The following is a 107270-nucleotide window of genomic DNA, read 5'->3' on the forward strand; positions in this document are numbered from 1 at the left end:
AGTGGACAGTTGCGAGGAATTCCCAATTTCTTGAAGCATGGGAACCCAAATAAAAAATTCTTTAGATGATTTGGCATAACATTCGGTCTGATTGATATATATATGTGTATAATTTGAAATATTGAATGTGATATAATTGGTTTTAATTGGAAAATTAATAAAAATATTTAAAAAAAAAAAAAAAAAGAATTCCTCTCTGGTGATTTCCCCCTTTTCCCAGGTTTTGTACATATACCTTTTAAATCTCAACTCAGTTAAAAGTTCTTTAGATAGCCACCTTGGCTTCTTTAGGCACCTTCCATGTTTCCGTCTCATTGGTATTGCCTGAAGTTGTGCTTTTAATATCTCCCTTTTAACAAACTCCCAACCATCATGAACTCCCTTCCCCTTTAGTATTTCCGTCCATGGGATCTCACCCAGCATTTCCCTAAGTTTTCTGAAGTCGGCTTTCTTAAAGTCTAGGATTTGAGTAATAGTATGCTTGGTTGCCCCCTTCATGGATCAATGCCTTGTCGTGGCGAAGGGGCTTGAATAACTCAGAGAAGCTATGAGCTATGCCATGCAGGGCCACCCAAGATGGACAGGTCATAGTGGAGAGTTTTGACTAAACGTGATCCACCTGGAGAAGGAACTGGCAAGCCACTCCAGTATCCCTGCCAAGAAAACTCCATGGACAAAGACAACAGGCATATAAAAGTTATGACGCTGGAAGATGAGCCCCTCAGGTCGGAAGGCGTCCAACATGCTACTGAGGAAGAGCGGAGGACAAGTACAAGTAGATTCAGAGCTGATGAAGCGGCTGGGCCAAAGCCGAAAGGACGCTCAGTTGCGGATATGCCTGGAAGCGAAAGGAAAGTCCGATGCTGTAAAGAAAAATATTGCATAGGAACCTGGAATGTAAGAACCATGAGTGGAGGTAAGCTGGATGTGGTCAAAAATGAGATGACAAGAATAAATATCGACATCCTGGGCATCAGTGAACTAAAATGGAAGGGAATGGGCGAATTCAGTTCGGATGACTATCATATCTACTACTGTGGGCAAGAATCCTGTAGCAGAAATGGAGTGGCCCTCATAGTCAACAAAAGAGTGGCAAAAGCTGTAATGGGATGCAATCTCAAAAATGACAGAATGATCTCGATACGAATCCAAGGCAGACCTTTTAACATCACAGTAATCCAAGTTTATGCACCAACTACCGGTGCTGAAGAAAATGAAATTGACCAATTCTATGAAGACCTACAACACCTTCTAGAAATGACACCAAAGAAGGATGTTCTTCTCATTACAGGGGACTGGAATGCTAAAGTAGGGAATCAAGAGATAAAAGGAACAACTGGCAAGTTTGGCCTTGGAGTTCAAAATGAAGCAGGGCAAAGGCTAATAGAGTTCTGTCAAGAGAACAAGCTGGTCATCACAAACACTCTATTCCAACAACACAAGAGACGACTCTACACATGGATATCACCAAATGGACAGCATCGAAATCAGATTGATTATATTCTCTGCAGCCAAAGATGGAGAAGCTCTATACAGTCAGCAAAAACAAGACCTGGAGCTGACTGTAACTCAGATCATCAGCTTCTTATAGCAAAATTCCAGCTTAAACTGAAGAAAGTAGGAAAAACCACTGGGCCAGTAAGATACAATCTGAATCAAATCCCTTATGAATACACAGTGGAAGTGAGGAACAGGTTTAAGGATTTAGATTTGGTGGACAGAGTGCCTGAAGAACTATGGATGGAGGCTCGTAACATTATACAGGAGGCAGCAATGAAAACCATCCCAAGGAAAAGGAAATGCAAGAAAGCAAAATGGCTGTCCAACGAGGCCTTACAAATAGCGGAGGAGAGGAGGCAAGCAAAATGCAAGGGAGATAGGGAAAGATACAGGAAACTGAATGCAGATTTCCAAAAAACAGCAAGGAGAGACAAGAGGGTCTTCTTAAATGAGCAATGCAAAGAAATAGAGGAAAACAATAGAATGGGGAAAACCAGAGATCTGTTCAAGAAAATTGGAGATATGAAAGGAACATTTCGTACAAAGATTACCATAATCAAGGACAAAAGTGGTAAGGACCTAACAGAAGCAGAAGACATCAAGAAGAGGTGGCAAGAATACACAGAGGAATTATACCAGAAAGATATGGAGGTCTCGTACACCTCAGGTAGTGTGGTTGCTGGCCTTGAGCCAGACATCTTGGAGAGTGAAGTCAAATGGGCCTTAGAAAGCATTGCTAATAACAAGGCCAGTGGAAGTGATGATATTCCAGCTGAACTGTTTAAAATTTTAAAAGATGATGCTGTTAAGGTGCTACACCCAATATGCCAGCAAGTTTGGAAAACTCAGCAATGGCCAGAGGATTGGAGAAGATCAGTCTACATCCCGATTCCAAAGAAGGGCAGTGCCAAAGAATGCTCCAACTACCGCACAATTGCGCTCATTTCACACGCTAGCAAGGTTATGCTTAAAATTCTACAAGGCAGGCTTAGGCAGTATGTGGAGCGAGAACTCCCAGAAGTGCAAGCTGGATTTCGAAGGGGCAGAGGAACCAGAGACCAAATAGCAAACATGCGCTGGATTATGGAGAAAGCTAGAGAGTTCCAGAAAAACGTCTACTTCTGCTTCATTGACTATGCAAAAGCCTTTGACTGTGTCGACCACAGCAAACTATGGCAAGTTCTTAAAGAAATGGGAGTGCCTGATCACCTCATCTGTCTCCTGAGAAATCTCTATGTGGGACAAGAAGCTACAGTTAGAACTGGATATGGAACAACTGATTGGTTCAAAATTGGGAAAGGAGTACGACAAGGTTGTATATTGTCTCCCTGCTTATTTAACTTATATGCAGAATTCATCATGCGAAAGGCTGGACTAGATGAATCCCAAGCCGGAATTAAGATTGCTGGAAGAAATATCAACAACCTCAGATATGCAGATGACACAACCTTGATGGCAGAAAGCGAGGAGGAATTAAAGAACCTTTTAATGAGGGTGAAAGAGGAGAGCGCAAAATATGGTCTGAAGCTCAACATCAAAAAAACCAAGATCATGGCCACTGGTCCCATCACCTCCTGGCAAATAGAAGGGGAAGAAATGGAGGCAGTGAGAGATTTTACTTTCTTGGGCTCCTTGATCACTACAGATGGTGACAGCAGTCACGAAATTAAAAGACGCCTGCTTCTTGGGAGAAAAGCAATGACAAACCTAGACAGCATCTTAAAAAGCAGAGACATCACCTTGCCGACAAAGGTCCGTATAGTTAAAGCTATGGTTTTCCCAGTAGTGATGTATGGAAGTGAGAGTTGGACCATAAAGAAGGCTGATCGCCGAAGAATTGATGCTTTTGAATTATGGTGCTGGAGGAGACTCTTGAGAGTCCCATGGACTGCAAGAAGATCAAACCTATCCATTCTTAAGGAAATCAGCCCTGAGTGCTCCCTGGAAGGACAGATCGTGAAGCTGAGGCTCCAATACTTTGGCCACCTCATGAGAAGAGAAGAATCCTTGGAAAAGACCCTGATGTTGGGAAAGATTGAGGGCACTAGGAGAAGGGGACGACAGAGGACAAGATGGTTGGACAGTGTTCTCGAAGCTACGAACATGAGTTTGACCAAACTGCGGGAGGCAGTGCGAGACAGGAGTGCCTGGCGTGCTATGGTCCATGGGGTCACGAAGAGTCGGACACGACTAAACGACTAAACAACAACAATGCTTGGTTGCTCCTTTCCGCTGAATAATAAACTCCCACCTAATGCTCCTGCCACTTCTACCCCACTAACCAGGTCATCACTATTCGTTAGGACCAGATATAAAATGGTTGATCCTCTTGTTGCTTCTCCCACTTTCTAGACAATGAAATTGTCTGCAAGGCCAGTGAGGAATCTGTTCGACCTCATGCTCTTGGCTGAGTTTGACATCCAACAAATATCAGGATAGTTGAAATCCCCCATTACTACTATCTCACTTCCTTTCGAATGCTTGGTCATCTGTTCCAGGAAGGCATCATCTGTGTCCTCAGTTTGGCTTGGGGATCTATAGTAAACTCCCACAATGAGATCACTGTTATTTTTCTCTCCCTTAATTTTGACCCAGATACTCTCAATTTGGCTTTGAAGTTTTAAATCCTGGATCTCTTCACAGGTATACACATCCCTGACATATAACGCTACTCCTCCTCCTTTCCTGTTTGGTCTATTTCTCTGAAATAGATTGTATCCCTCTATTACTACATTCCAGTCATGAGACTCATCCCACCAGGTTTCATGAGACTCATCCCACCAGGTTTCAGTGATGCCTATTATGTCATATTTAGTTTGCTGTACCAAGAGCTCAAGTTCATCTTGTTTATTTCCCATGCTCTGTGCATTAGTATACAGACATTGAAACCATTGATCATTCCCCCATGTCTCTTATTTAAGGATATTTTCCTCCCACTACTAGGTCTGCGTGCTGTTTGCTCCATTTGGTCCTTGACATTTGGATGATCAACTTCAGCACTTGATAGACTCCTACCTTCAGGACCACTGTCTCCCTCCCCCACATAAGTCAGTTTAAAGCCCTCCTGATGAGGTTTTTGAGTTTCATGGCAAAAACATTCCTCCCAACCTTTGTGAGGTGCAGCCCATTACTTGCCAGAAGTCCATCTTCAAGAAACTGCAGACCGTGTTCTAAGAATCCAAATCGTTCCTGTTTGCACCATTTGCGAAGCCAGTTGTTCACTTCCCCTATTTTTGCCTCTCTCCCTGGGCCATGTCGTTCAATCTCCAGGCAGCAAGAAACTCCAGGCAGTCTAGCGCTTACCAGGTTTGGTATCCTTGGAACAAAGATCAGTGGGGATGGTAGTATCTTTGGGATATGTGTTTTAATTTACACATATATACAACCGGAGCAAAGGGTGGAGGGTCTCACAGCATTAACACTCTTGTAGAATTTGCTTTCCCATTAGGTTACTAGGGGAGCCCCAAGTCCAGCTTTAGACCCAGCAAGGAGCAAGAACTGCCTATATCTCCTAACTTCCAGCTGACACACACAACTCTACCTGTTATTCACCTATGTACCAGCCAGGGGGGTGTATTCTGACACAGAGCATCTTCTTTGGATATGTTAAATCATGGTACTTAACTAGTCAACCAAAATCACCTTGACAAAAGAATTAGTTTGGGAAACTTCCTCTGGTGCATTCTACCCTCATATATACATATCCCAGTAACTGGAAGGGACCCCAAGTACCACCCTGACTGATTCCCCCCAAACTCATAGCAATATAAAGCAGTTTGCTATGTTCCTGTGACCTTTTTTGTAAGGTATTTATTCTTTTTTTTATTTTTAAGCTGTTTAATATAGTTGCATTGAGATATACTGTATCTTAGTTTATATTAGAGCATATGACATGCAGCAATTATGTAAAATTAAAAATAAAACAATAAACACCGAAACATTTCTGAATATATTAACAAAGCTGTGTTGAAGAGTATATACCAGAATTATTTCAGGTATTACAGATATGAAATGATGTGTTGTAGCATGTATTGCTTAGATTGGTTACCATAATTAACAGGTATTTTGCATCAATAATAATGAGAACTTATAGGAATTCATAGGAGGGAGAGAGGGAAAGAATTAAAACATATTCTTCATGCATGCCAGACTGTGCTATAAACTATGGGTCTTGTTCTACCATATGTGTCATTGTTTGAGTAATCAATAAAGACACACCAGACTGTATAACTCTTGCTCCTTTTATTTTTTGTGTCATTCCCCCCCCCCCCCGGTAATGCTGTTTGCCAGATTGCATTATACCGTTGGTCCACAGCTAATAATTGTAAGGATTTCCATGTCCTGGCAATAGTTGCTCTTGCAGCAGTTAATATACATATGTTTTATGAGTTCCTTCTTTGTAACAACGTATCACATCTATACAAGTTAAGTTGAGCCAGTCCTGGAGTCATGGAGACGGTTTGCCTTGTAATCAAAAGATATTTCTCTAAATACATTTTTCCAGAACTCCTGTGACCTTTTCTGCCTGGAAAAATGGGTGCAGCAATAGAAAGGAAAGGAAAGAGCACTGTGTAATGCCTAACCATTCATTCCAGCTCTTGGTTAAGCCCTGGCTTTCCTCCCCTTCCTCAGCGTAGACTTGAAGCGTACAATGGCCATGCTGTTGGGGTGAGGGCAGGAGCTCTGCTGGCTCTCGTCCAGCACATGTGTGTCCCAGAATAGGCAAGAGTGTCAAAAGGAGGCGCATCTACTCCAGTTACGCTTCTGCAGAACCTCTCCCAGCTGCTAGTCACTTGCAGAAGCTTAGTATAATTTTGGATTCTTCTCCTTAACCTGGTCATTGGGTAAACCAAATTAAATAGATGCCTGGATGCCCTAGCTATATCCCTGGCATTAAAGGTAAAGGGTAAAGGGACCCCTGACCATTAGGTCCAGTCGTGACCGACTCTGGGGTTGCAGCGCTCATCTTGCGTTATTGGCCGAGGGAGCCGGTGTACAGCTTCTGTCATGTGGCCAGCATGACAAAGCCGCTTCTGGCGAACCAGAACAGCACATGGAAACACCGTTTACCTTCCCGCTGTAGCGGTACCTATTTATCTACTTGCACTTTGACGTGCTTTCCTGCTAGGTTGGCAGGAGCTGGGACTGAGCAACGGGAGCTCACCCAGTCTTGGGGATTTGAACCGCCGACCTTCTGATCGGCAAGCTCTAGGCTCAGTGGTTTAACCCACAGCGCCACCCGATTCCCATCCCTGGCATTAGGTCTACTCTAAAAGATCCCAGTTAATAACCAGCTGCCACAAAAAATAACTTGAGTTTACAGAATAGTAGGACTCTTTTTGTATGGGTGGTGATGGTGTAGATCTGACAGGTGTCACTATTCTGCCACCTCTCAAATTCTGCCCAGCCTATAGAAGCTATTCCTCAGTTTGGTAGCACATCAGCCAGAGCTAGCACAGACAATGGTCAAGAAGAGTGGAAGTTGTGGTCCAATATATATAGAGAGGTTGGGAAAGCCTGCTTATGCACCCTACTCCAGTAGTTGGACTGAAAAGACAAAGGCATTCATGTGGTTCAGTTGGTTCAAAATCCACCCAGATCTGAACACACCAGGTAAAAAATTAGGTTTATTCATCAGAACATATGGATAATTAAACTGTGAGCAATGAAATAAACAAGGTGTTAGTTATAATAGTAGCCTTAGCTTGTGTTATAGACAGGCAGTTCTCATTTGGGGGGGCTATTGGGCAAGGTGCCCTCAGTGGACCCCCCTTTTTTGCAAGGCACACACCCATTCATTTAGCAGGGGACAAGTTTCTAGTCCTTTTGGCTGCCTGGATGTGCTCTAAAGTACATGGCCAATGCTTGTAGAAATAATTATGAGAACAAAAAAATGAGTCAATTATGCATAAATTTAGCTTACTTTGGCATAGTATTCAGATTACCTGGGACCTCATTTTGGGGTTGTGTGTGTGTGTGTGTGTGTGTGTGTGGAGGGGGTGCATTTAGTGTACACAGCCCTGAGTAGTCTACATTTGGGAGGGAAGTGATGCCTCTATGTTTCTGAGTGGAGCGGAACCCCTCTACCCCTTGCACAGCCTGGCTGCTTTTTCGATTGCCCCCGCTGTGCGTCATTATGACATCTGCTCTCCTGCACATGCTACAGGATGTGTGTGCATGCAAGTGCATGCAGTGTAAACAGTGCTTGATGGGAGCACAAACACAATCCCGCCAGACATCCTCCTCGGCCTGTTCTCGCTATGGTAACAGCCCTGCTCGGCTCTCTGGCAGCTGGAGCCTGCTGTTTGTTTTTGTCCCGGCTCAGAACACTGCAGCCGATTAAGCAGGATCGCCATGGGAACGAGAGTCTTTCGGCCTGCCAAGCTCCATTCACGGGGTCCACAATAATGGCAAGACCTTTTGTCTGCCGCGGTTCCGAGAATAGGTAGGTCAGAGACAGCAGGAAGACTCGTGTTAACCCTCCTTGTGACATTTGCCCCATTTCCTTTTGAGACCTCCCAGCCTTGGAAAACCCTGTCATGGGATGAGCCCAGATAAAGATCTAGGATGGGATGGCTAATTGACCAAATGAGAGAGGAAGAGGAAGGAGGAAACCCCACTGAAACCAGGCCTGGCCTACTGTTAGCAGCCTCTGATAACAGATTTATCTGTAGTGTACTGTACATTAAAGCCCATGTCTTCTCCCCAAGAACCCTGGGAACTGCAGTTTGGTAAGGGTGCTGCAATTGTAGCTCTGTCGGGGGTCAATTACCGTTCCCAGAATGCTTTGGGGGAAGTTATGTGCTTTAAATGTACGCTACATACACAGCCAAAGTCAACAAGTGAAGTTTTTCACAATATGGGAATAAACAATCACTAGCTAATTTCTGCATAGCAAACCAAAGTCAAAACTACAGAGACCAGCTGAGATGTTGGCCACTATATAGTTCTCATTTCTGCAACAGGAGACTCCTCACTGTTTCCCTTTCCCAAGACTTATTGTCAGCTGCAGATCCTGAGATAAATGTTTGGCCTTTAACTGCTTCAAGGAAGGCAACATTTCACCAGGTGCAGCTTTTCGTAGCTTTGCTGTGATGGGAGCAACTTATTGCATCAGGTGAGTTTTCCCCCTTCTGTCTCATTGGACTGGGATCTGGTAATACTATCTGGGCCTTGGGGATGTTACAAGGGGATTCCTGCAAGGCGGCCAAATGCAAAAGAGGTCAGAAGTCCTGGACTTCCAGGACTAAAAACTACCAAGGAATGTCATACTTTAAAACTATGAGCAATCCTGCCATTCTTTGTGTCAATAGAGGGAGTTCACATGAGTCTTCTCAGGAATGCATTTGAGAGGAGTAGGATTAAGCTTGTATATATACCATACACATGGGCGTACCCAGGATCAAAACTAGGGGGGGCAAGGGGAGGGGCCAAGGCACGGAAGGGGAGGGGCCACAAAGTGGTCGGGAACGGCGAACTCGTGCTCCGCCGGGCTGTGCCCCTCCCTAGAAGCAGGGCTGGTGGGCGGAGGCGGAGCCCAGCCCAGCGGAGCGCGAGTTCAGCGTTCCCGCCCGCCGCGCCGCACTCTCTGGTTCCCCGCCGCGCTTGGCCTTGCCAGAGGGCGCGACGGGGAGCTGGAGGGAGGGCGCGGCGGGCGGGAATGGCGAACTCGCGCTCCGCCGGGCTGTGCCCCTCCCTAGAAGCAGGGCTGGTGGGCGGAGATGGAGCCCAGCCCAGCGGAGCGCGAGTTCGGCGTTCCCGCCCGCCGCGCCGCGCTCTCTGGTTCCCCGCCGTGCTTGGCCTTGCCTGAGGGCGCGCCGGGGAGCTGGAGGGAGGGTGCGGCGCGGCGGGAATGGCGAACTCGCGCTCCGCCAGGCTGTGCTCCGCCTCTGCCCACCAGCCCTGCTTCTAGAGTAGGGCAGCTGCCCTAACTTGCCCCGTGGTGGGTACGCCCTTGACCATACAGTTAAAGCACAAACAGACACACCCCAAATCCTGGGAAATGTAGTTTGTTAAGGTTGCTGGGAAATGTAGTTCTGTGGGGCAAAACTACAGTTCCCATGATTTTTGGGTGTGTCTGTGTGTGTCATATTTTGTTTGTTTGTTTAATTTTTATACCACCCTATACCCATAAATCTCAGCACGTTTCATAACATAAAATTACAAAATAAAAAAACATTAAATACATAATAAGAACAAAGAACCTAATATTCCCCCATGGTGTGTATGCAGCCATGTGATCTGGTTGACCACGCTGCCTGGAAACAATGTGCATGCTGGCCCCATCACCTGTCAGGTGCACATTCTGTGTCAGTGTGAGGGGGTCATATGCACAAAGTGGAAATGGATGCACACAAAGCTCATCTGCATAAGAGCGAAACCTGGGACTCTCCACTTGTGTGGAGGTTATGCCAAATGCATAGAACAAAAGGGCCGTACTTTGGTCGTAGAACATCTGCTTCGCATACAGAAGCTGTCAGCCCCAATCCCCATAATCTCTGGGTAAGGCTAGGAGGGAACCCTGTCTGAAGGAGAGCCACTGCCAATCCAAGAGAGGCCTGAGTTATAGCTGGACTGAAGATCCGATTTGGTACAAGGCAGCTTCCTTCCATATGTGCCTATAAAGTTCATTTGTATGCATGCACGCCATTGCTTTCTGCCAGCTCCCAAACCTAAACACACATTGGAGCTGAACTAAAATCACATGTCATTAGTCCTGGAATTGTGCTTATCTGAGGGGAACTGTCACCTTCAAAAGCAGACTCACTGGCAAGACTGCATTACATTAGACCAGCTGGAGAACATGTGTGGCCCTGTGCCTGGGCAGTGGTCAGGGATGACAGCAGTTGTAATCCATCAACTCCTGGATGGCCATAGGTTTGTCTGCATCAGACAAAGATGGATGATTACGATGTTTGCCAAAGCTATCCTGAAGCAGAATGGGCCATAAATAAACTTATTAGATGAATAATCGTGCAGTACAATATACCCTTTAATAACTGTTTACTTGCTGTTGATTTTAAACTGAGAACAGGGTTAGTTAAATATTGGCAAACTCCACCAATAATATATTTTAGCAAAACTTCCAAAAAAATGAACAATCATTTTTGGCAACAAAAAAAAAAGCACAAAAATGCTCATTTTAAATGGATGGCACACAAAAGCACACCATAGATATTCCTGTACTTTTAACATGTTCCTGAAATGTAGAAGTTTATCAGGGGAAAGATTGCCCATCATTGCTTCACCTCTGACCTCACCTGCCAAAACAAACCCCTTACAGTGTGTTTCGTGTGAATGTTAGGTCGGGAGGGTGTGTATAGGTTGGACACAGTGATCAGAACCGAGAACTTGCTGCCACTGGGCATCAAACCAAGACAAAGATGCCTGGTATTATCCTTTTCATTTTGAATCTGTCCAGCGGTAAGGCTGACATTGCTCTCAGGTGCCAGACAAATGTGCCCTAAGGCAGTAAAAATAAACAGTGTTGTTCCAGCCATGTGCAGCTGGAGGTGAGTAATTGCCTGCAGCTTCCTGCTGTGGCTGACAGAAACAAACAACAATGGCACATGGCAATGGAGATGATCAACACAGAACACTTCCCTCAATTGTCAGTCTCCTGAGCAAACGAGAGCCCTAAGACACCTGGCTTGGATGAAACTTACATGTGATAGGAATTTTCAGTGAATGGCACAAGATATTCTGCTGTAGTGTTATGAACATTCTGACAATAGTAGGTGAGTTGCTACTTTCATATAATTAAACACACTCTAAATCAAACAAACAAACACAGGAAAGATGGCCAAACATGAATTATTTTCCTCCAGGAGGTTGGAGGTGGTTTGACTCTGGAATTGCTCATGACGTGCACTGTTACACATCACCCCCCCCCCCCAATCTCCAAGCCAGGTGTTTCTCAGGCTGTTTCCTTTGGAAAGGTCAGCATAAACTGTGGTGTCTTTAGGATATATGGTTTTATTTACACAAATATACAAGCACATAATCATCTAGTCCAACCCCCTGCAAATTCATGAATATGCAGCTGTCCCTTACGGGTGTCAAACCTGCAACCTTGGTGTTGTCAGCATCACACTCTAATCAATTAGGACGGAGGACATCACAGCATTAACACCCCAACATATATTGCTTATCCATTGGTTTCCAGGGGAGCCCCAAAGCTTAGCACAGAGCTAACGCGTGTGTCTCCAGGCTCCAGCCTGCTTCCAGCTCAGTTAACACACAACTCTTGTTATTGTCCTACATAGCAGTTGGGTGGGGGGAAAGCGCCACCCATTTGTTCTATGGCACAGAACAACTTATTTGGTTATGCTGAATAGTGGTACTTAACTAGCCAGCCAAAGCCATTACCTTGGTTTTCAAGCTTCCTCTTATACTTTCTACTCTCACTTGTATGGGATTGAAGGTTTGGCAGGGGACCCAGAGTTCCATCCAGACTGACACCCCCCCCATAGCTGCCAAGTTTTCCCTTTTCTCGTGAGGAAGCCTATTCAGCATAATGGAAAATCCCTTAAAAAAAGGGATAACTTGGCAGCTATGCACCCCCCCCCCACTTGCAGCAGTACACTTATTTTGCCACTGATAAACAAATCTGGCAGACTTCTGTATCGTTTCCAAAACCTGAAGGACCTCTTCATGCTGTGTGACAGTGTGACAAAAAATAAACAAACAGGTGTACGCCTTGGGGAGTGATGCTGCTCTCAAACACATTTTCAACTTTATTCAGTTGCTTGTATAACCTGTTTATTAAGCCTTCATCCTGATTTGTTTGTGGGGAGATTAGATAACCTTAGCTATTTATTTGAGCATGCATGCTGATTGGTTTGCAAGGAAGTTAAAAGATATTGAGTGAAGCAAGCGCTACCCCACATTTAACAGTGCATTTTCTTATCACTTTCCTCATTGCAAGAAGTCTGGTGGTGGTGGGGGACAGGATTGTTGCACAAGAGCGTTAATCAACTTTGATTGTGCAATTTGAATTTGCTGGTATGTGATGAATCCCACCTGAACCACTCTTAGAAATATACCAGTAGTCTCCCATAAGCCAAAGCCTGCAGGGACTCTTATTTCATTGCACCCTGGCCCTGATTTGGAAAATCAATTATTATTCCAGCTGTTATTTTCAATTCCTGCCCTTTTCAACTTCCTACCTGTGGTTTCATCTTTTGATCTGTTCTGGAGTTTTAAACCACTCCAATGCACCTTGAGCTGGAAACAGACAATAGTGGGTTGTTGTTTTTTAAGCTGAAGATTATTTGAGAAATGCTTACTACCCCGAGGCCCAACTTGTCCAAATAGATTTTTTTTTAAGCAATACCTGCAAACCTGTTTACCAGAGACAAAAGTGGGATGACAATACATGCCATAATGCTACATGTAACACTTCTTCTTCCAAACCACTTTCAACTGTGTGTAGGAGGAAGACTATTGTCTTCTCACCTTTGTGTTCATTTGTTGGCAGCACAGTTGAGCCAGTCCTGATGGAAAAGTAGATTTATTTATTTTTGCAGGATGGGTTTGATTTGTGGCAGAGAAGTGGTTAGGAGAGTGTTTAATCTGCTTTAATCTTCTTATCTGCTCTAAATGCCTCCCCACCCCACCCCACCCTACCCACCAGCCGCTTTCCCCTTTCTGGGGTTTCAAATGTTTACAGAGAGATTCCAAACATGTTTGTGAGTTTGCATGCACGGGGTGCAAATATACATTTTGTGTTTTTATATTGTAAGCTGCCCTGAAATCCTCAAGAGGTAGCATGGTATAAAAATTAATAAATAATACTAATAATAAATACAAATTTGAACTTCGCAATGGGAGCAGCAGCTAAGGCTAGGGGAATCTGGATCAGAGCAGGTGTGGACAGGCAAACGTTTTTAAGCACAACACATTTCATTCCTGACTAATGCAAATGAATGGATAGATAGCTAATGTAGGGACCAGCAATAAAATGTTGCTATTCACCCCCCACTTCTATTCAGGGCTGCACTCAGCCCAAAATAGAAGTCTTGTATTGCAGCAAGGTTCATGGAGAAGTTTTGAACATGTTTCAGGTAAGATGCTGCCAGTTAAAAGGTGCAGTCATGCCCTCATTTGGCTGGCAGCGCTTACCTATAAACATATGAAGGGAAACTTTCATTTGTGGTTTGAAAGGGTGGGATAACCCTGGCTTTGATGATGCAGCATCCTCTCATCTCCCAACAAACAAATCCTAGGAGGAATGCTCAATAAACAAGCCCTCTGGAAGCTCTTTTTCTTGGGAAATAAATGGAATTATGGGTGGACATGCATCTGCTTACACTGAAAGTCCAACACCAAATTTTTAAGTTGTTTTCTAATCTTTTTGCAAGCCCTCGGTGGGTAATAAAAAAGGCAGAAATGTTAAAACATTTAAAGTTAAATAAATGAATGAATGAATGAAGAAAAGCTATCAGTGTGGTCATCTGCTTCAGAGGAGTGCAAAGGTACGTAGTGGTAGGTGATGAAATATAAAATCCTGCTTCATCCTTAACGCTGGTTTGCATTTGCTTACTAGAGATTTAAACAGGGTGGATAAAAATCAATGAAAAAAATTTAAAAAATCGGATTTTTTTGATTTAAATCTATTTTTTTGATTTAAATCGGATTTTTTAAAATAAAATGCTTTTTGAGGAAAATATATTACCATCCAAAGGTTATTCCATCATGAAATAAAGTTTAGTTTTTTTAATTATGTAGAATAAGGTTGTATATGTTTAATTTTGGGGGTAAATAAATTCCATTAATCCATTCACAATGACATGCTCTTCCAGAGGTTTTTGTAAGATTATTGGGCAGTTTCTCTGCCTACAAGATATTATCACAGATGCTTGGTTTACTTTTGCAGTTCTCAAAACTGAATTTGACTCAACAGAGATAACATGCCTCTTCTTCAAAGCAAAAATGTTATAACATGAACAGAGTTGAGAAAAAGACCTTAATCCTATTGTTCTACAAACCTATGAATACAGAAACAACCCCTTCAGTGCTAAGTTTCAAGAAGTTCAGTGAATAGAATAGAAACAATATTTTTCTGATTGTTTGGAGTAGACAGTATTTAAGTTTTTCATATGTAGGCTGGGCTGACAGTCTAAGTTTCTTAAAATATATATATATTGTTTTTGTTTAGCCAAATTAGTTAACAAACATGGATGTTTGTTTAAGCAAATAACATATGCTGTAATGTTATTGTTTCAGTTGAATAAATCTATTTAAATTGTTATTATTAAGGTAATGATTATTTTTCTCCTTCCTAAGTACAACAGTAAAGTTGTCCAAATATGAATGATTAACCTATTAAACTGGGGGTGAAAAACTAATATGAAAAGTTGTTATTCTAAAAATCTTCATCTTCATCTACTTGCATATTAAAGTTATACCAGCAAGAATTAGTCTTTATGTAGAAAACTATTATTTAAATCAAGCCTTACTGACTAGTGATTTAAATCGTGATTTAAATCGTGATTTAAATCAGTTTGATTTAAATCAAATCCACCCTGGATTTAAATGCTTCCATATGTTTAGCCTATGTCCCGGCAATTAATGAATGCAACGGCATTATCAAAATCCAGACCCCCTTATGAAATATTTGGGTTGCCCGCTTCATTTTTCTTCCTTTCTTAGAACTGATAATATAAGACATTTTGATCAATAAACAGCAATGAGTTCAGCCAGCCAGAAGAAAAGACCATCTTAACTGATCAAGGCCACATGCATCAAGACCACCTACTTTAAAGATAATAAAAACAGGGATATAATACAGATCCTTTGGAATCAATTGAGGTTTTGTCCTTGCTTACAGTGGAATGTGGGCTGCATGCCAAATATAAAAATGCTTACAGCCCAATCCTATGGGTTGTTATTCAGAAGTTACACTGAGTTCAGTGGACTTATTCCCAAGTAAGTGTGCTTGTGGATTACAGCCCTAGTTATTCTAAAATGCTGAAAACACTTTGCATACATTAACTTAGTGAATGCCGCATTTTCCCAATCACATCCATACTATGCACTTAAAGCACATCCATACTATGCACTTTCCTCAATAATCCAGGGAACTGTAGTTTGTCAAAAGTGCTTTGAATTGTAGCTTTGGATTCAAACTACAAGAAAGAAGCTTCCACCTAAACATTAGGAAGAACTTCCTGACAGTTAGAGCTGTTCGACAGTGGAATTTGCTGCCAAGAAGTGTGGTGGAGTCTCCTTCTTTGGAGGTCTTTAAGCGGAGGCTTGACAGCCATATGTCAAGAATGCTTTGATGGTGTTTCCTGCTTGGCAGGGGGTTGGACTGGATGGCCCTTGTGGTCTCTTCCAACTCTATGATTATATGAGTCTATTATTATATTTTTTTAAAAAAAAATTAAACACCTAATGTAAATAATATCCCCCCCCCCTCAAAAAAGCACAATGCTTCATTTCCCCCATTGTGAAACACGGTAATTTGTGCTCCTGCATACTTCCTGGGATTTTATTTTCAATGTGTGCACGCATGTTCAATGTGTATACACATGTTCAGAATGCAAACAGGTAATGGAGGGCAAGGGAGGAGTGATGAAGAGATGGGGAAAAAGAACACAGGCCAGATATATTTCATCAAGCTCCACCCACTGATGGGAATTGCAAGCAACAGAATAATATTTATTTATTACTTACTGAAGTTATACCTCGCCCTTCCTTCCTGAAGAGCCCAGGGTGGCAAACAGCAACATGAAGTGAAAACTGTTAAAACAATCTAAAAACAATTGCCATTAAGAACATGTAAAAGCAGTTACAGTTAAAAGCATTCTGAAAGGAGTTATAGTTGAATATAACCGTGAATATCCATTGCCAAAGAAACGGGAATGTATGGAAGCTAACGTGCAAATTGGACATGCAGAAAAATCAGACCGAAAGAGCCACTTGTGATATGAGGTCCCCATCTGGGAGCACATGGAAATAACTGTGAAACTGAAAAAACACAAGGACGAATAAAGACTATTCCATAACGTCTCAGGTGGAATGACTTTGGGAACATGGATCCGTGATAGCAGCTGAGTTGCTACCCAAATTCATTACTGTCAAACAAGAGTAAAACAGAGTTATTAAAAAACATGTGTTTTTTGTTTGTTTGTTTAAAAGGACCATGGAATTTTGGCACACCTGGCCTAAGTGCTTATGCTGCAGAAAACAGCAGACTGCAAACTTGCAAATATTCTCCTTGGCACATTTTCTTGTCAAATAAATCTTTTCTGTTTTGTAGTCCCAATGGAGCAGTTCTGTCTCAGTCTTTTACCAACTCTTGGAACTACAACAAGCTTTATGCTTAACAAACAGCTATATAACATGCCTTATTATGGTGCTCTCAGCCTTTCTATATTGTTCTTACATTGGAGTACCGGGTGCACAGTTTCAGAGGATCAAATCCGCACTATATATGGTCTTGCAAGGTGTTTCGGCTCTTGCTAATCTCCAGCTTGTCCACACGACATGGGTGGCAATAATAATTACTGACATATTATAATATGTGCAGCTTGCACAGTTTTCCTACTTTTTGCAATGAGCTGTTGGAATTTGGGGGAGGGGGGTTGAAGGGACGTGCCATATGTATCTGCTTTCAAGGTGCAAATGGGTCATAGGCAACAGTTTTAAAAATAAGAATAACTATAATATTGATGAATTTTCTCCAGAAAGGGTAAATTTGGATTTAATGGGTGTAGGGGGAAAGACAGGCTGGCATTTTTATGCCAACAATGTCATGTGGGATTGCAAAATACTGACATGCATGAGAAACACCTGTCCCGCAATAAACACCCACCTGGATACACCCACTGTGTCAGGAGGATGCAAAAGGGACCTGAAACAAATACCACTGCCTTCCTGTCTCCCAAGAGTATGCATTGCTTTCTGCTGCACCTTCTATTGAGTCTCTGCTTATTTTGTTTCTCCCTCCAAATTTCCTCCTGCTTCTGAAGAATGTTAATGGAATGGGAGGTATGCAGAGGAGATTAAAGTGCTGAGTTTCACCACCAAAGGTCGGTGTGATACCCAGCAAAAAAGGAAGAGAACCGCATCCTTGCATATATCATAAATCAACAGACTTACTGATAACATTCCAAGGTCTAGTGGGCTTGCTCTCTGTGACGTGCGCAAGAACCACTCAGCAGCTGAAATTTTGTGTTTTTACTCTTGATTCATATTTCTCTCCCTCCGTGCCTTTGTGGGGGCTTGCCAGGGATGATGGCTGCTTCAGTGATCTTGGATGAGAGCAGAATGAAAACAAGCAAACAAACAAACCACCACCAGACTTAACATGGACACTGGTACCAGAGCCTGCAATAAACCCAGATGCCAACTTTGCTGCCACATACACCCGGACAACACCATTACTGGCCCCAACAACATCCAACATACCATCTCAGGACTATTTAATTGCTCATCTTCTAACATTGTGTATGCCATCAAATGCCAACAGTGCCCTTCAGCTCTCTATATTGGACAAACAGGCCAAACCCTACGCCAAAGGATAAATGGACATAAATCTGACATCAGGAATCACAAGACAGAGAAACCAGTAGGAGAACACTTCAATCTCCCAGGACACTCTATACAAGATCTCAAAGTAGCTGTTTTATTACAGAAATATTTCATTAACAGACTGGAAAGAGATGTTGCTGAATTGCAACTCATTACCAAGCTTAAAACTATGGAGAGACCTGGTATAAATAAGGACATTGGATTCTTATCTCATTATACATGATAAAGCTTTCTTTAGCACCTCACCCCTTGCTTTCTCCTGCAAGACCAATTGCAGTCGTTAACTGTCACCAACAGGTTTACCATTCCTATCAGCCTATCACCCATTCCCACCACCCTTCTGAGTAATACCCCCACCCCCACCCTCTGACTATTCATAAGGGTCTGGTGACTTCTGTTTCAGTGTATCTGAAGAAGTGTGCATGCACACGAAAGCTCATACCTATGACAAACTTAGTTGGTCTCTAAAGTGCTACTGGAAGGATTTTTTTAATTTTTGTTTTGACTACGTCAGACCAACACGGCTACCTACCTAAAACAAACAATCAATCAATCAATCAATCAAATATGACTTAGCCCCCTTATAAATCAGGACATCGTCTTCTTATCTTTCTGACTATTTCAAACCCTTTTCTAAAGTTCTCATTGAGCCATGTCCTAACCTTAACCCACCTGCCTACATTGGATCCCGAATCCTTGCCTTTGCTCTCACATCTAAAAAGGCTGTAAAGTGGGATATAGTGAGATCTTTCTCGGTCTGCATCTGAATTGGAATTGTTTTTAAGATGTTTTAATCACTTGTTGTTTGCCACCCTGGACTTCTTTGGGAGGAAAGGCAGGGTGTAAGTTTAATAAATAAATGCTGTGCATGACATACCATCTCAGATATGTAAGCTTTGCTGTGCCACATAAAAGCCAGAAGTCACACCTTTGGCCTCTGCAACAACCCATAGTTTAGTTCAGATTTGATTCAAAGGCTCCTTCATGACATATGGGATGGTCCTCTCTCACACAGTATAGCCGAAACAATGTGTATTGTTCTAACCTTAAAGACAATGTTAATGGATATAATAGACATATTTGCATACATCACTGGTACATAGGTAGGGATGGAAATTAAAACTAACCATCTAACGAAAGCATGTATCTTGCAATAAGCCTATCTGCATTTGAAATACATTTAAACAAAAATATCTTACAATTTCTTACTTAGCATATATGAAAACTTCTAATGGATACAAGATCAGTAACATACAGTTCAGCACTTACCAAATAGAAGACTCTATGTGTGTTCTGCTCATGACGTGACATTTAGTCATTTTATTTATTTATTTAGAGGCCTCTCATAATCTGAAAGATCACCTCACCCGTTATATGCCCAATCCATCAGTTGAGGGCCTCCTGAAGATTCTAGTTTATCAGGAGGTCCATTCTGTTACAATATAGGAACCAGGCCTTCAGTATTGTGGCCCCTATGTAGCAGGGGCCCAAAGGGCCCCAATTAAGGTGATAATGTAAATCCCTATAAATCCTGAAATATGCTTATAATAGTGAATTATGGGAGCTTGTTACTTTAAGAAACTGATGATTTAGCAAGGTGCTAAATCACAAAGATATAATTCATAAACTAGAACACAAATTGTTACATGGTACACGTAACACAGGTTCCCAACACTCATATTATCTCACAATGTAACGTATTATTGAGAATCAAAGGCCTAGTTAGCAATCCTTGGCCTAGTTAGCAATGCTTATTGCGCATGCGTATTAGATTAGGTAATGACATACGTATTAAATATGAAATGAGATAATGATGAATATTAAAATATTAAATGATGTAATGCTTTATGTGATTGGTTAAATCAAAATCCTTTGTCTGAAATGTTATAAATTCCTGTCCGACCTTTGGGCGGGGTTGCAGTTTTGCGAAAAGATTTGACTGTAACCTTATTACTTTGCAATAAACATAATGGACTCCTAACTCCTCTTGTCTCTGAGTTTCATTGGCTAACTCAGAAGATAAGCATTTTTTGGCTTACAACACCTACCCTGTGGAATTCCCTCCTATTAAATATTAAACATGCGCCATTTTGTTGCCCTTTTGAGGCCTACAAACCACATTCCTCTTCCAACCAGCCTTTTAAGTTAAAATCTTTCCCACTCTGCATCTGAACTAGAATTGTTTTAAAGATGTTTTTAACACTTGTTGTTGGCCAGCTGGCACTCTGTAAGGAGTAAGGGCAGGATATAAACTGAACAAATAAATAATCTGATAACCTAAGCTGTAGTTTATTTAGCTGGTTGTGCATAAACCTGGCACTGTTCTCAGCAGTCTCTAATTACTTCAGCATGTACATGAGGCTTCACTTGCTTGATGAAGCCATCATGTCAACATTTCCCTGCATTTGGATAGCTAATACATCACAGGGAAGACTAGGGCAAATGCCCTATGTGCACCTTGGTATGGTGCAGACCACCAAGGAATTTATCACATCAGAAACAGCATGTTTGAACTAGCTGAATCTCCTTTACAAGCCAAGGTTTCCTCTAGCTGCTCTTGAGGAGGGAACAAGACTGTTAGCATCCAACTTACTCACCCTCAGGCGGAAAATTAAATGTTTTAAACACACAACTCACATACACACATGAAATTTGTGGAATTTAATGCTACGACCACAGGATTGTGAAATTCCAAGCCACAACTGAATTATATACTGTGATAAGTAGCAAACAATGTTTTCGAAGGAAAAGAAAAATACTTTTGAGCCAAGACAACACCTACATCTGTGTTTGCACAGCAGACAGCAACAATGAAACCCTAATCCTGATTTGGCCCTTGTACAAATTCTGTAATAGAGATTATAACTAGCCGTGATGAATATGTTCAAAACGAATTCCGTTTCAAGGCATACTTCCAAGGGCAGCAAACTTGAGGTTCATGCTGACTTCTGAGCGTTTGATTTCTTAATCTTAATGGTGTGTAGCAAAAGAAAAAGAGAGAGGCGCCACGGAGTGAACGAGAAGTAACAGAGATTAAATGGACATTGTAGAGAGTTGTAAAAATTATAGACTGAACCACTTCAGTCTGGTTCCTTTCAATCAATCATCAGGCACTGAGACAGGTTCCTTTCTACAATCTGTTTTCCAATATGGTATATCTTAAACTCTGGAGGGTGTGAAGCTTTCTGAATGATAATGCTTCTACTGCATACAGTAGCAGACTACATCCTAAGGCAGGGGTGGCAAACCACAGTCCCAGGGTCCAAATGTGGCCATCTCTCCATAACTGGTCCTCAGGAATATCCTCAGGCCACACCCCTTCCCAGCACAGCCCCCTGAGTGTTTCTGCCTGGCTGGAATGTGTCCTTGGACTCTTGCTTGACTGAATGGAGGGTAGGGAGAGATATGTCACTGTAAAAGAAAAGCACTTCCTCATGCGGTGCATAATTAAACTCACTCCCATAGGAGGCAACGAGGGCCGCCAACTTAATGGAGGATGAGGCTATCAATAGCTACCTGCCACAATGGCTATGCTCTGCCTGCACTGGCAGAGGCCTTGTGCCTCTGAATGCCAATTGCTGGGAATCACAGGTGGGCAGAGTGCTGCTGCACTCAAGTCCAGCTTGCAGGCAGCCAGAGGCAGATTTAGGGTAGTGCAACCAGTGCGCTGGAAGAAGAAGCATTTTATCATCTGGAGAGGTCACTTCCTGGTTTACATGGAGAAGCTGTTTCCAGTGGATCCCAGCACCAGAAGCACACAGCTGTATTGAGGTGCCCCCTAACAATTTTGGGCCTGGGGCAACTGCCCCTGTGGTCCCCCCATGCTACCCCACTGATGGACGGTGAGCCTGGGAGTGCTGCAGGGTGTCGTAACTATGACATAGTGAATTGAGCAGAATGGAAGGTGGGGGGTACCAAATTTTGGCCTCTCACAGGGCACCGCTGAAATTTGAAAGACCAAAGTCTGCCCCTGTGCAGGCTTCCTAGTCAGTTGCTATGAGAACAGGATGCTGGACTAGATGAGCTGTTGGCCTGCCCCCCCCCTTACAAGTCTGTAGTTGCCAGGTACTTAAAGGACTGGAGCATAGTTTTTTACACAGATTTGCATAAAATGTGCACATGCTGATTTAGAGGTATAGATACCCAGGAAATTTTAAAGAAAGATTGAAGTTGTAAAAGTTTTGAAGTTTCAAGAAGTTAAAAACTTGAACAAAGTTTTAAAGGGAGGGAGGGCAAGAGATCCAGGGCTCACCACAAATGACCCAGGGCAAGGGATTGTGTTCACTGAACATCTCTCACTGTTCTAAGACATATTACTGAACTCATGGCCAAAGTGGAAGTAATATTATGTGTGATTGAAGTTTGAATGCATTTGTTTGAACACCCTCTTATGGGGGCTAATGGATAATCTAATCCCTGGCACCAGACAGTCTTATTGGTTTGGATGAGAGCTCTATAAAAATGTTATTGAGGTTTTAGCTGCTTGTCCACACACTGGAATCCCCAAATAGCTGCAGCTTCCTAGCATGTGCCCGCAACAGTGATATTTCCATTTATAATAAGGTCAGGGGACTTCAACTCAAACCCAAATTGGGAGGGGCTTCCCAAGGTGTAAAGTGACCCTCAACAGCATCAAGACTGACCTTGGGGGGGATTGCAATATACATTTCTGATACCTTTAATATTTTGAAGAATTTTGTCTGCTTATGAAAACTGAAATTAGCAATTGGGGGTGGCTGGGACTGGGTGCAAGTAATTATCTTTGCCTGGGGCACAAGATAGCCTGGCACTGGGGCACTACACCCATACACAAAGCTGGATGCATGTGCGCCATGGCTGGCAGCATCTTCCTGCCTCATAAACATAAAGATCCGAGATCACTTGTGAACTCCCCCACCCCACAACTCCACGGCCTCCTTCCCCGCCTGTCACTTTCGCACGACGTCGGGGCTGTAAGGCGACAAGGTCAGGCAAGAGGTGTGGTGGAGTCTCCTTCTTTGGAGGTCTTTAAGCAGAGGCTTGACAGGCATATGTCAAGAATGCTTTGATGGTGTTTCCTGCTCGGCAGGGGGTTGGACTGGATGGCCCTTGTGGTCTCTTCCACCTCTATGAGTCTATGTTTCTACGAGCAGCAGACGTTCCTAGCTGCGCCCAGAGACCCGCCCGTCGCTCGGGCGGCGGATGGGCACCGTTTGTCGCCGCCAGGGGCCCGCGCTCGCTCCTCGAGGTGCCCTCGACGACCCTGCGCGCTGGGAGGTTCGGAGGGGCCTTCCCGTCGGAGGTCACGCAGGGCCTTCCCGCTCCACGCTGGCCCATTAGGCAGCCCTGCCCGCAAAGCCAGCGCCCGGAAGCGCCCTCCCGGGGTCCGCGGGGATGCAGCGGGCGGGGCGGGCGCCCGAGGGGGCGGGGAGGAGCCGGCCAACCGCCCGCTTCACGTGGCCCCGGGGCAGCAGGAGGTGCTGCCGAGAGAGCCTAGCTCCGCAGAGCAGCCCGCGGCTGAGCGGAGTCGCCCGGGAGCCGGTCTCTCTACTGTTCGCTCCCTCTCCAGCTCCACTTGGCACCCGGGAAAAAGAGCGCCTGCTTTCCCCGCAGAAGCGCTTCCCCCTGCTGGCGCCCGCCAGGCTCCTCTGGGAAGGAACCACACGCGCTCAGCCAGCCAGCCAGCCAGCCAGGGATCCTACAGGCGCGACGCGGCGGCTCGCCGCCCCACCGCCGTCTATGCTGACCAATGTGCAGTAGGAATCGAGGCATCGCTTCCCGCTCGGAATCGGGACTTGAGACCGGCGCGCGAGAGAAGCGGAGGTAGCCGGCGCCCGCGATGCAGCTCTTCGGGGGCTTCCTGGTGGCTCTCGCCCTGCGGGTGGTGGGCGCGCAGGTGAGCTCTGCAGAAGCCCCTCTGTCCTGGCCCCTGGCAGGTGAGGCTGGGGTGGGGGGGATTCCTGGATCAGCTCCGTTCCATAACAAAGTGCCCAGCGCCGCTTGACTTGTCGCAGTCCTGCTGAGCTTGGGATGGGAAGGCTCGTGGCCGCCCCTTCCCTCCTCATCCCCAGGGGAGCTGGCAAAGAGGTGCCAGAGTGGGTTTGGGGCGGCAGCCGGTTACTGTTCGTGCTGTGCCGTGACTTAAAATGAGAGGAACCGGGCTGCAACCCTGGAATTAGCACGCCCTCTATTCCGGAAGCTTTGTCCCGATCCCAGGTACGTGGAAGACGACTGTGGTTGTTCAGTGACTGAACTCGGCGCCCTCCCCCCGTGCAGCGCTTGAGCGGCGGGGGGTGGGGGAGACGTGAACCCAGGCACAAATTTACACTCTTGAAATTTACACTTCACGGTGTTTAGGGCTTTATTTTAAAACTGGAGGAGGAACTACGGAGGAGGAAAGATATATTATCATCTGGAAGTTTTTAAAATCTCCAAATCTCAGGTGTGTTCTAATTATTTAGTAGTGCGGGGAAAGAAGGCACTCTGTACATGCTCATAGGCACTGCTACCGTCTCCTGGGGTCTCAGGAAGCACCTTGGCACTGAAGTTGGGGGGGGGGGTTACAAGGCTCAGAGGAATCCTTGATCTGGTGGAACAGGAAGCATAGCCCAGATTCAGGAATGATTTATTGACCCGGTAAATTACCTAAGTGTGTGGCTTCAGTTAGGGGAAAATGTTATGTGTTGTTTTTTAGTTTTGGTTAAAAAAATACATATTAATTACCCTGTTCTTGCAGCCAAGATACTCTTTCTCATCCTTTTCTACCCTTTCTTTTGTGTGAAACTGAAGGTGCTTTCAGTCAGCCTGTTTATTGCGCATTTGTCTTGATTTGTTAGCAGGGAGACTAGATTACGTTGGCTACTTAATGAACATTACTTCTGATTTGTTTGTTAGATTAGATTATTGCACACTTTCTAGTTCATTTCCCAAATCATTTGGGGAAGTGGGTTTCTTAATTGCACAACCTGAATTTGCTGGTATGTGTTTGAATCCCACCTGAAAACAGCAACAATCCCCCAGATTCCCCCCAAAGTGTCCCCAGAGTCCTGTCAGTGAGTGGGTGAGTCTAGAACCAGATTAGCACAGACATTAAAGTGTGCATGTCTTGTGAAGCATTGCCAAAGCCATTTCTGAGGATCTGCGTGTCCTTGCAAGGATACTGCATCCACCACAGTATATTGCTTATCTCTCCTGTGTCAAGTTGCTACACCCAGGTAGACATTTCAGAAGACTGGCACCAAGCCGTGCAGATACGCTCATGGAAGTCAAGGGCACCCAGGCTGAAAGCACCTTAAGGGCTTTCTGAAGTTCTTAGCTGGAATGGAATGCAGGTTGAGTAGGCTTCCTACCTTCCTCCTGGACCACTGGATTGCCCCAATGCCAAGCAGTCCCTATATTCTGGCACAAACAAGCAGAAAAGCCCCTTGGTTAAGATGGATTGCCGTCAAGAGCGGAAGGCCTGGAGAGGATCTGCCCACTTTGCCCAGCATGCTGACCTTGAACATGCCCAGGTGGGCACTAGACTCTAAGAGGAGCAAACGTCAATAATTTCTGACCCAATACTCTTCTTTAGTGCAAACCGTTGGACTAGATGACCCTTGAGGTCCCTTCCAAGTCTACGATTCTATGATTCCATTTATTTGGCCACCTCAAATATTTACTTGCCTCACCCTTTCGAGTAAAAATGTTAAATTTTCTGGAGAGGGAAGTTGTGCACTGCTAGACTGATATCTACTGGCCTGAAATAGAATTGCGGTTTCTGGGCGATATCCAGTGGTAGCCAAACTCAGAGTAGACCCACTGAACAAGGAGAGCACTTCTGTAACTCAGTAACCCAAGGGGCTTGCAAGAGACATGACATCATCAGTAGATTAATCATAGCAGATTGGAAAAGGGCTTCATTTTGAAATGTGAGGAGCTGACTAATGCTTGGCTTGAAGTCACATTCTCTCACTTGCAGTTTCTCTCTCTAATCTGATATACAGTACGTGCAAGTTGATTGGTGTAGCAAAAGCACTTTGTGCATGCTTAGAGGCATATTGTTATTGGGTTGGATACAGGCACAGTTAGTTGAACAAGTTATTCATGAAATAATTCAAGACCCATCCATTTCAGTGGCCAACCTAGCAGAAATAGTTCTTTACTAAAATGTCTACACCACCTCTGTAAAGAAATTCACAGGATAAAAAGAAAATATAAAGAATGATTAAAATACAGGCAAAACAAATAAGCTTAATAAAAAAATACAAGGATGAAAAAGCAGCAATATATTTATTCCCTTCTTGATTATTTTACATCTTCCATGTCTGGGTCTGATTTTACAATACTGTACATTGGTGAGGGAGGCAAAGTAAAGACTGGAGTTGATTTTAACACTGAAGCGATAATATATTTCTATTGTGAACCATCTTCATAGCCATGATAGGAGGAAAGGTGTTATTTAAATCCAGTAATTTGCTGAATAAATGTTTTGGGCTCTGGTATACCCTGGATTCAAGCATATAGAACTGATCCTAGCTGATAAGTGATTGGGAGCTCCTGAGTTGAACCAGTCACAGCTGTGGGGCTTCTTCTTCCCATCAGTCTGTTGCCCTTGCTGTGTCAAACTCTGGATTGTAAATTCCTCAGGGCAGGGACCTGACTTCCTGTTACTTTGTAATACCCAGTGCTGTAGAAATCATAATAAATATAACAGGTGACACATATATTAACCAAGGCTACCATGCACTGCTCGCTTATGAATATGTACAGGATTGCAGAGTTACCAAAGGAGGAAGGAATGAATTTTCTGTACTCTTGAGCCCTGGACTGCAGCATGTGGACAATGTGCCTTTTGACCAAAAACCTCCCTTGTAACATCTTAATCAATTGATCTTATTTTAGAAACTAAAACGCGGCCTTTAAACAAGTTTGAGCACATGAGGATAATCCCACTGTCTTCTGTGCTTTACAGAAATGATCCACACTGAATTGCTAGGGTGTTGCAGGGTGTTGGGAATGCCTGGGGGGAAATGACTTTTCCCTCCCCTTTCTCTCCCTAGAGGCAAGATGTGCTTCTTCAGAACAGCACCACTGAAGTGGCAGGTGAGTGTGAAGCTTGTCCCTCTTTTATGATGTCAAAAGGGCCTCCAAGAAGAACATGTGAATGGAATGGAAGAGACTTGAAGGCTCTATTATGCCATTGTCTTTGTTTTGGCACACCAGGCAGTTGTTCATTGGTTCAGGGATGAAATGAATTTTCTTCATGCTGTCAGTGAGACTTCTAATAGCCAAATTAGCCATGATATTTAATGTGTCTTTGTATTTAATGTGCAGATAAAATGCAAATAGAAGCTGCTGGGGGTGGGGGAGAGCTGATAATTATTGGGATCACAGCAGGTGGGCTGGGTGGGAGATTAACCCTTTCCTCTGCTTAGAAAACTCCACCTTCTGAAGCTGGCGTTTGCACTGGCAGGAAATCCTCTGTTGGGCTCTGTTTAGGATTTCCTCCCAATGCTACCACAACTTTCAGAGGAGAAAGAGAGATTTTCCTCAGGACTGCAGTAAGAGATGAAAGGGTTAAATCCTCTCCATCATGATAATTATTAGCATTTTTAAAGTCTGCATTAAAAGCAAAGGCACATTTAATGGCACATCTAATTTGGCATTTAGCCTATAATGAAGCCTAAGCATATGCAAATTGAATAATTACACATTCTTTCCCTGATTCCCCCTGTCTTCCCTTCCTCTCTCTTTTCATTGTGTCAAATTTTAGATTGTGAGACCCTTGGGGCAGGGACCTTGACCTTTTGTGCTCCTCGTGCATACCAACGGGACTCTATAAGTAAATACTGTACAGTATTATTAGTAGCATCAGCAGCAGTGGTGATGGTGGTACTCTAACACTCTCCCAATCTTTCTGAGCACAGAAAAATTCCAGAGGTGCAGTGCTTACTTTGGTTTTCATTGGAAGGTGGTCACTGGAGGCTTATGGTGCTTTGCAACATAGGAGTTTATTTTCGGATATACAGGTTGAGCCTAGGTGGAGGCACACAGCATGAAATCATCCACTCTCACTGCCCCGTCCCTAGTCAGATCTGCACAGCTTGTAGAGCCAAGATTTCAGCTGTCTCCCTCTTTGTTTGTATCTCACTCAAATATCTGTATCTCACTCAAATATTGCAGTCAGACAGAGGCAACGAGCTTCCCCTGCCCTTTGTCTGCACAGGGATGGGGTGGTGGTGTCAGCAAGTCTTATTCAACCATCTCCTAGTCTTCCTGAGCCATTTACTTACACTTTTCCTACCGTAACAGAGCATGTGCCTGGCAACTTTGCCACGTGCCGTTAAAGAACATGTGGAGACTTTTTGGGGTTGCATTTACCCTCTCCCAATCTTACAACAGTTTCACACAGTTTTCAACATCTGTGATACATTGTGAAGGAGATGGGTAAGATTGTGGTTCTGGATTTATGTCCTTTCCCCATGTGATCATATTATATTTGAAATTAAAGGCCTGTGATGTTCTGACTTCCTTCTGATCTAAAGCCAAGCATTTCCAGTCTTGCTTATTGAAAGAAAGGATGGGAGGCTGGAAGCTTCCGCCAAGCGCATGAAATGGTGTTATAACCAGCACTGACTTAAGTCAGAGACTCTGCTGGATAAATCAGACTTCCCTGTGACTTCCAAACACACCATTTTCCTGGCAAGGAGATGTCAAAGTACTGGCTGAGAAACTGAGATGTTTTCTGCAAAACCACTGAGCCTAGACGTTTCCGCCAATGGGATTAATAACACTCTTAGGAAAGATGCTTTTCAAAAGGCTTGCACCGACAACATGGGGTGTCCTTGCCCTGCAGTCTGCCTTACTCCGGAAATGGTGGTAAAGGAGCAGTTAGGAGTTGTTAGGAGACCCCTGTCCCCCTCACATAGCTACAATTCCCAGAGTAGCTTAACTGGCAAACCCTCTTCCCAGGGGACTCTGGGAATTGTCTGCCTGTGAGGGGAATAGGGCTCTCCTTCGCCTAACAACCTTCTGCACTCTTAACAAGCCACAGTTCCCAGGATTCTTTGGGGGAAGCCCTAGCTATTTAAAGCAGCACAATACTGTTTTTAATGGTTAGTGCAGGTGGGGCCTTGTAGACTATGCTGCCTATCAGCCCCAGATACCACAGCCAATGGCGACTGGGGCTGATGGGAGTTGTAGTCCAAAACAACTGGAGAGAACCAGGTTGGCAAAGGCAGATGAATCTGATACAAGGCAGTTTCCTACATCCTTACTGCCCATCAGTTACCTGAAGCAGCCATGTCTCCCATTGTCCATACTCTGTTCTTTCTTTTCATTTTTATACATTTTTGCCAATTTAACTGGTGATACCGTATACCATCTATACATCATTTTCATATAATTCTCTCTCAATAATATACAATCCGTGAATTTTCAAATTTACTTTCCACAGTTTTATCCAATCTTCAGATTGTATATTGTGACCTATGTCTTGTGCCCATTTAATCATTACCAATTTTACTTCTTCATCTTTAGTTTCCCATTCCAAAAGGGAATGCCTTTTTTAAATAGTTTTGAATTTTCTTCTATCACTTCCTTTTGAAATTTGGAAACCGAATATAAAAAGCCTTTCTTATTGTCCTCTTTGAAAATATCCTTTAGCTGTCTATGGTGCAACCAACTTTGGAGATGTTCTTTTATTTATTCATATTCTTTCCGTTTTAGTTTCTCCTCTTGTTCATCCAGTAATTCTCTATATGTTGGCCATTCTCCCTTTTTTCCCAGTGTTTTAAGTGACAATGCTTCAATAAGTGATAACCACCTTGGGTTCTAGTAAGTCTTTATATCTAGTAAGTCTCGGGTTCTAGTAAGTCTTTATATTTTCCCCCACACTTTGAACAATGATCTCCTTATTGTGTGATTGTGGAACCCTTTGTGTATTTTTGATTTCCATACCATAGGTAAGCGTGCCATCCAAACCTGTTATCATGTCCTTCCAGTTCTGTTATTTCCTCCCTTTCTAACTTGATCCAATCACGGATCCATATTAGGGATGCAGCTTCATAGTAAAATTTTAAGTCTGGAAGTGAGAAACTGCCTCTTTCTTTCACATCTGTTAGTATCTTATTTTTTATCCTTTGCTTTTTCCTATTCCAGGCAGATCTTGAGATCTCTCTCTGCCATTCTTTGAAACATGTATTCCCTGTTATCACTGGAATAGTTCGGAAGAGAAATAACATCCCTGGAAGTACATTCATTTTTATAGTTGCAATTCTTCCCATTAAAGAGAGATTAATCCTATTCCATATTTCCATATTTCTTTTAATTTCATGCCAAGTTTTTTCCCATAATTATCTTTAGAAATGTTTATATTTTTTGTTGTTATCTACACTCCTGGATACTTTACTTTTTTGTATACTTCTATCCCTACCATCTCTATTATTTCTTTCCTTTCGGATTCTTTAAGGTTTTTTAATAGCAATTTAGTTTTGCTTTTATTTAATTTAAATCCTGCCACTTGACCAAACTCTTGTATTATATTCATTACTTTTGGGAAAGAATTCTTTGGATCTTCCACAGTTATTATCAAATCATCCGCAAATGCTTTCAATTTATGTTCATTTTTCTTTACTTTTATTCCTACTACTTCTCTATTTCCTCTTATCCTTCTTGTCAGAACTTCCAGTACCAGAACGAACAACAGTGGAGACAATGGACATTCAAAGTAATCCAAAAGAAAAGGAAAAATCACACATATAATAATAATAATAATATACACAATTTAAAGAAAAAAAGAAACCTGGTAGCTATCACAGTCCACAGATAGTGTTGCATTGTTCCCTTGATTATGGTCTGGTGCTTTCAAAGTCTCTGGTCGTATATAATAATCAACAATGTATATTGTAGTCCAAAATGTTCCCACTATTATTTAAAATCCATTATTTTCCAGACGTAAATTAATTTTGCAATCCAAATTGTAAATTAATTTTGTAATCCAAATTGTATTTGTAATCTGAATGGTATTTATAATCCAATATGTAATGTTCTCCTCAGTTTATATTCCAATGTACAGCCCTGCTCATGTAAAGCTTTTTCCCTTCCTGCTCTCCCAGGCACTTCTCCTCCCTGAGATTTCTCCCAGTTATGGAAAGGTGTTCCCCTGTTGAGCTTTGGTAGGATTTGCCAAGATCCAGGATCCTTTAAAATTTATTTGAAATTTTCCCAATCCTTTAATCACTTTCATTCATGGAAACAGCTTCGCCATTCATAAAAAAAAAACACCCTCCACTCCATTCATGTACAGTCATACCTCGGTTTAAGTACGTTTCGGTTTGAGTACTTTCAGATTAATCCCCTTTCCATTACTTTCAATGGGAAGGTTTGCTTCAGGTTAAGTATGCTTCAGTTTAAGTACTCCACGGACCGTCTGGAACAGATTAATCCACTTTCCATTATTTTCAATGGGAAAGTTCGCTTCAGGTTAAGTACGCTTCAGGTTAAGTACAGACTTTCGGAACCAATTGTGTACTTAAACCAAGGTACCACTGTATCCTCCTTTTAAAAGTTCAAAGAGCAACAGTTCATTTCTTTAGATCCGACAAAGAGATGGGTTGCTAATAAGTAACTAAGTGCAGTTTTAAAAAGTAGCAAAAGACTGATGTGTCTCCGAATGTGAATCCCATCCACAAGTCTATACTGCAGAATCTGTCCTTCGAAAAAAAAGGAAGTTGACTTCCTTTTTAAATTCCGTCTTTCCCAAATTCAATTTTAATCCAATAATTTTATGTTTTTAAAGTCCAATAATCTTGGCAATAAATACCTTATTTAGAAAGTCTGCTGCTTCAGGTGGCAATTTGTGGTTTCGGATTTTTAAGCTGCGCTGGAGCCATGGGCAGACTCAAGCTGCTTCTCTCGCCCCCCACCCCCCCGCTCGCTGCCGATGCAGCGACGAGGCTCCGCGAGCACAGCAGGTCTCTTCTAGCCTGGCTGGTCCCCTCAAGACCCCAGTTGTCCATGGGACTTTTTAGGGGGGGTGTCTAACCCTGGCACGCACCCCTATTGCTTAGAAATCCCGGCAGCAGTCGTCTCTTAATCGGACGACCCGCTCTGCGCCGCCATTTCCCTCCACAGTCAAACCGGAAGCCCCGTTGTCCATACTCTGAACCTGTCACCCCAAATCTTTTGTATCTTCTTCAGTTGTCTCCTTTCATGACGTTTGGAACCGCAGCTCCTGCCAGCCATTGGAGAAGCTCGTTGATGTCGTATCCGAGTACCCCAGTGAAGTAGAGCATGTGTTCAGCCCTTCCTGTGTCTTCTTGCAGCGCTGCAGCGGGTGCTGCGGAGACGAGAGGCTCCAGTGCGTCCCGACGGAGGTAGCCAACGTCACCATGCAGGTGAAGAGGTTGGACTTTGTGGTGCTTGGTTCCCAGGTGTTTGCCCATGCATTTGTTAGGAATATATCCTGTGTCAGGCCATTGGCCCATCTAGCTCATTATTGTCTACACCAACACTTTCCAAACTTGGTTCTTCAGCTGTTTTTGGACTGCACAACTCCCATCATCCCTAGCTAGCAGGACCAGTGGTCAGCGATGGTAGGAATTGTAGCCCCAAAACAGCTAGAGACCCAAGTTTGGGAGACACTGGTCTACTTTGACTGGCAGCAGCTCCCCAGGATTTCAGACAGGGCACTGTCCCAGTTCTACCTGGACATGCTGGGGATTGAACCTGGAGCCTTCTGCATTAAAAGCTGATGTTTTTACCCCTGAGCCACAGCCCTTCCCCATAGTGGTCAGCACTGCTTTGTTTCACATCTTCTGTGAACAGCTGGGTAACTGAAGCTCAATGGATTCCTGTGATTCCTAGCAACTGGTATTCGGGGACACAATGCCTCTGGCAGTGCAGGTGGAACATAGCCATCATGGTTGGTAGCCATCAATAGCCCCTCTCCGTGGATTTGTCCAATCTTCTTTTAAACCCATCCTGTGGCAGTGAGTTCCATAGTTTAACTATATGCTGTGTGAAGAAGTACTTTCTTTGGTCTGCCCTGAATCTTCCAACATTTCTCTTCGTTGGGTGTCCACAGCTTCTAGTGGACATCCTTTCTCTATGCACTTTCTCCATGCTAGGCATAATTATGTAAATTTCTATCATGCCACCTCTTGCTTGCCCATTCTCTTAAGTCCCAAATGCTCTGAGAGTTTCATAGGTTTCACCCTTACAGCTCCTGAAGGTGAATTCAGAAGAACAAGTGCCCTATGTGGAGCTGTCCTTTGTGGAGCATAGGAAATGTGTATGCAGGTATGTGTCTTCATGATGGCATTTTTCTATTTTTAAAAAAATTACATTTATATACCACCTTTTCTTTTAAGGAGCTCAAAGTGGTGTGCATGGTTCTCCCCCTCCCCATTTCATCTTCACAACAACCCTGTGAGGTAGGTTAGGCTAAGAGATGGTAACCGGCCTAAGGTCACCCCATGAGCTTCTTGGCTGAGTGGGGATTCGAACCCTGGTTTGTGGTTTCCCAGGTCCTGGTCCAACACTCTAACCATTACACCACACTGGCTCTTATGGGTATCCAGTGCCTCACAGGAGTCAAGTAATCCCTGGAAGGAGAGGGAACGATGTGGGGTAGGGAGACCCCTTAAGCCCCTCTTTTTGACTCCTCCTAAATTTAGCCTTCAAAAAACAGCAGCCAAGGGAGCCAGCAGAAATATTAAAAATGTAACCTGAGCTGAACTGGGGCAGGTGTTCTCAGTTCTTGTCATGGTGAGCCACAATGGGATGTATTTGGGACTGTGGGGGTGTGTGTGCAAGGGAACTGTATTCTCTGCAGTTAAGTCCACTACACCTCCTCCCAGTCCCAAAATGAAAAGTAGCACAGTGACTTTTAGCGTGTTCCTTGACACCCCAGGCTTGGAGTGTTCCTTCTGCACATTTAGATTAGCAGGATCAAATTCCAGCTTTCCCCCAGGGGTTAGATTGTTGACACCCAGCCCTCCTCAGCAGGAAACAGTTGTTCTTCCACCATTTGCTCTGTTCCAGGAACTCCATGCACAATTCTCACCCTGATTGACTAGGGAAAAAAATCGGATTTGTTGGCTACAAGGCTGCTGGAGTAACTGAATCTCCTCAAGTCTGTCATGCCTTAAGCTGGCCAGACTAAAGGCAAGACTGTCCTAGCCAGCACACAATGGCTTGGGGGTGGGGAATCCTGACCGTCCGTATGTTATCTGTGTTAAAAAGTATACTAATGAAATGTTGTTCTCAACAATTCACAGTCTGTGTCAGAAAAAGCTGGATCCTGTGGTCAATGCAATTATATATCATTGCTCATACTTTTTTCACAATTCTGCAGTGTTTGCATTTTGCGCAATTTAATTGGTTTTACTAGTCACAGGGAGGAGCAGGAACAGTCCAGGTCACCCTTGATCATGAAGGTTTCAGCAGATGTTGGTCATATTCTTTCAACTCTATCTTCACAGTCATAAGCAGGGGGGTAGGAAGATAGGGGCGGTGGGGGCGGGGAGCCGCGATGGAGCCCCTTGGAAAACATGCACCCGCCCCTGCGCACGGTGCACCCCGCCCCCAGAACGTGCGCCACATCCCTGGGGGCAGCCTGCTCTCCGCCCCCGGTGGCGGAGCATGAAGCTCCACCCCTGGTCATAAGGACTAGAAACTTAAAAAAAAAATACAGAAAGGAACCTAAAATTCTTATGAGCCAAGCTGAACATTCAGTGGCATATTCTACATGATTTCCAGGCACCAGTGGAATTGCAGCACATACACAGCCCTGGGGGTGCCCTACATGCCTGGTGCTTAATGAGCCAGCAACACAACCAAGTGACAAAATGTGACAGAAGTAGCAGCTGTTCCAACTCAGCTGTCCATTCATGGCCCTTGGGGTCTTTATAGGAACCTCGTTTTACCAAAAGGAACCAAGAAGCAGCCCCTATTGCTTGCAGCACAGGCACACACAGCATCGTACAATCCTTCACTTCCAGCTAGTGTCCTTGCTCTCACAAGCAGAGACAAAACAAAAACTACCTTTCCAAGATAATTATTCCTTAGCTTAATCAGTGAATTGCCGGTGGAATAACAAGCCAGGCCTCTGAAATGCCCAAAATAGGTGGTCTCAGACTGGCAGCGTGGGGAGGCTGATGTGCAACGATGCTGAGAGCATTTCTAACTCCTGTTAGCCACGGCTAATTCTGTTGGTGTACACAACATGTGCTGTAACGGAGGGTGCATTTTTGCACGCCATTGGAAACACGATTTCCCATAGGAATGCATTGAAAACGGAAAAAATCGTAAGTCGAGGCAACCCTATCTAAAAATTCGTAAGTAAAAAATCCCTATCTAAAACCGCCACGGTTTCCCCCCGGATGTTGAGACATTTGTAAGTGCGCAGCCATTACCCCCATTCGTAAGTCAAAAAATTCGGTTGTCGAGTCGTTCATAAGTCGAGGTACCACTGTATTTGAAATTCTATCCCAGCAGACCTTTTCAGTGGGTGCAATTGAATAATGTTGCTTATGAGACTGTTAACAGGATCTCACCTGTGTTTGGTGATCTAAGAAGGGAGACTGGGCCTTGTGCGAGCAAAAGCACAGTGGGCCTGGTTCAGTGATAGACAGTGGGTGTGTTTGTGTGAGGTGGGGTTGGGATCCTTGGCCACTATGAACCATGCCAGGTAGCAGAACATGAGTCTAGAAGCTCTGAATGACTCTGTTCCTTATAAAGAGGAAATCATCACATTTAGGGGGCAAGCCCATCTGTTTTTCTTTGCTATTCCCATCACATTGGATCTCTTAATATCTATGAATGTTGCAGCCCCATACCCTGAAAGTGACAGTCTAACTCTCTTCTCTCTAGGCCTCGGCGAGATGCTGTGAAGTCAGGGAGGTAAGTAGAATTAGCAAGGTTTCTGGACGTTGGTTACTCTCCATGGTGGAGAGGGGTTAGGGCGACCCAATCAGATGGGCGGGGTATAAATAATAAAGTTATTATTATTGGTGTCTCATTTCCCACCTTCTCTTCGGTTTCCTTCCTTCTTTCCTCCTGAAGGAGGAGGAGACCCAAGGGACGCAGCAAGAGGAAGAGGGCAAAGCAGAGACCCAAAGATTGATCCTCTAGGTGAGTGTTTATACCAGGGAATGGTGGGAAGAATAATTCTTCAAGTTATGGTTTAGCTGTAGACATTTTCTTCCAGAACTAAAAACATACCAGTATTCTAAATATCTGTACAGATTACACACACACACACACACACACACACACACACACACACACACTCACACACACTGCATGTTTGCCAGTGTAATAATCTTCTCCCTGGCTGTGGGTTGTTTTGGCGATGACACTCTCAGGTTCTAGGGCAGGCATAGGCAACCTTGAGTCGCCATATGTTTTGGAACTACAACTCCCATGATCCCTGACCACTGGCCCTGTTAGCTAGGGATCATGGGAGTTGTAGTTCCAAAACATCTGGCGAGCCAAGGTTGTCTATGCCTGTTCTAGGGCCACAGAATTGCGACCTCCATTGTTCCACCTATCATAAATGTTTCTGAGATGCATTTGTTTCGTTTTATATACCACCTTTTCCTTCAATGAGCTGCACGTGGTTCTCCAGCTCCCCATTTCATATTCACAACAACCCTGTGAGGCAGGTTAGGGTGAGAGACAGTGGCTGGCCCAAGGTCCCCCAGTGAGCTTCAACACTGACAGAGGAAGCCAGAGTAAACAGTAATCTGGGCAATTTCACATGACAAGTTGTTAGAACTTGAAGCTGCACATGCACACAGGTTTTGCACAGTGCCCACACAATGTCGTCCTCTTCAAAATGCTGTCCTGTGTTATTTTCCCATTTCATATGGATTTACAGTTTATGCAGAAAATCTGATAAATTAAAGAAAGAAATCTCGCAGAATGCATGAATCCAGATTAAAAGGGGGGGAGGAATGGGATGGCATTTTTAAGGGTGGACACTGCAAAAACCTTATATGCATGAGCAGCACTGAGCCTGTGGGAAACCACCATCTTGAAACACCCCATAACCCAAAAGGAAAAGTCCATGATAAATTGCACTTTTTAATCCCATTGAAATCAATGAAGTTTAATTTGCCCCCCTTGATTTCAACAGGACTTGAGTAGCATCCAACCCACCACCTTCAACCAAATTTCCAGCAATGAGGGGGTTGAGGATGCATTTCTATGGGCTTTGCAGTGATAGGCCCCTCACGATTCCCCTGGCCCAAAGATTTTCCTCCTTGCCAACCTCACCAATTGGTCAGGGCAGAAGAATTTTTTTTATTCACGACTAAAACTTTCGCTGACAGATTACAGTCAATCATCCATTAAAGGTTGCACCCCTAATTAAAATGCATTTAACTTGCTGTGTTTCTTTTTAAAGCTCACCATTAAAAAAAACCTTCCCATTTAAGGACTTGAGATCAAAAATAGCAAATACCAAGGCCTTGAATAGCTGGTTTGCCTTTTGTTGTCCAGAAAGTAAACTTTAACCTTTCAGGGGGGGGGGAAAGTGAAACTATTGTTTATTTGAGCAGATTAGAGCCCTTATCTCCAGGGAAAGGGAGGATTTAAGTGGGGCAAATTTTCCATTATACCTTGTAGATGAGAGCACATATGGTGTTTCTGTGGATTGTAGCTGAAGGTGCAACTTTGCCTTTTCCAGTTTATGGAAATCCATATCCTTTTAGACTCCATCCAACTTTCTTGCCTAAAAGAAGAAGAAGAAGAAATGCTTTACAGAAAAGTAATGCCTAATAAAAACAGCACTTAACAGTTAAAGGCCTTAGGTTTCCTCTAACTAAGCCATTCTCAAGAGTACACCCATTGAAATCAGTGGACTAAAACTAGTCCCATCCATTGGGTTCAGTAGGTTTACTCTTAATTTGATTTATCTGGATACAACCCTTAGTCTAGATGGAGAAACTAAGGTATATTTGGTGGCAATATTTTTGTTTGCTTAAGTGCAGGTTTAAGGCATAAGGGCCAGGAACCAAAGATCAACTTTAGATGTGCTCTGGGCAGTGGGGTGGGGAAGAGGGAAATTAGACACTGAGAACTGAAACCAGACAGAGGAATAAAGAACCCTGTGCTGTTGAAAGGTAAGTGGGATAATTTCTTATATTACTGGGGAAGGATTTTCAGTGATAACATTTATGCATATTTACTCATAAGTAAGGATCACTGAATTCAGAGGTTAGCCTGGTGACTAGTACAGTGCCTAGGCATGCTCTACTCAGAAGTACAGTGACTATCACTGAGGCCAAGGGTAAGCCATAGTGAGTTCAAGTGAAGCCTCTGGAAGCTCCCCCTGCTATAACAGGCATGTCAAATAAACCCCCAGGAGCTGAATATGAAAGAGAGGTGTGCATGTGTATGCAAATGGGTGCCGAACCAAGTCTTTGGGGTGAAAGAAAGCCTAGTTTCTCCCCTGGCTCTAGGGCTTGAGCAAGTGCAATGAGTTGTTATATATATATCTGTGCCTCACCTTCCTTCCCAGCTGGATTGTGGTAAGAATTCACTTCTGCACCACTTTATTTGTTACCCAGGTGAAGGTCACATCTACACTATGCCTTTAAAGCACATATAAAGGTCATGGCTCCCCACGCACTATCCACACACACACACACACACACACAGTGGTACCTCGCAAGACGAATGCCTCGCAAGACGAAAAACTCGCAAGATGAAAGGGGTTCGCAATTTTTTTGGTGACTCGCAAGACGAATTTTTTTTATGGCCGTGCTTCGCAAGACGAATTTTTTTGGATTTTTTCTTTTGTTCTGGTTTGTTTTAAATCACACAACCGTTAATACCTTCAAGACAAAATTTTCGCAATACAAAATGACTCGCGGAACAAATTAATTTCGTCTTCCAAGGCATCACTGTATATGGAACTGTAGTTTTTAAGGGTTCTAGGAAATGTAGCTCTGTAGGGTATAACCTACAGCTCCCAGGATTTGGGGTGGGGGGAGAGCCAGGACTGTTAAAGAAGTATAAATGTGCTTTAACTGTTTAGTGTGGGTGCAACCTAGGGTTCTGCCATGTGAGTTTACATAGCATTGTTTTTTATCTGCTGCTATTTTCTGTGTTTTTATTGCAATTTGTACATCGCCTTGAGGCGTGTGAGGAAGGAGATTAATTCTTTAATAATTGCTATTAATTAAAATTCTGGATTATCTGCATCGGTCTAAACGGTTTTTAAAATAAAGCATGGGAGTCTGTGTTAGAAGTTTAAAAATCTCATTGCACGTGACCCTTATGCCTTAACCCTGCACATTTTCTCAAAAATAAAATAAAATCTATTTCTCTAACATGCATGCTCTCTCACACAGAGATTTTCCAAAGATCTCCATTTCCAAAGAAGGTTGTCATGTGGCATGTGGGGCTGTTACTCAAGAAACACAAGCTGAAAGCCCCCTAACAGCCAAGACCAGGACAACTAAAACAACTGGCATTATCTTTGTGGCATTTAGTCAGATTTTAAAGAGGTTCCTCAGGAGACATGCTTAATCCCACGTAATGTGTGGCCTGTTCTGGGAACTTGGAAGCTGGATTCTAGTGAGAAATGTGATCATTACATGAAAGAACTTGGGTGTGGGCTTAGCCACCCGGGAGGCTGCTGGTGTTGCCAAGCCCTATGTGATCATCGACTTCAGTGGGGATATTATAACCATCATACAGAGAGCGGTTTAAGGAACACACAGTTTTCCATCTAAGAGTTTGATAAGACCACAGCAGATGGCAGAGTGTATTGTGACATTCAGGGCTGATTTCCTGAGAGCTCACTGGAAGGACAGATCGTGAAGCTGAGGCTCCAATACTTTGGCCACCTCATGAGAAGAGTAGACTCCCTGGAAAAGACCCTGATGTTGGGAAAGACTGAGGGCACAAGGAGAAGGGGACGACAGAGGACAAGATGGTTGGACAGTGTTCTCGAAGCTACGAACATGAGTTTGACCAAACTGCGGGAGGCAGTGCAAGACAGGAGTGCCTGGCGTGCTATGGTCCATGGGATCACGAAGAGTCGGACACGACTAAACGACTAAACAACAACAATTGTGACATTAGACCAGGCATCCCCAAACTTCGGCCCTCCAGATGTTTTGGACTACAATTCCCATCTTCCCCAACCACTGGTCCTGTTAGCTAGGGATCATGGGAGTTGTAGGCCAAAACATCTGGAGGGCCACAGTTTGGGGATGCCTGCATTAGACAATGACTCATATAGGCCCCATCAAAGTGGCTTTCAGCCTATGTGCAGATCCCTTTGGGAAGCAGACCTCACAGGCCAGAATGCACCCTCAGGCCATACCTGGACTGTACATTTAAAGCACTTTAAACAGCCCTGGTTTTTCCCAAAGAATCCTGGGAGTTGTAGTTAGGGGTGCTAAAAGCTGTTGGGGGCCCCTATCCTCTTCACAGACCTACAATTCTCAGAGTTGCCTGGGAAGAGGGATTGATTGTTAATCCTTGAACTCCTGGAAGGAAAAGCAAGATATAGATATACAACAAGGAACACACATGTCAGAGTCACAAGTCTCAGCAAAACACATTTTGCCAACCTTGATAAAATATTATTATGTCAAAGTACAGTAAATAGGAATATTATCTTGCAGCAGTTACAAGGTGTTTATTTCATGGTTGTATTTGCATATTCATTTTGTATTTCTTATTTTTGTTTTATAGTTGCTGTATATTACTAAATAACAGCCCAGTGATGACAAACAGATCAGTAGGGGCTGCATGGGGGACATGGCAATTTAGAGGAGAAGGGGGCGGGGAAGTAAAGGAAACTTCATTTATTTCAGGGGATTTACTTGCAAGCCAAACACACCAAGCCCAGTCAGTTCTGCTTTACTTTGTAAAGGCAGCACACTTGGAGAGTGAATAAAATAGTGTGGATGCAAGGAATGTACTTAAGCAAACATACCCCAGGGTTCTACACCATTCATGAGCTCTTGGGCTCATGTTCTCCCTGGTTTCCCACAGGCATCTGTTTGCGCCCGCTGTTAGAAAAATATGCTGGTCTAGTTGGGTCATTGGCCTAATCCAGCAGGTCGTTCTTATGTATTCAGCTTCTCTTGCTTTATCTGCTACTCTGGGTGGGGTCCCTCCTGAGTCTCAGATGGGGGTGGTCAATAGTTCTTCCTCTGATTGCTTAGCAACAGTGATAAACTGATCAAGCACCCTTAGCAACGGTAGTACCAGCCAAGTGCCAAAGTGTTAGAGCTGCCTCCAAGTTTTGTGCTCTAACTTTCTTCAGAAATGTCTGATTGACTTATTTTTTAAAAGCTAAGAGTCTGGGAGCACTGCTTGCATGGGACCTGATACATCTGTGCCCCCTTATTGGCAGCCCTGTACAATGAAATTAATATGACCCTGAAGCAGAGGATGAAACAGCGGATTGGAGCCCCACAAAGCGAAGGCTTTTCTTAAAACAATGAACTGTTGACAGACTAACTCCAAAGCAACCTTGCAGCCAATCTGAAGTCTTGTGGTTATTCAGCAGAGTGGTCACCTTGAGAGAGAATCTATTTAAAACAAAACAACTCAAAATGGAGAAGTTCCTCTATTTGGTGGTCCATGGTTAGCTTTAATCCTTTTTCACAGCACTGTAAACTAAGCAGCTGTCGTTAGACGTGATAAGTTTTACTATACAATGCTTTTTAGGTGTGGCGGCAGTAGTGGATTTGTAATGTTTATGAATTGTCAGAGAGATAGCAGAAATAGGCCACAGTTGGATGCATACTTACTTGGATAAGATGGCTCTTCCTTCTGCATAAACATAGATAGGATGGGCTGCAATGCATTCAGTGAAAAGTGTGTCACATCCTAGAAAAAAACCAAGCGGAGTACCCAAAAGCCCTTTGTCACACAAGTATACAAGTATAAATGTTCTTTTCATGGGATATTTGGATTTTAAGGCTGTTAAATACATTTGACAGCATGGCCTTGTTAGATTCCTAATTTTCTGAAAATTACAAGTATAAATGTTCCTTTTATGGGATATTTGCAGGGCCGTCCTTCCCATTGGGCTGACTGGTGCAGTGCGCCAGGGTGCCTGCCCAGCAGGGGGTGCACCAAGGAGGCACACGGAGCTGCCTCCGCCTCCGCCTCGCCCGCTTCGCTCCTTTCTCTGCCTCCGTAGAGAGAGACCTGGACCTGGGCTTACCTTCCACCCACACACTCCTTCAAGTCACAGCGAGCACAGACAGCGCTGCCCCACAATGCTCCACGGCACCTTATTTGCATGTGACTTGAAGGAGTGTGGGCGGAAGGTAGCCCAGGTCCAGGTTTCCCTCGACGGAGACAGCTTCGCTGCCACTGCCGCCGCCTCGCCTTACAGCCAATCTGAAGCCTTGGCAACTGAGCAGGCGGAGGCAGAGTACAGCTGGCAGTGTCCCTGCCTGTCGCGCCGCGCCCTCCTGCTGCCCGCTGCACCTGGCCCTGCCCGGTGGAGCGTGAGGGGCACCGGAGGGATCATTGCGCCAGGAGGGATCATCGCGCCACGGCTCCCAATACACTTAAGACGGCCCTGGATATTTGGATTTTAAGGCTTTTAAATAGATTTGACAGCATGGCCTTGTTAGATTCCTAATTTTCTGAAAATTACCGCATCCACTTTCCATGCCTGTTAGCACCAGACCCAGCCACCTTCTTGGTGTTCATCCTGTCCCCTTGCTCTCTTTCCAGGTGGGACTTCTGATGAAGGTGGCTGCTTTGTCAGCAGATGGCAGCGCCACAGTGCCTGTATTTATTACTCTGTCCTCTTCAACACTCCCCTACGCACAAGCCCATCGCATATTTGACTAATGAATTCTGGAGGGGCCCATAGCAGTTCAATTACTTTCAAACCATCCTGAGCAAACCAGAAAGAACAAAGGAAACATCACAGCAGGAGCAGATCAAGCCAGTGTGAACAGGAGATGCTAACTGCATACAAGGATTGGGGGCCAGGTGAAGAGAAGAAGCCACACGTTTGCCTAGGTCCTTTCCCTGCCTTCGTATATAGCTAATATTTCACACTGACATCCACAGAATTGGAATCAGAATGGAAGTACAAGCAAAGAGCAGTTGGCCTACCTGGCAGTTACAGCATGAACTTAGAACAAACTGGCCACAAACAGAAGCAGGTGCTTCCTGCTGAATTGTCTGGATGCTACAGTCTGGCTGGGCAGTGAGGTGGCAAAACGGAACAAGTGGTTTGAGCAGAGTGTCATCAACACTTGGCTAAGTCTTTTTGCTTTCCGCCAATTCTGTTGCATCGAAAACGCTCTCTTATCTTGCCAAGGACTCGTGTACCAGAAGAAACTATGCTTTGTCAGCCCGATACATCTAAAATACCCTCTTCCTTGATGAACTAAAGCTGGAAGAGTACTTTGTCAGGTAGCATCTTGGAAGCTGTGGAAAGACTGATTGTGTTCAGAGGCAGCAGGTCCTCTTCTGAAGAAACCTCCAGCACGTTACTCACAAAGGCGAGGAGCCAAGGGAATCATGAGGTTGGAGAGAGAGCCTATGCAGAGCTCAAGTTGCTGTGGGTTTAGTGCGCAAATATCATCTTTTACTGCATAAGTAATTGGTTTATCGAAAAACTAGTGCTGGAAAATACACAATAGAGGGAGTATCCCCCAAATCTAAAGGTTCATGTATCTGTAAAGCGCACATAGTCACTTTTCCCAACAAAATTGTAGCAGAATCCCGTGCTTGGCAAATCTGTCTTGTGCTGCTGTGTATCATTTGCATCCGTATTGTAACAGAATTAACTATGCAGGGTTTTGTTGATAGAGCTGGTTTTGTGGTGGTTGGAAAAGACAGCCACAAGGTATGGGAGTGGACGGTGCCACTCCAGCTCTATCCTGCTTTCCACCCACCTCTCCGCTAAATTGTGTCGCATCTAACAGCCGGCTATGTCATCTCAATGCCAATGGCACTTTTGGGAATGGGGGCTGTTGCTGGTTTATTAGCACTATTGTATCTCATTGCACAAAGTCAGTTTGCAGTCCTATTGGAAAGGGTTGCAAAATGTAAGTAACTGTAGCCTGGCTGCATAACAATAGCCGAACTCTGAACGAATAATTGTAAAGCAATAGGCATTCTAAATTAGCTCTCACTGTTTGATGAAATATCGGTGTCGTCGTGTCATTTTAGGGTGCATAATGTTGCCCATCTATAAATCAGTGCTGCTGAGTATCAGTATTAGATTGTAAAAGTGATGGCTAAGCGATGAGGTGGTGCATGACAAATTAGTTTGAAGAACCACATGAGAGTGCCTTATTTATCCTTTTGAAGAAGAAGAAGAAGAAGAAGAAGAAGAAGAAGAAGAAGAAGAAGAAGAATTGACCACTTGTAGTTTCAAATATGGATAACAATGCATTTCGACATGCAGCACCTCTGTTCTCCAGAATGCCATGGGACGTGACATATAGATGTTCAAAGTGATCTAGACAAAACTGTGCAAAATAACAGTAGCTGTTAATCAGGATAGGACATGCACCCTCATGCGGTGATTGTGCAAGAATCTACAATTGCTAGAGGTTCATAGGGAAAACAAGAAAAGAAATATTCCCCAATGTTCTCAGCATTTGTAAATTCTCACAATATCCAATACAGGCTTCTGCTGGATACAGGACTAGAAGCACCATTTATATGACCCAGTGGATTTGCTGTTTCTTGTATATGACAACCTGATCACAATATGGTCTTGATCTTTATCCTGTGGTAGAGTATGATTATGGGGTGTGGTGGGACTTAAGATTCCTGCTTTCTGTTCAGTGCAATGAAACAACATTCCAAATGAATTCTAAATATAATATTGCTATGGTTAAAACACAGCTCTAGATTCTGAAAATATTTTTTTCAGCTCATTCCATTACCTCTTTTGGGGATAAAAACACTCTCCCAAAAAACACTGTCTGCCTTCTGAGGATGTGTGAGGCATTAACTTCCATTGCGATTCATCATTATTGCTGAATCCCTTACCATTGGGTGGGAAAGCATGAGCCAACATGCTGGGCTGTCAAATGAGAGTTTGGAAGAATGAAGTGCTTTGCTCTGTCACATTTATTTTGGGGCAAGTAATTAATCCTCATCTACAAAATGGATATACCGGTAATTGACTACTAGGCTTTCTATACAACAGAGTAGATGTGAAAATTACAACAGAACTGTTGGAATGTTGGTCTATTGTGGCAAGAGGAACCAGATAATTATATTGATATGGTAGCTGAAAGACTCTGTTTAAACACAGTTATTGTCTGCTTTCCTTTAGTATCTTTTTCTTCCAAGACTGCAGACTGGTTATCACAATAAATATGGTGTTTAACTGGAATGCAGTACACCCAAATATATTTGCAAGTGCTCACTAGATGGGTCCAAGCTTGAAAGCAGCCCCTTCATCTATGCTGGGCTTTATAGAGGATACTGTATAATGATTAGGATTTTGGCAACCAAGGATCTATGAAAATGTCCTCTTTTTTGTGTGCTGGCATATTTTGTGAGTTGGCATATTTTTCCCATCTGGATAAGTACTCCGTGTTGTTCTCATTTTAAATCATTTACTCAAGGATACTGAAGCTTCCTCTGCTCAACAATTGCAGCTCTGAATAACATTTCAGTGTCCCACATTAGTGCAGCCGGATAATAACAGCAAGGTCAGTTCCATGAGCTTGCCTAAATCCCTTTGAAAACCATCCAGCTTGGTGGTTATCACTACATCTTGCAGTGAATTCCACATTTTAACCATGTGTTGTATGGTGTACTTTTGTCTGCCCCAAATCTTACATTTTTTCCAGCTTTATTGGGCTCTAGTACTTTGAAAGCAGGAGAAACACACCTGTTTGTCCACTTTATTCACATCACACACAAACCCCACCCCCCAAAACCTAATAAAAATGTGGGGAGAGAGAAATGGGGGGGAGGGGCCTCCTGCGCTGGTGGGTTTCCTACACACATCTGGCTGGCCATTATGAGAACAGGACTGTATTGACCATTGCCCAGGACCCATCAGGCTCTTCAAGGCACAGCCAAAAACATGGGCCATGTGAAATAATGATAAAAGAATACTGTAAACGCTTTTGTCTTTCCAGCAGCTCAGTTCCACACGGAGAGGTTTAGCAGAAACATGGTTTTGACCACCGCCCTGCCCGCCTCCACAAATACACTAGTCTTTTCCCCGCAGGAATTTGGATAGCATGGCAAGCGTACGCGAACTGAGGCAGTTACCACAGAGTAAAATCACAACACTAACTCTGAAAACGGCAGAATTTATTGACAGTCCTCTGACCCTATCGAAAGCCAGGACGACAAAGTGAAATGAGATCGAAAGTGAATGCATGTATACAATAACGTACTTATTTAGGGGAAATGGCAGCCCAAGGAACATTTCTAATTTAACTTCCAACACTATTAATTTCATTTCCCACCCATGCCCTTCCTTTAAAGGGACCCCCCCACCCCCGCCAGACTCTTCCCACGCCCCTAGCTTTGGACTCCGCAGCCTGGCTCTGCAGCTCTGCGGGCTCTTTAAGAGGCAGCTCTCGAGCCAGCTGCCCGGGGATTGGTGCTTTATTCTAAAGGCCGGCTAGTGAGCTCATCCGCAGCCAATCGCCGCAACCGCGGACCACCCACAGCGCCCCCGCAAGTTGCATCCTCCGACACCTGGCTCTTACACAGGCGAGCCGGATCCCCGAGCCGAGATGGAAGGAGGAGCCGCCGCCGCGGGGGATTCTGTGCCTCGCCCTCCGCTCCGACGAGCATCTCAGGCACCACGACTCCTTTAGGTACGGGATGCCCCTTCCCCGCAGGCACCTGTGCCCTGCCCACGTCACACACACACACACACACACACCGGGGAAAGATGCGGGCAGGTTGTTGCAGCGCGTTCTTCGCCGAGAAGGGGGAGCGAGGGAGGGTGGGGTTAGGCCAGGTTCGCCCCCTCCTCCAGTTTATCTTTTGCACAACCTGCTTCCTTAAGCGTCACGGGGGAGGGGCTGCACCCCCCCTCCAGATTGAGTAAAACAATACGAATACTTAACTGTCCAGTCACGTCGGTTCTCCCCCCCCAAAAAAAATTCCTACCCCCCCAATAAAAATCCTGGTTACAACCATGGTGGGGGGGGCGGGGGGGTGCGCAAGTGCGGCCATCTCCCTAGTGAAGGCCTTTCCCCCCTTCTAAGGCCGGCAGCGGATGCACGCACACAATGGCCCTCTTAGCAACACAGCACCTTGCTTCAAGGCTTCTCGGATTCCTGTACCGACCCTTCTCCTGTCCCTCTCCAAGCTGAGGCTGTGCCAGCACTCGTAGTTTTATTAGTGCGGGAGGGAGAATGGGGAGCCTTGCCCTGGCCGTGTGGCTCGTCCGGCCTCGGAGTTGGCCTAAGCGTCAAAAGGCCCCTTGGCTAACCATGCAGCCAGTGGCATTCCGTTAGCACCCGCTGTTTTGTTTCCGGTCTCCTTGCCTCTGAGAGGAACAACAGCTTAGAAACAGCTTCTTGGATTTCGCATTCAGTAAAACGGTGGAGGCAGAAACCTATTGTGAACCTTAATTCCACCTATCTATTGCTTCCCAAGGCCTGGCCTGGACACAAGCAACGTTGCAGCCTTGGGTTGGTTGATGTCTGAATAATCGATTAAATCTGTTAGATTCTTTTTTTAAAAAATGTTAATTGTTTTTAGTGCTATGTACTTATGGACGCGGGTGGTGCTGTGGGTTAAACCACAGAGCCTAGGGCTTGCCGATCACAAGGTCGGCGGTTCGAATCCCAGCGACGGGGTGAGCTCCCGTTGCTCGGTCCCAGCTCCTGCCAACCTAGCAGTTCGAAAGCACGTCAAAGTGCAAGTAGATAAATAGATACCACTACAGCGGGAAGGTAAACGGTGTTTCCGTGTGCTGCTCTGGTTTGCCAGAAGCGGCTTAGTCATGCTGGCCACATGACTGACTTGGAAGCTCCTTCGGCCAATAAAGCGAGATGAGCGCTGCAACCCCAGAGTCGGTGACGACTGGACCTAATGGTCAGGGGTCCCTTTACCTTTACTTATGGAAACAACAGGTGGTTGGCACCATTTCAGAAGAGGCTTTCTCCTGTTACAGGAGGAGGGAAAAGCCTCTTCTAAGAGGGCACTTACTGCGACATGAGCATGTGCCTTTTATTCAATACTGTACCATGGTTGTATTTGTAATTATTATTTATTGAATTTATATACTGCCCTATACCCGGAGGTCTCAGGGCGGTTCACAAAAAAGATCACAATATATTAAATAAAAAAAGAAACAATAACCCAATAATACCCCCCCCAAAAAAGAGCCACATTTTAAAAGGGTATAGGATGTTGATCAGGTCAACCAATGGCTTGGTTTAAAAAGATTAAGTAAGTGTTTAATCCTGTACAAAATACAGTACTTAAAACTCTCATACTTATGCAACTCTCATTAGGTGACAGCCCTCCTGCAGAGACAGTATCGCTTGCAAACTCTTTCCACTCTTTTGAGTGCTGGCACTTTCTAGCCCTTTGCACCCACCCCACCCCTACCCCCACTCCCACTCTTCTCCCTAACCTGCTCATTCACCCTTCCTTTTTCTCTACCTCTAATTCTGCCTTTGTCTCAAGCATTACAGGAAGTAGGCTGGTGAGGATTCATTGAGAATGGCCAGTTTTTAAGCAGAGTGACCCCCTGAGCAACGGTTTGGGCATGGATTCCGAATCCTGTACTCGAGCCTTCTCCCAGGCCCGGGTATATCTTGAGCAAATCCGAAGCCGGGTTGCACCAGGGGGCGTTGATGCGCACGGAACTGGGAAGCGTGACTACCTGGTGGATGCGGCTAAGCAGATCCGCCTGGCTTTGGAACGGGATGTGAGCGAGGACTACGAAGAAGCTTTCAACCATTACAAGAATGGCGTGGATGTGCTGCTCAACGGGGTTCAGGGTATGGTGGGGAAGTGGAGTGGGTGGGTTGTGAAAGATGTAGGGATCCTGGCAGAAGCGGATTCAGGGGAGTGCAACCAGTTCATTTGTACTGGGTGTGGAGCCTCGAGGATGCTGCAGGGGGCGCCGCAAGTATGATGTAGAATGGAAGGCCAGAAGTGGTGGTTGTGGGGCAAAATTAGACACCACACAGGGTGCTGCTGGAATTTGAGACTGTAAGGTCCACCACTGGACCCTGGGGTAGGTGGAGCATAGAAGCATGAAAGGTGTATGGCTAACTTACAAATGCTCTTTATAGGCTCTTGCCCACCCAGCTGACTAGATGAGGAAAAAAATATTGCAAAAAAAGATGTGAAATCATACAAATTATGCATATATATATATATATATAGAGAGAGAGAGAGAGAGAGAGAGAGAGCGCAATTTAAAATTTACAGATAAATGTCATATTTTCTTTACATAAACGTACATAGTCTACTTATTCTTCTATATATGTTCATATTTTCTATACAATTGACTTCCCTAGTCTACCTCTTAACAGCTTCATCATCTCTCTTTATTTCATTTTCTTTTGTACTGTGTTCTAATATGCTTTTAACATTCTATTTATATAGATTCTATTTCTCTAATTGTCTTTTATTTTGTGAAATTTACTCTAGGCACATCCAAGTTTTTGGGAACCATGTTGTTTTAAAACAATCCTATTCTTTTTTAACCCTTAAGTTCAAGTAATTTCTTATTGCGAATTTATAAATGTCACAGAATTCATTTTTTTTGTGGCACAGAATTTAGATTGATTGTGGGTGCAGAATTCTAGCTTTTTAAAAGTGTGTATAACACACAGCCTTGGCTATTGGGCCAGGCGTGTTGTGATGTCAGGAAGAGCTGAGGATCTAAGAAGAACTACATAAAATGAGAGCTAAGAATGAGTAATGCCCATGACTTTCATGCAGTGGATCCTAATAAGGAGCGCCGTGAAGCTGTGAAGAGGAAGATCACCCAGTACTTGAAACGTGCTGAAGAGATCTTCAACTGCCATCTGCAACGAACTCTGGGAAATGGAAGCTCCACTGAAACGGTGAGAATTTTTTTTTGGGGGGGGGAATAGGGGACATGCAGCTGGATTCCTAGCAGTTTAAAAACAAAAAACCACCGAGTACTGTTACTGTCTCCTTTGTTCCACTCCACATAGTTTCTCAAACTAAGACGTTTCTCAATTTTTCATTGATTGACAGGGTTACAGCAGCCTCCGTTTCCGGCCAATTCGGACGCTCAGTGCACCAGTGGAGAACCTGAGGCACTGTAAGGTTGTAGGAATAATTGACAAGGTAACTAGTTGCACCTGAGATGGTGTTCTAGAAGAGTAACCAGGTCAGGCAATTGTAGCAAAAGCCCGAAGAAGCCTGGGCACCTTCAAGATGAATCCATCCTTCCCCAAGCTGGTTCTCCCCCCTGCCCCCCATGTTGCTGCAGTGCATATGACCATTGGCCATGTTGGTTGGGGCTGAGGGCAGCTGTAGTCCAACAGCATCTGGAGGGCCTAAAGTTCCTTATCCTTGTGTTAGAGCACCCTCATGACTTCATGCAGCAAACTGAGTTGGCTCCAGCCTATGAAATCCAGTCATAGAATCATAGAGTTGGAAGAGACCACAAGGGTCATCCAGTCCAACCCCCTGCCAAGCAGGAAACACCATCAAAGCATTATTGACATATACCTGCCAAGCCTCTGCTTAAAGACCTCCAAAGAAGGAGACTCCACCACACTCCTTGGTAGCAAATTCCACTGCTGAACAGCTCTTACTGTCAGGAAGTTCTTCCTAATGTTCTTCCTAGTCTTTAGCTGCTTCAGGATTCTGCTGGTTTGTCAATCATATTTTTACTGTGCCTCATCAGACAGATTTTCATCATGTAAAACAACAAGCAAAACTAAAAGGAGCAGTACTATGAAGCAACACCACACACACATACAACTGAAGCTCTAAAAAGCTTGCAGGAAATTAAAAACAACAACACTGATTTAAAATGCCTGAGAGAATAAAGAAAGATTCCCCCCCACCCTAAAACCTTGAGGTTCATATGGGTACCAGGCAGACCATTGCACTGTTGTGGTTAACTTGTGCTTTTGTTGCTTGTAGGTACAGATAGTGCAGGACCCTGCTACTGGGGGAACCTTTATACTGAAGGTATGTACATCCGCCGTCCTCTGACTCCCTTCCTTTTCTCTATTTCCCTTCCCTTTGGCAATCCTAGACATGGTGTTACTGGAGAACCAACCTAGCCTTGAAAAAGCCACCCCGGGCTCAACCTTGTTCTCTCTAGTATAGAGAGTTATAGCCTAGATATCTCTCTGCTGTCCAGTTTGTGACGCTTTGCTCATGTCCTTTTCTATTGAGGAATTCCTTTTACAAATCCATCACTAGCCCTCTTCTCCTTTTAGAAGAACAAAGCTTATTCTTCTCTCACATGTTCAAATACAAACTATTTTAAAGTGCTGCTTTAAGTTCTATTAATATCTAAATGAAAGAATTGGCAGCCTATTTATGAATCAAAGACTTGTACGTAAAATCACAAACTGCTGAGAATATTTGGGTTTGGTATTAACACACTTCAGACTCCAGCAGCCAAGTTTTTTTAGGAATAAAAATGAAGACAGGAGGACAAAGCAGACTGGGAACTAATAGGAGCCCATTAGCTCAAATCTGTCTATTCTGACCTAGTTACTTACAAGCAGGTTTCTGGACTCCTCACAAGTAATAAAGCATAGGTGCTCAGTTACAGGGTTATCCAAATGGACAATGAAACCTGAGGTGGTGAGGGAACTCATGGTGGAATGTGAGAGACAAAGGGACTCTTTTACTAGTCCCTTTTTTTAAGGACTTCCACCCCATGTTGGGCTGAGTGATATCTGGCACTGTTGGGAATTCTCCTTCTACCTGCCAGGCCAAACCTATTCTGAGCTTGTGGATTCAGCTCAGCTGGAATATGTGCTTGCCTCACTCAGGCTAAATGGAGGGAAAGAGAGCAGAGCCTTTTCTCCACAGACTGTATGTATCTGCCACCCCCTTCTGTTTACTGTTGAGAAGTTGCTTGTCCAATGCCTCTACTGGTCCCCTTGCTCTTCCTGAGCTGCAGAAGCACTTGCACCAAAGGAATGCTATGATAGGAGGGGGGAACCTTGGTTGCAGTAAAAGGGCGCCCCATGCTTTGGTGCTTGACAATGACTTTCCTATTTCAGCAGGCAGTTTTCTATTTCCAGGATCAGTTTTAATTCTTATCATTCTTGTATATGTGGTTTTGTTTTTTGTTTATAAAAAAACACTTAGGAATTTTGAACATTAAGTAATTTATTAATACCTGAAATAACAAGCACTTTTAATGTCTTTAAAGCATGCCCTGCCTTTCGGTTCAAAGTTTTCAAGTATGAAATCACTTGCAAATAAAACCAGAGGTTTTTGGGGGCAACAATGAAATTCTTCAGCAATCATGAACTGCCTAACTTCATGAACTGCCTAACTTCATGCTAGAAAGGCACAGAGTCTATAGAAAAATGCACCAACATATTTTGTCAGCTAATCACTTGCTGCTCAAGAGTACTTAAATGGAAAACATGCAGGGCTCCTGTACATTCTACATGCTTTGGACTTTTACAGATTAGTTTCTGACTGTGTTCTATAATACAGTGTTGTGGTAAGGGGGTCTTTGCCACGCTGGAAGAGGCTGCTGGGCTCTTCTGGCCAAATGGCATTCAGACAGCCAACCAACATCTCTTGGTTCTGTGTTTCCTTCCAGAGCCTCCCCAAATCCCACGTGGAGACCCGTGAAAGGCAGACAATCATCCCACATGGAATCCCCTTTATGGTTGAATTGCTGTGCTACTCTGTAAGTGAAGACTCTGTCTTCCTCCACCTGGAGCACGTGAAAGGTGAGTGTTAAAGGATTTGCCATTCCCCACTCCTATTTCCCAGCCTGGGGTAAATCTTTTGAGTGCTTGAGTTTTGCATTTGTTGCTAAGTTTGGTTGGTCCTAATGAAAGTCTTGCCCAACTGTGAGTTCTGGGTTGTTTTTCTTATCATGGGCCAACATGGCTTCATTTGCTTTTTAATACAAAATGAGAACTTCAGGCAAATTGGAGATCATGCAAAGTACTAAGACTTAAGTCGGACTAAGATTTATCAGTGTGCAAGCAAGGGGAAAGAGTGGATAGTAGAATTATTTCTGTCCGTGAACCAAATAACCCTCTGAGATACCTTGAGTGTAGCATCCAGTACAGGAAGATGAAAGATTCATTGTAGAGGATAACTCAACAGTAAACTAATTTCTCATTCAGGGAAATGGGAATTGTTTGCACTTGCATGTAGGGCGGAAGGGTTTTATGATAGCAGGGAATTGGAGTACCAGCCATCCTGTACAAAATACAGTGGTACCTCGGTTTAAGTACACAATTGGTTCTGGAAGTCTGTACTTAACCTGAAGCGTACTTAACCTGAAGTGAACTTTCCCATTGAAAGTAATGGAAAGTGGATTGATCCATTCCAGATGGGTCTGCGGAGTACTTAAACTGAAAGTACTCAAACCGAAGCGTACTTAAACCAAGGTATGACTGTACTGTATTTTGCCGTGTATAAGACACCCCATGTATAAGAGGCCCTCTATTTTTTTTAACCCCAAATTAAGAAAATGCACTATGCACTATCCGCATAGACAACCCCTTATTTTAAACTTCAAAAATTTAGGAAAAAAATAGCCTTATACACGGAAAAATACGCTATTTCACTTCCTGCAGATCAGGTCATGTTACGTTGTTGTAGTCCAAACTTATTGTTGCTAGAACAGATCTGGATGAGAAGTGACCCATTATGCAAGTCTTTTAATAGGTCAACGCTATCAGGCCCCACAGCTTTTCTGCAAGTTACAGAAATGTAACATTCGAACCATCCAGTTTGGTTTTTTTGTGTGATTTCTTTTCTGCCATTCTCCATTAAATCCCAGCTGGCTTTGTGGTTCGTAGTCACCCTATAGCAGCTTGTTACACGTTTATGGTTGCAGGTCATCCACTCTCTCCTTCTTAACCTGAGGTGAGTGGGGAACCTTTGGGCATGTGGCGTCTGAGAAATTATCTTGCCAGAAACTTTTGATTGCTTCTTCCTCTGAGAGTTGTTTGAAGAATAGTTATCATGTGCATTCCAAATTTAGCTAATACCTCTGCCGGCCTGACTGCAGAGATATAGTAGGTTAGCAACCTTTTGAATTGCACATCATTTTTCTTCAGGCAGGAATAAAATTGGGAACACTTAAGCTTTTGTTAATCCTGCCTGGGAGGAAAAGCTTCTCTGTGCAGTTTGAAAGCTTGCTGCCTGGTCCTCCCAATAGAGCTGGTTCAGTAAGAGATCATCTGAACCATTTTGCCTTCTCTCTGTCCTCTCAACCCTCTTATTCTCTGTGGCCTGGTATCAGGCTAGGAGGTAACTGTAGCAGAAGGGATAACGGAAGAGGAGGCACAGCTGTTGGGGAACTGGAGTGGGCATGTTTCTGAGAAGCCGTTTTTCCTTTTTCCTACAGGGGGGACCCTCTGGTCCCACCTTCGCTCACAGAATTGTTTCCATAATAAATCCTCCAGCATCTCCAATACATCGAATGCAAAGCTCAGCTTGGTCTCGAGTCACCCCAGTGAGGAAGGGGTCACAGGAAACCCTCAAGAAGCCGATTCTGTGTCCCAGCAGAGCTGCAATTTCTACCCTGAGAACAGTGCTAGCCAGTTCCCTACTGCTATAAATCGCCATCTGTTCAGAAGTGGTGACCACTCGTTGCCTCGGAAGAAGTCCCTTGACCATATGCATGTGAGAACATCAACTAATGAGAAGGGGCATGTTGGAGCTGCAGTTGGACCATGGGGCATTATTGGAGGGAAGCATTTAAGTGCAACACACACTTTGTCTGATACTACCCAATCCAATTTAAAACCAGCGCACTGGGGGCATCGCTGCTTGGTCAACCAGAGGCTGACTTTCCGGTCGTGTGACTCACTTATCAGAACTGATAGCATCAGCAGCATATCTGAGAGAGCTACCACTCAGCAGGAGCCAAAACCACATGCAGGCGAGAGATTTAGTCAACGTGTCTCGGAGACAGGAAGAGGATGCGTGTCGAAAACAGAAGCTCCATGTCACCGAATAGCACAGCTTGTGCATTCTCCAGCTGGCCAAGGACAGGTGCATCCTGGAATTCTTCAGCAGAACCTTTGTGGTCAGGAGAACCAACGGAATGTGACACAAATGAAAGAAGGAAGCCTTTTGCAGGAAGAGTTGACTACTGAGCATAAACAGCACAAAAACCAGCTGGCGCCCAGGCAATGTGGGTTTGCAGCGCACAGGGACAGCCTTGGGGCCTGGGATGTAAGTGAGGACCAGATCCAACTTTGGGCAGCTGAACTGGTTTTGGCTTTGGAGGGTCTCCACCAGCAGGGGATCCTATGCCAGGACCTCAACCCACGAAACCTACTGCTGGATGATACTGGTAAGTTCTCCCAAGAAGGGGCTGAATGAAAACTCTATTCTGTTGTATTTGGTAGCTGGAGTATTTGGTTTTATTGGGAAAACATTCCAGCTCCCTCTCCCTTGCCCTTATGTTTTGTGAGATTACAGAAAAACAAGTAACAATCACTATTGTGGGGGGCAGGGAGAGCACACTCCCAGGGCCAAATTCCCTCAGAGGAAAGTGGTTGAGACCAAAACACTCTCTCACATACACTTGTGGGGGAAGAGATGAAGAGAGAATGAACTTAGAATCTAAGTTAGAAGGGACCGCGGGGGTCATCTAGTCCAACCCCCTACTAGTCTTGTGCTTTACCAACTGAGCATGTCATTTTTCTGTACTGCGAGAAAAGCTTCCTTGTCCTCGGGTGTATATCTCAGTTCAGTCCCATGATCAGCATTTTGGTTCTGCTAAGAGAACATCACTTGAACTATGTTTAGATTTCCTGTTTATTTCCTTCGGCTTACAGGGGAGCTGTGAATAGACAGCACATATTGTCATTTAATAAAACAGGTGCCCAAGACTTAAGGGTAGTTTTTGAGATTCGCAACTCAAATGGGGACTTGTCAGTGTTTGCATTTCTTGGCTTTGCATAACTGCTTTTGCCATTTCTGTGGGTTCATAGGTCACATCCATCTCACATACTTTGGCCAGTGGACCGAGGTGGAACCACAGTGTTGCAATGAGGCGCTGGAAGACTTATACTGTGCTCCAGGTAATGAAGACATTTGCTCTTCCCTTGACCTCTACAGATGGGGGCAAGAGGAAAGAAATATTTTTTTAAAAAACAATTTATTTATTCTTATGCTTTTAAGTCATTTAATGCTGTTTTATTTGTTTTAGGTTGTATTTTTAATAATACTGCTTTTATATTATACCCCACTCAGAAAAGGTTTGGCTATTAAGTGGTTTATAAATGCTCTTAAATGCAATAAAGCAGGCAAGCTGACCTGACCTGAGACACCCCTCTTTGTGACTACAGTCCTTTTAAGGCCTCTTGCCCAGGTGGTTACAGGAGACAAGGGCTTCTGGCATGGTCTTTCTGCTGCTGTAATTCACACTCTTTTCTCTGCAGAGGTGGGTGGAATTTCTAAGCTGACCGAAGCTTGCGACTGGTGGAGCTTTGGGGCGCTGCTCTACGAGTTACTGAGTGGAACTGTGAGTAGCTAAAACTGTCATATCTAGTTTAATACCTAACCAGTGTTAGGAAAACAGAAAGTGTTCTAATGGTGATGGTGGTGCTACACAAAGTGATGCTGACTAGGAGCATGACAACTGCATTTGAACCTTGTTCTCTCTCCCTTCTTTGCTGCAAACTGTAAATTTTGTTGACCGTGGATCGACTGCACCATGGAGTCTACTGTTTACTTTGTTGGCATGGGCAAACTGGGTTATTTTCAGAACATTATCCTTAGCATTAGCAGCCTTTGCTGCAGGAAAGCCTGGTTTTAATAGCTCTGTTGATCTCTTACAGTCTTTAGCCCAGAATCACCCCTCAGGGATTCATCCTCACACCAAGGTTCATCTTCCAGAAAAGCTCAGCCAATCTGCTTCTTCCCTAGTCTCCGAGGTAAGAATGCTGGCCAGTTAGCATTAGAATTGGAGGATGGCTGTGATAATATGCATTTGGAGTCTCAACTGCTATCTCTCATTCTCTTCCCAGCTGCTGCAATATGATCCCAAGCAACGTTTAGGCTCTGGCAAAGAGGGAGTGAACAGGATCAAGGCACACCCTTTCTTCAGCACCATCCAATGGAACAAGTTAGTTGCATACTAAGAACCAAAGAGAGTTGGGGGATGGTGTGGAACTATGCTTCCAGAATGCAGTACCTGGCTGTTTTAACTTCTGGATTGTGTCCCTGCCAGATGGAAAACCCAAACCCTTTTAGAACCACTTGCCTCCTGAACAAATAAATACATATCCCGGGTCTTTTGGACCTGGGTTGTGCCAATAGCGCTGTTCCTCAGGGGGAAATCCACAGAGCTTGGCTGTAAATTTTTCAGCTTTGGGTTGCTCCTATTCTGCTTCCTAGCTATATGTCAATAGCAGCTAAAGGGATCAAATTCAGCTTTGGAAGATTTAGCCTGCTGGAGTTAACCTTCAAAGCATGAAAAAAGATTATGAGCCTCTTGTAAGGCTGATGTAGCCAACATCCTCCCTTCCACATGTTGCTGGACTCCAGCTCCCACCATCCTCAGTCAGCATGAACAGAAGTGAAGTCAGGGATGGTGCTGGACGGCAATTCTGAACAAGTTGGAAGGCATCAAGTTGACTTCCCCTGCAATAAACAGAATTGTAGAAGTGGAAGGGACCACAAGGGTTCCAACCCCCTGCAAAGCAGGAAACTTTTGCCCATAACCCTGAGATTAAGAGCCTCATGCTCTACCAACAGAACTGTCTAGGTATGGTTTGCAGAACCAAAACATCAAGCCCTGGTAGATCGCGATCTACCGGTCGATCTCTGGGCGTCCCTGGTTGATAGGCGAAGGCTTCCCCAAAAAAGCTCAACAACTTTGGTCAATCCAGTGGGTAGATCACTGCCAGTTTTTTATAGTGGGAGTAGATTGCAGTGTCTTGGGAGTTGGACATGCCTGCTCAACATGATCAGTTTCCCCAAATCAGACATGGCCAAAGGTAGCTTTTTCCCTTACGTTCTACTTGCTTGTTCCCCGTCAATTCAGTTGAGCTTTCCAGCGATGTTCCTTGTGCCACAGCAGTATCTACTCTCTATCACTTATCAGCTGTGTCTCCTCCCTAATTTAACCTCGAAGCATCTTCTTCCTGTACCTGCCTGACCCCATCCCCAGCTTATCAGTGCTTTTCTGCTTAAGTACCGTAGGCGGAAGTCTTGGATTACAATCTGTATAGTTCACAGCTTGCATGTTGCACTTGGCTTCTTCTGCAGAATGGAGATGAGCTCATGCAGAGGGGAAGTGAGCAAAAGGCTCTTCTTGTGATTGCTCTCTGTGGATCTTCCATGTTCTTGCCAATGAACATTTTAAAATAAAAGACTCTCAGCACAACCAAGCACTTGCGTGCGATCTTTAGCAACACTGCTAGCTGGTTCTGTTGCGATGCCCATGCAAAGGTGTAGCTTGGCTTCCACCAGCTGAGGCAGCTCACCACTACAGGTAGATGTACCTTCCTATGCAAGGTATCCTGGAAAAACATGTAAGCCAAGGTGTGTAAAATATGACTGGTTTCTGGCACAAAATAAGCACACAACACTATCTTCAGAACTGGTTCAAAGGTGATGAATGCACTGTGTGTGTGTGTGTGTGTGTGTGTGTGTGTGTGTGTGTGTGTTTGTAAGTGTAAGGATGGAAAATACTGTTGTTGTAGGCTGTGTCTGTCAACTAAAACATGTGGCCCCGTCTACCCTTTTTTAAGAGGTACCACGAAATCTTTCACACATCCTGAGAATTGCTCTGGAACAGTGGAGTTAACACCCTTCAGCCTTATTCTAAAATACTTGATGGCAATAATCTGTAGCCCATTTTTCTTTCAGGAACAGCTAAGCCTTCCTGGAAGCAGCCACTGTACTTCCTATGTGAGGCATACACACTGAGCTGCTTAGGTCCTAGTCTACTTATTCCAAGTTCCAATGGCTAAACACTGGAACATAGCTGAGTACCATTTTTCTTTGTATAGTATGTATAAATAGATTTCTGGGCAGCTGTAGTAGCTGTTCTCAACTCCTCTAACACACATTTCTAAACTTAAATTGAGAAACTGTTTGCATCTTTAGCCCAAGTAGAAATTTCAAATCAATCCCCAATGAGCATATATAGGATGGACACAGGACAAATTCAGCAACTGACTACTCATCTGAAAACATTTCAGGCTTCTTACTCACATCATAGCTGTACAGTGAAAAAGTGTGTAGTTCACATAAAACAAACAGACCAGAACCAATGATCTTAATAATAAATAGGTGTTTCAATCCTGATGATTTATAACAGCACTTGGCATCCATCCATCCATCCATCATCTATCTATCTATCTATCTATCTATCTATCTATCTATCTATCTATCTATCTATCTAAATGTAAACTGGGTATGTTCCTTCATCTCCAATGTTCAACAAAACCGCTTGACCGACTGAGGTGAAATTTTGACACATCACATGCGAATGTCCGAAGGCTATAGGAAAGTTTGCTAAGACAGATGTCAAACCTGTGCCAGGTAAAAACCCCAAAACCCCGTGTTTCAAAACACACCACTCAGACGAAAATGCATGCTGGGAAAAGAACCAGGTTGCAAACCAGTGCCCTCTAGCGACGGCTACACTGGTACTACATCTATAAAATCTTCCCTGTTTACATACTAGGCCGAAGCCTTTACAGACTAGGCCGAATGGAGGTACTGACTCGCCTGGGTGGGGGGTTGGGGGGGAGGAGGAAACGGGATAGGTCAGGACACAGTGGGGCCAGTCACAGGGATGACTGGGGGGGGGAGAGGGGGTGTGATACGACGTCATGGGACGGGACAGGTTGGGGGGAATCAGGGAAAATCCGGGGGAGGAGGGGGCAGGATACACAGGGTGGCGGCAGTCACAGGGATTAGCCACGGCAACGTGTGGCAGGGCCAGCTAGTTGTATATACTTCTCGCAGGACAACTGCTTGAGATTACTAAGTCTGCTATGGATGGTGATTAGTTTTGGTAAAGTGGGCCTGATTCACAGTCCTTTGTACAGAGAAGCTGACTGTAAGACTACTTTCCCTGTTGCTACCAGTGCTAGTCACCTGTTGCAGGCGAGAAAGGGTACCCAAATTGATAGGACGACCTACATGAGAACCTACATTATTTAATTTCCTTGGGATGCTCAAGACCTCCAGGTACCTCTACAAACTACAGTTTGCTCTCTTCCTCCTATGAGATGCTTTTGACTAATAAAGTCTTTTCTAGTTCTGTCCCATTAAAACTTGAGAGCAGGTGCAGAGGCATGACAGAAAGTACATCAAACACCAGCCAACACAATAGAAGTCACAGAGCTAACGATTACTTTGGTTTAAATCAAGCTTTTTAGGTACCTATACACCACTGCAGCTGTGCTTCAATCTAATGTTTCAAGAGTAGAAAAATATTATGCATTAGCTCCCCGTGACCATATTGCCAACTGCAGCACCTCAAGCCAATCTGGAGAGCATTCAAACTGTGGGGAGAGGAGCTGAGAAGGACCAGCCCACACTGCTTTTTGTTTAGGAACATGACACTTGTGGGTACCATAGCACCTCCAGACATCTTCCTTTGTCTCTCCCATTTATTTATTTTTTTAAAAAGAACTGTTTTTGGTTGGGGGACTTGACTAAAAAACCAATAAAACTGTATTTGTGTTTTGAGTTGTATGAAGCCATTTTGCCTTGAAGGGGTGGGGAACAAGTAGTCTTTCCCTGCTACATAAAATATAACAATGACAGATCTGCCTTCAAAGATCCCAATCTCTTTCCTGTTTATGGCTAGCAAAATCCATCAAGGGGACAGCATAACATTTAAAACATCTAATGCAGGCATACTCCAAAATCTTCCCAACAGATGCAGAGCTTGAAGTCATAGTTTACTGTCACATCTAAACCAGGCAAACTATCGTTTGCTTGCAAACCAAGATGACAAATCAGTCTGAACTAGGGTTGTGGGCAAACTATAGTTTTATTGCCTTGGTTGTAACATCAAGCTATGGCTTTTTATTTAATAGTGACTGGACTGGGGGTGGGGGGGAATCATGTCAAGACAATCATTGTTCACATAGCCCCCGTGATTTGGCATTACATCTGAAGTGATCTACTAGAATGAGGCAGATCACATACACTGACAGTTCTGCTACCCAGAAGTGAGTTATCTAATTTACGCCATCTATACGTGGGTGGCGCTGTGGTCTAACCCACAGAGCCTAGGGCTTGCCAATCAGAAGGTCGGCGTTTCAAATCCCCGCGACAGGGTGAGCTCCTGTTGTTCGGTCCCAACTCCTGCCCACCTAGCAGTTCGAAAGCACATCAAGTGCAAGTAGATAAATAGGTACCGCTCCGGCAGGAAGGTAAATGGTGTTTCTGTGCGCTGCTCTGGTTTGCCAGAAGCAGCTTAGTCATGCTGGCCACATGACCCGGAAAAACAGTCTGCAGACCAACACCGGCTCCCTCGGCCTATAGAGCAAGATGACCGCCGCAAGCCCAGAGTCGTCCGCGACTGGACCTAATGGTCAGGGGTACCTTTACCTTTTATACTAAACTCAGAAAAACTTGGGCAAACTCAGTTCAGGTTCTGTTCCTTTGAAAGTGTTCCTCAGTTGCTTATAAACACAACGTCTTACCCTAAGTGTCATCCCACTGTATTTCATTTCTCCCATTCATAAACACACATAATTTCCTTGTTTTATTTTGTTTAAAATCTGTCATGTTAAATACTTTAATTACAAGTTCTGTGCGGCGAACAAGAGTAATAAACCCTGCAGGCACTAGCAACCCTCTCACTCAACAATATATGTGCACGCTATTGTACTAAGGATATGTCCCCATGAACCAGCAAGCCTTAGGCTAGGATACATGCCACACAAGACAACCTAGTCCCAACCTACATTACCATACCATTGCAGTCACGATAAAACCATTCAATGAGGATTAGATGGAACGTAGGACAGCCACCGAAGGTTGCCATCTCCCCCTAATCCCCAGCAGCCAGTCAACTTGAACTGGAACTGACAGCGAGATGGGACACCCATTCTGCCCTACCAGAGGCTTAGAACGAAAGAACCAACTTCCAAGTGGGAGAGGGGGAGAGCTGCTACTGCCACTTTCTTGCTTGTGAAGGGATGAGGCAGAGGAAGGTCCCTGAAAACAATCCTTAGAACTGCCCCTCACTACTAGGAGAGGATCTAGATATTGGCTGGGGAGGCAGTAACCCCTGGGAGTGCCTCATCCCATTAAGGTCAAAAAACCCACAAGGTGGCTGGAGTGCAGATTTACTCTCTGTTACTGGAGGCATGTAAGATCAGGCACAGCAATTGAATCACCCTAGAGGGCCTCAGGCTAGTTTCGCTGTTCCAAAGATCTAGAGCCTTCAAGTGGAGCAGAGACCAGCCTTTCCCCTCCGACAGCTGCCGCGATGATACTGAATTAAAGCTGAATTTCTGTGCAAGAGCTGCTCGGGAGGGAAGCTCTAGCTAAACAGCAGGCAGCTTCTGTTCCCATAAGATCAAGAGAAAGAGATGAGGCTATGTCTGGAGCAAGAAGAGGGGAAATGGTAGGTTACATCTGAATAGGTAATGACACCTGCTTGTCTGGCCTGGGAAGAAAATGAACCATCTTTGGAAGAGGCAGGAAAGGTGGGTGGCACCCGGGGGGGGGGATTCCTTTCAAAGCACCTCCTGCCACTAGGGGGAGGAGATGACTGGAATGAAGCCCTGCTGATTCCTGAATGTCCTCTGTTCCATCTGCTGCTGCTGCTGCTGCTGCTGTGTCCTTGCTCTACTGGATGGGGCAGGTGGGGGCTGCTGCTCTTTACAGGTCAAGCAGCAGCACACGAGGATCTTCCACCACAGCCTTGATCTTGCGCAGGAAAGTCACTGCCTCTCTGCCATCAATCAACCGGTGGTCATACGTCAGGGCCACAAACATCATTGGGCGCACCTCAACCTAAGGAAGATAAAGGAGACTGATAAGCTGAACATTTTCTTTTGTAGTCAACTTAGCGCTGTACCTCAAAGCCTAAGCAAGTTACATTTTTAGCTTTGTAACATTTGCCCTGCATAACCAAGAAAGTGAAACCTGTTTGGGATACCCCCAAGCTGGAGTTTTCTTATGTCTTAATAACATAGCTGCCAAGTTCTCCCTTTTTTAAAGGGAAATTCCCTTATGCTGAATAGGCTTCCTCGCGAGAAAAGTGAAAGCTTGGCAGCTATGCTTAATAATTTGACACAAACTCTGCAAACCTTTCCCCCGCACATTCACCCTCTTAATTTGAACCCAGAATACTCCCCTATCTTCTCAGAATAGTTTTACAGCAGTCAAAACTTCCAGTTGGTCCTTTTCTGCTGCACTTGTCAGGGCTCCTAGTTAAGCCTGATCCAATTCCTTCTCCTCCATCATCAGACTGGACAGTTGGTTAGAGTGTGGCGTTGATAATGCCAAGGCTGCAGGTTCAATCCCTGTATGGGGCAGCAGCATATTCCTGCAATGCAGGGAGGGTGGACTAGATCAGCGTTTCTCAACCGCTGTTCCGCGGCACACTAGTGTGCCGCGAGATGCTGGCTGGTGTGCCGCGACGTGCAGCGACGAGAAGGGCGATTTGCATTGTCACGTGCCTGGCGGCCGCCAATACACAAGACTGACCCGCCGGAAAGCAATATTTCTCCTCCTCTTTCCCAAAGCTCAGTGCAAACGAGCCTGGCGGCCGCCAATACACAACGCTGACCCGCCGGAAAGCAATATTTGGCAAGTGTTTCTTACAGTCATAATTATAATATAGGGCGGCACAGAGTTAATTTTTTTAACTTTTTTAATGGTGGTGTGCCTCGTGATTTTTTTCACGGAACAAGTGTGCCGTGGCCCAAAAAAGGTTGAGAAACACTGGACTAGATGACCCCCAGGGTCCCTTCCAACTCCACAATTCTATGGAGGATGCTTTGCTTCAGCATGGGTAGGCTTTATACCTGAAGCAGCATCTCCACCCCATCATTCAGCCTAGACAATGGGTCTTCTGGCATTTCCCTCACTGCGAGAAGTTAAGTTACACAGAAACAAGCAGAGGGCCTTCTCAGTAGTGGCACCTGCACTGCGGAACACCCTCCCATCAATGTCAAGGGACAGAAGCAACTATGTGACGCCTGAAGGCAGCCCTGTATAGGGAAGTTTTTAAATATTTGATGTTTTATTGTGTTTTTATATTTTTCTGGAAGTCCCCAGAATGGGCATAATAATAATAATAATAATAATAATAATAATAATAATAATAATAATGACTTGTCTACCTAGCCTGGTCATTTACATGTCATCTTAACTGTGCAGGAGCCAGTCACAGAAAAGTGGCTTGCCAGTGGCTAAGGTAACATTTAAAAGTCCAATTAAGCCCCTTAACCTTCCATACAGTACATACTTTGCCTCCAACAGCAACAGGCCTGTCAAAGATGCCATGCATGCCCAAGATAGCAGACTGAGGGGGGTTGATGATGGGTGTCCCAAACAGGGATCCAAATACACCGCCGTTACTGATGGTGAATGTACCGCCATCCATATCCTCAATGGCAAGCTCATTCTTGCGGGCCTGAAACGAGGGGGGAAGGAAATACAAACTTTAAAAATTGCTTAAGATGGTAATGGAGAAGATGGGGTGCTGCTCCCCAGCTCTCAGGATCACTAGCATTTGAACACCTCAGAAAGCTCCCCACACTAAGCAAAGGCAAAAAGTTATTTGAGAATCCCCAACGACTAGTGAAAACATTGAGGTTACAGCGGGAGTCCTTTGAAGTTCATATACATATCTTCAAGGTTGAGGGTGCTATCAAATTCAGAATGATCAAAGCACAAGACAGAGAGAGCAATAGATAGGTTTTTGCTGGGGTAGCTTAAGACTGTAACAGAATGTGCCCTTTTCAACACATGGCAGTTCTAAGGATAAGAATAAATTAATTTGCATCGTTCCTATTTTGCCACAGCACTATCCAACATATTATTTATCGGTGTACAAAAAAGGAATACAGGTACACTTGGTTCCAATGCATTGGGACTATCCTCACTCTGCCACCATATAAAGTGCACAGCAGGATGAGTTCCCATCTCTCTCCACAATAATAAATCATGCTTCTTTGAGAACACCCTTCCCATTACTGTTGACAAACTTGAATCTAGCCTGTTTCATGTTATTTGCAAATTTACCATAAACAATATGTTTTTTCTTGAACTGCAACCAGATATGGAGATGGCTACTAGCTTAGATCGCTTGTTAAAAAGTTAGATTTGTCCTCCAGAAAATTTGTCGATCAACAGCTGTTAGTCAGAACGGCCCAGTGTTTTCAGGTGATGTATCACAGAGCACCAAATGATAGAGATATATCTGGGCCGTTCCCCTTCTGATTCCCCTTAAGAAAGGTGTGTCTGATTTTCACCCTTGAGAACCCTTTACACTCGAAACATTACCTTTTCCCCCAACTCATTGATTGCTCGCTCAATATCAGCAAAGTTCATTGTGTCTACATTTCTGATTACAGGGACCACAAGACCCTGAAAGAAACAAAGATCTCTGAGTCAAACACAACATACATAACATGACAGCAAGAGCCAAATATAGAGCAAGCCATCATTGGACAGAGGTGTGTATCCAGAGGTACCATCTTCTCTGATTGAGGCAGCCCGACATCACAAGGAGCTAGGGAGCAGAGCCAAACACCCTCTGAACATTGAGGGGGTGGAACAGCCTTGGCCCTTAGGCAGGGGCGTAGGAAGATAGGGGCAGTGGGGGCGGGGCGCCGTGATCCCAGGGGCGCCATCGCGGCTGCCCGCCTGCCCCAAAACGCCTGCCCCACCCCCAGAACGTGCGCCACGTCACTGGGGGGGGAGCGCGCCTGCTCTCCACCACTGCCCTTAGGAGCTGACGCCTATGGGTGTATCTAAAACAGGATTGAGGGACTTACTTCTTCTACCCCCTCCCCAGTCACATTTGATGCCCTCTGTATCTCACTAGGCCTATGGCTGATCCCCCATGCCACCCTGGAGGTTTGGACAAGAACAAGCACCCTCCCCTGCTGTAGGATTAGACAAGGCCAAGAAGCTTGTCTCTGAATTTTCATTTCTTACAGCTGAACACCAAACCAAATGATGTCCCATGCATCAGCCAGATGCATGTCCCCACAATACATACCCTAGGAGTCGCCACTGCAACACTGATATCCACATATTCCCTGTACACTATCTCTTTGGTAGTATCGTCTATCACTAGATGGAGAAAGAAAAGGAGGCTATTACATACAGCAGCATCAACAGTCAAGGCTCTAATCAGGAGCAAAAATCAAGCTTTATTGATTTCGTCTATCTCTTCCTTCCATTCACTAAAAATTAGTAATGGAGAGTAAGCTGATCTGCCAAGTGTAAAGGAAACACGAGGTTTCCACCAGTCACCACCTTGCAAGGAGCAAGTGACCTGACCTTTTCTTTTCCTTCAAGTCCTCTTTGTTTGGAGGAATAGGCAGGCTTGTCTCATTTACACAGAAGCATGGATAAGGTAAGAAACAGCAGGAGTTGGGTATGCAATTTCTTTCCATAGACAAACTTCTGCCCAAGTGAATATCCTTTTGCTAAGAAAGGGTTTGTCACAACACAGTTGCTTTTCCATCATGAGGTCTGATAATACTACCTTCCACAGAGGCTTGCTCACGACACTCAGGCATCTCAGAAACACTGCCCCATTGTTCTCACCTCCATTTACAACAGGCTGCTCTTGCAAGGCAAAGGCTGCAGCTTTCACGAAGGCAGACATAAAGCCAAGTTTCATATTGTGCTTCTTCAGGAAGGTGTCCCTGTGCCGGGCTCTCATTTCCTGGATGTTACTGAAAAAGCCACCACAAGAACATTTACTACTAGGAAAAGGAAAGTTCTTGCTTCCTGTATCTACTTAAGCACCAGATCTGCAACACATTCCTGACCATAGTTACTTTGTGGCTCAATCCTTATTTCAAAAGTGGCTTGCAATTTATTATTATTATTATTATTATTATTATTATTATTATTATTATTATTATTATTAAAAAGAAATGTTATCAGAGTTTCACCAAAGAGTTTCACTGCAGTATAGACTGGCTGATCTCTGAGAAAACTCTCAGGACTGGAAAAATTACTAATATTTTCTCTCCCTCCCCAAAGTTTACAACAGCCTCTCCCAATTACTTTACAACCATTACTAATATTACCCTCAGAGTGTCACCAAAACAAGCTACTGCATACTATCCTAAAATGCATATGGCTGTTCAAAGTATCCCCATGTGACGATGAGCTTTCAGGCAGCTGAACGCTTTAAAATTCCTATAGCTATTTAAATTATGGGGACCACCACAACACACCTGGTCAAAGAGGAATAAAATGTTAGATTTGCCTGTTGGTTATAGTTTCTTCACTGCTGCACTAGAGCTATGGGGGTCATACAATGAAACTAACATGTTGGGAGATTTAGAAGGAGGAACTTCTTCACAGTGCACGTAGCAAAACTATGGACTTCACACTTGCAAGATGTCAGTGAGGACCACTAACCCTGATAGCTTTAAAAGAGGATGAGACATGGAAGATAAAACTACTGGTGGCTGCTAACCATGACAGCTATCTACTACTTCCAGTAACAGCAAGCAGTATGCCTCTTAATACCAGTTCCTAGTGATCATGGGGTCACGAAGAGTCGGACACGACTAAACGACTAAACAACAACAGTGATCATAAAGGGGCAGAATGCCCATATCTTGTTTGAAGGCTTCCAATAGGCCATGTTTGGCCAACGAGAGTACAGAATACCTCTTCCCAAGACCTTGGAGAGCTCCACAAAGCCAGAGTAGACGGGTTATATAGGTCTCTTGGGTTCGATATTGACACAGTGAAAGCAAACTTCAAAATAAGCATAATGGGAAATGAGGGGGGGACCTTGTGCCTTCAACAGGCTCCATCCATCCTCACAGAATTTGACCGTCATTTTGTTTATGACGATCTAAAAAGTAAACCATGTCTCCAATTCCTTTGGCCACACTTAAAAAGACAAGCACATGAGTTTGGGGCTATGTACTTTGGAGGATCTCTGATGCAATGACTCTAAAATGCCATTAATCAGAGTACAGAAAGTAGTGATTACTATCATTCGCTTACTGGAACAGAAGCCAGCCACCCAAATTGAACAGAATAGCTTTGTCTTGACAATTCTAGGCAGCCATTGAAGTAATAACCTTCATCTTCCCCCTCCCAGACAATACGGCTTTAGAGAGGCAGTTTTTAGCAAGTACAAGTGCCCCTTTGGGTTTCGACTGTTTGTTTTCCTTTGCCTAATCTAGTTTAGTGCTAGGATTACCATCCAAAGACATTACTGCCTCCCAAGACACAAGGGTTTGAGGGGAGGAAGCCATCATGAGAAGCCTTTACAGCAGACACTGACACCCAGTGGGGAGGCAAAAGGCCTTGGCCTAAGCCCTTGCAAGTCGACTGCATGGCATGCAGACGGGAGTGGGGGGTGGGGGGCAATCAATCCAAAGAAGATTACTGGCTGCAACAAGAGCCCAAGGCCAGAGTAAAGCGACACCTCCATTAGCCTCTAAAAGGAGGTAAGTTGCAGCATTTCCTCTCCAATCAAGATTATTTTGTCAACCTTATTATTCCAAGCACCAAATATTTACGTGTTTTGTCTTAAGAAGCAGGATAGGATTTCATAGAGCAATTTGATTTGGGAACCATTTTCCTTAATGCACTGAAACATAAGCTTCCCCCTCCCCAAATCCATTAGTGTTCAGCCCCCAAACGAATTTCATGGAACACAGTTGGTTCTCCAACTGCCAAGGAGAGATGCTAAGGCTGGGCGAGAGCTCCAGGACCTGCCTTTCGGCCGGTTGCACAGCTGAGTCCCTGCTTAGAAATAGCCTCAACTCTATACAACCAAGGAGCTGGCTAAAACCGCTTCATCCCAGGACAAAACACTCAAAACAATGCACACCAGTAAGCCAAAGTTCCTGTTCTTAGTGCAACATGGAAAGATCTTGGCTTACCTGCACATACTGAAGATATGGTCCTTACCTCATATCAATTTCATTGAAGGTGGTTAGCATGGCACATGTATTCTGAGCCTCTTTTAGGCGCTGAGCAATGCGTAGACGCATCCTGTTCATTTTCACCTGAAGTGGAACAAAAAGAGGCACAGACAAACCTCAGATCCCAAGCGCCTCCGTTTTGGAATGTTTCGGCTCCCAAACACCAAAAACTCAGAAGTAAATGCTCTGATTTCCGAACGTTTTTCGGAACCTGAACATCCGATGCGGCTTCCGCTTGAGTGCAGGAAGCTCCTGCAACCAATCAGAAGCTACGCCTTGGTTGTTGAACATTTTGGAAGCCAAACGAGCTTCCGGAACAGATTATGTTTGACAACCGAGGTTTGACTGTAATGGGGGAAAGGTAGTTTTGCAAACTGATGTTGACAAGGATTCACACTGTTGACTATCACTACCAGGAATAACACAAGTAGGAAAGGCAGTGCTCATGAGCTAAAAATTTTGCTGTATTCAGCCACTGCTCACAGAATCGTACAACACAACTTGACCACTGCATCTCAGGAGGCTCTGGAGGTTTTTCAGGCAAAAGAATGGTCTCCACTCGGCCTCAATAACCCTCATCCACTGCCCCATAAGTGCAAGAAGTTTCAAATTACCCTTTGCTCCACTCTGGCTCCTTTGCTGACCCCAGGTTCCACCACAGGAGCAGCTGCAACTGGCTTTACTGCAGAAACTGAAAGAAAATGGGGGGGGGGGGAATGTGTCAAGGGACTGAGAGAAGAAGGTTTATGTTCTGGCAAGCAACGGATGAACATGAAGGCTATCTGAAGTAGAGATGAAATACTCATTTGGGAGATGATACCTATTGCATGCTGGATAGCAAGACGGACATTCTTTAACACTCTTCTGTGGACAGTTCTGCAATCTCCAGTTCGGAAAGCTCCCTGCTTATGCAGGTGGAAGGAGGTTGGTTAAGGGGGATTAGAGATGGTCTTGGTCTCACCTGGTTTAGCATCCATAGGGAGTGATGACACAGGGGGCACTGGAGGCATCGTAGTGGGAATTTGTGCTGCAGGGGCAGGTGCTGCTGCAGGAGGAGGAGGCGCTGCCGGTTCTGGTGTAGGGGCTGCTGCTGGTTTGGCCTTGGCAGGTGCAGCTAAACAGAAAAAATGAGAAAGGCAGTTGCACAGGCAGATAGAATCCAAGAGGTGCATTTTTTCCACAGACCATCCAAGCAGGCTCTTTCAGTATCTTTGAGTCAGGAGCCTATATTAATATAACAAGACGGTGCTCATTTGTCTCATTGGCTGCTAGCACCCAGAAAATAAACTTGTGAAATGGTATAGCTATGCACAGAGGCAGCAGGCTCAGGAAACAGCAAGTTCCATAGATTAAGTTCTTTTAAAAGCTGAGTTTGGAAACTAACTGAAAGTGCTGATGGTGACCTTTAAAGCCTTAAAATGGTTTGCCACCAGGTTGTATCTAGGATTGTGTATACCCACACTAATTTGCTTGAGGCTTTGAGATTAGCATCTGAGGCCATGTTCTCAGGACTAACATTTACTAAGGTCTGACTGGCAAGAGTCTAGAGCAAGGGTACCCAATGTGGTGCTTCAATGGGCACAAATGTAGTAACTGCAAATGAATCACCTGTTCCCACATTCCATCCCTCCTCAAAGAACCTGCTTCTTTCTATCTATCTTTCAATAAATCACAAACCCTTATATTTTTACACATTGCCCATAAAATTTTGCAAGACAAGTTGAATTTGGACAATTCAGTCCAGTTACAGCATTCAGATATCAATTTTTTATTTTTGCAGCAAAGCCCATCATTGTCACAGCTGTGACAGTGTAAGAAACAGATATGGCTGGTCCCAGCTTACCTCCAGTTTTCCTGAGTTTAAACAAAGGTGTACCTCCTTCCACTTTCCCCCCATCAGGAACTAGAAGTGCTTCAATTATGCCAGCTACAGGAGCTGGAACCTGCACAGACGTCTGCAGATAAAACACAAATGAGCTCTCCCCTAATCATAAAAAGGGAATATGTTAAGCAAATGGGAATATCCCTTGAAGAAGAATGAATCATACATGAATGGGATTGGCCTTTCTGCAGAAATCATGCAAAGAAACATAGCGTCATGGAGATATCACATCTTGGGGGTATACACATTTCACTGGAAATGCATTTCATCACAAGATGGAACAGTACAGTTATTTATTTGTCTCAATTGTACTGCTTGTTAAGTTCAGACCCCCCCCCCCCAAAGGAAGTCAGTGGTACGGCATTCACTAATAAACCTCTCCCTCTCCTTTTGTATCAAAAAAACCTTTCAATAAATATAAATTAAAAATAAATAAATAAACCTCTCCCTCTCCAATACAGTGGAACCTCGGTTTACGACTACCTCGGTTTACAAAAACCTCTGTTTATAAACGCCGCAGACCTGGAAATGTTTACATCTGGATTCCATGGCGTCGGCTGCGCAGATGCGACCTGTGCAGCTTGCGCATGCACAGAAGTGATGCGTGCTCTATTGGCGCTTTGCGCATGCGCAGAAGTATGCCTTCGGCGAGCGCACACCTCCGCGAACGGATTGCGTTTGCAAACCGAGGTACCACTGTATAAAAACTGATTCACTCTCAATCTGAGAATGGTGGAGGACATGCAAGCTCCCAGCAGGCATAGTTGAAAACAAGCAGGTTTTTCTAGTCAAAAGCTAGAAGAGGTTTCGTGATCTTCTGTTGACTTTAACTTACCCACCTCCTCTCTGGAGAGCATCAAGAAACTACCCCATAAGAGCAACATTGCTGAATCAGACCAAAAGGCCTATCTAGTCTGGCATCCTGTTTCCTATAATTGGCATTTTCTCTGTTTTCCGCACACCACGCATAACTGAATACATCATCTGCCGTTTCTAATTATACAAGAAAAATAGGGCATTTACCTTGTCTGTTTCAATCTCACATACCACTTCATCTTCTCCTACTGTGTCACCCACAGCTAAAAATGAAAAGAACCACCCTAAGTAAGGGAACTCTTAAAGCTCATTTTCTTAAAGCTCACATCAATGCCTCACAGAGAGTCTCAATTCTTACATGTATGCCGGAGGACTTGCAAGATCATAATAAGGGTCTGGACATTACATACCTCATAGAGGACTTACATTGACCTTTCAATCTTTAATTAGTTTGGTCAATTTTCACCCATCGAATAAGTGTGTCCAGAGCTCCTTTCACCAATTACGACTTTAGTGTAGGGACCAAGAAAACCATAGAAGACAAAAAAGCTGCCCGTTACCTTTCTCCCACCTGACATCTCCCTCTGTGACTGATTCTGCAAATGCTGGTGTGTTCACTGTAACAACTTCTTCCCCTGTAGAAGAAATGCATATCTGCATGTAGTAAAAGCCTTCACATTCAGTCATTTTAGATTCTGGAATGTCTATGGACAAACGGCATTATTAGAAACCTCTTATATCTAGAAATACCTCCGAGAACACTGACCTATTCAAATGCAAGCCAAGGTTTGTTGTCCCACAGATGATCGAACAAACCATGGTTTTCTTCTCTGAAGTTTGATTTGTTTCCCAGCTGCTCTTGCCTTGTGTCTTTGATGAGCATTCGGGGTGGGGTGGTCAAGCAAACCATGGTTAAGGAAGGGAGCTGGGTTCACACAGCACACTAAACTTAATTGAAATAAACCAAGGTTTGTAAGCCAATGACAAACAATGGCTTTAGGCTGTTATTTGTTGGCAGTAAACCACAGAAGCTGCTGGGCTGGACTCACACCTAAGGCTAAGTTATAGTTTAATAAGTTGTGGTTTAGCGTTATGTGGAAACCAGAGCAGTGCCATCTCTCTTTTCTCCTTAAAATCTGCCTCTTCAGGTAGAATGTTCTCCCTCTTCCATAAAAGTAGAACATTGGGGTCATTCTGCAATAGATTCAGGACACATTTATATGCTTACTCTTGTCTCTCCATTATTTCCCAAACTGTTGAAACATAAATCATAAGCTTCTCAGGACAGAGAACAGGCTTTTTTAAAGTTTATATTATTTTGCAGAGCATCCTTTACACAGGTGACATGTTAATTGTGCTTAAACTGAAACTCTTTTTTTGGGGGGGGGGGAGCGACCAGAAAGGGACATAATATACCAGAGTCCAACCTACACTACATCACAACCACCTGTGATATGACAAACGAAGAAAAAACACAATTCCAGTCTATTACTTTGTATTCCTGCATTTTGTACTCCTTAGTTTAGACTAAGAACTGGTTGGGGAACAAGGTTGGAAGGGAATGTGCAGGCAGAGCAGCCCCCCCCAGCTGCAGCCCCCCCCCCCCAGGTACTTACTGCACACTGTGGTGGTTCTGAAATAACGGAGAGTGAACACACGGGAGCCATTTACCCTGGAGAGCAAGAAACAAAAGATCAACTAAAGGCCAGCAAGAAGCATAGAAGCAGTACAGATTTTGCATCTGTTGGCCTTACTTGACTGGGTTGTCAATCAGCAGCCCTGACAATTAACATGCTCATCGGGGCCGATGACATTCTGCACAGCACCCAAGGGAGTCTATTTTGAGGCATTCAACAATCAAGGAAGATCATATTTCTGGGATGCTACCTAGCTTTTCTCCCCTCCCCCCCCAAGAACAAATTATGCAAATTATGCAAATATATAAATCGATTCAAATCAGGTAATTCATATAGTTCAAGAATTCTTCTACTCTTGGTGCAGAATGTGGATTGTTCTGGTCTGGGATATTTTGGACACAGAGAATGCAGCTACCCCTCTCTGACAATAGTGTAACTAGGAACTGGGGTTGCAGCAGCTACTCTCCATCCATGCAAATAGTCACAACATATTGACTATCTACATTTATATACAGTTGAATACTTACAAATGCTTCCTGCTGTTGGCGTAAGCTAACCCCTGGCATCGAGAGACACCTGTAAAGCAGAAAGCACTTCAATTAGAAATCTGTTTGCATTACATCGCTTATAACAGAAACGTGTACTAAGACACATTTGTTTAATAAATGTTATAAAGGTAAAAATAGCAGCTGTCAATTATCATTGGCATGTATAAGTCTCCACACCATTATCCTAGTACTCAACAACCTAGTCCTTTATCTGTTTTTATAAAGGATTAATAGCAGCCCCAGTATCCAAAAGCTAAGTGTTGGCTAGCGAGGTGGTCACGATTAATATCTATCAAGAAATGGAAAAGACACTTAACACAATATCTCTGCATTCATTTACTTTATTTTGTAGTATTTCCTCCATCACCACAACATCCAGAATCATTCAATTCATCTGCATCTGGGGAGAAATGTTTAGAAAATTTTGCATACCCTGTGCCCCTTCCCTTTTTTGATAAAGAACAAAAATGTTTACAACACGATTTCTAAAAGGGGCCATTTTGGGGGGAAGTGCTCAATTAATTCCAATTAATTTCAGTGTTCCTGAAATAATTTATACAGTGTCAGGTTATGCCAGGATGGGCTATCTCATGAGTCTTTTTTCCAGAATAATCCTCATGAGCAAGACTCCAAATACCTATTGGATCCATCTTAGGAATTCTCCCTGTAAAGAAATATGGGGTAACTTATTCTGATGTGAGTTTCAACATGTTTGGGCGCTTGGGATCATCTTATTATCTGAGCCAAAATCACCTCTAAGATCTCTTGCAAGGCAACCTACAGTTCTCTAAAATATGTTCGAAATTATGCATTTTGAGCATAATTTATACAGAATTCCTTCTGCACAAACCCACTAAAGTGAATGGGAAATGCATCTTTACTTTTTCAAACTTATCAAATTGGTGTAGATTAAAAATACTGTGGTCATCCACCTACACATCCTGAGTATCTGGGCAGGAAACGGGAATCATTAATCTATCCTTTAATGTGAGAGCTGCCAAGGAAGGTTTAAAAATGGAGTTCATTGGTGGTTATGCTGACTCTGCATCATGGTCATTTTCAAATACTGTATTCTAATTTGTACACAAATCTGTTGGTTGAGTGAGCTGGTCATTTATGCTACACAGCTTGTTTTAACATATTGTAGGGAAACATGGAATTCATTTCTCACTTTCTTTAATCTTTAACTACTTTTAAAACCACTTGTGGCTTTAAAGAAAAAAGTATGAATGTACTATAGTTTTTAACCAGGCTTTCATTAGGTTCCCCTTGTCACAGTGATTATGAAGCATACAAGATATTAACACCAAATAATAATAATAATAATAATAATAATAATACAACTCACCAGAGAGCGAATGTTTCCGCTGTGGACAGGTCCCCTGCTGAAGAGAAAGATTTTACAATCACCAATACAAAAAAATAAGAGTCACGAGTAACTCAAGGCAGAGTCACCTTTCCACACTATTCTACATTCCAAAGTAGAGAATAAATATACTGTATGCAGATTCAGTAGGCTATAATGACACCTCTTCTCATCAGCAAGGTGTGACTACCCTAGTTTGTCAGAGAAAGTAGCCCCAAGTTAGTAACAGAACTGTAGAGCTGAAAGTGGCCACAGGGTTCATCCCGTCCAACCCCCTGCAATGCAGGAATCTCAACAAATGCCTTACACTTTCAATTATTTTTCATCCACAGGAAAAAGGCACCCATAAAGTTTAATACAGGAGATCAATTTTTTTTGCTTGTTTGCTCTTCTCCTTTATGTTCACAAAATGCATGGCCTTCAATGCAATCCTACACACCTACTTAGTTCAAGTTCAATGGGACTTATTCCCATGTAAATGTGTACAGTGGTACCTCGGGTTACGAACGCAATCTGTTCCGGGTCGCAGTTCGTAACCCGAAAACGCCATTTTGCGCGCGGGCGGGGCAAAAATACTTCCAGGTTTGCGCAGTTCGTAACCCGAGTTGTTCGCAACCCAAGGTACGACTGTACAGGGTTGCAACTTTAATGAGCAAGAGGGAAAGGTATTTGAAACCTTGTATGTCTCTCCCTTATATAATATGATGGCTAAATATTGAGGTAAGACAGCTACATATTGCAAAATGGGGTAATAGGATCAAACTTGTGATTACAGGCAATTAATATGCATAGTCTTCCCATTTGAATTACTATGAAGCCTAATGGTTTAATTAAGATGAGCATTGCATCTGGCTTTTTATTTCATCTTTTGATTTCATCAGGTAAGCCTGTACAAACAATGGGATGTAATGGGGGGGGGGGGGGAAGGATGATAGCCAATGCTAGTCAAACAAGTAGATCCACTGAAATCTTGTCAATTGATTTAAATGGGTCTATTCTGTGCATGACATAGCTGGATATCACCCACTGAGTGTGATAAGGTGGAAAGCTTGAGTTCAAATCCTTGTTTATCCACGAACAGCATCAATCCCATGTCAGTAAAATGGAAATAATCATAACTTACTTCAAAAGATTGCTGAGAGGACATATACTGACTAGTTAAAGCTCCTTGTGCACAGTAGCATGATTAACTGTAATGAGGTAGAAATTCCTATTCTAGTGAGCTACATAATTTGTAAAGGTTAAAAGATTATTGGTAACTCATTTTCAACTAATGATTTTAGCTTCTGGCTATTACACTCGGTTCATTTTTTTCAGTATTATCCTGATTGCAGAGCACAGATTCCTAGGTTCAGAAAAGTCACAGCCCAGTTATTTTACAACATGAAATATGGAACATTTTGTTGTATAAAACAAGCAGTGCACAGCACAAGGAGAATGAATAGTAGTGGCTACTACGGTACTCTATCCTTCTCAGTATACCAACCAGAACTCCTTGATGGAACTGAAGCTTCATGTTATATGGCTTCCCAGTCTTGTTATAAATTTTATAAAATGTAGTAAAAATGAGATTGGAAGAATTCATGAAGTAATACACTTGGCTGTAACAAAAACTTGTGATATATATTACTGTGGTACCTCGGGTTAAGAACTTAATTCGTTCCGGAGGTCCGTTCTTAACCTGAAACTGTTCTTAACCTGAGGTACCACTTTAGCTAATGGGGCCTCCCGCTGACGCCGCACCGACACCACGCGAATTCTGTTCTCATCCTGAAGCAAAGTTCTTAACCCGAGGTACTATTTCTGGGTTAGTGGAGTCCGCAACCTGAAGCGCCTGTAACCTGAAGCGTCTGTAACCCGAGTTACCACTGTATATTCTACCAAAGAACTCTACTCACACCAGGAGTAACAAACATCATTTAATATCACATCATATCATCCCAACAAATCATAGAAGAAACAAAATGAACATGACTGCACTGCTATTCACACATTAAAACACTTCTTAAATGTTTGTTTGAGGGGGTGGATATGGTGACGCAAATCTAATTGGCGAGGTTCTGATCAATCTTAGACCCTGTTGTTATCCATGTAATTTTTACTCCAAACACCTAACTTCAAAGATTACATACCGGTAGCGTTCTGAATCAAAGGCTATGATTACTCTATGCAACATGACAGACACATCCACCCACCCTTAGGATACACAAATTCCGTAGCAATGCTTGTGTGTATATATGTCAGTTCTTTTTATTTCTCACTTGAAATATCGTTTTAAGAGAAAAAGAAGTTTTCTGGCCCTAGATGAAGCAAAGTCTAGAAAGTAGTAAGTTGCATACATGATTAGCAAGGAGACAGATTAGAATGTGAATGAGGAAAATACAACATAGGCCATTGTTCTGTTTGTTGTTCAGATGCCATATGTGTTTCTTTCTATAGATATTGCAAAAGTAAAGATGCCTGGTTCAGGGGCAGTAAAGTAATGTCATGTTCTAGCTGGCTGATCTTACAGGGGTCCTTAAAATGGGGGCAACAGGTGCATTTTAATGAAACACTGAGCTTGTCCCCTAAACCTATTCACTCCATGCTAAATGTTGAGTTTTTGGTTCAGTTCTTTTTAAAAAATCTACTCCTATCCTCACCTCAATCCCCACTTAATCTGCACACTGTCCATTCCTGAAAGAAATCCTCATTCCCAGGAACTAAACTAAATCTTTTGATGAGCTCCTGGGTCTCAGGGAATATGATTGTTCAAGGCCAAAGTAGCTAACGTAGGGAATGAAGTGATGTTGGTGGGCAAGGCCTTCAAGGGCAGGGTAACTGTGTTGTACACACAGCTATTCTGCTATCACAGAGAATAGTTAAGAGAATTACTCTGGGAAAAGGGACCCATTCCCTGGGAGGGAGAACATAGATATGATGGGCACATTGGAAACGTGGTGGGATAGAACTAGTGTGGGACACTTCTCTCTGTATAGTGACAGTGAAAGTGGAGATGCCCTAAAAACCTTAGCAGGAAAAAGCTGAACTCTGCTGAAATAGTTCAATGACACTGGTTGTCGGCATATTTTACAATTCTTTGTGAGTACTGTTGCACTTATGGCTGATTACAGACTTCCCATAGGAATCAGGATGGCCAATGTGAAAACAGGATGATGGACTAGATGGGACTCTGTTCTGATCCAACAGGACTGTTGTGTTATGCTATAATAACCTGATTATTGTGAATTAAGACTTTGTGTCTTTTCCTTCTCAGCTACTTCCTCCCCAATTTACTGCACAGCAAGTTCTCCATTTATTCTGCTACCTTGAAAGCTCTGTATACTCTCTCTTTCTGAGAATGTTTTGTCCACAAATTTTTAAGACCTTCCATGTTCAGCTAATCCTTTCAGCTGTTCCTTCTAGGTGTAGGCAGCTTTCTGATACATTTTGCTGCTCCTCTCGCCAAAAGATTCAATAGCAAGGTAGTCACTAATTCAGCACCCTCACAGTTCTTCTCTAGAATGAAGTATTCATCTTGCAAAAACAATTCCCATACATTTCTTCTCAACTGGACATATACTGAATCCAAACTTCCCATCATTCAAATCAATAATTTTGAATTCATCTTATATTCCTGCCTTTCGTTTTTACAACAATGCCAAATTTGTCCATTGCTTCAGTTCTTCTTTCCTTTAACCCCACCACTCACACCTGACCTTTCAAGTGCCTTTGTTCTTCCTTATTTGACATACTGTAACTACAACAGCCTTCCTTGACCCATATCTCCATCTTTTACTCAAGTTCTCCCACTGGCCTTTTAGTTAACTGTGTTTCAAAGTCAAATGCTTTCAGTCAGACTGACTGTACAATCCTAACTCACAGATATACTGGATAGAGTAGGTTACGATGTGGCATATTCCCCAACACTCCCTCCCTGCTGTCCAAATGAGCTGACATGAAGGACTTACTCTGGCATATCTACTTACGTTAGCCGAAAGTGTTAGTTAAGTCGGCAGAAGTTACACCACTGTTGAGGCCAAAAAAGGGCATGTCAAGGTCAGGAAGAGGGGCAAACATTGCATCCTAATTCCCTTCAGTCACTGATCCTGTATAGGGTTCAGTGTACCTACACCACCAAAATTGCAGGTGTGACTAAAATCCACCCCATACGAGTCAATGGAAGGGCAGAAAATGATCGAGCCAAGAGCAATTATGATGCAGGTTAATTTACACTGGAAATATGCCAGTGTGCCTGCTTGGTTAGGATTGCTCCTACTTGCCATGCCCCCAAAGGGTAATTTACTTTTTGTTACTGTTTCTCACGAAAAAATTGCTCAAATCTATCCACCCCGAATATAGTAATACACAAGAAAAGGGGAAACAGTGATAGCTGAATGTTAATTACAGTTAATTAGGATGTCGCCAGATAATTGCTGCAAAACAGATATATTGTGCCATGCCAACTGGTGATGAGCCAGTGGCACTTTATCTTGGCGGCCCGTTACCATACAAGTAAAACCTGGGGGACAAGGCAATTATTTGCAACACCCAAAGCCACTGACGATCATTAACGAGGATCCCGTCATGCATAAACGTTCCGACTAGACAAGACAAATGCGCTGTGCGGCATTGAAGCAAGTGACCCCTGCTTCCGGGCAGGGCGGGGGGGGGCATCGTTTGCAGTCATCCCCGGTGCGAGGTCAACTGGAGTCACACCTGCTAAACAAACCTTCGCCGTTACCACGTAGGCGACTGCAGGGGGACGACACCCGCCGATGCAGAGACACAAGAGACACGCGTTATATTAGGGGTCGACAAGCTGTCACGCTGCGCTTCAACCTTCAGAGCCACCTTCACGCCCGGCAGGATCCCCTGCCGGCCTTGGGCTCTGAGGTGCCCGACGGCCGCCGTTCAGTTCCATGCCTGACCTCGCCTCGCCCTGCAAACGGCCAGGGCCGGGAGGCAGCGGGAGGCGCCCCGAGATAAGAGCCGCTCCCCGCTCGCCTCCAGCAGCCCCTTCGGGGCCTTCCGTTAGCCACGGGCAAGAGGCAGCGGGGCGGGGCGAGGCAGAGCAGGGCAAGGCAGCATTTCCCCCGGACACGACCGCGGCCTCCCCCGCTTCGCCGTCCCGCGTCCCCCCGTTGCCCTTGGTGCCCGTCAGCACGTTCACGGCAGCCCCAGCCCACGACCTGCCCCTCCGTCTTTCCCTGCGGGAGGCGGTACCTGCCGAGCGGCGCAGAACGAGCGCCCAAGCGCCCGGTTGAGACAGCGAGCCCGGGCCAGAGAAAGAAGCAGCATCGCGGAGGCGGAGGCGGCGGCAGGAAGAGCCACAGGGCGCACACCGGAAGCAGGCCCGGCGAAGGCCGGATGCAGTTTGGAATCGACCAACCGCGGCTCGAGGAAGGGGCAGGGCGCGACGGGCTGTACCAATCGCGGCTCCCCGGAGCACAAAGGGAGGACGAGGCGAGGAGAAGTCGCGGAGTGGAACGGCTCTGAGGGCGAGGATAGCGGCAGCCGGCATAGACCCTACAAGAGTGAAGAGGAGCACGCGGCGTCCAGCGTCCGAGTCGATTTCAAAGGCCGTTCTTAGCCTCTGCCGGTCGTAGCGCAAATGAAGCAAATGGGCAGCAAAACACACACCCAAAAAATATATTTCTAACTGTAGAATATATGTATATAGCTCCAGGAGAATCCCTATTCATTAAGCAAGTTGTCACTCTATCAGCGCATTTTTCTATCTCTGTGGGCTCCAGACCTTCATACTGTATTCCAGTCGTGTGCGACCCCCCCAAAACATTTGCAGAGGCGAGCCCTCGAACAACGAGGGATGTCCTCTGGGAAGTGGGGCTGCAGGGGGCAGAACTGGACAGGGATTCTTTCCTTCTGAGAACTTCGCTAAGTTAATCATACTGGACTCCGAGGCCAATTTGGGCCGCTTCCTCCATAAACCCCCGCCGCACGCACCCCCGTCTGTTTCGAAGTCCGCGTGGGCGGCTGTTGAAAGGAAGGAAAGGGCGGTAACTTTCCTGCCACGACCTTCCTTATTTTTGGATCTAAGTCATTGTCCTTTCTTTGCAGCATGATTTAATGCACAAGCACGCTGTAAACGCAGCAATTACAGTATTTTACTGGATGTAAGATCCAGGATCCATCCAGCCTCCTGTTTCCAACGGTGGGCAGCCCAATGCCTGCGAACTCATAAGCGAGACAGGATAAGTGCTGTCTTTCCGCCAAGGTTGGCTCAATAAGTTTTGCAGCCCGAGGTGAAGGACAAGTTGGTGCCTTGCTTCACACGCAAAAGCTTACTGGAATGGCACTGAGGACAGGACAGATAGGAGGCTTGTTCAGGGGGAGCTCAGGACAGGCTTTGTGGCATCCACATTTCTGACCTCCAGCAGCATGGGCGTAGGCAGGGGGGCAGGAGGGGGCAGCTGCCCCCCCCTAGAAGCAAAAAATTAATGTATTTTACAGACCATAACCAGCACTTTTCCCCTCCAAAAACTGAAGTGGGAAGGGCTTTGCTTTAGCAAGAGCAGCTAAGTCTCCGCTTGCTGGGGGGGGGGGACACACAGCTGTAACAAAAACACATCAAATAAATAAAGCAAAGTGACTATCAGAAGTTAAGCAGTTAAGACAATGGAGCAGATATCCCCAGGCAAGTTTCGATAGCTGACCAATTCACCCTATTGTTCTTGAGTGGGAGTTGTTAATGAGCATTCAGGAATCACATTAAGAGTTCTATTGACGATTTAATGAGGGTGCAGAGGATTCAATTTGACTAAGGTGGCTCTGCAAGGCTAAAAGGAAGTGAATAAGAAAGGGGGGGCTGTAGCTTTGACAGACACAGTGATGTTTATAAAAAGCACAGGTGTTCCAGCCTGCCCCTCCTCCTGCATCTGTATACTGTAAATCAGGGGTGGCCACCTCCCAAGAGACTCTGATCTACTCACAGAGTTAAAAACTGGGAGTGATCTACCCCCTTTTGGGGGGGTTCAGGTCAAAGCTGTTGAGTTTTTTTAAACTCAAAAGGTCAAAGCTGTTGAGTTTGGATTCCTAGATCACGGTCTGCAGTTTCTTGAAGATGGACTTCTGGCAAGTGATGGACTGCACCTCACAAAAGTTGGGAGGAATGTTTTTGCCACAAAACTCAAAAACCTCATCAGGAGGGCTTTAAACTGACTTATGTGGGGGAGGGAGACAGTGGTCCTGAAGGTAGGAGTCTATCAAATGCTGAAGATGATCATCCAAATGTCAAGGACCAAATGGAGCAAGCAGCATGCAGACCTAGTGGTGGGACGAAAATATCCTTAAATAAGAGACATGGGGGAATGATCAACGGTCTTCAATGTCTGTATACTAATGCACAGAGCATGGGAAATAAACAAGATGAACTTGAGCTCTTGGTACAGCAAACTAAATATGACATAATAGGCATCACTGAAACCTGGTGGGATGAGTCTCATGACTGGAATGTAGTAATAGAGGGATACAATCTATTTAAGAGAAATAGACCAAACAGGAAAGGAGGAGGAGTAGCTTTATATGTTAGGGATATGTATACCTGTGAAGAGATCCAGGATTTAAAACTTCAAAGCCAAATTGAGAGTATCTGGGTCAAAATTAAGGGAGAGAAAAACAACAGTGATCTCATTGTGGGAGTTTACTATAGATCCCCAAGCCAAACTGAGGACACAGATGATGCCTTCCTGGAACAGATGGCCAAGCATTCCAAAGGAAGTGAGATAGTAGTAATGGGGGATTTCAACTATCCTGATATTTGTTGGATGTCAAACTCAGCCAAGAGCATAAGGTCGAACAGATTCCTCACTGGCCTTGCAGACAACTTCATTGTCCAGAAAGTGGGAGAAGCAACAAGAGGATCAGCCATTTTAGATCTGGTCCTAACCAATAGTGATGACTTGGTTAGTGGGGTAGAAGTGGCAGGATCATTAGGTGGGAGTGACCATGCTCTTCTGGAGTTTATTATCCAGCGGAAAGGAGCAACCAAGCATACTAAGGTCCAAATTCTAGACTTTAAGAAAGCCGACTTCAGAAAACTTAGGGAAACGCTGGGTGAAATCCCATGGACAGTAATACTAAAAGGGAAGGGAGTTCATGATGGTTGGGAGTTTGTTAAAAGGGAGATATTAAAAGCACAACTTCAGGCAATACCAATGAGACGGAAACATGGAAGGTGCCTAAAGAAGCCAGGCTGGCTATCTAAAGAACTTTTGACTGAGTTAAGATTTAAAAGGGATATGTACAAAAAATGGAAAAGGGGGGAAATCTCCAGAGAGGAATTCAAACATATAGCCAGCACGTGTAGAGACAAAGTCAGAAAAGCTAAAGCACAGAATGAACTCAGGCTCGCCAGAGAGGTTAAAAGCAACAAAAAGGGCTTTTATGGGTATGTCCGTAGCAAAAGGAAAAACAAGGAAACAGTGGGGTCACTCAGAGGAGAAGATGGTGAAATGCAAACAGGGGACAGAGAAAGGGCAGAACTCCTCAATGCCTTCTTTGCCTCAGTCTTCTCCAAGAAAGAAAACAACGCCCGACCTGAAGAATATGGAGCAGATGATTCAGCAGGGGAAACACAGCCCAGAATAAGTAAGGAGGTAGTACAAGAATACTTGGCTAGTTTAGATGTATTCAAGTCTCCAGGGCCAGATGAACTACATCCAAGAGTATTAAAAGAACTGGCAGAGGTGATTTCAGAACCACTGGCAATAATCTTTGAAAATTCCTGGAGAACAGGCGAAGTTCCAGCAGACTGGAGGAGGGCGAATGTTGTCCCTATTTTCAAAAAGGGGAAAAGAGAGGACCCAAACAATTACCGCCCAGTCAGCCTGACATCAATACCAGGAAAGATTCTAGAGCAGATCATTAAGCAAACAGTCTGTGAGCACCTAGAAAGAAACTCTGTGATCACTAAAAGTCAGCATGGGTTCCTGAAAAATAAGTCATGTCAGACTAATCTGATCTCATTTTTTGACAGAATTACAAGCCTGGTAGATGAAGGGAACGCTGTGGATGTAGCCTATCTTGATTTCAGCAAGGCCTTTGACAAGGTGCCCCATGATATTCTTGTAAAGAAGCTGGTAAAATGTGGGCTAGACAATGCTACCATTCAGTGGATTTGTAGCTGGCTTACTGACCGAACCCAAAGGGTGCTCATCAATGGCTCCTCCTCATCCTGGAGAGTAGTGACTAGTGGGGTGCCACAGGGTTCTGTCTTGGGCCCAGTCTTGTTCAACATCTTTATCAATGACTTGGATGATGGGCTTGAGGGAATCCTGAGCAAGTTTGCAGATGACACCAAGTTGGGAGGGGTGGCTAACACCCCAGAGGACAGGATCACACTTCAGAATGACCTTAACAGATTAGACAACTGGGCCAAAGCAAACAAGATGAATTTTAACAAGGAGAAATGTAAAGTACTACACTTGGGCAAAAAAAATGAAAGGCACAGATACAGGATGGGAGACACCTGGCTTGAGAGCAGTACATGTGAAAAGGATCTAGGAGTTTTGGTTGACCACAAACTTGACATGAGTCAGCAGTGTGATGCAGCAGCTAAAAAAGCCAATGCAATTCTGGGCTGCATCAATAGGAGTATAGCATCTAGATCAAGGGAAGTAATAGTACCACTGTATTCTGCTCTGGTCAGACCTCACCTGGAGTATTGTGTCCAGTTCTGGGCACCACAGTTCAAGAAGGATACTGACAAGCTGGAACGTGTCCAGAAGAGGGCAACGAAAATGGTCAAAGGCCTGGAAATGATGCCTTATGAGGAACGGCTTAGGGAGCTGGGTATGTTTAGCCTGGAGAAGAGAAGGTTAAGGGGTGATATGATAGCCATGTTCAAATATATAAAAGGATGTCATATAGAGGAGGGAGAAAGGTTGTTTTCTGCTGCTCCAGAGAAGCGGACACGGAGCAACGGATTCAAACTACAAGAAAGAAAATTCCACCTAAACATTAGGAAGAACTTCCTGACAGTAAGAGCTGTTCGGCAGTGGAATTTGCTGCCAAGGAGTGTGGTGGAGTCTCCTTCTTTGGAGGTCTTTAAGCAGAGGCTTGACAGCCATCTGTCAGGAATGCTTTGATGGTGTTTCCTGCTTGGCAGAGGGTTGGACTGGATGGCCCTTGTGGTCTCTTCCAACTCTATGATTCTATGATTCTAGGAAGGGAAGCCCTGTTTTTTGGGGTTTAGGTCAAACTTGTTGAGCTTCTTTTAGGAGGGAGGGAGGCCCATTTTTGTTTAGGGCTTCAGGTCATAGTTCAACTTTTTTTAGGGAGGAGGAAAATTTTGGGTGAGCTTGTTTTAGGGGTGCCAGTGACCTACCAGTGATCTACCACAGACATCCAGTGATCTACTGGTAGATCACAATCTACCTGTTGGACGTGCCTGCTGTAAATCAAGCAGAGAGAAAGCTGCTTACAAGACTCCTCTTGCTGCAGAGTTCCAGCATCACAGCGTCACCCAGAGGCACCCAAAAATATGAGTTATCCCTCTCTCTATTTCTTCCTTCCTTCCCTCCCTCTTCCATCCTTAATAAAATACTGGGGGGGGGGGGGACAGATAAGCCCCACATAGAAAGCCCATCAACATGGGGGGATGACTCTTTCAAATACGGTATTTACCAGTAATTGGGGGGGGAGAGGGGAGAGTTGGCTGCTATGCCTAGGAGTAGGACAATTCAAGAAAGCAGAATGATGCATATGCTATGGTAATATATCAATAGAATCATAGAATTGTAGTCGGAAGGGATCACAAGGGTCATCTAGTCCAACCCCCTGCAATTCAGGAATTTTTTCCTAAGGTGGGGCTTGAACCCAAGATATGGTTGAAATATTATGCTGATATGCAGCAATGCCTTGGAGCTGTCGTGACTGCGGCCATGCCTTGCCTCGCCCTCGCCCGCCCTGCCACCCTCTCTCGCCTGCCCGACCCTCCTGTCCTCTTGCTGCAGAGTTCCAGCATCACAGCGTCACCCAGAGACACCCGTAAATATGAGTTATCCCTTTCTCTATTTCTTCCTTCCTTCCCTCCCTCTTCCATCCTTAATAAAATACTGGGGGGGGGGGCAGATAAGCCCCACATAGAAAGCCCATCAACATGGGGGGTGACTCTTTCAAATATGGTATTTACCAGTAATTGGGGGGGAGGCACCTAGGCCTCTAGGAGTTGGCTGCTATGCCTAGGAGTAGGACAATTCAAGAAAGCAGAATGATGCATATGCTATGGTAATATATCAATAGAATCATAGAATTGTAGTCGGAAGGGACCACAAGGGTCATCTAGTCCAACCCCCTGCAATGCAGGAATTTTTTCCTAAGGTGGGGCTTGAACCCATGACATGGTTGAAATATTATGCTGATATGCAGCAACGCCTTGGAGCCGTCGTGGCTGCGGCCGTGCCTTGCCTCGCCCTCGCCCGCGCTGCCACCCCCTCTCGCCTGCCCGACCCTCCCATCCTCTCCAGCCAAGCAGGGTAGCTGCCAACGCTGCCAGCCCCAGAAGCACAAGGTGGCCGCTGCCGCCGCCGCCACAATATCAGTGGGCCTACTGGCCCTGTAGCCCCGCCCACATTCCCACTTTGTGGCCCCTCCCCTCCCGTGCCTTGGCCCCGCCCCTGAACGACCATGGCTTGCCCCCCCCCTAGTTTTGATCCTGGCTACGCCCCTGTCCAGCAGAGAGAAGCTCAGGAGGAATGGCCGGGTGCTGCCGCCCCACACTTGCCACCTGAAGTGAATGCCCCACCTCTGCCTAGTGGCAGGCCAGCAGTGCAACTCACCTAGCCAAAGTGGCAAAGTTTATGGGCCCCCCTGCAAGGTAGAGCAATACAAACCCCTGTTGGGAAGTGGTGAGGTTTGAAGAAGAGCAGTGTAGGCACCGCTGTATCCTCAGTCCCATCGCTTACTCACGCCACCTAAGGCAGAAAGTGGGGGGCAAACAAAAACCTTTCGGGATTTTCCACACCCACCCACACATTTGGTGGGCAGAGAGGGGAACTCCATTGGTAGAGGGCAGCAAAGCTGTTTGAGGCTCTGCCTCACCTGCCATCTTACTGTGAATTAAGGATTTATTTATTTTTTGATCCTTTTTTGTATCTTTTAATTTTATTTAAAGCTAAGAAGGTGGTTTCAGAAATTATTGAGAATCAGCACTGATCAATTGGTCAGCCAAGTCCTCATTTGGCTGACAGTACTTGAGAGTAACTTCCATTTTTTGTTTGAAAGAGCAATTATTGTTCAAATGACTCTTTGAGGTGGGATTCATTCACATACCATCAAATGTAGGTTGTGCTATTGGAGCTCTTCCGCAACAAACCCATGTCCCCTAAATTTGGCTTTTTGCAATGGTGTAGGTGTAGGCTAACTCTTGCTTGAACTAACCTCCACACAAACAAATAAGAAAGAATGCTCAATAAATAGCTGCCATCTAATCTCCCTGCAAACAAATCAAAATGAATACTGAATAAACAGGTTGTCTGGGACCAACCATAGTGTAAATGTTAAATCCCACATGTGAACTGCACCTGATGGTTGCATTTCTGTTTTACATATTCATAGGCTTCCTCAAGCTGGTTGGCTGCTGTTGGCCTTCCTCACACCCCTGTGACTGGTGCTGCAGTTAAGAGGGATCTTTAATGACAGCACCAGTGATTCAGTGCCCACTTTCTCAGCAAACGGGTCTGCAGATGCTGTAAAAGTACAGAGTAGCATTCCATATACCTTTGCCAGCCAAGGTAAGTGGTCAATGCTACACAATCTCTGTGTGGAGAGATTTTGTGGGGTTCTCCCCCCAATAAGGTTTAACTTTGCAGATTTTAGTTAGAAAGACTGTAAAAGCAACTTGTTTTTAAAATATCTCTAACAATACATTTTTATTATGCTTTTTCTTTTAGTATCTCCTTTAAAAATCTTTCCAATTGCAGTTTGAGGGTATGAAAAAGCAACTTTGATTATTTGGGTAGCGTCTGATTGCTGAGAAGGATTTAAGAAGTGTCAATACTATTTGCAGAGATCTTAAGAAAGTTTGATGAAGTACCCAGACATTTGGTGCGTGTCTCAGAGAAATTTGGGTGCGAATTCAGGACTGAGTCATGATGAATTTGTCAGGATTCCTCTTAAGAAAACCTTTTGAGAAAGGTTGTTTTGGAAAGGGCATCAGATTCTTTCAATATCTTGAGATATTGTTCTCAAGACTGTTCAATGTCTTCAGTGTGGAGTGAGAGGTTTGGCTGTTTGGTTAAGTACCTGTGGCAGCTGATGGAAATAATTTCTCACTGTACTGTAGCTGTGTTTTTACATTATTTCTTTAGAGATTTATGGAACAGATTATAAGGATGCAGATAGTAACTTTAGATATAACATGATCACAACTGGTGAGCATGCTTGCATTGGCACAAATGTTCAATCCATAAATGACCTACCCTGATGTACATCTGACTCCTGTAATTCAGTCAACATTGGCATATTCACTGTAGCCAAAATAGGCATATAAGGTGCAAAAGAATGCCAGAAAGAATGCTGAGATTAGATAGGAGGGTGGATTTCAGTTAAATGTTCAGAAATTCTTACTCATTATAAGAACAGTTTAGCAGTGCCATAGGCTAATGGGAATGTTGTAGAATCTCTGGGGGGATGCTTCTTAGAATATATGATATACTACTTTGGGGCTGGGTGTAAAATTTTCCAACTCTTCCAGCTCTATTTTTTGTTTTTCCTAGACAGACTGTAGTATTTGAACAGAGATACAAGATGAATAAAGGAAAGAATCATTTCCGTACATATGGAAGGCTTGTGATTTTTATAAAATACTAGATAGTATATATTATCTTCCTTCCTTTCTTTTGCTCCTCCAGATTTCTGGCTGTCCAATTTTTTTTAAAAAAGAAAAGTCATCACCTATTGTGTCGCATTCATAAGTTGTGCCTGCATTACAATCTCCTCACCTAAATAATTCCTACTGTTTTGTTGGATACTAACCCTGCATGTCAAAGGAGAAAGATATGAATGGGAATCCTATTGCTGATCATTATGATTACAGACCTACTTCTGGACATGCTGGTGGACAGAAGGGAGACACTTGTGTTGAAAGAGACTGTTTCTTTTCTCCTGCTTCTTACTATGCATCCATAATATCACATCTCCTCAGCCAGCCAGAACCTAACTGTGAGCTGGATCCTAGCTTTCTTCTCCCTCCCTCACAGAAAACTGAACTGCTGTTCCAAAGTGCTGGGAATGGCACATCTTCAAGGGACATCTCCTCCCCGAGTCCTGACTGTGGCTTGATTAACTCTAGTCAGTTCCATAATGAACACCTGCAAGCTAAGAGGGCCAGGGTGGAACATATTATCCGGGGAATGAGCCTGACACCAAACCCTACAGTGCCTGGTATCCAAGTGGAAAGAGAGCAACACCATTTAGAGAAAGTAAAGGGGAGCTATAGAGAGAACAAGAGAAAGCAGAGAGTTCCTCAGCAGCAGCAAAGTCTGCACAAGATTTCTCTGGCAAGAGCTGGCCAAAATGGTATCCAGGTGGAAGAATGCCTCCAGGTGAAAAAGCAACTCCACGTTTTGCAGCAGCAGCTGAAACAACTACAAGAGTGGTTTGCTCTGCCTTATGAGCTGAATGGTTCCAGTCCAAGCCAAGGAAGAATGGAGAAGACTTTGGATTTGCTGAAGGACAAGTTCGGACAAAGCTTGCATAGTCAAGGTGTTTCAAGTGGCCATTGCAGAGATCGTTTTTGTGGAAGCATCCCCAAGACGAGAGGATCTGAATGCTCAGAGAAAGGAACTAGAACAGCAGATTCGCATAGTCTGGCTTCAGAAGACAGAGCTCTTTCAGAGATATTGAAACATGAGTTAATACAGGTGGTGACACAGGCTGTGGACTCTGTTTTGAAGCAAGTATTGCCTGAATCACCAGACCCTCAGCCCCATCTGCCAAGTAGTCCCACAGTAACAGTGTCCTCTACTGGGAGAGAATTTACAGGTGCTGCAGCAAGTGCACCCAGAAAATGGCTTCCTAAGATTTCTTCCCATAAAGGCACCATGTCAGTAGCCACAGAAAAACCTCCAGCTTTCCCTTCTTCTTATCCCATCTGCTCAAAAATGGAGAGAAAACCCGGCCAAGTACCACCCGTGAATTATCCCTTGGTCATGACCTCTGAAGTTCAAGGAAATGGTATTTTTCGCCAAATGCTACTATGTGGTCAGAATAGCCATTGGGGCAGCCCCTCTCCAAAAATGGTCCCTTCTCCAGATTGCTTAGATGGGCCATGGCGACCAATCAAACTGAAGTCATCTGTCATGAGACACCAACCATGTCCAACACCATGTAAATCTGCTGAAAGTTTGGCCTCTCTTCCAGCTTCAAATGCAGAGTTGGCTGAAATGCAAGCTATGATGGACGGAATGTATTTCCCTTCAACACATATATCCTTCCTATATCACCAGCATCTTGTGTCAGCTGTGAGTGGCTGTTAGTGGTAGGCAAATCTGTTCATTGCAGCTTCTCTCAGTTTCTAACTATTTTTTCACCGTTTCCATTGGGTTGTGTTTTTTTTTAATCCTCAGGAAAATTCACCAACCTTCCAGTGCATATTACTTCTAACTATTATATGTTCCCCCCCCACACACACTAATACTGGCACCATCCTTACTGAGATTCAGACATCCAGTTAAAAGTATTTTATTTCAGGAGAGAAAGCAGCATCAGGGGTATTGCAGCAGGGGAAAACAGGTTATGCATTCATCACCCCACTTCAAAATACATCCTCCAAAAGCAGTTTCTAACCAAGTGACCCCAATGGGATTTTTGTTTTACATACACTTGACTGTAGCATTTCACATTGCATTGAGCTAGGATATTTGAACAGCAAATAACGTATTTTGACATTCTGTAACCAGAATCTTACAGGTTTCCCTCATTACATGAAGAAGCGGGACAACTCCGCTACTTTATGTTCTGGATAAATTTATAGAACTTAATCAGAAGTAAGTAAAAGTTTGTCTCATTCATCAAATGGCTCTGCCCTTGTAGGAATGGAGCAATAGAAACATTAACACAGGAGGGGTTTTGCACGTAACTTTTATAGAGATGACCAAAATAGATTATTTACTCCCACCCTGCTAAAATACCCAGGAAGGACCTATTTATTGGCTGACGTGAACAAAATAATAGCAAAAATAGTTGCTAGATTTCTCTTTTCTGCTGCAAAGACTCATGAAGAGATTTTGTTAATTTAATTGTATCTTGGTTTGTTAATGTCCTTAGTTTATATGTAAGTACCATATATTTCAACTTGGTTTTTTAATCTCTTAGCAACAGCAATGTAACAATAGGCTAGGCTAAAAAATGGGCTTTGCAGCTCATCTGTCTCTACCTAGTCCTCCTTAGTACAGTCATACCTCGGTTTAAGTACGCCCCGGTTTGAGTATTTTCAGTTTAAGTACTCTGCGGACCTGTCTGGAACAGATTAATCCACTTTCCATTACTTCCAATGGGAAAGTTCGCTTCAGGTTAAGTATGCTTCAGTTTAAGTACTCCACGGACCGTCTGGAACGGATTAATCCACTTTCCATTACTTTCAATGGGAAAGTTCACTTCAGGTTAAGTACAGACTTCCGGGACCAATTGTGTTTGTAAACCGAGGTACCACTGTTAAGGCACTGTCTCTCTTAAACATTCTCTGTCAGATTAGCGGCCCATAAAGCCGGACCTCAGCATCTGAACTGTTCAAGATTCAACATTGTGTTAAGGGCTCGCATCATGCCCAAACATTTGAGAGCTATCACACCTTTAAGAGCTGTGCAGAAGGAAAAATTATCTTACCGTAGGTGAAGCTTCCCTCACCATTGCAAGTAGTAAAGACACACCTAAACAAATTCTGCCTTCCTTTTAGGATTGGTTCTTTTAGGATCTGGATCTGGGAAGCTTAACTGCACTACATGTGCCTATAGAACAAGAGAGATTTCCAGAAAAATAAATGCCAAGTTGAACAAGTGACTGGTACAATGCAGGATCTCACACTAGGTCAGATACCACTCCTGAAGAACAACTCCTGACCTAGTGTGAGATCCTGCATTGTAATAGCTTTTATCATGGAGAAAACTAACAGGGACGATAGAAACTGCACTCAATAACTTGACTGCTCAGCTTCCTCCCCTTCCTCTTGCTGTGACAAGTTGATTCCTGCAATTAATAGACATGGAACCGCTGCTATACTGTATAATGACGAGAAACAGCATTTGCCAGCCCTAACTCTGCATCAGGAGTTGGCAGCCCTTAAACATTGTTCAGCAATTGTTCAGTAGAGTGTTACACAGCCCCAACTAATGTTAGCTAGGGGGACTGGGAACAGCAAGCAACTTTTTCCTTGACTCCGAATTACATCCAGGAAGCTTTGACCCCTGGCCATCTGAAAAAGGCTAAGCTGATGTTCTTTTTCTCTCGCTATCCCACATCTTCTCTGCTGAAAACCTACTTCCTAGATGTCCAGGTAAAAGTATTTGGCTTCTTGTATTCCAAAGAAATGTAAAAATATGTGCAGGTGTTAATTTATTACATATCAGGTTATGCATTGTTCCAAGAAACTGAAAGAGGGAGAAAGGTATTGCAAGAAAGAAGTACCAGCTAGCAAATGTGCATACCAGTGTGTACAAAAAAATTGTAATTGAGGGGTGGGTGAGGGGTTGTTTGTTTGTTTGTTGTTTTTATTATGTATTTGTGTTTTTATATTTTATTTTTATGTTGTGAAGGAGCCTGGGATGAAGGCTGTATGGATGAAGGGCTGTATACAAATTTAATAATTACAAAATGAATAATAATTTTAGACTGTACCACTTCTGCCTGTCTGCCTAGTCCCCAGCCTCTCATTTGGATAAAATGTTTCATTCTGGGGTTGGTTTTTTTTATTGGTGAGCTATATTAGGTTCAACTTTGACGGAGAAAGGAGGAATGTAAATGATTAAAATAATACATTGGATTGGATCAGTACATCCTCTGTATGGTTGTGGCTGTCAGGCTGGAATCAGAGCATACCACAAAACAGTTCAGAATTTCCCTGACTTTTCTCATGAATGAAGTGCAAGGCTTCTTCAGAGATGAGTGGTGGAGCTTTGGTGGTCCCTAGTGACAGTTTACAGAGTAGCAACATTATTATGCTTATTCACAATGGATGGCCGGGGTGGGTGGGTGGGATGGATGGCCCATTGGTGCTATAGACTTATAGAGGCATTGCTTTCCACAATAAGTTGAAGGAGGAATTAAAACAGAGGTTTGACCTGGTGTTTGATATAATGCATATAAAAAGGTAAAGGGACCCCTGACCATTAGGTCCAGTCGTGACCGACTCTGGGGTTGCGCGCTCATCTTGCATTATTGGCTGAGGGAGCCGGCGTACAGCTTCCAGGTCATGTGGCCAGCATGACTAAGCTGCTTCTGGCAAACCAGAGCAGCACATGGAAACGTTTACCTTCCTGCTGTAGCGGTTCCTATTTATCTACTTGCATTTTTATGTGCTTTCGAACTGCTAGGTTGGCAGGAGCTGGGACCAAGCAACAGGAGCTCACCCCGTCACAGGGATTCAAACCGCTGACCTTCTGATCAGCAAGCCCTAGGCTCAGTGGTTTAACCCACAGCGCCACCTGGGTCCCTTCATAATGCATATATTCCCAGTAAAAATCTGGCAGAGCTTATCTTTGTGGGCAAGACCTACTAATATGGTTGCTTGAAAGTGCGTCTTGATTAGCAAAGGACATGTTTCTCTCTGAATTATTCTTTTAGTTCAAGGGTTGCTAACATAGGCCTCTCCAGGTTTTGTTGAACTCCAACCTCAGCCAGCATATCAGGGATGATGGGAGACAGATATAGCGTAGAAAAATCTAGAGGATCACATCAGCCACACAATCTATCTGGGAGCTTCTTCCCCATGTCCCTTTATTTTAAAGTGACTTCTGCTCCAAAAGGAAGGGACAAGGTGGAACCTGCTAATTAAGAAGACAAGTGGTCTGCATTAGGGGAGTCATATGCCCATGACTCATTGTTTCTGCTCCTGTGTTCATGCTCCTTCACCCATGGGTGTTTTCAATGTTTTGCCTTCCAAAATCTGTCTCAATATTTCCCATCCACACAGGTGGAAGGTGCTTGTTAGGATGTATATACTGTATCCAAGAATACCATGTTACATGCTCTTTCCATAGTTCACCCGCTGCATCACCTCCCAGCTCATCAAGTGGTTTAGCAACTTCCGTGAATTTTATTACATCCAGATGGAAAAGTTTGCCAGGCAAGCCATCTTGGAGGACGTCACAGATCCCAGCGACCTCATTGTTACCAGGGACTCGGAGCTCTTCCGGATCCTCAATGTGCACTACAACAAAGGGAATGATTTTGAGGTGAGGTTACACTTGCCACATGGTTTTATTTTGCCTGTTGTGGCATTTTTTCTGAGAAAATGCCCTTTTTACCAGAACAAGATAACTCCCTGCAACATAAGGGCATAAACAGTGAAACAGAACACTTTAGGCTGTGTAGAAATGTTGTCTTCGAAGCAAACTGGGTCCCCCCCCCCAAATATGCTTTTGTACATTGCAGGTGGCAATTTTATATGCCTTCGTACAATTGTGTCATCTAATGTGGCAGTGTGTGCATCTGTCTGTACACACAGATCAACTTTTTTTTCAAGCTAGTGCACAACAATGTTCTTTATTCCCCTCTCCTCAATTAGTGTTTTAATATAATTAAACAAACTTAGGATATTCGAGACATCCACTTTGATGAAGATCAGTCCACCCTATGCAGATGTCAAATTGACCAGTGGCTGCTACATAGTCCTAACTTACTTTCTTCTCTGTCTGTAGGTTCCTGATGGCTTCCTGGATGTTGCTAGTCTGACCCTTCAGGAGTTCTTTAGTGCTGTCAGGGCAGGGAAGGATTTGGAGCCGTCCTGGAAAAAGCCGATTTACAAAATAATTTCCAAACTAGATAGTGAAATACCAGATGCATTTAAATCCTCCACTTGCCCCAAAGAGCTTAACCAAGGTTAATGTGCAGTTATCATGCCAACTGGTACATGCGACTATAAAACAAAACTACCCCTTGAAGAAGAGGCTGGCCAATGTCAGCGAGATTGGACTTCGTAAAGAGCGTATAGTACCATCAATAGGCTGATTCCTTTGTGGAGTAAAGTATATGAAAGGCACTATTCTGTGGTGGGGAACCTCCTCCTTTCCATCTGCTGGTACAGTACTGTATTCCTAAATGGCTACTATGTCCATTGTCAGTTCTACATACTGTGTTACTCTCATTATGTCAGTGTTCGCTGGGGCTGAGGGAAGCTGTAGTCCAAAACATCATTCTGGACCACACTAGGCTGATGAATTTAATCCAGGGTTCGCTAAACCTGGAGACCTCTAGGTTTTTATTTATCATATTTATACACAACTGTTCTGCCAAGGGACCCAACGTCCGCTGGCTCCAGCCAGCATGGTCAGTAAGAAGGGATGCTGGGAGCTGTAGCCAAGCAATGTCTGGATGTCACAGGTTAGTTCCCCTTGATGTAAACCTTGCCAAGCCCCCTACACGAAAAGCCAAGCTTTCCACAAGCCCAACTGTATCCTCTTATGTTTGTTATTTGACTACTGTAGTCTCAACCCCCCATTTTGCTAAAGCTCCAAACCCAAAACTGTGTGCCTGTAAATAAACTATCGTAAAAGCTTCTGTAAACCTTCACAAGAACTTCAGTTTTGCCTGTGAGCAGCCCACAGCGTTATGCATGTTTACTCAGAGGTACCGGTAAGTTCCATTGTATTCAATGGAGCTTTGCTATGATTAAGTACTGTATAGATAGGACTGCAACCCTTAAGTAACTTGGCACTGCTTTTCTTATATTCAAATGCAGCTTGTTATTTTTTCTCTTCTGTGTATTTCTAATGTGCCCCTTGGTGTTGTCAGATGGAATAATTTTGAGCACTCTTCCTCAGTTTCTCTGGAAGTTGCAGTAAGCATACTTTAAGCCCATTTGAAGTATCCAGTTCTATGCCTTAGGTTTTGCTGACATTATATAGTTTTCAGTTTAGCATTCCTACATTGTATAGATTTGGTGCCCAGTTTATTATAAAATAAACAGGATGAGCAGGATGTTATTATGAAGAAGCAAGAGGTTGTCTGAGATGTTGTGAAATTAGGGACAAATAAAAAGGAATACAAAAAAAATGCAAAAAATGCACTAACCTTGCACTCAGTTATTACAGTAAATCTTATGCTTAAGCATTCCAAATTCCAGCGATAGGTCCTTCTATCATTAAAAAAGTTGGCAAAGTTTAGCCAATACATTATGGTCCACTGGAGTTCTTTCTCCCATGTTCTAGCCAGACATGTGTTTATATATTCTTCTGGTTTCCGTCCAGAGAGACTGAGGCAATCCAGTAAAATGGGTCACATATAAATAATAAAATTATTAATATAGACACTTATAGTAATTTGTTTCCCTTAATCCCCAGTTATATGGATAACCTGGTCAAGTGGAAACAGACTGAGATGTGCTCAATGAGGCTGTATTCACTGTTTCCTCCAGTTGGTTAGCTATGTCTGAAAGAATTTACAGACGTGTAAAGTAAAAAGGGAAGTTTTCTGCTACTTTTTGAGGGGAATATTACAGTAAGGCAAAAATGGCTACTCCCTCTGCATATTGTTACTTCCTTCCCACTTCTCTGTGTAGAAGGCGATTGAGAGGGACAGCACATAACCCCAAGATTGGTTTCCTTTGGAAGGAGAGACCACTGGAGGCTTAGGGCATTTTGTTAATATTTGAGTTTATTTACAAATACACAACATAATCACAGGTATAGGGAAACAGCGCAACATGCCACTTTCCACTTTTAGTTTTCCTCGAACTTTCCTTCGTAGATGAGCGGCGAGTGAGGCGCTGCGGAGCCCACCTCGAACTCCAGGCAGCAGGCGGAGGGGCGGAGTTTGCGAGTTGTATGCAGATAAATAGTCGCCGCGGAGCATTGTGGGGAGGCGCGAACCGGGGCGCAAGGCGGATATGGAGAGGTTGGGGCTCCGTCAGGCTGGGCTGGTAGATGATGCCCGGCTGCGGGCGAGCGAAGGGAAGCTACGACAGAACCCTTGAGCGACTTTTGGTGTGCTCGCTATGCTCTGGAAGAGCGCGGGAGGACGGCGGCCCGGGTCCGGCCTGAGCAGAAAGCATACTTACCTGGCAGGGGAGACACCTTGATCATGAAGGAGGTTTTCCCAGGGTGAGGCTCATCCATTGCACTGCGGGTGTGCTGACCCCTGCGATTTCCCCAAATGCGGGAAACTCGACTGCATAATTTGTGGTAGTGGGGGACTGCGTTCGCGCTTTCCCCTGATAACTCATGTGCAAAAAACAGAGAAAAAGAGCATGCTTATAGGCTGAAGCTGGGGACACTTTAGAACTTCTAACTGTGTGTGTTTCTCGTTAGCTTCGGACCGACTCCAAGTGCTTTCCCCGTCTTAATTTGTTCTAGTTATTTTGTTCCTTTTGCATGGTAATTTTTATTAGTCTGTTTTAGCGTTGTGCGATTTTTCAATATTTTTTTTCAATATGTTGGCCAAAATCGATATATATTCAATATAGTGGCCTTGCAATACACAGCATTCTATCGCTCCTCATATGGGAGAGAGCAAGGCAGCCACTTCAAGGCACTGAGGCTGAGCAGCTTTTCTCAGCAGGAAACCAGCAGCGGCCACAGTGGATATGCATCTTTGCTGGCTACCCCACTGATGGTGGCTTGATGCAACCCCCATCATCACCATCCCCTCCCACTCAAACTATGCGGTGGAGGTGGCTCCGCTTCCTCTCCTCGCCCACCCACCCCATCTCTGCGGCTGCTCCTTCCCACATCCTCACGCCTAACCCCAAATTTCAGACATCATGATATATTGGAATAGCACAATGTTTAATTGTTATATCACGACATTGAAAACCAGGTATCGCCCAGCCCCAGTCTGTTTTTTAGTAAATCTAAAATCCTTTGTTTCTTAGGCACAGCTGAACTTAATGGTCAGGGGTCCCTTTACCTTTACTTTAACCCACATTGTGTTAAAAAAAATTCTTTGCAGAGGTAACTGCCATAGAGTTATCAAAACTTTCAAAAGTAGTGAGTCCGTGGCTTGGCTTTTGAAAAATAGGGAGTCCTCAGTAATTAGCAATTGGGAACACTGCTTTAACGCTTTTGACAAAATCCCCTGTGATATTGTTGTGGAGAAACTAGTAAAATGTGGACTGGATGAGGTAACTGTTAGATGGTGTTGTAGCTGATTGACCAAAACCCAAAGAGTGCTCATTAACTGCTCCGCATCAACCTAAGCGACAAGTCAAAAGAGGCCATGCTTGCACCTGTTCGTTGCAGTGGTGCCCTAATATAACAATAGCTTTTCAAACACCATTATGCCCCTTACACTAAACTGTATTAAAAGCATAATCTACTACAATAAACGTATCAGTATGCTCTTTTTCTGTTTTTTGCACATGAGTTATCAGGGGAAAGCGCGAACGCAGTCCCCCACTACCACAAATTATGCAGTCGAGTTTCCCGCATTTGGGGAAATCGCAGGGGTCAGCACACCCGCAGTGCAATGGATGAGCCTCACCCTGGGAAAACCTCCTTCATGATCAAGGTGTCTCCCCTGCCAGGTAAGTATGCTTTCTGCTCAGGCCGGACCCGGGCCGCCGTCCTCCCGCGCTCTTCCAGAGCATAGCGAGCACACCAAAAGTCGCTCAAGGGTTCTGTCGTAGCTTCCCTTCGCTCGTCCGCAGCCGTGTGCATCATTTACCGGCCCAGCCTGACGGAGCCGGGACCTCTCCAAGCCCGCCTCCCTCCCCGGTTCGCGTCTTCCCACAATGCTCCGCGGCAGCGCTTCATCTGCATGCGGGAGTCGCTCCGCCTCCGCCTTCTTGCGCTCTTCCCTTCCAAAGCCGCGTTCCGGCCAAAGAGGGGGCGGAGCTGCTGACTTATTTCCAGCGGCCGCCTAGGTTTAGGGCGCCGCCGGAGGAAGAAAAGCTGGTTTAAGCGGCGTTTGTTAGTTTGCCTTGTCCTCGCGCTGCCGAGCACCCGGCTTGCAAGTGCGATGACCAGGCACGCTTTGGCTACACAGCCCAGGAGACAGGGCGGGACTGATTTCATTATTCGCTCACATTCCCAGACCATTTTTCCGGCCTCTTTTGCTCTGCTCCTACCATGCTAGAGTTTTGCTCAGGACAAACTTTAAAAACCTAAAAGTTATTATAGTTAACACAATACCACAGAGAAAGCAATTAGAGCCACTCTCACGAGGAGAAGCTTCTAGACAAAGCAGAGGCAGAAGAGTGACAGAAAAGACAATCCACACGAACATGACCGGTAGCCTCAGGATTAAAAAATAAACCACCGGGTCGTGGGGAAACGGTGAAAATCCATTAAGAATAAATAATCAGAAAGTGACAGCTACATGGAAAAGAAACCTCTATTAGCTGAATACTGAATGTCTTCTACAGTAGTTCCTCTGCGCTCTTGCTCGTTCCATGAACGCCATAGGATGGCGCTGCTGGAAAGCTGTTGTCTCTGGAGAAGCACATATGAAGACCGGACAACTTCGTACGGAGACCTGTGAAAAACACGCATGTTAATATTAGAACGTTAGATAAAAAGCCCTTCGGGATGACACCCAAGGTCCACTAGGGGCAACGTTCTTCTCACGACAGCCAACCACTTCGTGGATAGCCCACGAGCAAGGCGTGATTCCTTCTGTTTCAGTGTATCTTAAGAAGTGTGCATGCACACGAAAGCTCATACCTATGACAAACTTAGTTGGTCTCTAAGGTGCTACTGGAAGGAATTTTTTTTATTTTGTTTTAGCAGCTGGCATTCATTACACAAGTTTTTCCTGCTGACTAAACGCCGGTGTTCTGAACTCTCTCCACACAAACTACGACAAAACACAACTTAAAATGTTAAACAAAACACAAGCCGGAATCTTAATGAGCATAAGTATTTTAATTAAATAAAAAAAATCCTTCAGTAGCACCTTAAAGACCAACTAAGTTTTTATTTTGGTATGAGCTTTCGTGTGCATTAAGCAAGACATACTAATTCTGTTTTTTGTACATGAGTCATCAGGGGAAAGCGCGAACGCAGTCCCCCACTACCACAAATCATGCAGTCGAGTTTCCCGCATTTGGGGAAATCGCAGGGGTCAGCACACCCGCAGTGCAATGGATGAGCCTCACCCTGGGAAAACCTCCTTCATGATCAAGGTGTCTCCCCTGCCAGGTAAGTATGCTTTCTGCTCAGGCCGGACCCGGGCCGCCGTCCTCCCGCACCACTTCAATGCACAGCGAGCAGACCAAGCCCCGCCCGAGGGCCCCATTCCTGCTTCCCTTCACTCGCCCGCACCCGGCCAATCATCCACCGGCCCAGTCTGACGGAATCCTGACCTCTTCGAAGCCCCGCGAAGCCCGTTTCGTGCTCCCCCATAATGCTCCGCGTCGTCGTCTCATCTGCATGCAGGAGTGGCTCCGCCTCCGCCTCCTCGCGCTCTTCCTTGCCAAGCCTTGCTCTGGCCAACGGCCTCTTTCCAGCGGCCGCCTCGGTTGTACAGTAGTCCTTGTACTGTTGAGCCCTTGGCGCCTTGCCTGCCATTATAAGGGCAAGGACCAGGCACGCTTTGGCTGCACACACAGCCCAAGAGACAGGCCGGGGCTGGTTATCCACTCCCCCCCCCCCCCCAGGTTGAAGAAATAGATTTCAGTGATTCCTAAGGCGTTATTACTCACATTTGTCCGCCCAATTGGTCCGCCTCTATTGCTGTGCTCCTCTCATTCCCCACCCTTCAGCTACTGAATCCAGTTCGGGACAAACTTTGTTAACCTAACTTGTACAGTACTTAGCAAAAATACCACAGGGAAGGCGATCGGAGCCACTTTCCCAATGAAAAGCTACTGAGCAAAACGGAGGCAGAAGAGTTGCCGCGAAAACGATCCTCACGAACCTGACCGAATGCCTTGGGCCCTCGCTTGGCATTAAAAAGAAACCTGGGGTGCGGTGGGCAGTGAGAACGTTATGAGAACAACTAGAGTGGAAATTAAAGCCAGATGCAAAAGAAACCCCCTTCAGCTATTACCTGAAAAATATTCAAAATATACAGGATTTCCACTGAAATCTTGTGCTTTCCATGAACGCCGTAGGATGGCGCTACTGCAAAGCCATTGTCTCCGGACAAGCTAACAAAGCCAGGGCAACTTCGCATAGTTTCTTGTGGAAATGCAATCTGTTCATGTTAGACCCTAAGAAAACGCGGGTGAGACCCAATACGTACTTGGTGCAGCGCTCGCAAACAGACGTCCCGCGCTCTTGTTTCCTAGCAACTAGCACTCATGTGCACGCAACTTCACTGACCAAAGTACGGCCAGTACTCTGAGCTATTCGCTTTTAATAAGAACTGCAACAAAGCTCAACGTTGAAAACTACGTAAAATTAAGGCCGGTATAAGAAGTAATGATTTAGATACATGAATTCTATTTTTTGCACATGAGTTGTCAGGGGAAAGCGCGAACGCAGTCCCCCACTACCACAAATTATGCAGTCGAGTTTCCCGCATTTGGGGAAATCGCAGGGGTCAGCACACCCGCAGTGCAATGGATGAGCCTCACCCTGGGAAAACCTCCTTCATGATCAAGGTGTCTCCCCTGCCAGGTAAGTATGCTTTCTGCTCAGGCCGGACCCGGGCCGCCGTCCTCCCGCGCTCTTCCAGAGCATAGCGAGCGCACCAAGGCCCGCCCAAGGGCTCTGTCCCCGCCTCCCTATGCTCGCCCGCAGCCGGGCATCATCTACCGGCCCAGTCTGATGGAGCCCCGATCTTTCCATGCCCGCCCCGCGCCCCGGTTCGCGTCTCCCCACAATGCTCCGCGGTGGCGCTTCATCTGCATACAGCTCTCAAACTCCGCCCCTCCGTGTCTCCTCGTCGCCATCTGCTGCCCAGAGTTCGAAGTTCGGGAAAGCAAGCGGCGGCGGGTGGCCAGGGTGTAGTAGGCGGTGCTAAGAGGAAAGAGCAGGATTGGGGGGAGGGGGGATGAGTGAGTGAATCTTCGGTGGGAACAGTGCTGGTGTCAGGCTATTTTGCGCCCTTGACAAGTTTAATTACTTGCACCCCGAAATAGAAATTGCTAACTTCGGTTTTAGAAAGCAAAATAATAATAATAATTAAAAACACAAAACCTGAAACTGCTCAATTTATTTTAAATTGGAAGAGTAAGTGATACAACTATCTTTTATTGTCTTTCTCAAATGTAAAAGAAAATGTTTTAGTGTACAACTAATTGTATATAAGTGTGCTCCTCAAAGGTCAGTCCTGAGTCCCTTTGAAGTCTGCACCCTAGACAACGGCATAGTTGGCTTAATGATAGCAGCAGCCCTGGGTAGGAAGCCTCTGAAACCTGTGCAATGGCACCAGGCTGTCTTATGTGGCTTCCTTTTCCCACTCTGCAGCATAAAATGTGCTTTAAAAGTATGTGTACACAGCTGGGTTCCTTGTGTAACCATTGTGTGCTAAACTTTATCCACAGCCATCTGATTTGAATTCAATATTGCTCAGGCCTCACTTAAACTTTTTCTGGGTCTGTCCTAACCCTCCTTTTAAGATTCCCTTTATATTCCTTTGGATGCCAACAACAAAAGGAGGAAGCATTGGGGCAGGGAAAAGGCAGTTGGGTTACCATACCTCCATTATCCTTTCTATGGGGATGGATAATTTGTCAGTGGTAGTACCTATGCTTTGCATGCAGAAAGTCCCAGGTTCACTCCATATGTGTTTTTTTAAAGGATCAGGTAGGTGTTGTGAAAACATTCTGCCACAGTACCTGCAAACCTACTGTTAGATCTGATAAAAGACCAGTTACCTATGTTCTAAATTCTCTCTTCCCGAGACAGATTTGCATTGCTTGTTATTGTTGTTTGTAATATCAATGTGTACAGTACATGTAACTAGACCTTAAGACTGGAACCAATATTTATCTCTGTGGTGGAACAGAAGAAGTTTCCTTTTTAATATTACAGTGGCATCGTTTCAGTTTTCTTCAGAATCAAAACAAATTGGTAGGGCGGTGAGGCAGCCCCCCCATCTAATCCAGCAAGTTTTGTGGCTCTAACTTCCTTTTTCATGTTATTGTGTCATTTGTTTTGTGCTGTATTGTAAACCCCACTGAAATCTGATATGATGAAAGGTGGTGCAAAAATGTTTTAAATAAAGGGCTACATTAATGTTCAGATGTATTGCTACTTCCATACTAAGTAAACTAACTTTTACAACAGTTCCAGCACTGCTCCTGTTGTTAGTTGTATGAATGGGCATAGGCAGGATTTTTGTTAGGTGCGGGGCAGGCCTCTTTTTTTGGGGGGTGGGAGAACCTCAGTTTGCTATGTATTATTATTATTATTATTATTATTATTATTATTATTATTATTATTATTATTATATTCACTTATTCCAATCAGTACAAACACCAAACTAAAAAGACACGTACACCAAAAAACCATAACAATAACACAAATTGACAACACGAATTTAGATACAGTAATATCCCTATGCCTATTCCTTGTTTATCCCCCCTCTATTTCTCACTGTTATCCACCTTGTCACTTATTCGTTCCAAATTTCTTGATATTTATCCATTCTTATTTTGTGTCAACAAGCAATTATTTCATATGCAGCTAATCTGTCTATATTATCAATCCATATGCTCAGTGGAATCAAAACATTTCCGGAATGTAATTTAGAATTAAATTCAGTTCCCCTAACTAACAATTTCTTTTTATTACTTTTGCTATAAATATCCTCACCTTGCTCCAGAATGGTCTGATCGTTGGGCAGTTAATCAGCATATGTATTAAGTTCCCATTTTTACTCCCACATCTCCAGCAATTATCTGCACTTGTTATTTTCTTGTGATATAATATTGCTGGAGTCCAGCCTCTAAATACTATTTTCTGTTGAATAAGTCTAAGTCTTAAATCCACAGAGGCTTTATCTATTGATTTTATACTTGTCTCCCATATATCATTTGTTACCTGTACTCCTAGCTCTTTACTCTATTTTTGTCTTTCATATTCTAAATTGTATTTCTTCCTGTTAAGTAAAGTTTTATATAGTACAACTGTAGGATTTTTTGTTTTTGCTGCAGAGATTAAATCTTGTAACTGCATGGGTTTTTCCGATGCTGCTATAGCGTCAGGGCCAAACTGCTTTTCCAACATATGTTTCAATTGGATATATTGCCAATGTGTTTCACTGGTTAGTCCGTACTTTACTTGCAAAGTCTTATATTCCACAAATTTGTAGTTCTCATCAATTAATTGATTCAGTGTCAAAGCACCTTTTTTCATCCAGTTTTGCCAAATTATTACTTGATTTTCAATTTTTTGTTTTGGGTTGGCCCATGTTAATTTCTCATGCTGATAAGGGTCATCCTTATTATTTTTATTTATGTTAATCCAATTTTTATAGGTGCTTTAATAATCTCCAGATTAATGCGATATTTCTTAGAGTTGGAGCTGAGTTTGGTCCACCCCACAAGAGGTTCAATGAAACTATATTCGAGAGTAGCCCAATTGGGATTCCTGCTTGCTCTCCAACAATTAGTCTTGCTCAGCAGGTATGCCTGGTGATACAATTCCAGATTTGGGAGTCCAAAACCCCCTTCCTTAGTTGGAAGTTGCATTTTATGTAATGATATTTTTTGTGGCTTTGTACCCCACAGGCACAATCTATATATTTATTTTTTGAAAATATAAATTGAGAATACAGTGGTGCCTCGCTAGATGAATTTAATTCGTTCCACGGGCCTTTTCTTATAATGAAAAATTCGTCTAGTGAATCCCATAGGAATGCATTGAATTTTTTTTGCCCATAGGAACGCATTAATTGAATTTCAATGCATTCCTATGGGAAACCGCGATTCGCTAGACGAATTTTTCATAAAACGAATTCGTCTAGCGAGGTAACCTCCGCTCGAAAAATCCTTTCGTTAAGCGGAAATTTCGTTAAGCAGGGCATTCGTTAAGCGAGGCACCACTGTATATAGTTTGCTATGTATTTTTATTATATTTTATTGATGGGGAGGGGGGGGGACAGCTGCCCTGCTCTGCCTATGCCCACGGGTGTATGTATTTTATATGCTATCAACATTCAACTATCGAACACAGGTTAATGAAGATTTTTCATCCTGAGGACCTCATTCCCTTTGGGGCAATCTTCCAGGAGCCACATGTCAGTGATGGGCAGGGCTAGAGGCAAAACTGGGCAAAGCAACAAATGTAAATTTTACCTTTGTATAGTAGGCTAGCTTCTGCGCAGCCTTACCCTTCTCCATCCTGGCAAGCAAGTGGCAATATTAGAGTTAAATTACACATACCAGCCAGGCATAAACTCTCAAGGAGTGTGTGAAGCAGGGTGGTGGTGGCTGTGGAAAGTCTCAAGGGTCTTGGAGGGCCACGTCTGCCCCTTGCCACTGGCCATGCAGAAAGTTAAGCAGAGCTACCTAAGTGAGCACATCCTGGCAAGGCCGGCATGGGAAGAAATCACATGGTTCCTTTTACCCACATTAAGGCGTGACATTATTACCATACTTCAATGGCTCATTTATGAATCAGATTTGAGTCCTACAAGTTCATTTTCTGTCTCTCTGTGTTGGGCATTACAACTCATTCAAGAAAAAGGATCTGAAACACATACGCTGGAGAACAAACCAAAAACTGCTTTAAAAATTGTTTATTTTTCACAAAATACATACGTAATCAGCAAATGTTCTTATAATAGAAATTAAGCTTAGCAAGTACAGGGCAACACTGTAGCAAACAATCCTGCTATAACAGGAATAATCATTAATCTGCCATTTTAGTGAGCGGCTTTCAGGAAACACCTATTTTCATTTTATTGTATGAAACGAAACAAAGCAATGCAAAGTGCTGTTTTGGGTGTGTGCAACAGTTACAAATGACTCAACAGTAGTTGTTCTTTAGCATCATCTTGCCAGCATCCTACATTTAGGTGGCACAAGAGCTTCTGTTTCATTTGATTTTTTCAAATTTTCTTGTTTTTCCAAGTTTATTTATTACTTACATTTATAAAATACTCACCACTCTGTAAGATCCCAGGGCAGATAATGCACAATAACGGAATAAATTTAAATGTAATTAAAATGGCACCAAATCCATAAAAACAGTCCAGTAGTACCATGAAAAAAAGCTGTACCCACTCAACGACTTCCTAATGCCTCTGTGAAGAGATACTGTACCAGTATGTTCTAAAATCTTTCAATGGCGGTGGGTCTGCCTTCTCTCCAGAGGGAGGGGGATAGTTCCACACACAGCCACCACCAAATGTGGCCTTATCTTGCATCACCACATAGCGAAGCCACACTATTTTCCCTTCTTTCCTTACTTGATTTGCCAAGTTCCATAACAGTAGTGCAGAAATACTTTGGGAGTGACAGAAGTAAAAGACACCATTGTGTATAAAGCAACTGCTGCTTTGTCCTCATTTTTTGCCAGGTAAGGCTAACAGCACTAGGTAAAAACAAAATTTTACTGATACAAAAACAAACCAAGGGTCTTGGGTAACCAATGATGTGGGAGAGGAAAAGGCCTCTTACCTTATAACACAGCTACAGCATGGTTCAATGTGGGCAAGTAACCTTCTAAACTTCCATTGAAACCACTGTCTTCTAGACAGTGTGAAGTAGAGAACAGCGTATTGGACTGA

The 107270-nt window shown here is 44.2% G+C and overlaps 4 protein-coding genes and 4 non-coding genes across 9 annotated transcripts; 4 read left to right on the top strand and 4 right to left on the bottom strand.

Moving 5' to 3' along the window:
• Window positions 1-23484: 23484 nt before the first annotated feature.
• PGF (placental growth factor) lies at window positions 23485-42860 on the top strand. The gene is made up of 7 exons (XM_035108435.2): window positions 23485-23914; window positions 27060-27102; window positions 32200-32396; window positions 33224-33300; window positions 35875-35904; window positions 36067-36135; window positions 42724-42860. The coding sequence occupies exons 1-6, from the start codon at window positions 23858-23860 to the stop codon at window positions 36125-36127; spliced, it is 465 nt and encodes a 154-aa protein (XP_034964326.1). The 5' UTR covers window positions 23485-23857; the 3' UTR covers window positions 36128-36135; window positions 42724-42860.
• A 3885-nt stretch (window positions 42861-46745) lies between these two features.
• Window positions 46746-58507, top strand: RPS6KL1 (ribosomal protein S6 kinase like 1). The gene is made up of 11 exons (XM_035108457.2): window positions 46746-46808; window positions 48637-48953; window positions 49906-50030; window positions 50188-50280; window positions 51088-51135; window positions 52742-52874; window positions 54512-55465; window positions 56109-56198; window positions 56559-56641; window positions 56958-57053; window positions 57147-58507. The coding sequence occupies exons 2-11, from the start codon at window positions 48719-48721 to the stop codon at window positions 57258-57260; spliced, it is 1971 nt and encodes a 656-aa protein (XP_034964348.1). The 5' UTR covers window positions 46746-46808; window positions 48637-48718; the 3' UTR covers window positions 57261-58507.
• Window positions 58508-61842: 3335 nt separating this feature from the next.
• On the bottom strand, window positions 61843-80838 carry DLST (dihydrolipoamide S-succinyltransferase). 2 transcript variants are annotated; one of them, XM_035108478.2, is made up of 15 exons: window positions 80700-80838; window positions 75477-75510; window positions 74108-74156; window positions 73560-73615; window positions 72504-72578; window positions 72151-72206; window positions 71089-71200; window positions 70207-70359; window positions 69860-69936; window positions 69232-69329; window positions 66889-67019; window positions 66335-66408; window positions 65614-65697; window positions 64574-64741; window positions 61843-63114 (listed from the first exon to the last, which is right to left on the bottom strand). In XM_035108478.2, the coding sequence occupies exons 1-15, from the start codon at window positions 80772-80774 to the stop codon at window positions 62980-62982; spliced, it is 1377 nt and encodes a 458-aa protein (XP_034964369.1). In that variant the 5' UTR covers window positions 80775-80838; the 3' UTR covers window positions 61843-62979. The 2 variants fall into 2 exon arrangements, with proteins under 2 accessions (XP_034964369.1, XP_034964361.1); XM_035108470.2 differs by having other exon boundaries at window positions 75477-75513; window positions 80700-80832.
• Window positions 80839-89459: 8621 nt separating this feature from the next.
• On the top strand, window positions 89460-95536 carry PROX2 (prospero homeobox 2). Its single transcript, XM_035097217.2, has 4 exons — window positions 89460-90922; window positions 92881-92988; window positions 94691-94885; window positions 95351-95536. Exons 1-4 carry the CDS (start codon window positions 89477-89479, stop codon window positions 95534-95536), a joined length of 1935 nt encoding a protein of 644 aa, XP_034953108.1. The 5' UTR covers window positions 89460-89476.
• A 2163-nt stretch (window positions 95537-97699) lies between these two features.
• Window positions 97700-97863, top strand: LOC118075551 (U1 spliceosomal RNA). Its single transcript, XR_004691401.1, has one exon. It is a non-coding gene; the product is annotated as a U1 spliceosomal RNA (small nuclear RNA).
• A 1152-nt stretch (window positions 97864-99015) lies between these two features.
• LOC118075553 (U1 spliceosomal RNA) lies at window positions 99016-99179 on the bottom strand. Its single transcript, XR_004691402.1, has one exon. It is a non-coding gene; the product is annotated as a U1 spliceosomal RNA (small nuclear RNA).
• Window positions 99180-100630: 1451 nt separating this feature from the next.
• LOC118075567 (U1 spliceosomal RNA) lies at window positions 100631-100794 on the bottom strand. The gene has a single exon (XR_004691407.1). It is a non-coding gene; the product is annotated as a U1 spliceosomal RNA (small nuclear RNA).
• A 1258-nt stretch (window positions 100795-102052) lies between these two features.
• On the bottom strand, window positions 102053-102216 carry LOC118075555 (U1 spliceosomal RNA). The gene has a single exon (XR_004691403.1). It is a non-coding gene; the product is annotated as a U1 spliceosomal RNA (small nuclear RNA).
• Between the last annotated feature and the right edge of the window lie 5054 nt (window positions 102217-107270).

This window comes from Zootoca vivipara, chromosome 1 (assembly GCF_963506605.1).
Source record: "Zootoca vivipara chromosome 1, rZooViv1.1, whole genome shotgun sequence".
Taxonomy (NCBI): Eukaryota; Metazoa; Chordata; class Lepidosauria; order Squamata; family Lacertidae; genus Zootoca; species Zootoca vivipara.

Bases quoted from the DNA above. Each gene is read 5' to 3' on its own strand.
- PGF (XM_035108435.2), top strand. From the start codon at position 23,858: ATGCAGCTCTTCGGGGGCTTCCTGGTGGCTCTCGCCCTGCGGGTGGTG. The intron at 32,397-33,223 runs GTGAAGAGGTTG...TCACCCTTACAG, and splicing joins TAGCCAACGTCACCATGCAG to CTCCTGAAGGTGAATTCAGA. The intron at 33,301-35,874 runs GTATGTGTCTTC...TCTTCTCTCTAG, and splicing joins CATAGGAAATGTGTATGCAG to GCCTCGGCGAGATGCTGTGA.
- DLST (XM_035108470.2), bottom strand. From the start codon at position 80,774: ATGCTGCTTCTTTCTCTGGCCCGGGCTCGCTGTCTCAACCGGGCGCTT. The intron at 72,207-72,503 runs GTAACGGGCAGC...TTTCATTTTTAG, and splicing joins AGATGTCAGGTGGGAGAAAG to CTGTGGGTGACACAGTAGGA. The intron at 63,115-64,573 runs GTATGTACTGTA...TATCTTCCTTAG, and splicing joins CTGTTGCTGTTGGAGGCAAA to GTTGAGGTGCGCCCAATGAT.
- PROX2 (XM_035097217.2), top strand. From the start codon at position 89,477: ATGTCAAAGGAGAAAGATATGAATGGGAATCCTATTGCTGATCATTAT. The intron at 92,989-94,690 runs GTAAAAGTATTT...CTCTTTCCATAG, and splicing joins CCTACTTCCTAGATGTCCAG to TTCACCCGCTGCATCACCTC. The intron at 94,886-95,350 runs GTGAGGTTACAC...CTCTGTCTGTAG, and splicing joins ACAAAGGGAATGATTTTGAG to GTTCCTGATGGCTTCCTGGA.
- RPS6KL1 (XM_035108457.2), top strand. From the start codon at position 48,719: ATGGATTCCGAATCCTGTACTCGAGCCTTCTCCCAGGCCCGGGTATAT. The intron at 50,281-51,087 runs GTAACTAGTTGC...TGTTGCTTGTAG, and splicing joins TTGTAGGAATAATTGACAAG to GTACAGATAGTGCAGGACCC. The intron at 56,199-56,558 runs GTAATGAAGACA...TTTTCTCTGCAG, and splicing joins AGACTTATACTGTGCTCCAG to AGGTGGGTGGAATTTCTAAG.